Here is a 139,532-nt window from a genome sequence, read left to right on the forward strand (position 1 = left end):
GTGGGCTACAGTCCATGGGGTCACAAAGAGTTGGTCACGACTCTGACTTCACTTTCACTTTTCTTTCTCCCACCCAGTAGTTCTTGGAGATCCAGACTTGGGGACCTCAAGGAGAACCAGTAAAACTTCAAATAATTATTGAGGGATAAGAACACACACAAAGAAGCATAACTGATGTATCACCTTTTTTTTTTTTTTTTTTGGCAAAACAAAGGGCATGTAAAAAAGTAGGGAAAAGGCTCAGAATAAACTGTAAACTTCCTAAAAAAAAAAAGAAAGAAAGAAACTCCTATCAGGGCAGTGAAGGACAGCTTCACCTAGACACCCCCGTGGTTGGCTGCATACCCCATACTCCCCTGGGCTCGCCTGGGGGCTGTTGCTTCCAGCCAAGGTCGCAGGCAGCGTTGGCCGCTGCCCAGGAATGGGCTTCCTGGTGCTCCCAGGACACACGTGACTCCGGCAGTCCCTGCTTATACGGCCCTGAAGGCAAACAGGGGACTCAGGGCCCAGCAAGAGTGGGACATTCACAGGAGGAAGCCCTGGAAATGAGGGGGACAGAGCCTGCGGGGTGCAAGTCCCTAACTTTTGAGGTTTATGTGACCGAGGAGGGAATGCGACTCCCTGCTTGGCCTCTGTTTGGTGCCCACAGGAGAGACTGGCCAGGGATGCTGCGGAAGGGCTGGGCAGAGGCCCCCTCAAAGCAGGAGGCCAGAAGCGCAGGGCTGCAGGGCATACGGGCTGTGGAGGGCGCCCCTGCCCAGAGACCACTCCCACGCCCCTGTCAGCCGTCTTTTGGGCTGAGGCCGAACAGCATGTTTCTGACGGCACCTCTGCTTCTGGGGCTTGCAGTCCTGGGCATTCATGTCTGGGCCATTCAAATGGAATTTGTAGACATTAGTAAGGACCTCGATTATTTTGCGGTGTCTGTGGAGTTCGCCGTGGCTTGGTTCAATAATGGCAATACCGAGGAGCAGGCCTACAAGCTGCTGGAGGTGAGGCGAGCCCAGCAAAAGGTGAGTGGCCGTCATGGGCCCTGGCTGTGGAACGGCTCACCCCAAGCTGGCCTGGGTGAGCCGGGCTCTGATGGGAGGGTCCCCCACCGCACATACTCCTGAAGGGTCAGGAGGCGGCCTCTCTTCTGCACAGATGACCCTGGCTTCCTTCACATGCCCTCATTTCCTGACTGGCTGGCCCTTCCCTGGGTTGAGTCCAAGCCCTGGACTCAGGGAGGCCAAGGGCCCCTTGAGCATCACTGTAGCCACTGCTGGCCCTGATCTCTCCTAATCCTGTCCTCGCCTGGGGTCTAGCTGCAGTGCAAGGGGCTGGGCGTGTGTGTGTGTGTGTGTGTGTGTGTGTGTGTGTGTGTGTATATTTGTGGCTGGTGGTTTCAGCTACAGGCATTTCTGAACCCTTAAGGAAGTCAGCTTTCTAGACAATTCCAGGTCAGTGCCCTGGAGGTGTGTTCCTTCCTGGTGAGATTGCTAGCTACATCCTTCTTTGTGTCGGAGTTCTTTCAAATTCTCACCACCTCTCTGTAGGGGACAAGATTCTATCTCATGATGACTTCTTAGAGAAGCTGATGGATATACGGAGCAGCACCCAGGTGGAAAACATCCACCTGGATGAAGGTTTGCCCTTGGCTGTTGAGCCCCTGGGTGCCCCAGGAGAGATGGAGGGTCCAGCCCCCAGGCCTCTGTCCTGGTCTGGATGTTTCCCCCGAGGGACAGCAAGGCTCTGACAAAGGCTCTGTGGATGAGCATTTCCGGCCCCCTCCCTAGAAGGAGCTGTGCACTGCCCTCCGTGTGTCTGGCTGATACGATTGAGAGCTAGGAGGTGTCAGTGTGCTGTGTGTGTACCGTCAGCACCAGGTCCTCTGTCCCATGACACCCCCCACCCCCCCACCACTGCCATGGACTGGTGATACGCTTCCCAGGTCCCAGTCTTCAGGAGGAGCGAGACAGGGAAATGTCCAGGGCTGCTGGAGCCACACTCAAGGACATCTTTTGGTTGGTATGTTCTTGTAGAGAAATTGCACATAGGTGTATGTCCTATTCATATGCATAGTCTAGTCTTTTGCCCACTCTTCTACTGGATGCTCTACCTTTCTGTTTTCTCATTTCTCCTCAACAGAGCTGGACAATGATATATTTAATGGAGCTGGACCTGGGCCGCACAATTTGTAAGAAACACGATGAAGACATTGACAACTGCCCCCTGCAAGAAAGCCCAGGAGAGAGAAAGGTTTGAGAATGAAAACAACCCAAAGTGTCACAAACCTGAGATGGAAAAATCACATTAAGGAGGGGCGTGTTGCCAAAATCTTGGCTCTCTGTGCCCCAGTGCCAAGCAGAATTATGGAGAAAGAAAGAGTGGCTTTATTACCTTGCCAGGCAATGGGGAAACACAGAAGGCTAGCACCTCAAAAACTGTGCCCCCTCTCTCTGGTGAGTAGGGAAAGGTTATATAGTCAAGCAGGAGTGTGTGATAAGGGTGAAGGAAGTGACAGTCTTGTATTCTTTCTTCTGTAGTTTCCGAAGGGAGGGCTTGCTGACAAGGTCAGGGTGTGTGCAGCATCCCAAGCAGTCGTCTCCTAATCTCCATGAGCCTCTGCCTCAGGTGGTTTCGGTGTTGCCTCTCCTTTGATTAGCAACAGTTCTGCCCTTCCGGCTTCCCAGGTGGTCAGATGGTAAAGAATGTGCCTGCAATGCCAGAGACCTGGGTTTGATCCCCAGGACAGAAAGATCCCCTAGAGGAGGGAATAGCTACCCACTCCAGTATTCTTGCCTGGAGAATCCCAAGGACAGAGGAGCCTGGTGGGCTACAGTCCATGGGGTAGCAGAGTCAGACACAAGTGAGCAGTTAACACTCACTGCCTTTTGGAACTCCTTTATTCCCCACACAGAGCACCTTGCTACTGATCCTTCTGGTGACCAAGAAATCCTTCCAGGACACCAGCCACCTACCTGGAGGAGGCATCAGTTCTCACAGGTTAAAGGCTGAAGCCCCTGAGACACCTGTCCCCCATTCAGATGCCAGTTGCTCACAATTTCTGTCCAATATGACCACACATCAAGCGTTCCCATCTCCCCCTCTTCAGCCTTGATTAATTTGCTGGGGTGACCTACAGAACTCAGGGAATAATTAAGTTTCCTGTCTTAGTAAAAGATACAGTGAAAGGACACAGGTGAGCAACCAGATGCAGAGACACCCAGGATGAAGTTGGGGAGGGTCCCGAGCATAGGAGATTTGGAGGATTGGGGTGCATCACCCCCCAATACAAGGACGTGGTCACCCACATGGGTGTTCTGAATCTCAGTTCAGGATTTGGGGGGAGGCTTCCTCCAGAGGCATGACTATTTCCAGCTCCATCGGTAGGTTTTTCTGGTGACCAGTCCCCATCCAGGAGCCCACCAGAGTAACCTCAGTAGAACAGAAAATGCTCCTGGAGTTCTTATCACTTAGAAATTTACAAGGGATTCAGATGCTCTGTGCCAGGAATCTGGGCAGAGACCACTATGTCTATTTCCTTTACCTCACAGAAGGCTTCAAGGAGGGAGCTTAAGAATGTCATCAGGGTTGACCCTGGGACAGAATGATGAGTCCAGACCCCTCCTCTCCAGGTCCCAGGGCTCCCCCTGCACAGAGATGCTCCCAGCTCAGCAGCAAGCTGGACCCTGTGCTCACAGCCTGGATGGCCCACCAAAGACCCCCACAGACCACCTTGGGCCCTCTCCTCCAGGATGGAGGCTCCCCAGCCTCCAGCTTCCTATGAACTTGGGTCCAGGCAGATGTCGTTCTCCCTGTGGGCCTCTCCTTCCTCTGCTCTGATACTTCTGGAAGGGAGGACTGATTAGTCTGCTGGTTGCTCCTGCCCTCCTCCCAGTCTCCTGGGCGGCAAGGACAAGTCTTGGTCAATCAGTGCTTGTGTCATCACCCTATGGGCTGACGTCCAGTCAATTGGACTGAGACCTTGGAGGTGGGCCTCAGTGGGGCTGAGGTCTCTCTGGACCCAGCCTTGGAGACTCCTCCCTGAGGTGGGTTTGCAGCCACTGCTGGGTGGGGTGGGTGTCAGCTGAACCATCTCCTGGGCAGGCTGTGGGCTCCTGGGAGCTCACTGGGCAGAGCCCTTCAGGCATCACATGCCCTGGGGGAGAGGACCCTTAGGGGCAGGTGATGGTCCTGCCAGGCACCCTCTCAGGAGCTCCCAGTCTTGATCATGGAGAACTGAGCTCCAGAGTCCAGCCCCAGGCTACTGTTTGATCCTGCTTTTCTTTCCTCTTTAGCTTTTAATGCACCTTGAGCTCCTGTTCAGTTCTTCCTGCACCCTCATTGTTACATTGTTCTTATTTTATGTCTTATATAGAATTACTTTTTTTTTTTTCAGGTGAACTGCACTTTCATTGTGGACTCACGGCCCTGGTTCACCCAGTTTACCCTCCTGAATAGCACCTGCCAGCAGATATAAGGGAACGAGCTCCGGACTTCCACGGCACGTCCTCTTCCCCTGAAGAGTGAGGGTCTGAAGTTCTAAGTCTGCATGGCACCAGGGCAATTAAAGGCATCTCAAGCACGTTCTGGATCCCTGTCATTTTTGCCTTCTCTCTGATGATTTATTTCCGTGGATGCTGCTGCCAGTGTTGAGTGATGGAGAATTTATCATTGGTCTCACCTTGGTTGCAGGTGCAGGTACTGAGTTAATCCAACTCCTCTGATCATGGGATGTTGCCTTTCCTGTTTCCTCCAGGGCCCTCATGGTTAATGTACATATTCATTCATTCATTCATATATTCCTCGTTTATCTATCATCTGTCCATCCATGTATCTATGCATCTGTCCCTTCACTCATCCATATAGTCAGGCATCCATTCATCTTTCCTTCATCCATGCATCCATCTATCCATCCATCCAGGCATACATCCATCCTCCCATCATCCACTCTTTTGTCCATTCACCCTACAATCCCTCCAGCTTCCATACATTCCACTCAAAAAGAATCCAGACAGTTTTTCCAGGTGACAGCCACCTGTGTCCCTTCTATGCCCATCCCTGAGGCCAGACTCACAGTGGATAGTCCTTCTGGGGTGGGGTGGGGGAGGATGCCCAGGCACAGGGGTGGGAAGTGGATGACTAAGATGATGGAAGGCTTTTAGTGGACCCCCATCAGGGCATCTGCCCTGGAGCTCATTGACAGATGAGAAAGTCTTCTCAGGGTCTCTGGGGATGGCTCAAAAGATGGCAGCCCCAGTACCCCCTCCCCTCCTGCTCCCTGACCCTTGTGTTCCCCCAGTGGAGCCCAGCCTGTCTTCCAAGCCTATCAACACAGAATCACTAGCCCTGGAACAGGCCTGGAGGCTCAAAGGGATGGGGGCGTGGGGGCCTGACTGGGACAGAGAGGCCATGGGATGCCATCTGGAGGAGGACTTCAGAGGAAGAGGCTTCAGGGATCTTCCCTCTGCATTTTGAGTTTGGGGATCTAATTTGCATGTCCATGGTCATTGATCCTTTTCCTGGCTGACCGTTACCCATGATGAGGCTGTAAGCACTGGTGAGACAGACCCCATTCTGCCCTGTCCCCCAGCTCTAGGCAACTCCATGAGCACAGCTGGCTGGAGTCAGCTTTGGTCCTTTGCTACCTGTGTTTGGGATTTCTACATCTCCCCGCAATTTGATAAGGGCAAGTACAAACTGATAGGAGTGGGGATGTGGTCAGCCAAGCTTCCTTTGAGGGCACTTGGGCTCAGAGGGATGGAGCCGTTGTTTGCGGGCCCTGGGCTAGACAAATCTAGCCTCACCACCCATTTCCCATCAGAGGTTCTTTGTCCTGCTCTTTCCAGCTGTGCTGTGGTCTGAGCTCAGATACACCTGACTACACTGGGTGGCTTTGCACTTGTCCCTGTCTCTGTGTCATGGCACTTAGCATTCAGACCCAGCTTCAAGGTGACTGTAAGCCCACCACGAGCCTCTGGGGGAGACACCAGGGTTCGAGTGAAGGTGACTAATGTTGACTGCAGCCTCCGTCTGCTGGCTGTAGCTCTAAACATGTATGGGATCAGAAACACAGCCTTTGGGAGATCGATGTCACAGCTTTGCTTGGTTAGGGAAGTTACAAGAGATCTCTCTGGTGTAGGGGTCATCCCTTCTCCCAGTCTCCGGAGAAGTAAAGTCACAAGGGACAGAACCAGAGGGAGAACAACCAGATTCCTGGTCCAGGGAAGAGTGAAAGCACTGTCTCAATGGCTGACAGACAGCCCACAAGGTGAAAGCCAGATGATATTTACAAAAGTGTAAGAAATCATTTAACAAATTTGATTTAGATATTGTGGAGACCTGAAGCTACTCCACGGGACATCCAGTTTGTGTGACCAGGCGGTCTGTGGGGACCTTACCCTGACACGAGCCCCCAGTACAAGCACAGGCCCAAGCGGACAAATGAAAGACCAGATGCAACTTCCCCCAAAGGCTTCCCTGCCCCTGTAGCCGCCTTAGATAAGACCCCTGCAGAGCTTTCCAGAACCTGCTGTCTTGGTTTGAATTGACCAATCCGACCTTAGCCGGGAGTCCAAGGCCTCCAGTGAAGGCTTGCACATCTTGCTTTGTGTTTGCACCCCCAGTCATGACCCTCCCCCCTCCCCCCTCCCCCCAACAGCGTGGGCCCTGCTGGTACCTCGTCCAGAGCTTGAGAGCAGGAAACGTCTCTGTTTCAGCTTCTCTGTGGTCTCTTCGGAGCCATGGCTTGCTGCCAAGCACCCTGGGCTGTGCCTCAGTGTTGATTTGACAAATGAATAACAGTTGCACAGACTATCCACCAGTGGCCGCAGAGCACGTGCTCTTTTTGAGCTGATAAAACATTTATCCAAATTCAATGTATTCTAATCCTGATGTTTCGCAGCCCCTGACCCCCTCCTGGCTGCCGTTCACGTTCTTTCCAGCAGGGCCCCTGCCTTGGCTGGTTTCCCTGCTGCTCACAGACATTAGGAGCCCCCTCCCCAGTGCCTAGCACGGCTAGACCCCAGGGCAAGGAGGTCCGCAGACGTGGGAGGTGGAGAGAACGCGACCCCAGCCCACACACTGCCCTTCACTGTACATTCCAGACACTTCCTGAGGTCGTGGGCTGCAGCCAAGGTCAGAGGTAGATCCAGTTTGACCCTGAGCTGCCAGTTTGACCCACCAGTATCCCTGAGCGCTCCTATGACTCTGCCCGTCCTGGGGTGCACTACTATAAGGGGAATCCCAGAGGGCTTGAGACCCTCACCCAGACCCTGCTGAGGCTGGTCTGAAGCTGCCCTAGAGATGAGGGCGAACAAAGCCTGCAGGTCCCTGGTGCCCAAGGCTTATTTGACAAGGGGTGGAAACTGGGACATCCCCCCACCCCACCCCCATCTGGTGATGATGGGAGGGTCAGAGAGGAGGAACTGGGCAGAGGGCCTGGTGGGCAGCAGAGCGCTGCGCGGGGCAGGGCAGTGCCGCGGGGAGCTGAGGAGGACTGTCTCCCGAGCACTTGGCCTCCAGGACGACGCTGGACAACATGTTCTGGAAGCTGCCTCTGCTCCTGGGGCTTCTTGCTCTGGGGCCTCACGTCCGCAGCTGGATATTTGAGGAAGTCGGGAAGAGAGGGAAACAGTTCAGCCTGTGTGTGGAGTTTGCCGTGCACCACTTCAACGAGCACCAACCGGACGAGAATGCATACAAGTTGCTGTGGGTCAGGCGGAGTCTGCACAAGGTGACGGTGAGGGGAGTGGGGGAAGGCATGGAGGTGGGAAGGGAGGCGGCTTGGGGAGGGGGAGAGACCCTCCCTGTGGCCCCACCTTTTCCCTGAAGCCAGGCCCTGGGATGGGGGTGGGGGGTCCATGGTCTGCATGAAAGGGTAAGAGATCCTTCGTTTGGTCAGTGTTAGTCACTCAGCTGTGTCCGACTCTTTGTGACCCCATGGAACATAGCCCACGAGGGTCTCCTGTCCAGGGGATTCTCCAGGCAAGAATACTGGAGTGGGTTGCCACGCCCTTCTCCAGGGGATCTTCCTGACCCAGGTCTCCCATGTTGCAGGCAGATTCTTTACTGTCTTGAGCCACCAGGGAAGCCCTCATTTGATCAATGATATTTAAAAATACAAACACTTCCATTAGAAGGGCTCCAAGGTTCCAAAGCATTTGCTGAATGCCTGGAGCAGGGGAGAGAAGGAGAGGGAGGCAGAAGGTCAGGTGAGGAGGGAGATGAAAGGGGGGGGCAGCACCCCAACTTCAAAGTCCAGGAAGGAGCAGCATCGCAGAGTCGACCGCGGGCCTAGGCCGCCAGGCTCACGGCCCAGCTGCCGGGCTGAGGCGCCTTGTGGAGAAGGCCACCAAGGGTCCTGGGTCGGGAAGATCCCCTGGAGTGGGGCATGGTGACACACTCCAGTACTCTTGCCTGGAGAATCCCATGGACAGAGGAGCCTGGCGGGCTACAGTCCATGGGATCTCAAAGAGTCGGACACAAGTGAGCCACTAACACTGACCAAATGAAGGATCTCTCGCCCTTTCATCCAGACCACAGATCCACCACCCCACCCTGGGGCCTGACTTCGTGGTAAAGGTGGGACCATGGGGAGTCTCTCCCCCTCCACAAGCCCCCTCCAGGCCCGAGGGAGGCAGCGGAGATAGCAGGGCCTGCTCTTCTGGGGCTGTTCTCCTGGTGATGAGAGCAATCAAGCCCCAAGTTCTCGGATGAGACAATTGAAGAGGCGGACAAGAGCGGTCAGTGCAGGACCACAGGGCTGTGGGGAGGGAGGTGGGGGGCAGAAGAGCCTTTTTGAAGACTGGCACTCCTGAGAGGACCTACATGAAGGTTTGGGGATAAGAAGGACGGGGAACCCCAGAGAGGGCCTTGGACCAGGAGGACTTGTGAGTGTCTGCAGGGCCAGGTTGCAGTCTATGGGTCTGTGTCACAGAGAAGGGAGTGCGGGGGGAGGGGGCAGCGGTGGCATGTGGGTTATGGGTGTGTTGGTGGCCAGCCAGGATGTTCCCCTCAGAGTGTCAGGGACTCAGGAGAAGAGGTCGCTCAGCTTTGTCCAGCATCTCTCTGGACTCTGTGGGAGCAGTGGGTGTCTCAGCCTGGGTGCAAGCTGAGACCAGGGTGCAGGAGCCCTGCCCTGGCCTCCGGGTGGCAGAGAAGAGCTAGCTTCTGAGTCTGCTTGGAAATTGATGTGGGGTATGGGTGGGGTGTCAGGCATGGACCCCAGGTCATTGTGCTGAAAAGATGGGCAGATGGCACAGAGAGGGGCGGGGGAGACTGGAAGAAGGTCAGGTATCCCCAAGGCAGCCTGGGAAGGTCAGGAAGGCTGTGGTTACAGAGCATCAGGGTGGGGAAGAGGGGAGCGTGGTGTCCTGAGCACTTGGCCGGGCAGCACTTTCCCACTGATGTGCATTACTCCCCCACCTGTACCCTCTGTCTGGATTAACTGTTGTCCAGCCGTTCCGAGCCCAGACACAAGCCTGATATCGGATGGCCAGCCCCAAGTTAGCCTGAATCAGCAGGGCTCTGATGGGAGGGTCCTCTCCTTCACAGACAGCCCCGGTTTCCCTCACATGCCCTCATTTCCTGACCAGCTGGTCCTTCCCTGGCTTGAGTCCCAGCCCCGGACTTGGCAAGGCCAAGAGCCCCTCAAGCATCTGTGTGGCCACTGCTGCCCCCAATCCATCCTAAACCTGTCCTTGTCCGGGATCCAGCCGCAGTGCAAGAGACTGGGCATGTGTTTGTGTGTGTGTGTGTGTGTGTGTGTGTGTGTGTGTGTGTGTTGGGGGGTAGGCTGCATCAGCTGCAGGCATTCCTATACCCCTAAGGAAGCCCGTTTTCTAGACATTTCCAGAGCAGTGCCCCAGAGGCATATTCCTCCTGGGGAGGTTTCTGGCTACATCTCTCTCCACGCCAAGTTTGAGTTCTCCAAGTTCTCACCACCTCTCCATAAGAGATGAGATTCTATCTTGTGATGACTTCTTAGAGAAGCTGATGAATACACAGAGCAGCACCCGGGTCACAAACATCCACCTGGATGAAGGTTTGCCAGGTGAGCCCTTGGGTGTCACAGCTGCCCCAGGAGAGAGTGAACATCCAGCCCCTGGAACCCTATCCTGGTCTGGATGTTGCCCCCTAAAGGGACAGCATGGCTTTGACAGAGGCTCAGCGAATGAGCGTTTTTGGCCCCTTCCCTAGATGGAGCTGTGTGATGCCCTCTGGGTGTCTGGATAATGTGATTGAGAGCTGGGTGATGCCAGGTGTGCTGTGCATGTACTGTCAATGCCAGGGCCCTTCGTCCGGGAACACCCCCCGCCCCCCAATGCCATGTGCTGGTGATGCAGCTCCTGGGTGCCAACCATCAGGAGAAGCGAGGCAGGGGAAATTCCAGGGCTGCGGGAGCTGCACTCAGGGGCATCTTTTTGTAAGAAAATAGAGATTTAGGATGAAAAAGAAAAATAATATATAAACTGATAATAAAAAAATAAGAAAATGCACCTAGGCTTGTCCCAATTGATACACATGTGCACATTCATACCATTTGCCCATTTTTTATCCGATTGTTTGTGCTTTTCTCATTACTGCAAAGTATGTATTCACAGAAGTTTCTGCAATCTTCCTTTGACAGAAGTACAGTTTGATATATTTAATGGACCTGAATCTGGGCCGCACAATCTGTAAAAAACACGACGAAGACATCGACAACTGCCCCTTGCAAGAAGGCCCAGAAGGGAAAAAGGTTTGAGAGTAAAATCAACCCAAAGCATCACAAATCTTCAGAGAACGAAAAAGAATGTCAAGGAGGGTCTGTGAGGCGGCTTAGAAGGCATCAGTGTTGACCCTGGGACAGAATGCAGGGTCCAGGCACTTCCCCACCAGGACCCAGGGCTCCCCCTGCACAGAGATGCTCCCAGCTTAGCAGCAAGCTGGACCCTGTGCTTACAGCCTGGCTGGCCCATCAGAGACTCCTACAGACCCCCTTGGACCCTTCCCTCCGGATGGAGGCTCCCCAGCCTCCAGTTTCCTATGATCTTGGGTCCAGGCAGATGCAGTTCTCCCTGTGGGCCTCTCCTTCCTCTGCTCCGATTCTTCTGGACGGGAGGACTGATTAGTCTGCTAGTCGTTCCCGCCCTCCTCCTGGTCTCCTGGGCAGCAAGGACAAGTCTCGGTCAATCAGTCCTGCATCATCATCCTATGGGCTGACGTCTGATCGGTTGGACTGAGACCTTGGAGATGGGTCTCAGTCAGGGAGATGCCCTCAGTGGGGCTGAGGTCTCTCTGGACCCAGCTTTGGCGACTCCTCCCCTGAGGTGGGTTTGCAGCCACTGCTGGGTGGGGTGGGTGTCACCTGAACCATCTCCTGGGCAGGCTGTGGGCTCCCGGGAGCTCACTGGGCAGAGCCCTTCAGGCATCACATGCCCTGGGGGAGAGGACCCTGAGGGACAGGTGATGGTCCTGCCAGGCACCCTCTCAGGAGCTCCCAGCCTTGATCATGAAGAACTGAGCTCTAGAGTCCAGCCCCAGGCTACTGTTTGATCCTGCTTTTCTTTCCTCTTTAGCTTTTAATGCACCTTGAGCTCCTATTCAGTCCTTCCTGCACCCTCATTGTTACATTGTTCTTGTTTTGTGTCTTATATAGAATTACTTTTTTTTTTCAGGTGAACTGCACTTTCATTGTGAACTCATGGCCCTGGATCACCCAGTTTACCCTCCTGAATAGCACCTGCCAGCAGATATAAGGGAACGAGGTCCGGACTCGCACAGCACGTCCTCCTCCCCTGAAGAGTGAGGGTCTGGAGTCCTAGGCCTGCATGGCACCAGGGCAATTAAAGGCATCTCAGAGCACTTTCTGGGTCCCTGTCATTTTTGCCTTCTCTCTGATGATTTATTTCCGTGGATGCTGCTGCCAGTGTTGAGTGATGGAGAATTTATCGTTGGTCTCACCTTGGTTGCAGGTGCAGGTACTGAGTTAATCAAACTCCTCTGCTCACGGAGGGTTGTCCTTCATGGGTCCTACAGGGCCCTTGGGATTGGTGTTGTATATTCATTCATTCATATATTCTTCATTTGTCTGTCACCTGTCCATTCACGCATGCTTCCATCCATCCATTTATTCATCCTTCCGTTCATCTACCCACGTATCTATTCACTCATCCAGCCATCCTTCCATGTATCTATCCAGCCATGCATTCATCCATCCTTGCATCATCTATGTTTTCATCCATCCATCCATCCATCCTTCCTTCCTTCTGTTATCCATTCTTCCATTCTTTTTTTCTATTCATGTTCCAATCTCTCCACCCTCCATCCATTCCACTCAAAAAGAATCCAGACAGTTTTGCAGGTGACAGCCGCTTGTGTCCTTTCCATGTCCATCTCTGAGGACAGACTCACAGTGGATGGTCCTTCTGGGTTGGGATGAGGGGAGGATGCCCAGGCACAGGGGTGGAAAGTGGGTGACTAAGACGATGGAAGGCTCTGTCCTCTGTGGACTCCCATAGGGCAACTGCCCTGGAGCTCACTGATGGATGAGAATGTCTTCTCAAGGTCTCTAGGGATGGCTCAGAAGACGGCAGCTCCAGTCCCCCCGTTCCCTCCCACTCCCTGACCCTTGTGTTTCCCCATAGGAGCCCAGCCTGTCTTCCAAGGCTGTCAACATAGATCACTAGCCCTGGGACAGGCCCTGGGGTAACAGAACTCCTTACAAGCATGTCTCTCTCCCTGGGTCCTGGTGGGGGCTGCTCTGGAGGGTTCAAGGGTGTGGGGGCCCAACTGGGACAGAGAGGTCATGGGATGCTGTCTGGAGGAGGACTTTAGGAGGGGCTGAGGGGTCTTCCTTCTGCCTTTTGAGTTTGGGGATCTGATTTTCTTGTCGGTGGTCATTAGCTTGTCTCTTTTCTGGCCAATTGGCTCCCCTGAAGGGGTCATCAGCCCTGATGGGACTGCTTTTCCCAAGACTACCAAGGACAACTCTACCAGCCTCATCACAAAGACAGGGTCTGCTCCGCTTTGGCTCCTTGTCCAGCCTGTGTGTAGATCCTGTAACATCCTCACGGTCTGGCAGGGGTATGTACACATTGACTGGATAAGTCTGTGGTCAGCTAAGCCAGTCTGTTGCCCACCCTTGGCTCAGAGCTCTTGGTTCTGAAGACTGTGGCTCTGGGCCCACACTGGCCTGGGACAAGCAGGCTCTTCCTGAGGGGTCGGAGGACTCTGCCCCAAGTGAGCATCTTCACCCGAACCCTCATCCCCCTGGGGAAGGCCTGACATCTGCTCTGTTTCATTATATGTCGGTAGTTTTCTAACTTGGTAACCCCTCTGTCTTCATTTCTCTCATCTCCTCTCCTCTCCCACTTATGCCCATCTCTGTGACCTGACATCAGGAAAACACAAGGTCCCCAGGTGGTTGGCATTTGTGCCCAAGATCTGGGAAATGGTTCCAAGGAAGCCCGGTCTTCAGAGATGTGTGAATCCCATGAGAGTATTTTGTCTGTGGCTTATGCTCTGCCTTTGGATCCTGCTCTCCGGAGCAGATTTATCAGAGTAAAACCATGGCCCATCCACTGAGCTGAAGCTCATGGTCACAGGCTCTGAGCGGGCCTGCGGAGAGGACTGGTAAATTTCACACCCACCACTGATGTCATCAGTGAAATCATATTAGCAGGTTGTGGGTGATGACTTACTTCCTTGGGTCAGTCACAACCAGTGGCCTATTCCTTGTCACCGTGTCCTGAAGGGACCTCTCCAGATTCAGCCTAGTCTGAAATCAATAGGGAGGGAAAATATGCAGAGTACATGCACACAGTAGAAAAATGGATGTGTTGTTTTTAGAAATCCTTGATTTCCACAAAACCCAGAATGTTTTCTCAGTTTACCTGGCTTGGAGAAGCAGGGCCCTTTGGGGTATATGTGCTGAGTTCCTTGTTAACTCATCTCATCACAGGGGAAGGTACACAGAGGCAGCAGGAAAGGATGAGGAGAGAAATTTGGATGCTTTAAGAACACAGTGCAAATAGAAGTATCTGTAGAACTGCGAACCTATAAACCCTAGAAGAAGAGAAAAGTAAAAAGATAGAAATATTATAAGAAATAATGAAGATATGTTTTCCAGCATTAAAGGAAGACACAATGAGAAGATTTTGTATCAGCTCTAGCTGCATAAGAAGCACCCTCAAAATATCACGCATAGTAGGAAGCATTCATCCTCCCTGACAGGTATGACAAGTAGGGGGACTATCTCTGATTACAATCAGAGCCACCCAGGATTAAACTTTTCTGTGTCCTGTTCTTTGTAACCCCATGAATTGTAGCCCACCAGGCTCCCCTGTCTGTAGGATTTCCCAGGTAAAAATATTGGAGTAAAATAAAAAAAAAGAAGACTAAAGTAGGTTGGCATTTCCTTCTCCAGGGGATTCCCAACACAGGGATCAAACTTATGTCTCCTGCTTGGCAGGTGGATTCTTTATCACTGAGCCACCTGGGAAGCAAACTCTTCTAGGTAATATTAACATGCTGATGGTGAGTGTGTGTGTGTGTTGGCAAGTGCTTGTGAAAGTCAAAGGATTATGAGAGTGTTAGGGGGCATAGGATTTGATTCTTTTACAAAGTCCACAACAGTAACCACTTCTTTCTACAAAATATCCAAACCCCGGAAACATTGCTTCAGTTGGGTGAATTTTAGTATACTATTCAGCTCTTGGCACAGGAATACTGCCTGACAACCTGCCCCTCCCCCTCACCTTGACCTCACCTTGATCTCAGCAGTGAGTTGTAGCAGGAGTCCATAATCAGGTCAGGGTCTGAGACTGGCCCAGAGTCGTGGCTGTGTGGCTTTCCTTTAGGTCAGCACAGCTGGGCTCACCCTGGGGTGGGGTTTACATATTCTGGGGTCCAGACCAGGTGCCTGACCCTAGAAGCTCCCATATCACATGTTCTCAGACTAGGGTCTTCCAGGGCCCCCTCACCTTGGAAGACCACCAGAGAGCAGGAGGAATCTTCACATCTTATCCTGATGCTGTCAACCCTGCCTCCACTGCACAGGCGGACAGCAGTCATGTGCCAGCCCACCACTGTAGGAGGCTGGGTCAGGGCAAAGGGTACAACTGAGCTGGTCTTCATCTTGGGGAAGGGACAAGGACCACAGGCATGCTTCTCTGTGCAAGTCTTGGTACCATAACCTGGAGCGGACAGCCCAGGTCCTAGGGTTGCATGTGTGGTGATGGACATTTGTTCTTCCCCAAAGTAGGAAACCCAGCAGAACTGGGCATGGCAGGGGCGCAGACACCAGTGACTAAGTGCTGAGGAAAGGCAGGGATGAGAAATACAGGGTCCAGGGTGGGGTCACAGGACAGCTGAGGAGCAGGTGTGAGAGACCTATGACACTCTGGCTCCTGGTCTGGGTGATGGATGCATGGGTGTTCAGCGTGTTGTACCAATGCCAGGAGTGCCGCGAACCAAGACAGATGACATTGAAGCTGGCTCTGGGCAACTAGAGTTCTTAGGAAACGACAAACCAAGAGAAACCTCAAATGCACCCTGGTGTCAGAGGAAAGTCCAGCATGTGTTTAGAAATAGGTAGTTGATTGGATAAGGGCTGAGGGGTTACTCCGTCAGCCCAGCCTCTGAGGACCTAGGGGTGGGGGATTCCACCCCCATCCACTGAAGACCCTTGACGTGGGCTCCACATTTGCCAGGCTGGGTCTTGGGTTTTGCCCTTTATGACCCCCTGGCCTGAGGGGCTCAGTGGGGCCTTGGGTGCCTCCCAACCTGCTTGGGCTTCCCTCCCGAGGGCCCTTGCTCACCCGTGTCCCTGCATTGTGGGAACCATCGCACGCAGGAGAAAGCCTGTCTCCTTTATACTCTTGGCCATGACAGAACTGGGAGGGGACCCAAGTGTCCCAGGAGGGAGGGACGTGGCGTCCCAAGGAAGAGGCCCTGCGGTCTCTGGTGCTTAATATGTCCCCAGAGTGGAGTCTCCCCTGGTTCAGACCTTGAGCTATGGTGCCTGAGGCTTCCTGAACACAGGGGCCGAGGGGCAGGTGTGGCTGACTCCCTCAGGGTGACAGATTGTCAGCCCTCAGGTCCTGCTCCTCCTTGGTATTCTGCTGTGAGCATAGGAATTGCACTCTGGTCTAACCTGTTTCCATTTATTTATCATCATACCCCTGCTAAGCTTATCTACTCTCTTTTTTCCCTAGTAATTGAAGAATATATAGAATATATAAAATACATTCTTCAATAATTATAATCATTGAATTATAATCCAATATAATTTTAATATATAAGCTGAGTGCTGAAGAATTGATGCTTTTGAACTGTGGAGCTGGAGAAGACTCTTGAGAGTCCCTTGGACTGCAAGGAGATCCAACCAGTCCATCCTAAAGGAATCAGTCCTGAATATTCATTAGAAGGACTGATGTTGAAGCTGGAACTTCAATACTTCAGCCACTTGATGCGAAGAACTGACTCATTAGAAAAGACCCTGATGCTGGGAAAGATTGAAGGTGGGAGGAAAAGGGGACGACAGAGGATGAGATGGCTGGATGGCATCACTGACTCATTGGACATTAGTTTGAGTAAGCTCCAGGAGTTGGTGATAGACATGGAAGCCTGGTGTGCTGCAGTCCATGGGGTCGCAAAGAGTTGGACATGACTGAGAGACTGAACTGAACTGAAGAGGCTCCTTTTATTCAAATCATAATGCGTTTGTATCCCTGGTGGCTCAGATGGTAAAGAATCTGCCTGCAATGAAGGAGACCTGGGTTCACTCCCTATGTTGGGAAGATCCCCTGGAGAAGGAAATGGCAATCCACTCCAGTATTCTTGCCTGGAGAATCCCATGGACAGAGGAGCCTCTTGGGCTACAACAGTTCATGGGCTCAAAATGTTGGACACGGCGGAGTGACTAACACACATATTTACTAAAGGTGGGAAACTCTTAAAGTACCCCTGGTACTTTTAATATGTAGCAAAATTTAAAAATCATGAATGCATTAGAGTTGACCTCAGAACAACACTGGCTCAAAGTAGGTAGGTACACTTATAAATGGATTTTTTTTTTTTAAATGCATTTGTGGACTGTAAACAAATTTCAACCATAGGCTATCAGTAGTTAAGTTTTGGGGGAATCAGATGTTCTATGTGGATTTTTGACTGTACTGCGGGTAGATGCCCCTCACCCCTTCGTTGCTCAAGAGTCAACTGTACCAATAAGTGACCAGCAATAGGCCATTCCCTGGTGACTCAGCTGGTAAAGAATCAGACTGCAGTGCGGGAGACCTGGGTTCAATCCCTGGGTTGGGAAGACCCTGTGGAGAAGAGAATGACTACCCAGCCCAGTATTCTGGCCTGGAGAATTCCATGGACTTGTATAGTCCATGGGTTTGCAAAGAGTCCGACATGACTGAGTACCTTTCACTTTCTTTCACTAAATTTAAATTCATGTAATGCTTTGCATTGATTCTTTCTCTGGTCTTTTATTATGCAGAAATACTTGCATAATTTCGCAAAGATGTTGGAAAGGTGCCCAGCAGAGCGGGTCAGAGGCCAGGCGCTTAGGAAGCTGAGGTCATAGCGTGCTCAGCTTTCCACTCCAAGGGCAGAAGCAGGAGGGGCATGCCATGTGAGCCGCCTGGACCAGGACCAGGGGCCAGCTGGGGCGAGGCGCCCTCTGAGACAGGGTCACAGGTGTGGGATTACATCACAAAGTGGGACTGCCCTGGGGGGAATGAAGGTCACAGGTGACCACAGACCAGGGAGCAGGAACAAAGAGTCCCTAGACTAGGGCGTTGATGAAGCTGAGAGCGCTGGGTTCGTAGGAGAACTCTGGGCTGGGACTAGGTCACAGCCTGACTCCCCAGGACGGGGAGCGGCCGGAAAGGGAGCCGAAGTAGGAAACCTCAGAGACACCACACCCTTTACAGTTAGCTGCTTCTTACAAGTCAGAGATGCAGAAACAGGAGTGGGCTATGAGGCACACAGCCTAGGTGTGGACCCGGGGCTGTAAGTGAGCTCCCTGGAGGAGCCACCCAGGAGGAGCAGGGCTGCAGGCAGGTGGGAACTCAGACCTGGCTTCTCATGGGTGGGGCTTCTTGGAGGACAGGGCTAGTCCCACCAGCTGACCCTGATGTTTCTGTCTTGATCCAAGCTGATTCTCTCCAGGTAAGATCTCTGGAAGCTGTCGTGCCAGCAGCGGCCACCCCACACCACTCGCAGCTCCATCCTGGGAGGACAGAGACGTTCACCTGTGTCCTCGGAAGAAGGGACCATGACCAGACTCTGGGGGACCTGCCAGCTCCTGCTTGCCCTCCTGGTGGCCCTGGTGGCCCTGGGGGGCAGCACGCTTGTATACAAGGACACGAAAAAGGTCTTGAGGGAATTAAGGAACGTCAGCAGCTCAAGCAGCAATGTGAAGCAGTGTCTGTGGTTCGCCATGCAGGAGTACAACAAGGATAGCAAGGACAAATTCCTCTTCCAGGTAGTCAAGGTGTGGCAGGTGCAGATGCAGGTAAGGGCACTTACTCCCACTTTGCACACTCGCTCCTGCTTGCCCCTGGCAGCACAGACCGAAGCCAGGATGAGAGAGAGGGCATGTGAGCTGCACTGGGACCCAGTAGTCCTGGACACAGTGGCGCTGGGCCCCACGGCCAGCTCCCTTTCTTAGGTGCCATGACGACTGTCCTAGGGGCCCCAACCTATGAATTCAGTTAAACTCCAAATGGCAAATCACACATTTGTGATCCGTGTTTGCTAAGGTTGTGAGACAACTGAGCACCATGAATATTTTTACAATAATGCTACCCTGAGTGATATTCAATCTCCCCATATCCCGTGGGATGTGGGCTGACATGGAATAGGTAGGCTTATAAAGTGCCTCCTCCCAGATCCCTTCATTCTCTCAGTCCTACATCTTTTTAGCGGCAGTGGTTCTGTCCATGTAATCCGTCCCTACAGGGCCTCAGGTGACCCAGTGCTGAGAGTCATCGATCACCTGATATCCACATGGGGGACACTCCACCCCCACCTGCCAAGTCCACTAAGGGGTCCTTGGTGTTGGAATTCTGCTGACTTCTAGCCTCAGTCAGGTGTTTGGGGTGTGGTTGGGGTATGAGTACACAGGAAATTTGCAAGGATGTATTGCAAAGACATTCAGCAGACAGGCCATTGTGACAGACTTACCCCGGGTGTTGGACTCCAGGTTCTCTGGTGGCAGGAGCGGGGCCAGTCTACACGTGACCCTGTCTCCAGGAACATGTGCACCATCAGCCCGGCGTCCCCAACACACGATGCTGACGACTGCAAGCTCCATCAGGGGCACCGCCGTCACCCTTCAAAGTAAAGGCTCCTGGATCCTGTGACTTCTGCACAGGAAGAAAAGCCCTTCACGGTTTTCTCCTTTGGGACCCTCAAGCAGTAGCAGACGCTGTAGATGAGGCTGAGATGGAAACAAATGATCACAGCCTTTAGAAAGCCAGGGGACCAATTAGAAGACAAAGTGCGAGACTTCCCTGGCTGTCCAGTGGTTAAGACTGAGTTCCCCTGCTTTGGCGGGGCGTAGGTTTGATCTCTGGTTGGGGAACTAGGACCCAACATGCTGCACGATGTGAACAAAAATAAATTAATTAAGTAAGTAAAGAGCTGTCTTTCACTGGAAATCAGGTTCTACTCTCAGCCAAGACATGTTGATCAAAGAAAGAGTTGGTGGCTCATTCATTTCTGACTCTCTGTGACCCCGCAGACTCTAGCCCTCCAGGCTCCTCTCACCATGGGATTCTCCAGGCAAGAATACTGGAGTGGGTTGCCATTTCCTCCTCGAGGGGATCTTCCTGACCCAGGGATCAAACCCAGGTTTCCTGCATTACAGGCAGACTCTTTACTATCTGAGCCACCAGGGAAGCCAAAGATGATGAAAAAAAAAGACAAAACCCTGAGCCAAACTCGAGAGCTGGGATGCCGCCTACGGCACGTTGCTTGTGGGGCTTCCTTAAAGAGTTGGTGAGTCCCCTTCCTGCACCAGCCACACCCTCACCAATTAAATGAGGATCTCTGGGTGGAACCTGGGTCCCCTGCATGGTCTTGACTGAGCCCTGCCTCCTCAAGTTAAGCTGAAGGTGACACCCAAGGGCAGACAGGCTACAGGGAAAGGAGGTTGGTGGGAGGTGTTTTTTTGGGGGTTGCCCAGAAGCAGCCTCTAGCACTAGTGTTTCAGTGAAGTGGTTTATTTGAGAGGCCATCCAGGAAGCACCTGGCGGTCAGAGGGGATTGAAAGGGGGCAGGGAAGTGGCCAGTGCAGGGGAGTCGCTGAGCACGTTGAGTGTTGAGGGCACCTGGACTCCGTGTCCCTTGGGCCTCGAGGAGATGGTACAACACCTGTGCAGGGTTGGACCGCATGTAGGAGGGGAGCTGGGTTCCTCTCCCACCAGCTCTCGCCTGTCACTGGCTGGGAGATGCTTCCAAGGCCCTTGGCTCCGTCTGGCAGCAGGGAGCCCCGGGAAGCAGCAGAGTAGGTGGGTGCCTGGGCCCCCGCCAACAGTCTCCACTACAAGTGAGCAGGGAGAGTTTAGGGGTGCAAGGGGGGGGGGATGAAGGAGTGCGACTCCTAGCCCTAAGAAGCCAGTGTGAGCAGCCAGACAGGTGGGCTGTGACCAGGCCAGGCCGGGCCTCCTAGACTGTGGGCAAGATGTTCAGGCTGTCTTAGGAAGACTAAAAGCCAGAGGGGCATCAGGTTAGGGAGTTCTTGGGATCCCTGTGACCAGATGTGGTCTTTCAATCTGCCATTCTGGTTTCCTCACCTCCGGAAAGGGGCGTGTGCATTCAGGTCCCCAATTCCCTTGAATCAAGTCATCCTCTGCGTTCCTGTGGCTGGAGGAGCCGAGGCCAGGACTGCAGGGGGAGAGTGTGTTCCATGTCCAATGCCTCTGTCTCAGTCCTGGGTCGGCCACCAGCTGGCCAACTGGCTTCTCCCACAACAGCCCAGTCTCCCTGTTAGTTCTCTGGAACAAAACTAAGATGTCATTTGTTGTTGTTCAGTCACTAAGTCACGTCTGATTCTTTGCGAACCCATGAACTGAAGCATGCCAGGCTTCCCTGTCCTTCACTATCTCCCAGAGTCTGCTCAAACACATGTCCATTGAGTCAGTGAGGCCATCCAACCATCTCATCCTCTGTCCCCTTCTCTTCTCGCCTTCAATCTTTCCCAGCATCAGGGTCTTTTCCAATGAGTCTGCTCTTTGCATCAGGTGGCCAAAGTATTGGAGTTTCAGCTTCAGCATCAGTCCTTCCAATGAATATTCAGGGTTAATTTACTTTAGGATGAACTGGTAGGATCTTCTTGCTTAAGACTGGAGAGGCAGTGTGGGAAGGCCTGGTAGCAAAGGTTGACTCCAGGGGAACTTGGACCCAAGCTGCAGACACACTCCTGTCTCCTGCTGTCTTCTTCCTCTTTGCTATATTTTACTTCCCCTGATCATCAGAATCACCTGGAGGCTTGTTCAGACACTGACTGTATGCCCCACCCCCACCCCCAGCAGTTTCTGACTCAGTGGTTCAGAACCTGCATTTCCATCCACTTCCCCGGTGATGCTAATGCTGTTGATCCGGGGACCCCACCTACGAAGGTCTGGGACAGCACTGTGGAAGGACAGCCCTTATCTATTCCTGCTCTGACTCTAAGAGCTGATGGGAGAAGTATTTTCTGCATGGCGGGCTTGGCTGTCTCTAAATCCTACTGTAATCTTTTAAAACCAGATGGAGGCAGATTTATTAATAAATGGACATAAAGCAGCCTTCACCTCACTCAATCATTCATGAATCCTGTCAGCTGCTCCTGTTCTGCTTCCTAAACACTCAGAGAACAGGAAGACAGCAAGCCTGGCTACACAGGACCCTGGGGTGGGGTTAGGGGTCTGGGGTGGGGTTAGGGGTCTTGGGTGGGGAAGCCTCAATGGGCAGGGGATCTTAGGTGACAAAATCTGAAGGGGTGTGTGTGTGTGTATGGGAAGGGGCTCAAGGAGGAGATCCCATGTGGCCGAGGGTCCTGTTCCCAAGGGGCCCAAGTGAACTGGTAACACCCCAGGCGCAGGAGCCAGTTGTTCTGAAGTAGAAGGTCTTGCCTTCAGGAAGGCCCCATGCTGGATAGAGCCTCCGCCCCCAGGAATCCGGCTCCAGGTAGGGGTATCTTTGTGTGGTGGTTCCACAGGCCATCTCATAGATATGTTTGGAAGGGGGAGGAGGAGGAGATAAGGAGAGGGAATGAAAGGAAGAGCAGTTTTTCAGGGTTTGTTAAAAACATTAAAAAGTAGAAGGCTTTTTGAACAAAATTGCATGACTGCTAATCAACAGGTCACGGATTGCCTGGAATACTTTATTGATGCTGAAATCGCCCGCACCAACTGCAGAAAGCTTCCAAATGGTAATGAGAATTGCGTGGTTAAGAACACCTCCAAACCGGAAAAGGTAGGGGACACACCAACTGTCTGCGGTGGTCTTGGCTGCTCTGAGCCCCAGGCAGAACTTGTGGTACCCAGATCTTGTCTTTGAGTGGTCAACACAACTCCCAGAGCAGAGCCCCAGAGTGGTCAGTCCTGCAGCCCTTGTAGCAAACAGTGCAGGGCAGCAGACTGTGAAGGAAGCCTCGTCCTAGGGACAGGGTGCTGTCAAGATCACTCTCAGTGCAAGGCCTCCATCCCTCTGGGTTCCTGGCACAGGGAAACTTGCTCACACACATTCACTGGGAATCCACCCTCTTGGACCTGGAGGTACCACCCTACTGTGGCCCAACCCGAGGTTGCCCATCCTTGTGAAAGTATAAAGGGAAGTCCATTCATTCACTCAACTGCTAATCAAAGCTTACCTGGCACCAGGTGCTATGCTGGGTGCTGGAGATTAAGCAATGGTCAGATTAGGCATGTCCCCAACCTCCCAGGCTCAGCCTTGGGAAGAGCCCCAGGCTTGAAGTAGAGGGTTGATGTGGCCCGGGGGCTTTTGGCCTCAAGCCTGTATTTCTGACTTGGGGTGGGAGTATCCCGGGTTGACTTGAGGGCTTCCTCTGATGTTGGTGAAGCCACCCGGGCTCTCTGCATGGCAGAGGTGGGTCCCTTCCTTCACACTCATGGTCCTTCACATGAGACAGGTCAGAATCATTTGGCGGCCTTGACACACCTGGATGGCAGGGTTCCCCCTGCAGAATCAGACTCAGTAGTCTGGAGAGGAATCTAAGAACTGGTGTTGCTAATGAGCTTCTGCAGTGGGGTTCCTTGGGACTGTGCTCAGAACTGCTGTGGCATGCAGTCACAGTAGGGAAGGCAAAGTTCTTTTGACGGGAACCTAAAACTTCCTCTGTGGGCTTACTGTGAACAAATCCATCACTTCCAGCAGAGCAGAGGCTCCTCAGGACAAACATTCAAGCAGGGAGCACGTGGGATACCATCTGATCTTTTATTTTAGTTTTGTTTATCTTTTCATGGTAGTAGAAATATTGTGGGCTGAAGTTTATATTTTCTACTGGGTGCATTGAGGATAAAGGAGAGTTGTTACTTTTTACCTGTTTGTAGAAAATATTAAAGAATTAACACTAAGATTAATTAGGAAACTTGTCTCCAGGAAGCTCTTTTATTCTTTTGTAAAGTCTCCATGGCCCATCTCGGTTTTAGAACACACATTTTTAAGTACACATTTATCGATAAACAAAACTTTGTTCCTTTCTTTCCAAGTGTTTTGAATAATATGCTAAAGAGGAGTCATGCTGGGTGGTGTCTCATTCCTGGAGGACTTAATGGGATTCTTTTCAGTATTTATACCTTATTAGTAAATACTACATCAGGTGTTGATTTCCAAAGTTCTTCCAACTCCCTCTTTATCAAGAGTTTTTCTTTTTTAATTAAGGATGTTTTTCTTCTATTAATTATTCTTTCAACATCTACCAAGTATATTGAATAATTTTTCTTCTTTGACCCATTACTAAAATAAATTCAAATAATAGATCCCCTAATGTTGAGTCATCCTTATGTGTCTGAAATAGGAAGTACGTGTCTTTTTTCGGTTGTTCTGTAACTGAGTGTCGTGGTTAGTTCTCATCTGCATTGAGAGTGGTGGCAGGTGCATAGATCAAGGTGTGCAGACTTTCTGGGTGAAGCTGCATCTTTGGCAGGGTTTCTGGACAACTGGACCTGGACATGGCAAGGGACTGTCCTTGTTCCTCTGACCCGATCATCTTTGTGGAGCTTGCTATGGACACACACATGTGGCATCCTCCTCTCCTTTATGGCAAATTTCTAGTTCTGTTTGATTGCAAGGGTGCAATTCCTGAAGGTCACTCTGTGGATGGGCTTGTGCATGTGGGTGGCTAGTCTCAGGTCACTGCTTTGTTGTGGACAAGACAGCCTCTTTTTCTTGTCACCTCCCTTTGTGGGAGCCATCCTACGGGGTCCAAGCTGGAAGGGAGCAGTGGCGTGGGTGGGGTCTGCCCTCGTCTCTTAGAATATAGAGGGCTTAGTGAAGTGAAGTCACTCAATCATGTCCAATTCTTTGTGACCCCATGGACTGTAGTCTACCATGGCTCCCCTGTCCATGGGATTTTCCAGGCAAGAGTACTGAAGTGGGTTGCCATTTCCTTTGCCAGGGGATCTCCCCAACCCAGGGATCGAACCCGGGTCTCCCACATTGCAGGCAGACACTTTACCGTCTGAACCACCAGGGAAGCCTCGTGGCTTAGGGTGCCACTTTTTGTTTATGAATTTTGCTTTTCTATATATCAATATTAAGTACACTCAAACTCCCCAGAGAATGACTTGGAGTGTGGGGTACACACACACACATACACACACACACACAGATTCCATGGCCTCATCTCAAACCTACTGAATCAGAAGGTCCAGGTACAGATATTGTACACGCTTCATGTCAAGGGAATGCTGAAAAGCACTGCACAAGGGTCAGCAGTTGTTTAATATGCTGCCTTTAATTTACTGCCTTTTTAAAGGATATTATTTTCTATTTTACTAGGTAAGCCTGGGTTACAGTTTATTTCTTGGTTGTATTTTGGCTTCAGGGTTTCTCTGGTCTGGTATAATGAGAACAGGGGCTTTTCAACTTTTTTCTGCAATCAGATCAGTTTAAAGACCAAAAGAGCTTTGGATTCCCAAGGTTTGATGTAATCTGGCCATAAAATCATCTTGACTTGGTATCTTGTGGGTTTGTGGGGACCCCACAATCCTCCTTTGTGTGTGTCAGAATTCAGCCAAGACCTAACGCCCTTCTCTCTGACACTGTTTGTCCCTCACTCCTGAATTGCCCCTGTGTTTCCAGTCAGTTACTGAAGATGGCCACTGCTGTTTTTCTAGAATGTCTACCTGCCTGTCCATCTGCCTAAGCCTCTTTCCACCTGTTTGTCCATCTATTACCCACAGAGAAGTTTTCATTTGTCATTTCAATGACATTTTGAAAGGGAGAAGAAGGAGCTTTGGAATAAAATTTATGTTAGGTCCTAGAATCCTCTACGTTGCTCTTATCTGATGTATTTGTCATAAAAGCAAAAGGCATTATTTGATTATTAAGATGACATGTATTAGTTTATACCTGGCACAGAACTGTGGTATTTACATTATAGATAATATTAAGGAGGATTAAAAATAAAATCAAATTTACAACTGATCTCCCACCAAAAATATGATGATTAGTATTTGCTGTCTATCCAAGGATGGGATGGGGACAAACACTCCTCCATGTAAGTTCTGGTGGCTACGAGGGTCTGCAGCCTCCAGCCAGCAAGTTCTGTGGGGTGTTCCTTGACGGGTGACGACCCGTCTTCTGGTCTGTTTCTATGCTGCACCCAGCTCCAACGCTGGCACCTAGCTCCTACGCTGGCACCCGGTAACAGAACCACTTTTTCTCTCGCACTTGGCACACTGCTGACTTTTGCTGTGGTGGTGGTCTTTTTCAGAGACAAATGTGCACCTTCTGGGTGGGCGCACTCCCATGGCACGGCTATTTCACTGTGATGAAGAAGCAGTGTGTGGACGCCTAGAGGCTCTGGAGCCCCGCCAACATCCCTCCCTTTATGAAGAAGTGATGGCCTGTGAGCCGTTACCAACACCCTTTCCTCACGCGTGTGTCCCTGCATGTTGTTCTACTTTCTAGTTTCTTGCTATGTGGTAACAGAAGGTGGGCAAGACCCATGCCTCCTTCCTGGCCTCACAGGAGGGCACTTGCCTTTGGCTGACGTGACGGCATGCCACTAGGAATAGGGAACGTTTGTCCCTGAGCACAAAGGGTGAAGTGAGGGCTGATTCCATTTTCCACCGCACACTTGGGAAGAAATTGCTTTTTGATCGGATAACACCACTCACACACATACACGCAGACATACACACACAGAGGGCTGAATACAGTGGGTGCTAACTCACAAGTTCCTTCTGGGAGCCTCATCTGGCTTCAGACTCCTCCCTCCCTGGGTCCTGAGTGGATGGGTAACCAGGGGGCTGGGAGACCCCCTGGCAGAAGCATCAGTCCTCCCCTGCAGGGTCTCTCAGAATTGGGAGAATTTGTTTTACTTTTTATGTATGTAAGTGTCAACAGCGGTCTCAGATCAAGAGAGGTGAGGGCAATAAAGCTTCAGGGGAAGCTGAAGTACACATGTGTCTGGGGTGCACATGTGTGCACAGGTGTGCATGAGTGTGCACATGTGTGCAGGTATGTATTGGTGTGGGTATGTAGTTGTGTATGTGCAAAGAGACAGAGAGGACTTGGGGGTCTGTGAAAGAAGTACAGGGATGATAGTAGGAGATAAAACTTCAAAGAAAGCAGTCATTAAAAATACGCGTGTCTGGGCTTCGCTGGTGGCTCAGTGATACAGAGTCCACCTGCCAACGCAGGAGACACAGGTTGGATCCCTGAGCTGGGAAGATCCCACCTGCCGTGGGGCAACTAAGCTTGTGCACCACAGCTATTGAGCCTGTGCTCCTGAGCCCGGGAGCTACGACTACCGAGTCCATGTGATGCAACTACTGAGGCCTGCACGCCCCGGCGCCCGTGCTCCGCCATGAGAGGTCACCGCCGTGCGAAGGCCATGCACAGCAGCTAGAAGGTAGCCCTGGCTTGCTTCAGCTACAGAAAAGCCTGCACAGCAATGAAGACCCAGCAGTGATAAATAAATAACCGGGTGTGTCTGAGGGAGGCTTCTCTGATGGATACAGTTTTTAGTTTTGCAGGATGAAAACCTTGTGGAGATCAGGGCCACAACAATGTGAATATACTCAGTGCTACCGAATGTCCGTTTGAAAATGGTTAAAATGGGAGGTTATGTATATATATATATATATTGACCACAATTAAAATGTTTTTAAGTAACTGTCCTGTTTTAAACATGGCATTGGGTACAATTTGGGACGACAACTGTGTTCCCAAAGGTCAGGGTTTCTCCTCAGGGCCTGGTGGGTGATGGGGAAGCAGAGTTGCTGCCCCGATAGAAGGAGGTCATGAGACCCCAAGGCCATTGCTTTCGTCTCTGGCTCCTCTGAACTGAGGTCTCAAGCGGGAACATGTAGGTCTCGGTTGGGACTGTCACACTTCCCGGGGCGACACCGGGCACTCACGAGGCAGAGCCCTTGCCTCTCCTTCCACTGTCCCTCCCCCACCCCCGTCAGTCCCCACAGTCTCTCTTCCAGGCCCAGCCCTGCGCCCCCCACTGTCCTCTGACACAGCCCCTGCTCTGTCCCCCTCCCTACCAGGAGCCTCCCCCAATTAAGGGCCCAGGCTTTAGATCTGAAACAGGCTCTACGTCAACCTAATACTCTTACTCTGATTGAAAACTACTCTTTCCCAGCCAGCCAGGGGGCTCCATCTAAAAGTGCCCCCTGACACCCCAGTGGGATGCCCCCAGAGGAATAGCAGACCCCCCACCCAGCCCGGGAGCCCAGGTCAACCCACAGCCGCCTGCCGGTCACCCCGGCTCCAGAGGCACACGTGGGTGCCTAGGAAGGAACTTTTGGGATCAGCCCCTTGGGATGGGCCTTCCTTCAGGCTTGTTGGGTGGGAACCATGGGAATCTGGTGTTCATCGCAGGCCTGGGGACAGTGTGGGGTCAGCCAGATATTCCAGGGCAGGGTACCACCACAGGGGTGCTACAGGTGTGCCTTGCTGAGAGATGTCCCATACAGGTCTATTTCTAAGTGTGTGTTAACTAACAAGAAAATTTAATCTAACCTCACCTCTTTCCAACCTGCCTCTCCAGGGTGCTTCGTTTTCTCTCTCTTCACATGAAAAATGATGCCAAGCAGGCCTCACTTTTCCTTGCTGAGTTTCATGTCATTCCTGCTAAGATGTTACTGGAGTTTCTCTCTCTCTCTCTCTCTCTCTCTCTCTCACACACACACACACACACACTGTTACTTCCCCTGATGGGGAGGGGAGGGAAAGAGCCCCCAAGATCTGACCTGCGGCCTCCACTTCATCCTGCTGAAGCCCCCCTGCGTCCTGGACTTGGTTCTGAGACCCCGGAACATGGGGTCCCAGGAAATCATGGAGACAATGGAAACAGGGCCCAACCAGGCAGCCCTGGAGGACTCGGAGACTGATCCAGGGCTCAGCGGGGGTTGAGGTCTTTCCACCCAGTGACCAGTCATGGCCATTCTAAGTGCAAACAAGGAATCCATTCAGCCCAGTCCTGGGCGGGGCCGGGGGAAATGAGGCAGAGCTCCCAGGACCTGCAGGCACCCCAGGGACCACCTGGGCTATAGTGGCAGGGGGTGCTGGGCCTCCAACCTGGGAAAGGGCCAGGGGGGCTGTGGGGAGAATGCGGCCCTGTGCTGGTCTCAGAGACACGAGTGCCGCACCAGCTCTGCCGTGTCCCCCATGGCACCTTTACCCCGACACACTGCAGGTCTGCTTGCCTTGAACTGGGCCGGCGTGGGGACTGCCTGGCTCCTAGGTCCTGCTGGACTGGGAAGCCATGTGGGCACACAGACTCAGCTGCCATATGTGTCTTGGGAGAGTCCCCCTTTTTACATGGTTGGTATGTGTAGACTCAGTGGGTGCATTTCTAGAGTCTCCAAAGGAGTCAGAGACAAAAGGTCAAGACCCAGGCACCAGAAGCGTGTGGAGTGGCCACCACCATCCACTCTGTGCAAGGGGCAGGGCGGGATGGCCATGTGCAAGCTCTGGGATGGACCTGGGCTGGCAAATACAAGGGGGTTTCACTCCAACCCCGGGAGCGAAATATAAGGCCATTTCGTTTTATGGGATAAAGATTTGGGTCCTCTCTCGAGATGGATGGATATGGCCAGGGCAGAGGATGGGCAAGCAGGAGGAGGGTGCTTCAGCCAGAGGGGAGGCCCAGAGGGTGAGATGGCCCTTCTGTGGCTGAGGGTCCCTGGCCCACCTGGGACCACTGAGTGGGCCCATCTGAGCCCACTCCCCTCAGATCCACCATGGGGATGCCCGGATTCCCTGGAGACCCTGGACAGAAGCAGGCCACTGCACCGTCTGCCTTCTGGGATCTGCGGTCTCAGCCAGGGCCACCCCTATGAGAGTCAACACAAAATAGACTGGGTGAGGCACTCATCTCCTCCCACAGTCTTTGTCCCCATCACCAGGTTTCTCCTGGATGTGTGGGGCCAGGTCAACGCAGCCATTGACATGACCCAGGGCCAGCCAGAGGCTCTTCAACTCCTTCCCGAGGAGTCGTCTTCTCCTGTGGACTGACCAGAGTAGAAGGAGAGATGACTCGAAGGGCCTGAATGGCCCCTCCACAGCCCAGTGATGATGCCAGTGGGGACTGGATGTGCCCTTTTGTGCCCACTTTGTCTACAGTGCCCAGGGCATTTTAAAAGCTTCCCTCCTGCTATGCCCCATCTATGGCCTGGCCACACGGGCGGCATGCCCACTCTGGGCTGCTCCCTGTCCCCAGCATTCAGCACTCACACACCATGTCCCCACCCTCAGTGGGACTGACCCCCATGATGGGCAGCCTCCGCACTCCTCGCCGCACATGGGTCCAGCCTTTGAAGGAAAATGATGGAAGCTCAGGAAGCCACAGCAAACAGAGGTGGGGGGGCCCAGGGCAAGTGGGCACCTGGAGCTTGTGGTCAAGCTTGGCCAGGGGAAGCCCTCTCCCCACAGCGTTTTACTGACCCTACGAGCAGAGCCTGGCTACCAGGGGACCATCCCAGCTAATGGCCTCCATTCTCGGACATAAATGTTTCTGAGCACAAGTAAACAAGTCCTGAGTCCTGGCTGGTCCACAGAGCCCCCCAGCCAGGGGAGTGAAGCCAGGAGCAGGGTCGGATGTGTGACCACCTCCCAGACACCAGGACCCCTGAGCTAGGGGGCTGCTGGCCCTGTGGGGGCCGGGGTATAGCCACAGGCCAGCTCGGAAGATGAAGTTCTTATCCCAACAAGTGTTGCCATCTAGTTCAGTTCTTCCTGTATAACTGGGTCCTGGGGCTGCTTGTCTTCACCTTGGGGGGCCGCACACCCACCTCTGTGAGTGGGTCCATGGAAACAAGGGATGTGCTGGGTCAGCTGCTCTGCACATCCTGGCCAGGCAGCCTGACCATTCTGGCTCACCTATCAGGGCTGGGACACTTGGATCTGTGGGTCTCTGCTGAGGCTGGGCTGGATGGTGGCCTTGGGGACAGTGGGCAGCAGAGGCCTGAGCCCTATCTCTGCGGGTCCCTCCCGCTTCTTACTGTCAACCACATCCCATCCACAGTTGAAAAGCGTTATTTCTAAGGTCGCCTTTGTTCTTGAGCTGACACAGAGATTGACTGTTTCCACTTCCAAGTAGGCCAGGGGCAAAACAGACAGCAAGGCACTTCCCCAAAGAACAGAGAGTCCTGGGAATAGAGGGTGGAAGGGCTTGGGTCAAGGAGCTCCCTGCTCTTATCTGGACACCAGGCACCTGCAGCGTGCAGCCTTACACCCCCACAAACAGCAATGTGACTCTGGGGACCGATCTTAGGAAAAGAATTGTCAGTGGCAATGACCTGGTCTCCTGCCCCACGTGGTGCCCCACCATGGACACTGCAGGGATGGGCCCCTGGGATGTCTGACTTGGTGGGCTCAGCCCAAGGTGTGCACATGCCCAGGGCCCTGCTTCCAGAACCCTGTCTCAGAACCACACCCAGCCCCTACTCTGTCTCAGAACCACACCCAGGCCCCCACAGAAAAATGCAGAGAAAGCCCTTCTGCAATCGCTATCTCCCCCTCAGCTTGTCTGTGCAAAAAACAAGAAGGTGGGACTGTGCCCATTGCCAAGATGGAGAACTTGCTGTGTGAAGGACTTAGCCTCACCCTCTCAGTGTCACAGCAAACTTCACCCATGAGAGAGGCCCAGGGCCAGGGCAAGGCTACAGAGCAGAGGATTGCTCCAAAGTGCCGGGGGCTGGACCCCATCTTCCCTTCAGACAAAAGGAGATTTGTGATAAAATGAGGGTGATTTCTGTAGGATCTCGCCCAATCAGGCCGCCCTTGGAGCAAGACTAAACAAAAGGCATTGCTGAAAAGAAGAGCCACCGAATGAGACGAACCAAGCCGGAATTATGTATGACAGCCCTGTCAAGGGCAATGGGCAACCTTCCCAAACTAGGACTGGAGCCAGGTGTCCGACCTAAGAGAAGCAGAAGATATTAAGAAGTGGTGGCAAGAATACACAGAAGAGCTGTACAAAAAAGATCTTCATGACCCAGATAATCACAATGGTGTGATCACTCACCTGGAGTCAGACATCCTGGAATGAGAAGTCAAGTGGGCCTTAGGAAGCATCACTATGAACAAAGCTAGTGGAGGTGATGGAATTCCAATTGAGCTATTTCAAATCCTAAAAGATAATGCTGTGAGAGTGCTGCACTCAATATGCCAGCAAATTTGGACAACTCAGCAGTGGTCACAGGACTGGAAAAGGTCAGTTTTCATTCCAATTAGAAAAAAAGGTAATCCCAAAGAATGCTCAAAATACCACACAATTATGCTCATCTCACACGCTAGTAAAGTAATGCTCAAAACTCTCTAAGCCAGGCTTCAGCAATACGTGAACCGTGAACTTCCAGATGTTCAAGCTGGTTTTAGAAAAGGCAGAGGAACCAGAGATCAAATTGCCAACATCTGCTGGATCATCAAAAAAACAAGAGAGTTCCAGAAAAACATCTATTTCTGCTTTATTGACTATACCAAAGACTTTGACTGTGTGGATCACAATAAATTGTGGAAAATTCTGAAAGAGATGGAAATACCAGACCACCTGACCTGCCTCTTGAGAAACCTGTATGCAGGTCAGGAAGCAATAGTTAGAACTGGACATGGGACAACGACTGGTTCCAAATAGGAAAAGGAGTCCGTCAAGGTTGTGTATTGTCACCCTGCTTATTTAACTTCTATGCAGAGTACATCATGAGAAACGCTGGGCTGGAAGAAGCACAAGCTGGAATCAAGATTGCTGGGAGAAATATCAATAACCTCAGACATGCAGATGGCACTATGCTTATGGCAGAAAGTGAAGAACTAAAGAGCTTCTTGATGAAAGTGAAAGAGCAGAGTGAAAAAGTTGGCTTAAAGATCAACATTAAGAAAACTAAGATCATGGCATCTGGTCCCATCACTTCATGGCAAATACATGGGGAAACAGTGGAAACAGTGGCTGACTTTATTTTTCTGGACTCCAAAATCATTGCAGATGGTGATTGCAGCCATAAAATTAAAAGACACTTACTCCTTGGAAGAAAAGTTATGACCAACCTAGACAACATATTAAAAAGCAGAGACATTACTTTGCCAACAAAGGTCCATCTGGTCAAGGCTATGGTTTTCCCAGTGGTCATGTACAGATGTGAGAGTTGGACTATAAAGAAAGCCGAGCACCGAAGAATTGATGCTTTTGAACTGTGGTGTTGGAGAAGACTCTTGAGAGTCCCTTGGACTGCAAGGAGATCCAACAAGTCCATCTTAAAGGAGATAAGTCCTGGGTGTTCACTGGAAGGACTGATGTTGAAGCTGAAACTCCAATACTTTGGCCACCTGATGCGAAGAACTGACTCATTGGAAAAGACCCTGATGTTGGGAAAGATTGAGGGCAGGAGGAGAAGGGGATGACAGAGAATGAGGTGATTGGATGGCATCACTGACTCAATGGACATGAATTTGAGTAAACTCTGGGAGTTGGTGATGGACAGGGAGGCCTGGCGTGCTGTGGTTCAGGGGGTCACAAAGAGTCTGACACGACTGAGCTACTGAACTGAACTGAATTGTCCAGCCCTGGGCAGTGTCTCCTGTGTGTCTCGCTCGCCTCTGCCTTGGCAAGCGGCCAGCGAATGTGACTAGGGAGGAAGGTGATTCGGCTTTTTCCTTCCAGGCTCTTTGCTTTTGAGGCTGAGTTTGGAGTTTGGGCCTCAGCAGCACAGCCCTTCATGGTGGCGTCTGTCTGGCTGAGAGCTCACCCTCTCTGCCTCCGAGCAGATCCTGAGTCCTGCAGGTGGCCAATGGCTTTAGGTGGATGGTGGAAAGCTTTGGGAGGAGTGGTTCAGAGTGGAGGGACAGAGGCCTAGAGAAAGGAAGACTAAATCACCAAACAATTTATTTCAGCAACGCTCTCTGGCCCTATGCTTAAAATTCTCCAAGCCAGGCTTCAGCAATACGTGAACTGTGAACTTCTAGATGTTCAAGCTGGTTTTAGAAAAGGTAGGAGAACCAGCGATCAAATTGCCAACATCTGCTGGATCATTGAAAAAGCAAAAGAGTTCCAGAAAAACATCTATTTCTGCTTTATTGACTTTGCCAAAGCATCTGACCGTGTTCAGTTCAGTTCAGTTCAGTTGCTCAGTCATGTCCGACTATTTGTGACCCCATGAACCGCAGCACGCCAGGCCTCCCTGTCCATCATCAATTCCTGGAGTCCACCCAAACTCATGTCCATTGAGTCGGTGATGCCATCCAACCATCTTATCCTCTGTCGTCCCCTTCTCTTCCCACTTTCAATCTTTCCCAGCATGAAGGACTTTTCAAATGAGTCAGTTATTTGCATAACTGACTGGTGGCCAAAGTATTGGAGTTTCAGTTTCAGCATCAGTCCTTACAATGAATATTCAGCACTGATTTCCTTTAGGATGGACTGGTTGGATCTCTTTGCATTCCAAGGGACTCTCAAGAGTCTTCTCCAACACCACAGTTCAAAAGCATCAGTTCTTCGGTGCTCAGCTTTCTTTTTAGTTCAACTCTCACATCCATGCATGACTACTGGAAAAAACATAGCTTTGACTAGACGGACCTTTGTTGCCAAAGTAATGTCTTTGCTCTTTAATATGCTGTCTAGGTTGGTCATAGCTTTTCTTCCAAGGAGCAAGCGTCTTTTAATTTCATGGCTGCAGTCACTATCTGCAGTGATTTTGGAGCCCCCAAAATTAAGTCTGTCACTGTTTCTGCATGTAAGTTATATGTACTCTGCATGTAAGTTAAATAAGCAAGGTGACAATATACAGCCTTGATGTACTCCTTTCCCGATTTGGAACTAGTCTGTTGTTCCACATCCAGTTCTAACTTTTGCTTCTTGACGTGCATACAGATTTCTCAGGAGGCAGGTCAGGTGGTCTGGTATTCCCATCTCTTTCAGAATTTTCTACAGTTTGTTGTGATCCACACAGTCAAAGGCTTTGGCGTAGTCAATAAAGCAGAAGTAGGTGTTTTTCTGGAACTCTCTTGCTTTTTTGATGATCCAACAAATGTTGGCAATTTGATCTCTGGTTCCTCTGCCTTTTCTAAATCCAGCTTGAACATCCAGAAGTGCACTGTTCACTTACTGTTGAAGCCTGGCTTGGAGAATTTTGAGCATTACTTTGCTAGCACGTGAGATGAGAGGGCTCCTGATTTCCAGCCCAGGATTACGTCTCAGGCATCTGACCCTTCAGCCAGTAACTTTCAGGTCTCACATGCCCTGTCTGGATTTCATCTTACAGGCCTCAGGTATGATCCCCCTGGGCTGGAAAGAGAAACAGTGATTTCCCAAAGTCTGAGTTCGTGGAAGTCCCTCACCATGGCTGAAAGGCCCCCGTGTAGAGCGAGACAGAGTCGTGACCGTCAGGGGAGTCCAACTTGGGACAAGAAACACACACAGGGGAGGAAACTGGACCAAGGGGACAATCTTGGACATGTGGAGAGATGGCTGCCATCTGTCCATCCCACGGCAGATCACACACCTGTGGCCATCGCCAGCCTTTGGCTTTGTGTCCTCGGCACCAACCCTGGGCTCCCCTCCTGAGCCAGGAGGCCCAGGTCCCCTGAGCCTGGCTGTTTGGTGCCTCCTTCTGCCTCTAAGAGCAAGGAGGTCCCACAATAGGACCCTGAGAGAGACACCCTGGAGGTGGCTTCACTTCCAGCTGCCCATCCAAAGTGCAGAGATTTAGGAAGTCCAGAGGCGTGGGGGGATGGGAACTCAGTGCTGGCGGCAGACACTGTGGGATGCCCAGTGAGTCTATGGGCTTGAAGGCAGAGGGTCCCCCATCAGAGGGGCTGGTCACTTGGGCTACATCAGTGTAGCCCTGCTACATCAGGGGGGTAGGGCTTAGGTCACAAAGGGGCCACAGAGGTGACCACTGGCAGGGAGGGCAGCTGGGGGCAGAAGCACCCGACCTTGGCCCCTACAGACACCCTGAGCAGGCATATGGCTGTGAACTAAGTGTGCCGGAAACGAGCCGGCCACAGGCGGGGGCCACTGCGCTTAGGTCCTGGAGAGGGGGAGAGGCTGCCTGCGGCCGGCGGCCAACTCAGGGCTCGGCCACAGCACTGTGGAAAGGGCCTTGGCGCTCAGGTGGGTCTGGGTGTAGCCCTGGTGGGCAGGAGACGGCCCTGGGCGGCCGCCCCGTGTGCCCAGGCACTTGGAGCAGGAGAGAGCCACTCCTACCCCTCGTGTGCCACATTGAAGCTGCTGTGGAGCAGAGGCAGGGCGGGAAGGGATAGGTTACCACCGGCCGGGAGGGTGGGCAGGAGAACCCGGGGTCCGTGTGTGTCAGCCTCCCCACAGGTCATTCTCTGGGAGGCACAGGTTTGGTTGGTGATTCCTGGCAAAGGGTACGTGGCAACCCCAGATGGGCAGCTGAATTAAGACCCTGGGAGTGTTTGGTGCTGGATATCTATATCTAGGCCCCAGGAGTCTCTTGGTTTAGACACCACATCCTCTGTTCAGCCCGGACACTCTGTCCTTACTTCTCTGGGCAAACGCACCCCATGGATCCTACTTTGGCTCAGGCTGCTAGCTCCTGGTCAGCCCCCGACACCCGAACCGCTGCTTCGGCCTCGAGAGCTACATCCTGCGGGTCCTCGTCAGCTGGAGGGCTTCCTCTAAAACAAAGGCTCTTCACAAGTGGCATGCCATCCGTCATACATGTGGGCGAGACTGAGCCGGACAGCCCTGGGCTAAAGCAGACGCTCAGTCATGGGATTCTTGCCTCTTGAGTGTAAAGGACTTCTCCACGGGGCTTGGAGAGATGGGGACACAGCATGTGTGGTGCCTTCCATGGGCTGGCTAGACTCACTCCCACTCAACAGACAGGTCCCAGCACAGACAGGTCCTAGGCAGCCATCAGGAAGATCAGGTGTGTGTGTGTGTGTGTGTACACGGAGGTGTGTGTCCTTCCAAAAAGGAAGCATCCGAGGTGGGCAAATGGACTGAATTACACAGTCTCGCAGGCAGCTTCTTTTTGGGCAGATGATGTTAACAGTTGTTCACTTTCCACCTGCAGCAGCGCTGGGAGGGTCCTGTGTGGAGGCAGCCGGGCCTGCTAAGCCTCGGCAGAACAGGAGGGACTTGGCCTGAACCCCCGGTTGAGGAGCCATGGCCAGGATCTGCCCTGGCCTGCTGCTCTGGATGACCATGGTGGCCCTCGCGTCCAGAGGTGTCCAAGCCTGGGGTTCCAAGAAGGTGACAAGGGAATTCCAAGACATCCCAGCATCCTATGTGTATGTGCAGCAGGCACTGTGGTTCGCCATGAAGGTGTACAACGAGGCCAGCAGGGACACGTATGTCTACAAGGTGACGAACATTCTGAGGTCCCAGGAGCAGGTTGGTCGCTCTTGCTTCTCATCCTTTGTCCCCGCACCCACCTTTGTGGGAGGGCCCTTGTCAGCTGAGAGATACCTGGAGCCAAAATTTATAAACTTTAATCTAGGGGTTTAGGGAAGAAAGTTAATTAAGTTTTCTCTTTTATAATTCTGGGGTAAAACATAATATATCCATTCAAATTATCGTTACATCAGAAAACACAGGTGAGAGCGCAAAGGGGCTCTTAAAGGGGCCACATTTGGGATGGTGTGAGCAGGTATCATCCACCTGAATGTTGACAAGGATGCATTATGACACAGTGAACAAGTAAACAAACTCCACACCCAGCTTCATTGTAAATAAGAATCAGGGTAGAAGGGAAGATTCCTCTTTACAGAAAAATGCCTACTTAGAAATGTGAAAGAATATGAAACTAGAAAATCACCTTTTGCAACCACCAAGGTAATAACAAACTCAGGCAAAGATCAGCAATGAATCTACCACCCAAGATGGAGAGAAGTAAGGGGAAGGGGCCATAGCTACAGGGATTGCTTTTTAATTAATCACAACCAGAACACCCTGGACAAACTGACACTACATGCCTCTGACGTGACATCACTGCAAGGACATGGCATCACTCGTATACTGTGCTCCTGCCCCAAATGTGTAAGGGTGATAGTGAGGGCCAATTAGACAAGTCCATGTTATGGGGCGCTGCTTCCCAGGTGGTGTTCATAATAAAGAACCCCTCTGCTGATGCAGGAGATGTAAGAGACGTGGGTTTAATCTCTGGGTTGGGAAGATCCCCTGGAGGAGGGCATGGCAACCCACTCCAGTATTCTTGCCTGGAGAATCCCATGGACAGAGGAGCCTGGTGGGCTACAGTCCGCGGGGTCGCAAAGAGTTGGACACAACTGAACTGGCTGAGCACACACACAAGCATATTATGGGGCATTCTCTAAGACCACTTCAAAATATCAGTGCTGTAGATTTCAAGGAAAATAATAGCAATGAACCTATTTGCAGGGCAGGAGTAGAGACACAGATGTCGAGAATGCACTTGTGGACAGAGAGAGGGAAGGAGAGGGTGGGATGAACTGGGAGAGTAGCACTGATATACACACACTGCCATGTGTAACACAGACGGCTAGCGGGAAGGGGTATATAGTACAGGCAGCTCAGCTCGGTGCTCTATGATGACCTAGAGGGGTGGGGTGGGGGCGTCAGAGGGAGGCTCTAGAGGGAGGGGATACATGTATACATATAGCCAATTCACGCTGTTGTGCATGTTGTTGTGCAGCAGAACCTAACACAACATTGCAAAGAAATTATACTCCAATTAAAAAGTTGATAAAAATTTAAATATCAGTGCTGTGAAAGATGGGGTAAAGCAGGAAATGGTTCTCTTGAAAGGAAACTTAGGAAGCATGATGATAAAGGCAAGATGTGTTTCTGTGTTGTCTCTTGGATTTAAAATAATACCAAGGACTTCCCTGGTGGTCCAGTGGCTAAGACTCCATACTCCCACTGCAGGGAACCTGGGTTCATATCCTGGTCAGGGTACTAGATTTCACATGCCACAACCAAGACCCGGTGCAGCTAAATAAATAAACAAACAATAAAATAATGCCATAAAGGATGCTCCTAGGGCAGCTGGAGGAATTGGAATATGGACTGTGTCTTAGAGGAACCAGCACTGCGTTTCCTGAGAAAGAGTATTGTCCTGCTGTCTATGCAGAAACCCAAGGTGGGGTTGTTGGGGTGCAGGAAGCAGTCGTGGTGGGGGCAGAAGGTGATGTGTTGTGGACAGATGCTGGCCTGACCCACACCTCTCCTCCACTCACCCCATCTTCCCCCAAAACTTCTCCCCCTCAAACCACCTTTGAGCCACCAGCAACCAGCCTCCCTTTCCTGTTTCCTTGTGCAGGCAGAAGTTTTACTCATGGTCCTGACCCTCTAAGAGGTGGGACACCTGGCACCTTGTCCGTCTGCACAGGCTGTGGGCCCTGGGCTCCCTCTGGTTCTCACTGTGGCCCCAGTTGTGTGCTCTGTGTTTTTAGGAAGCATTACCAGGGCCAGGATGTGCATTCCCCTATGGGTGGCTGAATTAAAACCCCACATCCCTGGGGGCTCAGATTTAATAGCTGTTCTTAATGAAGTTCCTGCCTTTCCTGGGACTAGTCCATTTTTCTTAACCTGTGCTCTCTGTTTATATAAACAGAAATAGATGGCTCTGCTTTATAGGCTGATATTTAATCTCTTGGGCTTCTCTGGTAGTTCAGTCAGTAAAGAATCCACCTGCAATGCAAGAGGCCAGAGTTAGATCCCTAGGTCAGGAAGATCCCCTGGAGGAGGGCATAGCAACCCACTCTAGTATTCTTGTCTGGAGAATCCCCATGGACAGAGGAGCCTGGTGGACTACAGTCCATAGGGTGGCAAAGAGTCAGACACAATTTAGTGACTAACCACCATTTAATAATAAAATAAACTAAAGGCCCACATATCTCAAGACTTAAATATCATTTCATACTGTTTGCTGGTTCTTTTCATGAGTGTCCATTTTATTTCTTAGTTCACTGTCAGCTCTAGAATTCAGGTAAGGATACAAAAGAATCAAGTGGAAACAGGTTAAAAGAGAGGCTAGGAGAGAGGTGTTTTAAATTCGCTTGAAAATATATTGAAGAAAGGGGTAAGGAAGAATACACCATCCTCAAACAAAAGCGAACAGAAAAATACTGGGTGACAATTCAGATAAAACTTAATAAAATACCCACAGGCCCTATAGATGGAAAACTGCTCTATTCTACTGAATGACTTAAGTTAAAACTACAAAGATATTTATCAGCAGTTGTCACTCACAGCCTGCAGTCTAATCTGGCCCATGGCCCTTCTTAGTACATCACATGAGATATGAATGAATATAAGAAACCAAAGGAGACTATTTTGTGATATGTGAAAATTATATTACACTGAAACTTATGTCCATAAATACAATTTTATGAGGACACTGCCAGGCATACTTTTTGAATGCGTCTGGGCTGTGTCTGTGCTGCAAAGCCTGGAATATTTCCTCTCTGGCCCTTAAAGAAAAAGCATGTAGCTACCAGCTCCAGTTCACAGAGGAGGAAACAGGCACAGAGAAGTTTAGAAACCTGCCCAAGGTCACACAGCTACAAAGAGAAGAGCCAAGATTTAAATCCAAGCTGTCTACTCTTAATCCACCGATGCTACTGCTTCTAAATGGTGCTGGCGGGGCCAAAGATACAATGGTGCAGCCAGCCAGGAGGGCACGGTGTCACAGGAGGCCAGGGGAGTCAGAGAGGCCCGGCCATGGCAGGAGTGAGGTGCTGAATCCACAGCTGGACCCTCATCTGCCTCCCTTTCCTGGGCAATCAGAGGCGAAGGTGGGGCCGGGGGTCAGTCAGTGGTTGTTGAGCATGATTTAGGGCAGTCTGTTTTTTTGGCAATTTTCACTTGGAAATTTACTAAATACAAAGCACTCATTCTCAGCTGGGCACAGATTTTGCTCTTCAGGGCATTTTTGGCCATAGCCTGAGATGTTTCTGATCATCGCAACTGAAGGGGCTGCTATTGAGATTTGAGGAATGGAGTCCAGGAATGTGGGTCATCACGCCTCAGGCATAGCACGGCCCCCACAGCCAAGAAGTTCAAATGCCAACAGCCCCAAATGCCAACAGCACTGGAAAACTTGATATCAGGTCCTGAAAAATGTGCTTGGGGTATATTTGGAAGTAGTTGAGGTAAAAAAAATGAAAGTGACCACTGACTTCTTCACATCCCCCACAGACATCAATCCTGGTGGGCATCCCTGCAAGTGTCCTTTCAGACACTTAGTGCATAGCTGAAAATTAAAAAAAAATATGTTTTATACTCATGAAACCATACTTAGATTTCTGCTCACACCCATTTTGTTCAGTGTCCAGGCGACTTTTCCAGAACTTCCAAAATGTTTACTCTATTTTCTGAATTATCTCTTATTCTGTGCTCAGGTACAGAATCTAACTAACCTGGTCATTCTCTTTAAATATTCTCTCCCTAACGTCTTATAAACTTTGTTTTCCTGTTCAGGTTGTTTCTATGTCCTGGCTATTGTAAATAGTGCTGCAGTGGAACATTGGGGTACATGTGTCTTTTTGAATGATGGTTTTCTCAAGGTATATGCCCAGGAGTAGGATTGCTGGATCATATGCGAACTCTATGCTCAGTGTTTTAAAGGAATCTCCATACTACTCCATAGTGGTTGTACCAACTTACATTCTCACCAATAGTGTAGAGGGGTTCCTTTTTCGCCATACCCTTTTTAGCATCTATTGTTTGTAGATTTTTTGATGATGGCTGTTCTGACCTGTGTGAGGCGACACTTCGTTGTAGTTCTGATTTGCATTTCTCTAATGCATAGTAAGGTCGAGCATCTTTTCATTCTTCAATCATGGGAGTGGACGTTTACCATTGCTCATGTGGGTTTCTTCATGAGGCCTCTGTGAGTACAGGGCTGTGGTGGGCTCTGGACAGGGTGGGGAGGGGTGAGGGGAGATAGATGCCTGGAAAGTCAGGGATTTGGGAGGGTGTATGACATGGAATAAGGTGTAGACAACTAAAACTGCCAAAGGGAAGCAATATATTCTAAGTGGATTTCACTGAAAATGTTGATTCTTTCCCAAGCTCCAGTGAACAAACCACTAGTTTTCCCAGGAAAATGGCCTTTAGGAAATAGCTTTCTTGATTTATCTCGGTGAGAGCTGTCATTGCTTTAAAATTAAATATCATAATGAAAAAGATCGAGAAACAGAGAGACAGAGAGAACAAGGTAAGGACCACTTCTGTGTTGCCCCAAAACTCTGTCAGAACAAACTCTAGGAGGGAGGGAGGAGGGGAGACGTCCTTTGCCCTAAGAAGTTAATGACATGTTTGTTTGTCAGAAAAGACAACTGATACCACATATTCTTTGATGATCTCTAACTTGAAATGATTCACGGACAGGTCACGGATAGTTTGGATTACCTTCTTGAAGTTAAAATTGAGCGGACAATGTGCAAGAAAATTTCAGGGACAACTGATAACTGTTTAATACAAGAGGATCCCAAAATGCAGAAGGTAGGTACTAAGACAGCCTTCAGCAACCTTGAATTATCTTGCTTGAAATCACTCATTAGCCTCCAGGTAGTCTTTCCCATCTCTGCCCTTACAAGGCTCATGCAACTCTTACAGATTCCCCATTTCAGATCTCCAATAGGTTTTGAGCTTATCTGTTTTCTTTATTGAGTCTTAGAAAGGAAGAAAGGGTAACTATCTGATCTCCTTGGGGAAAAGTTTTAAAACCTGGTATTATTTTAAATAGTTATAGGCCTGGTTCACGGAAGGTAGGAAATTTGAAAATTTTCCAAAGTACTAAGTAGCTGAAAATCAACTACAGAAGAAAAAAACAAGATCAGCTATAACTACCCTTATGGAAAGTTTACTGCTGTCAACTTATTGTTATATATCCTAGTTTTTCTTATATTTTATATTTGTGTTTTTGTGTAGTAGGGAATTGCACTGCACACTGTTCCATCATTTGGATTTTTACTTAATAATAAAATCTAAGAATTTCTGAAACTGTACAGTTATTAGAGGGCAGTATCACTGCAGACAGAGACTGCTGCCATAAAATTAAAAGATGCTTTCTTCTTGGGAGAAAAGCGATGACAAACTTAGTATATTAAAAAGCAGAGACATCTCTCTGCTGACAAAGGTCCATAAAGTCAAAGCTATTGCTTTTCCAGTAGTCATGTACAGATTTGAGAGTTGGATCATAAAGAAGTTCAAAAAAACTGATTCTTTCAAACTGTGGTGCTGGAGAAGACTCTTGAGAGTCCCTTGGACTACAAGGAAATCCAACCTGTCCATCCTAAAGGAAATCAGTTCTGACTATTCATTGGAAGGACTGATGCTGAAGCTGAAGCTCCAATACTTTGACTGCCTGAAGTGAAGAGCCGATTTATTGGAAAAGACCCTGACACTGGGAAAGATTGAAGGCGGGAAGAGAAGGGGACGACAGAGGATGAGATGGTTGGATGGCATCACCGACTCAATGGACATGAGTCTGAGCAAACTCTGGGAGATAGTGAAGGACAGGGAAGAATGGGATGCTGCAGTCCATGGGGTCACAAAGAGTTGGGCACAAATTAGAGACTGAACAACTAGAACAACTAATATGTTCCCCAACACTGCCAGGAACCAGCTCAAATCCTGATCCCCTGCAACCTGGATGCCCCATCAGTCTGGACTCAGTTCCTCCATGGCCAGTTTGGGTTCCTGGTTGTTTGGTCCTTTGTCCCCCTCAACCTGACCCCGTAGTCTTTGTATCTTACACAACTTCAGTTCTACTGAGTGCCACGTTGATATAATGGAGGTTTTCTCACTTTATATTTTTATTCTGATTGAATAAAGATTTTAGTCGAGAAGAGGGACAGGGTGATCTCACCCAGGTCAGAGCTGGGAGCACTGCTCCTTCTGCAGGGTCTGTGTCTCCTTCCAGCTCCCCAACTGCAAGCTTTTCCTGGTGGGACCTGGCCAGATTCTGTTCCCCTTTCTAAAGCCTGTAGGACCCTGACTATTCTTGTGGTTCTGCCTCCCCTGGGAAGGACCCACTGGGCCCTCCATGCAGCATGGGGTCTCCAGGGGCTGCAGGAAGTCTGCGTGGGGCAGTGGCGGGGGACGTCCAGAGCTGGACAGGAGACTTTCTCAAGACTAATTCATCCTGGGCTCCAACGCTTGCTCTCCTGGAGCAAATGGAGCCCTGACTGTGATGACCTCATATCACAGGGACATGAACCGAAGTGGCACTCAGTTGCGAAGCTGTCTCCTTAGCCATCAGGTCAACTGTTCGGGGGCCTGCAGGAGCTTGACTGGCCCCGCCTTAAGCCAAATATTGACACCTGGAAATAGGAGCTTCTGGTTTTCTTTTTTTTGGAATTTTTCTTGCTTATGAGTTATTATTCTTTTTATCTCTTCCAGATGTTTTATTGTACCTTTATTGTGGCATCCAAACCCTGGAAATTTGAACTCAAGATGCTGAAGAAAGAATGCAGTCCTATCTAATGGTCAGCTAGCCACTCTGCAACTCTCGTGTGCATTTCAAGAAGTGAAGATACTTGTAAAGCACTTAAATAGCACATCTGACCTCTCGACTTCCCTTTTGTAGCCTGCTTGCTTTTTGTGCATTCTCCAGGCGCGAAGGCTATGGATGCGGTGCTGGTAGGGTAGCATCTTCTTCTTGGTCAGTGCATTTACCAGTGGGGACAGTCTGCTCCCAATGAATGGAAGAGAATGTGAACCTGTTACCATATTTCACCAGGCTCTGGGCACAAATTACTTTCCATTGACAGCTCTTTGTGTGGAACTAACAGGAAGCCCCATTCCTCCATTGCTTCAGGTGGGGAGTTTCTGCAAGGCCCTGAGGATGCTTTGAGAATGTCTGTCCATGGATTTCCATGGAAAGATCCCTCCCAGGGCTCCAGAAGGCATAGCATCATGGCTTCAGACACAGTTTTAACCCCTCCCAATCCAATCTGGGAGGTCGTTGGGTGATTGGGAGACTTGTGTTTTACTTTCGGTTTTGAATTGAGACAGGAAAATGTGAGAGTGATGGTGCAGGAAGAGAAAGCTGCATTTGGGCATGTGCACGTGTGTGTGTGCTCGTGTGTGTGCTCACACAGAGTGGTAGGTATGATCTAGTCCTTGTGACTGATTACCCTACTTCTAGGTGCTTCAAGTAATTTATCTATTTCTCTATGTTGTCTGTGGGTCAGGGGTCTGGGGTGGTTTGGCTGGTGTCACCTCTCTGGAGGTATCTCCCAGACTCTCATGGCACTGCCCTGGTCTGAAGGTGAGACTGGCTCCAGGGAGCCCACTCCTCAGGCGGCTTGTCCTTGTGGCTACTGGCTGGTGTTGGCTGTGAGCAGGTGGTCTCTGCTGTCCTCTGTGAAGGTCTGTCTGCACAGCCGCTGTGTACTGGGTGAGGCGGATGGTTTCCCCCAGACAGAGTGTCCGAAAGTCCAGGTTGGAGGCCATGCTGCTCTCGGTGGTCCAGCGTCAGAGGTGACACACCGTCACTTCTCTGGGTTGTTGATTAACTTCAGTTCAGTGTGGGAGAGAGGGCTGCGAGGTGTGGTGACCGGGAGACGCCAATCAGGGGAGGCTCCCGCCGTGTGTGTGTGTGTGTGTGTGTGTGTGTGTGTGTGTGTGTGTGTCTGTCTGTCTGTCTGTCTCTCTGTCTGTCTGTGTATCTGTGCATAGGGCTGGGCTGAGATGGTGAAGTGAATTAACAAACGAAAAAGAAGCACTTTGCAGAACATAGTGATGGACATGGCAGCCCTGGAGGGGCAGGTCAGGGCCAGCCAGGTAAATGTGAGCAAGCACACAGGAGCAGGTGGGTACCTACCTGACTGCCGGGTGAATCTCCTGAGACTTCTCCTCCTGCAGAACCCGCAGTGGGCACCTGTGTGGGGCAGACTGGCTGGCAGGGGATCTGAACCTCCTGAGAGGAGCCTGCAGCCATTGCAGGACTTGGGAGAGAAACACCTCAGTTCTTTCTTTTAGTAAATTACAGTGTAACTGACGTACAACACTCTCAGTTCCAAGTGTAGAACTTACAGTGATGCAATATTTCTCTACGTTACAAAGTGATGCCCACCATAACTCTAGTTACCATCTGTTATCCTCCAAAGGTGTTAACAACATTATTGACTGTGTTTCCATGCTGGACGGTTCAGCTTCGTGACTCATTCATACCTAGAAGTTTGTCCCTGTTCATCTCTCATACCCATTTCACTGCTTGTCAGCATACGTCATCAAGGATTTGGGGGGAAAAAAAGAAAGACTCACAAACGCATTTCCCAGAAGAACATGTTGCTTCCCAGGGCTGACTACAGCAAGAGGAACCCAGAGTCCAAATCCCAGGGTGACTCTAGGCCCCTGGGGACCAGGAGGGGAGGTATACCCTGGGGCGCAGATGAGGCCAAGAAGGCCCCACAGCTGGTCCCCCCATCACTTGACAGCCCTGCCCCCACCTCTGTTTCTATGGCTGAGGTCCAGGGAATCTGCAGAGATAAGGTCTCCACTTACTTGATCTTTTTTGTTCAATCCTTATTTATTCAACCCTGAGTATTCATTGGAAGGACTGGTGCTGAGGCTGACACTCCAATATTTTGGCCACCTGATGTGGAGAGCTGACTCATTGGAAAAGACCCTGATACTGGGAAAGATTGAGGGCAGGAAGAGAAGTGGGCAATAGAGGATGAGATGGTTGGATGGCATCACCGACTCAGTGGACATGAGTTTGAGCAAACTCCGGGAGGCAGGACAGGGAAGCATGGTGTGCTGCAGTCCATGGGGTCACAAAGATTCGGACATGACACTGAGCGACTGAACAAGAGCAAGGGCTCTGCCTGGACCCTGACAGCTGGGAAAGCTGAGAAAAGTGTCAAAATGTTTCCTGGCAATTGATAAAGTGACCACAGAGCAAAGCACAGGATCTAGAGGTAGCGCATTGGCCATTGATGCTGTATTTTCTTTCATGGCCCACTCAGGGCCCAGCCGTAAGCCTTGGTAATGGCGCCTGGGGCCAGCAGGTTAGCAGCTGGGAAGGCAGAGACCACTCTATTGTCTTGTTTCAGGAGAGGGTGCGCCTGCCTGAGCTGTGGGTGAGGCTTGGGGCCCAGCCACCTCGCTTCAACTGGGGGTATGGGGGTTGTTGCCCAGGGAGGGACAGCTGGGCCAGAAACCCAATCCCATGATTCCTCAGCACACAGATTCCGGAAGGAGGAAGGGCCCAGGATGTGCCGTCCCAGATGAGGTGCACAGGGCCAGGGCGGGAGCTCCTCCCTCCACGACGGGTCCCTCCATCCACACCTGGGCTCACGAAGCCAAGCACTCCCAGGGGTCCTCCCAGGGGTCCTCCCTTCTGGACAAGTGGGGCCAGTGGGACAAGACAAAGCCAGGCCCTGCAGCCCCCTGCGGAGGCAGGACCACTGACACAGCCCCACTCCTGTGGGCTGACCGCAGCAGCATCATCCAGGCAGAAACACTGAAGCCCTCAGTACCTATAGTGGGAATTTCTAATAATGTACTTTCACAGCCTTGAGAAATTTCATAGAAATAGCACCTGGAAAAATAGAATATATCAAGAAACTGTGTTGATTATTATTTTTCATGTTTTTCTTGGAATAATAGCCTTGTTATAGAACCCAAGGCCAGACCCAGAAGGGAGTATGACAGGGATCATGAAAGCATGGACCTTGGAACACTGGGCCAGCATCCGGCATGAACACTGCCTACGCACTTGCTAATTGCTCCCAAGAATTTCCCAGAAGGGAACGGCCCGGGGTAAAAACAAGGAGCTCTGGACTATGTCATTGCCATGTCTTAGGAAAGATAGATCAAAGAAAATCTGCAATCAGGAATAAAACCTGGACTCTGAGTGGATTCTGCACCTCAGTCCAATAGAGGCAGCAAGTACCCTGATACTGCACCAGATTTCGTGTTCTGTTTTCATCCTTATCGCTCGCTCCTGGAGCTTTAGGGCAACAAGTACCCCTCTTGGTAGCCCTGCCACTGCCCCAGGAAAGGGGTGAGCTCATGAAGGGCCGGCAGCTTCCCCACTTTGGGGCGACCCCAGGGAGACCCTTCCCAGGAGCTGCTTGAGGGGAACAGTGGGGTCGATTCCTTGGAAACATGATGGGGATCACAGTGCCTAAAGGACCTTGAAAGCTTCCTTTGATGGAAGAGCCAGGAGTCAGGAAAGGCCTTGGAGGGAGCAGAAGGACGGGTTGGGGAGGGTCGTGGAAAAGAACCAGCAGGGTCTGTGACCAGGTGGCAGGGGGACAAGCACACAGCTGTGCCCACGCTGAACGGTGCCTGCAAACAGTGAGGACGCCTGCGGCCGGGCTCCCCTCGGCCCTGCCCGAGTCCTGGGCCTGGGAAACCAGCCAGCCCTGGGTGGAGGACACTCACATGCTGAAGAGTGTTCACACCACAAGACAGGCCCCCTCCCCAAGAAAGCCTGCCGCACACACGGGAGCAGGTACTGATCTGAGAGGTGATTGCAGGCAACACCGGGCTTCCCCTGGGGCTCAGCGGGAAAGAATATGTCTGCCATGCCAGGAGCCATGGGTGACACGGGTTCTATCCCTGGGTCAGGAAGATCCCCTGAAGGAGGGCATGGCAACCCACTCCAGGATTCTTACCTGGAGAATCCCAAGTACCGAGGAGCCTGGTGGGCTACAGTCCATGGGGTCACAAAGAGTTAGACACAACTGAAGTGACTGAGCATGCACGCTCGCTCAGGCCACACAGGGAGGAGGGGAAGGAGGGAGAAGGAGCATACAACTGCTACTTAGAGTCCCAAGGCAACCACAGGCTTCTCCAGCAGACCTACCTCTGAAGGGCTGCCCTGGGGCAGGGACGCTGAAGCCAGAGACACAGCCCAGATCCACCTGTGTGGGTTGTTCCACCTGTGGTGGCTCAGGTGTGTGAAGGGGAGAGACCCATGCCCTGGGCCCAGCCGGCTACCCTGCCGGGAGGACGGCCCCAGCTGCCCAGCCCCCACCCACTGGAACCAGGCTGCACAAGGCTGCTTGCAATGCTGACGTTTAATGACCAGTTCTACGGGGTGACATGGACAGGGAGGCATGTCTGCATGGCCTGGGTGCGACAGACAGGTGCTTATCCAGAGAACAGAACCAGAGCTGCTCAGACACAGAAGAGTCTGCCCCCAGGCTGCCCCCAGGCTGGGGTGTGGCCTCACTCGGCGGAGCCCTCCAAGCAGGTGTCGTTCAGGAGTTTACACTTTGTTCTCCATGGGTCCGTGGCGATCGTAAAGTAGCAGGTGTCAGTCTGTGGGAACAGCACAGGGAGAGAGTGTGGGGGGGCGGCCTCAGGAAGCTGGTGTCTCCAGCTCTAAAGCCACACCCACCCTACCTACCTACCCGGGGTGGCCCCCAGGAGCAGCCCCAAGCTCATCCTAGATGTTCCTGACCTGGGACCCTCTGCTGACCCCAGAGGCATCTGGGTCACTCTGCCCTGCCAGGCCTGTGATCTCCAGGGACTCCTCCCCCTGACACCAGGATGTCCCACACAATCCATGCCCCCAGTGTCCCACTGGGTCCTCTGACCTGACCCGGGCTTGTCCAGGGGATGAAGCTCACCTTGCCTTGTCTCTTGAAGCAGTAGCAGCAGGGCAGGGGGGCTCAGCTTCCATCCGTCCAGCTCTGGGCAGGGGCAGGAGGACCACTCGGCCATGGAGATGCTGCCCCTCCCCGCCACACTCCTCTGGAAGGCAGGGCAGGGTGGTGGGTGACGACCAGGGAGGGGACATCTCGCATTCCACCCAGGGGCCCGGACCACGTGGTCAGGAACAGTCTAACCCTAGGGGGACCTGGGAAGCAGCAGCCGAAATGGGATCAGTGAGCAGACAGGCCAGGGGCGAACGAGTGACCAGTGACCCCTGGGCTGGCCTGCCTGGCTGGCCTCCATCCTGCAGATGACCCCTCAGTGTCCTTTGGAATGGCGTCATCATCACTCCCCACACTGCCTGCCCTGATGTAGTGTCCATGGCCCTGTAACCTGAGGGTGGCTGGTGTGTGTCTTACATTGTTCACGTCTGGAGTTGCTTGAAAAGGACAGTTGTTGATGTCTTCGTCAAATGTCCCGCACCTGATTCGGGCGAACTGTAGCTCCATGGAGAACACCAGGCTGACATCCACCTGGGTTTGGACAGACACGGATGTGGACATAACCCTCCTCCCCCTCCTTATGTACCTGGCAGATAGATCCAAGCTGTGCGGGCAGGACAGGGGTCTTGGCAGGAGGGGCTTGACTGCCAGTTTTCTGGATAAATCTGGGCTGAGAAATGGATATTCTCTGTCCTACAGCGAGGAAGGAGCCGCATGGAGCTGCTGTACGTTCTCACACACACATGCACACTCAGGCACACATAGGACCGGGAGTGCTCCTTCTGCAGAATTTTTTCGGCATTTCTGTCTGCAGCCCACGTGAAAACCACACACCCCTGGTTACATTCTGTACAGATTCCATTGCTAGGAGAACGTTTTAGGATGAAGAATACCATCTTGGATGAGCATAAATCACACTGGATCACTGAAACACAGACATCACCTTATGTAAATTAGATGACCAGGGCATGTTCGCTGCGTGCAGCAGGGCAGCCAAAGCTGGGGCTCTGGGACAACCCAGAGGGAGGGGATGGGGAGGGAGGTTTGAGTGGGGTTCAAGATGAGGGGGATACATGTATACCTGTGGCCAATTCATGTTGATGTATGAAAAGACCATCACAATATTATAAAGCAACTATCCTCCAATTAAAATTAATATATTAATTAAAAAAAAATCACACTGGATCCATGTAGACGGAGGCCAAGGAGCCCACAGCACGTGGACTCCAAGGAGAGGCCGTGAGCTCCTCGAGGCCCCTAAGAACTAGGGGGCTGTGGCTCCTGACCCTCCAGGCGCTTTCCCCCTCCTGCTATTTGTACGTCTCTGTCTGTCTCTCTCTCTCTCTGTGTTTTGTAAATTAACCTCTTTTAATGTTATTTCCTTGAAATCTTTTCTGAATCTTAGTCCAATATTTTCTGTCTGCCTCTTTAAAAAAAAACCCAAAAAGGTAAGTAGCTTTATCCCCTTACAGTCTATATTTTGGTCATTCTTCTTTAAACAACCTCAAATATAATGAAAACTGAAAATACACTTTATGTGTGGGTAGACTGATGGAGATTTAAAACATTCGCAAATTATTTCTTTTCTAAAAACTGAAACTAACCCAACAGGTTGTATTTCCCTCTATTTTATGGGCTTCAAATGATGATCGAGAATCCTTGTTAAGCACCCCCCAACCCTGCCAGACCCTCATTAACAACAGATGTGCACCAGCAGGGGAGGGTACCTACAGGATCCTTCCACAACCACAGTACACGCACCTCTTTGTAGGTGTTCCTGCCCTGGCTCGTCCAGTTGTACATGTGCAAGGCATACTCCACGGTGGCAGGGGGGTAGTTCTTCAAGAATCTCTGGTCATCATCTCCCTCTTTCTCTGCGGGACCCCAACTGTGACTCACCAGGAGCCAGGGACCTAAGAGAAGCAAGAGCAGGGTCCAGGGCTGAGCCCACCTGCACCTCCGCTGCCAGTCTGTCATGGCTGCTGCGCCCAGGCACCCAGGCTTCACCCTTCCCATCTCTGGCTCCCACCCGGCCTCCCTGGGCGTGGGTCCAGTCTATCTGCTCCAGGACATACTCCTCCCCTGGTCTGCCCCTCTGATCTGACAGCCTGTTCCTTCCCTCTCGTGACCCTGCCTCCTCCATCCCAAGCTGATAACATTGCCTCCTGTCCAGGAGAGAGAGCGAGACCCAGGAAGGGTGGGTTGGGAAGGACCAACCACGGAGGAGGGTCCGCTGCTGCTGAACTCCAGCCACACGCCCACCTTAGCATCTTAGTGGGGTCAGAAGCTTATGGGGTACCCTAGACTTGGATGCTGAATCAAGGGCACGATTGCAAGGGGTGTGAGTGGAAGGCAGTCCTGGGACACAGCAGCAGGTGAGGGTCAGAGAGACCAGGACAGATAGAGCCAAGGAGGATGAGTGGCCCGGAGTCAGCTCTGTGGGTGAGAGAAGGTGGTCTGCAACGGCTAGGAAGGATTCTAAAAGGCCTGCCTGAGAATCACTGGCCTGGAATGTGAGGGCTTTGGCTCTGTAGGGAACAGGCTTCCTTGGGCTTCTACTTCCTTGGTGCTCCTCCCCTGCTGCCAAACTGGCCTCGTGACAGAGACGAGGAAGGAAGGAGGTGATGACAGCGGCCGTCGGCCACAGGCCAGGGAAGGGCACCCGTGGTGGCAGCCTTGAAAGAGAGGTGGGGGGGGGGAGTTGGCAAAACTGAGCATTGGATTGGAAATCGAATGCCAGGGGAGTCAGTGACAGAGGAGGGAGCTAGGGGATCCGAAAGACACCACATCATCAGTGCCTGGTAGTTTTATCATGAACACAGCCAAGTACGAGTGCTACCAGGGACTGAGCTCCGACAAAGGGGTAAGGAGGGGTGTGAAGTTGCCACGTCCAGGTCCGTGACACCCCCATGGACTCATCAGGACAGCCACGTGCAGACCCCAGGAGTGATTTCAGCTCCATAGTTATCAAGGATCCCTGAGTGTCAGCCAGGGAGAAGGCCAGCAAGAGAGGGTGGGGCACAGGACTCGGGCAGGGGGTTGCTGGGAGCCACAGATGAAAGTGAAGGACAGATTCTTCCTCCTCCAGCCTGTCCACCTGGGTCACCCCAATGCCCTCCCCTCACTCCCTGGGCACAAGACGGACCCCCCCCTGCCCTACACGGAGTGGACTTCCCCCATGCTGGAGCTGCTGCCATCGTCCCTTCTGGACCTCAGAACCATGGGGGTAGCCAAGCCAAGTTCCTGCTACGTTAGAACACAGCAGGCAGACTTGTCCCCACTAAGTGTAGAAATCCATAGAAACCTCTTCCTGTGGATCAGTTTCCCCACTTCCATCACTAGTCAAACGGCACCTTGAAGAAAGTCCACAGCACTGGTCCAGCTCATGACAGGATGGAGTGCTGTGGCTGCCACAGCAACTGAGCCTTGGGATGGGCAAAAGAGACCTCACCCATCACGAGCTCTAACGCTCCAAAGGAAAGAGATAATGTGGTATGAATACACATGGAACACTACTCAGCCTTAAAAAAGGACCCAGTTCTTCTAATGCAGCAATGTCGATGGACATAGAGAATATTATGCTGAGAGACATAGGTCAGAGGGAAAGTAACATGCTCTGTGTCAACCTACATGTGGAAACCCCGATATTAATTCAAACAAATCTGTATGAAAAACAGAAACAGATTCACTGACACAGGAAGAAACTAGTGGTTACCAGTACAGAGAGGAGGAGGGACAAATTAGAGGTAAGGGATTAAGACAGATGAAGTACACAGTATACAATAGATAAGCAACAAAGATTTATTGTATAACACAGGGAGATAAATTCATTTTCTTGTAATAACTTTGAGTGGAGTACTCTTGATGAGGGTGAAAGAATGGAATGGAAAAACCTGGCTTAAAATCCAACATTCAAAAAACTAAGATCATGGTATCTGGTCCCATTACTTTCTGGCAAATAGATGGGTAAAAAGTGGAAACAGTGTCAGATTTTATCTCCATGGGCTCCAAAATCACTGCAGACAATGACTGCAACCATGAAATTAAAAGATGCTTGCTTCTTGGAAGGAGAGCTTTGACAAATCCAGACAGCATACTAAGAAGCAGAGACATCTCTTTGCTGATGCAAATGTTCCATATAGACAAAGCTATGGTTTTTTCAGTAGTTGTGTGCGGATGTGAGAGTTGGATCGTAAAGAAGGCTGAGCACCAAAGAACTGATGCTTTCAAACTGTGGTGCTGGAGAAGAATCTTGAGAGTCCCTTGGACAGTAAGGAGATCAAACCAGCCAATCCTAAAGGAAATCAACCCAGAATATTCATTGGAAGGACTGATGCTGAAGCTGAAGCTCCAATACTTTGGCCACCTGATACAAAGATCCGACTCATTGGAAAAGACCCTGATGCTGAGGAAGATTGAGGGCAGGACGAGAAGGGGGTGACAGAGGATAAAATGATTGAATGGCATCTCCGACTCTCTGGACATGAGTTTGAACAAATGTGAAGGACAGGTGAGCCTGGCTGGCTGAACTCCATGGGGTTGCAGAGTTGGACATGACTTAGTGAATGAACAACAACAATAGCAACAATGTATATACACCTCTGTGTGTGTGTGTTAGTTGCTCAGTTCTATCCCACCACTAATATTAAATCAACTATAATTCAATAAAAAATATATACAAAAAATTTTCACCCTAAAATTCCTTGTAATAGCTATAATTAGAAAAATTTCAATTCTTAGGCATTAACTAAATATGAGAATGAGTTTTGAGTATTAGGAAGACACCAGCTCTGAGACTGTCTGTGCCAGGAGCAAGAAGGGGACAGGCTGGCAGGATCAAAGCCCCTCCTCTCCCCACCCAGGCACCACCTACTCATGGAGGCCGGGCTTCTGGAAACCCACTTTTTTCTGTGTCCTCAGGCATGGTAGTTTGACCCCTCCCTGATCAGTGTGGCCCCCAGAAACCAGTCTCAAGCCCGCAGCCCCCAGCCCACACAAGTGCCTGACTGTTCAATGTGACTCTGCCCCGACCACTCCCAGGGCACTCTGAACTGGGCTACCCAGTTAGGTCGGCACCTTCCCCTGGGAGTCGGCTAAGATGCACCTTCTCGGAGTCTGCCCAGACCTTCAGGGTCAGGATCCCAGGGATGGACAAGGCCCAGGGTCCGGGGCGTTCACAGGCCTCTATGGGTGCTGGACCCCTCTGAAGTTCCCAAGTGGCTGTGGACGGAGACTAAATGTTGCAGAGGCACAGGGCTGAAGTCTTGTCTGGAAAGAGTGCGCTGCGTCGTGGTCCGAGGGCTCCTTTGTGCCCCAGCTGGACGCAGTGAGGGTCTCTTCTGTGAAACAGGCCCTCCCTGCTCACAGGGAGTTGTGTGTCCCTGAGCTGTGGCCACGAGGCCCCCAGAGGGCGCCAGCGTCCCCCAGGACACAGCTCAGCTCCTGAGCACATGGGCTTCCCTGCTCTCTGCTTCCCCTTCATCCCTCCCCCTCCTCTGGTGACAGGCCCCTGGACAAAGGGGACAGCGAGGGCCCGCTGAGTGTCGTGGCCACTCTGCCTGGGACACCTCTGAGGGGGGCGTATCCATTAGCCAGCCAGGCCCCAGGCTGAGAACCCAGGAGCTGAGGGGTCATGCCAAGGGAGATTCAGGGATTCTGCAGGAAGTTCCTGGACCCAGGACCTGCAAATCCTGCCCCCATCTCACCCTGGCACCCGCCCAGGGGCCTGGGAGCCCATGTTCCAGAACTCGAGGGTGCTAGGGGGCCACAGGGATGGGGGCACATCTGCACCTGAAAGACCTCAGCTCTCTGCTGCTTTCTTGGGGGGAAGACACTTCACCTCTGGGCAAGTCGCCTTCTCTCACCCACAGAGCTGACTCCGGGCAGCTCATCCTCTTTGGTCCTGTCCCTCCTTGTCTCTCTGACCCTCACCAACTGCTGCATCCCGGGACCTCCTTCCACTCACACTCCTTGCAACTGTGCCCTTGATTCATCATCCAAGTCTGGGCCACTCCATAAGTCTCTGATCCCCCTGAGATGCTGAGGGGGGGTGTGGCTGGGCTTCCTCCGTGGTTGCTCCTTCCCAACCCACCCTGCCTGGGTCTCGCTCTCTCTCCTAGAGAGGAGGCAATGTTATCATCTTGGGATGGAGGAGGCAGGGTCACGAGAGGGAAGGGACAGGCTGTCACACCAGAGGGGTGGACCAGGGGAGGAGTATGTCCTGGAGCAGATAGACTGGACCCACGCCCAGGGAGGCCGGGTGGGAGCCGGAGACGGGAAGGGTGAAGCCCTGGTGGCTGGCGGCAGCAGCCATGAAGGGCCGGCAGCAGAGGTGCAGGTGGGCTCAGCCCTGGACCCTGCTCTTGCTTCTCTTAGGTCCACAGCTCCTGGTGACTTATGGCTGGCGTCCGCAAGGGGACGAGAATAGTGAAAACAGAAATACCTTGGAGCTTTACTTTCCTGCCGTCGTGGAGTATGTCTTACACATGTACAACCTGAGGAGCCCGGACAGGAATGCTTACAAAGTGGTGCGTGTACTGCAGTCGTGGCAGGAATTGGTAAGGACCATATTTCCCCCACTGCTGGCTTCACAGGCTGTTACTAGGGTTGGGAAGGGGTGTCATCAAGGGATCTCAACCATCATTTGACAACCATAAAATAGAGGTAAATAGAGCTTATTGGGTTAGTTTCAGTTTTTACTGTAAAAAAAAAAATGGGAATTTTTTTAACTCTGGGAGGTGTGTTTTCAGTTTTGTCATTTTTCACCTTGTTTTATGACGAATAAGCAAAATATGAACTATGAGGGGATGAAACTATTTATTAAAAAAAAAAAAGAGCCAGACAGAAAACCCCGGATTAGAAATTTAGAATCGATTTCATGGAAATAACATTAAACTAGGCTCATTTAGGAAAACCAGAGAGAGAGGGAAAAGGGAAAGCAGCTGGAGGCCCTTCATCCTGAGGAACCTCTGGGAGTTCAGGGCCTCTGCTCTGACCCCACGTTCTCCGGGCTCCTTCTCCTCGGTGGATCGAGCGTGATTTACACTCTTCCCAGACCACGTCCTGAATCCTAAAATGTTCTCATGGCAATGAAATCTGCAGAACACGACCAGGGGTGCAATTTTCACATGCACTGCAGACAGAAAGGCTGAGAGCATTCTGCAGAAGGAGCACTTCCGGTCCTGTGTGTGGCCTTGTATGGATGTGTCCCTGTGCTTTGTGTGAGTGCCTGGCGGCGGGGGGACACGCTGGGGCGATACCCCCCTGCACCTCTGGATCGAGTGACAGAAGGAAGGCAGAGGGCTCTCCACACGACTCCAGCTTCCCTCCAGGGACAGGAGCGGGTCCTGCCTGGCCCTGCTGCCCGGCTGCCCCCAGCTGGGCCTCTGCCTGCCGTCTCCGGCCTGGAGTGCAAGACTGACTCTGGGTGTTGGGAATAAAGGCTGGGCTAGAATGGGGGGACCCTGCGAGGCCTGAAGTCCAGGCAGTGGAGAAGAAGACAGTGCACTTCGTGAGAGGGAGGGTTGTTCTCGAAGTCATTGTCCCAGTCCTGTGAATGTGCTGTGTGCTTGTGTCCTCGTGTCTGTGCGTGTTGATATGTGCGTGTGTGTGTGTCTGTGTGTGTGACTGTGTGTATGTGTGTATGTATGTGTGGGTGTGTGTGGATATGTGTGTGTCGGTGTGTGTCGGTGTATGTGTCTGTGTGGATGTGTGAGTATGGATGTGTGTGTGGACGTGTGTGTATGGGAGGAGAAAGTATCCACTTCACTGTCTGAACAGAGAGAAATAGGCCTGGTGTTCTCCATGGAGCTGCAGTTCGCCCGAACCAGGTGCAGGAAATTTGATGAAGACATCGACAACTGTCCTTTTCAAGCAACTCCAGACGTGAACAATGTAAGACACATACCAGCCACCCTCGGGTTACAGGGCCAGGGACACTGCATCAGGGTGGGCGGTATGGGGAGTGATGATGACGCCATTCCAAAGGACACCGAGGGGTCATCTGCAGGATGGGCCAGCCAGGTAGGCCAGCCCAGGGGTCACTGGTCATTCATTTACCCCTGGCCTGTCTGCTCACTGATCCCATTTCGGCTGCTGCTTCCCAGGTCCCCCTAGGGTTAGACTGTTCCTGACCACGTGGTCCGGGCCCCTGGGTGGAAGGCGAGATGTCACCCACCGCCCCGCCCCGCCCTCCAGAGAAGGAGTGGGGGGGGGGGGGGGGCAGCATCTCCGTGGCCGAGTGGTCCTCCTGCCCCTGCCCAGAGCTGGATGGATGGAAGCTGAGCCCCCCTGCCCTCCCTCCCAGGCCCTACCCTGCTGCTCCTGATCCAGGTGACAAGGGGGTGAGCCCAACCCCCAGATAAGACTGGGACAGGTCAGAGGCCCTGCTGGGACACTGGGGGCATGGGTCATATGGGACATCCTGATGTCAGGGGGAGGAGTCCCTGGAGATCACAGGCCTTGCAGGGCAGGGTGACCTGCCCAGCCAAGAAGGTCGGGTGTGCTGGATGCCAGCTTTAGAGCTGGAGACCCCAGCTTCACAAGTCCCTTCCCCATAGTCTGTCGCTGCGCTTGTTCCCACAGACCATCACCTGCTTCTTCACGGTCGACTGTGAACCCTGGGCGACCAAGTTCCAACTCCTGAACGACACCTGCTTGGGGGGCTCCGCCAAGTGAGGCCACACCCCAGCCTGGGGGCACCCCGCCACCCTGTTGTGTCCCTTCAGTGTCCAAGAGGCTCTGGTTCTGTTCTCTGGATGAGCAGCTGTCTCAGGGTCACGCATGGGCCACGCGAACACGCCTCCCTCTCCATGTCACCCTGTAGAATTGGTCATTAAACGTCAGCATTGCAAGCAGCCTTGTGCAGCCTGGTTCCAGAGGGTGGGGCCTGGGCAGCTGGGGCCGTCCTCCCGGCAGGGCATCCGACTGGGCCCGGGGGCTGCATGTCTTCCCTTCAGACACGTGAGCCAGCTGCCGGTGGCACAACCTAGGAGCACAGGTGCCTCTGAGCTGTGCCTCGGTCTCATGGGATGAGCGTGATCCTTAGAGGGACATTGGCATGGCTGGACAGGCAATGCTCACTGCAGGCTGAACCCTGCACTTGGGCCCCTCAGCACATGCCCAGTGGCTTGCTCATACACATCCACTGATCTGGGAAGCTACGGGAGGGGGGAATATAGGAGGGGCTCCAGCCTCCTCTCAGATGGGCCCACCCACAACAAGCTGCAGTGTCTCCTGGAGCCTCTTAGAAACCTGCAGCTGCCCAGGGTCTCTGGACCTTTGGAGCAGCAGGCTGCTTTTCCTCTACACCCAGGGTCCCTGGGACACTCAGAACTGAGAATGGCTGCTGATGCTGTGAAGACCCTGGGAGGGTCTCCCAGAACAGGACTGAGCAGGCCCGTCTCTCAGGGGAGAAGCAGAAGCAGGGCCCAGGGCTGAGCCCACCTGCATCTCCACTGCTGGCCCATCATGGCTGCTGCCCCCAGGCACCCGGGCTTCACCCTTCCCGTCTCTGGCTCCCACCCGGCCTCCCTGGGCATGGGTCCAGTCTATCTGCTCCAGGACATACTCCTCCCCTGGTCCACCCCTCTGGTGTGACAGCCTGTCCCTTCCTTCTCGTGACCCTGCCTCCTCCATCCCGAGATGACAACATTGCCTCCTCTCTAGGAGAGACAGCGAGACCCAGGCAGGGTGGGTTGGGAAGGAGCAACCGTGGAGGAAGCTCAGCCACATGCACCCCTCAGCATCTCAGGGGGATCAGAGACTTATGGAGTGGCCCAGACTTGGATGATGAATCAAGGGCACAGTTGTAAGGAGTGTGAGTGGAAGGAGGTCCCGGTATGCAGCAGTTGGTGAGGGTCAGAGAGACAAGGAGGGACAGGACCAAAGAGAATGAGCGGCCCGGAGTCAGCTCTGTGGGTGAGAGAAGGCAGCCTGCCCAGAGGTGAAGTGTCTTCCCCCCAGGAAAGCAGCAGAGAGCTGAGGTGCAGATGTGCCCCCATCCCTGTGGCCTCCAGCACCCTTGAGTTTTGGAACACGGGCTCCCAGGCCCCTGGGCAGGTGCCGGGGTGGGGTGGGGGCAGGATTTGCAGGTCCTGGGCCCAGGAACTTCCTGCAGAATCCCTGAGTCTCCCTTGGCATGACCCCTCAGCTCCTGGGTTCTCAGCCTGGGGCCTGGCCGGCTAATGGATACGCCCCCCTCAGAGGTGTCCCAGGCAGGGTGGCCATGACACTCAGCGGGCCCTTGCTGTCCTCTTTGTCACTGTCCCCTTTGTCGGGGGTGCTGTCACCAGAGGAGGGGGAGGGGTGAAGGGGAAGCAGAGAGAAGGGAAGCCCATGTGCTCAGGAGCTGAGCTGTGTCCTGGGGGACGCTGGCGCCCTCTGGGGACCTCGCGGTCACAGCTCAATTTAGTTCAGTTCAGTCCTATTGACTGACTCTGTGACCCCATGGACTGCAACATGCCAGGCTTCCCTGTCCATCACCAACTCCGGGAGCTTACTCAAACTCATGTCCATCGAGTCAGTGATGCCATCCAACCATCTCATCCTCTGTCTTCCCCTTCTCCTCCTGCCTTCAATCTTTCCCAGCATCAGGAATTTTTTCCAGTGAGGTAGTTCTTCACATCAGGTGGCCAAAGTATTGGAGTTTCAGCTTCAGCATTAGTCCTTCCGACGAATATTCAGGACTGATTTCCTTTAGGATGGACTGGTTGGATCTCCTTGCAGTCCAAGGGACTCTCAAGAGTCTTCTCCAACACCACAGTTCAAAAGCATCAATTCTTCAGTGCTCAGCTTTCTTTTTAGTCCAACTCTCACATCCATACATGACTACTGGAAAAACCATAGCTTTGACTAGATGAACCTTTGTTGCCAAAGTAATGTCTCTGCTTTTTAATATGTTGTCTAGGTTGGTCATAGCTTTTCTTCCAAGGAGCAAGCATCTTTTAATTTTATGGCTGCAGTCACTATCTGCAGTGATTTTGAAGCCCCCCAAAATAAAGTCTGTCCCTGTTTCCATTGTTTCCCCACCTATTTGCCATGGAGTGATGGGACCAGATGCTGTGATCTTCATTTTTTGAATGTTGACTTTTAAGCCATCTTTTTCACTCTCCTCTTTCACTTTCATCAAGAGGCTCTGTAGTTCTTCACTTTCTGCCATAAGGGTGGTGTCATCTGCATATCTGAGGTTAATGATATTTCTCCTGGCAGTCTTGATTCCAGTTTGTGCTTCATCCAGCCCAGCATTTCTCATGATGTACTCTGCATATAAGTTAAATAACAGGGTGACAATATATAGCCTTGACATACTTCTTTCCCAATTTGGAACCAGTCCATCTTTCTATGTCCAGTCTAACTGTTGTTTCTTGACCTGCATATAGATTTCTCAGGAGACAGGTAAAGTGGTCTGGTATTCCCATCTCTTGAAGAATTTTCCACAGTTTGTTGTGACCCACACAGTCCAAGGCTTTAGTGTAGCCGACAAAGCAGAAGTAGATGTTTTTCTGGAAATTTCTTGCTTTTTCTATGATACAATGATGTTGGCAATTTGATCTCTGATTCCTCTGCCTTTTCTAAAACCAGCTTGAACATCTAGAAGTTCTCAGTTCATGTACTGTTGAAGCCTAGCTTGCAAAATTTTGAGCCTTACTTTGCTAGAGTGTGAGATGAGTGCAATTGTGCAGTAGTTTGAGCATTCTTTGGCACTGCATTTCTTTGGGATTAGAATGAAAACTAACCTTTTCCAGTCCTGTGGCAGCTGCTGAGTTCTCCAAATTTGCTGGCATGTTGAATGCAACACTTTAACAGCATCATCTTTTAGGATTTGAAATAGCTCAACTGGAATTTCATCATCTCCACTAGCTTTGTTCATAGTGATGCTTCCTAAAGCCCACTTGACTTTGCATTCCAGGATGTCTGACTTTAGGTGAGTGATCACACCATTGTAGTTTTCTGGGTCATGAAGATCTTTTTTGTATAGTTCTGTGTATTGTTGCCACCTCTTCTTAATATCTTCTGCTTCTGTTAGGTCCATACCATCTCTGTCCTTTATTGTGCCCATCTTTGCATGAAATTTTCCTTTGGTGTCTCTAATTTTCTTAAAGAGATCTCTAGTCTCTCCCATTCTACTGTTTTCTTCTGTTTCTTTGCACTGATCTCTTAGAAGGCTTTCTTATCTCTCCTTGCTATTCTTTGGAACTCTGCGTTCAGATGGGCATATCTTTCCTTTTCTCCTTTGCCTTTCACTTCTCTTCTTTTCTCAGCTATTTGTAAGGCCTTCTCAGACAACCATTTTGCCTTTTTGCATTTCTTCTTCTTGGGGATAGCTTTGACCACTGCCTCCTGTACAATGCTACAAACCTCTGTCCATAGCTCAGGCACGCTGTCAGATCTAATCCCTTGAATCTCTGCAGGTGGATTCTTTACCAGCTGAGACACCAAGGAAGCCAGACCTCAGCTCAGTGGCACACAACTCCGTGTGAGCAGGGAGGGGCCGTTTCACAGAAGAGACCCTCACTGCCTCCAGCTGGGACATAAAGCAGCCCCGGGACCACGACATGGTGCACTCTTTCCGGACAAGACTTCGGCCCTGTGCTCCCACAGAGGATATTTAGGCTCCGTCCACAGTTATTTGAGAACTTCAGAGGGGCCCAGCACCCGTGGAGGCCTATGGACACCCTGGACCCTGGGCCTTGCCCATCCCTGGGATCCTGACCCTGCAGGTCTGGGCAGGCCCAGAGAAGGTGCATCTTAGCCGGCTCTGAGGGGACTGTGCCGACTCTGCCTCTGGACCGCACTCTGGGTGGCCCAGTTCAGAGTCCCCTGGGAGTAGACGGGGCAGAGTCACATTGAGCAGTCAGGCACTTGTGTGGCTGGAGCTGTGGGCTTGAGACTGGTTTCTGGGGGCCACACTGATCAGGAAAGAGTCAGAATACCATGCCTGGGGACAGAGAAAATAGTGGGTTTCCAGAAGCCCGGCCTCCATGAGCAGATGGTGCCTGAGTGGAGAGAGGAAGAGTTGGTGTCTTTGCAGGGAGTGGGAGCCCTGAACCCCACTCAAGGCCTCGCTCTCCTCGGGGTGTTCACATTCACAAGACTGCTCACAGCTCAGCCCCCAACCCTGAGATGTTGTTGCCTTGATTCTCTGCAGGTGAGCACCCCAGCCTCTTCAAAGAAAGAGAGTCCTTGTGATTATTGTTTTTACCTTTTGCCGGCTGCATGGCTTCCAGGATCTTAGTTCGCAGACCAATGATAGAATCTGAGCCCTTGGCAATGAAAGCAGAGTCCTAACCAGTGGGCCAGCAGGAAATTCCCTGTGATTTTGCTTTTCAGGCAGATTCCATGGTCACTGCTCCCTGGTCTCCAAGCACAGCACTCAGTCCTAGCCAGAAGATGTCCTTTTGCCATTTAGTATTTGCAACAGTGAAGTAGGGCCATGTGATCAAGTATGAGAAGCAACCAGATGTGCGGGGAAAACTCCAAAGAGGTCATGTCAATGGACCGTCATTCAACCTCAAAAACAGAGGGAAGTTGCACCAAGATGGATGGACCAAGAGGAAATTATGGTGACAGAAGGCAGACAGAGGACAACACGAGGCATGCTTCTACTTTCGTGAGGAAGCCAAAGTAGCCAGACTCACAGAGGTGGGAAGTAGAGCGGGGGTTCCCAGGGTTGGAAGGAGGGGAGTGGAGGAGGCTGTCAGAGGACACACGTTTTAGTTAGAAGAAGGATAATTTCTGGACATGTGCTATCCGACTTAGGCCCTGGAGGCACTGCCATGGACGTGCATCTGGGCTGAGAGGGTAGAAGTGGAGTGCTTTCCATACCAGAAATGAACAATATTTAAAAAATGAAGGTACAGGAGGGCTCTTTGGGAGCTAGTCATCTGTTTGTGGCCTGGAATGTGCGAGCTTTCTCACGCGGATCCCAAACTCCAAACTCTTAAGTGTAGACATTGGATGTGTGTGGCTTCTGTCTCTCAATCATACTTTCACAAAGTCGTGAAATAAAAAACTCCACAACAGGCCTTCCCTTTTCTCAGATGGCTGTAAGTTCACTGAAACCGCGAAGGGAACGTCAGCATTAACAGTGAGGCTTTTTGGCCCAAGAATGAGTGTTCAGGAATGGAGTTGGGATGGATTTGGCAGCAATTTTAGCAACATCTCAGTGGATTTGAGGGGGAAGAGCCTGTGGAGACATGTATGAATAGAGTCCTAATACACCTGGACAGGTAGAGTCCAGGAATGCCCAGAGCGGCCACTCAGAGCTTGTCATCGGAGAAGCCTGAAAAACAGGGTCCTGTCTTGTCACGTCCTGAAGGCAAGCAGCCGTGCGCATTCAGACCGGGTATCCACAGACATTCTCATCCTCACACGGCTTGGATCCCCATGCCCAGCGTGTGTCTTCTCAATGCAGTCCAGGGGAGAATGGGTTGGGTGGGCCACAGCTGGCCCGGGTCACGGCATATGGACCCGACTGGACCTGACAAGTGGTGCAGAACCCCTGGATCCATAGTGGTCTGGGGGAGGCCCCCTCCATAGACTGAGAGCTACAGGCACCATCAAGACCAGAACCCAGAAAAAGAGGGTGAATGTGAGGAAGACTGCGAGGACCTGAGACATAGGTGCAGACAGGGCCAGGGCCTGGGAAACCCAGAAGGTGTGCCGTCCTGGTGGGGCCCCTTGGTCTCCAGTCACAGCTCTGCGCCTGGCCCCACCTGCACCTGGACTGGACTGACTGGCTTTTCTCTCGAGACGCCTATGCATCCTTCTTGTCCAGACAGGATGTCCCCTCTTTAAGCTGCCCTGATGCCCTGTGGAAGAACTCTGTCTCCCCGGGCGGGATCGTGGGCACCAGGTGGCCCCATTTCCTGGGAGACACAGGGCTTCTGTCATGCCCATGTTCATGCTGCTGGTACCCAGCTCCTCCAGGGGTCTCACAGGGAGCCCCCTGGAAGTGCTCCCTGCAGTGAGACTGAACCCATGAAGCCTACCCTCCTATCTCAGAGGCATTGATTTTAATGGTCAGAGAATGAGAGCAGAGGCCAGGACCAACCCCTAGCCCTTCTCTGGAGAGCTGGGGTGAGTAGTCAGTCATCTCTACACAGGACAGAGGACATTCCTCCCCAGCACTCCCCACCACCCCATCCCCTGCCACCCACCTCACAACTCCATGCCTTCCTTCCAGGAAGGCCTGGTGCCCTGTCCTCATTGCCTAGCCTGACTGGCCGCTCCCTCCCCCATCTCAAGTCTCCTTGCTGGGATTGCACACTGGGCTTCCAGAACACCTCCTGCTTGACACTCCCCTGGGGACCCCGCCCAAATAGCCCAAGATCCCCCAGACTTCCCAGGAGCTGGGAAACAAGGATGTGCTTGGAGTCCCTGATGGCAGAAAAAGGAACAGGCAGAGAACGCCTCAGGATGAACCTGTGTGACCATTGTTGGCCAGGGGAATCAGCTGGGCCAGAGCTGGGTCTGCGCCTCTGCAATCCCCCACCGCACCCCACACTGGCCCTCCTGCTACCCGGAGGCCCCCTCATTTCTGTCTTCAGTGACTTTGAGTTTTGCTTACTTTAGGAATCCCCTTTAGGTTTCCAGCAAATTTAAACTGAAAAAGAAGCCCTACAACAGAATCTGCAACTGACAAAAATGCAAATGTTACCACCAAATAGGTGAGGCCTCAATCCATCTAAAGACACAGGTGCCTCTTCTCACCCTCCACGGGTCCACTGATGGGCCATGCCCAGGACCACCAGGGAGGCCCTCAGAGCGGACACCTCTGAGATGGGGTCTGGTTTCCAGTTCTTCTTACTTGCAGCCCCAGGGACACATTTCTACTTCCTGTCAGCTTCTGTCTCCACAACCACAGGGTGAGAATCACAGGTATCTGCCTGGAGGGTGGTGATAAGACGAACGAGGCAGTGTGTGGGTGGAATCACGGAGACCTCGGCCCAGCTGGGCGCTGACAAGCCGTTCTCTGCTGTCCATGCCTCTCCCTTGTCACGGGGCAGAGTGCCTGAGGAGCAAGGCCTGGTCCGGACACCCTGGTCACCAGCAGTGAGACTGAGGTTCTGAGCTGCGGCACAGAGAGTGGGAACAGCAAAGGAGGGCCTGTGGGCTCTGTCACTCCCTGGCAGGCCCCAGAGGTCAGGGCAGAGGCAGGCACACGGTGGGCCTTGCTACCTGGCCTTGGTCTGATTCATGCCAGGACCAGAGCTCCAGAAAGCTCTTCCTGGAGAATCAAGTGGGGTGAAAGGCTCTGACAGCCAAACTCGCCTGCCCAGCTTCCAATTCCACGTGCTGGGGAGCCCTGTGTTCTGACCCCCCAGCAGCTGTGACCCCGGCAGGTACTCAGCCTTCCCAGCCTCTTCCCTCTTCCTGGATTATGGCCTGGGGTCCAGTTTGTGGAGCCCTACCCCAGGGCCACAGGTGCAAGGCCTTGCACCAGGGCACAGACATGGAGTCCAGAAACAAGGTCATGTCGGGAACTGAGAAAATTGGTGACTGTTATGCCCGATGTCCGAATCCCCGAGCAGGAAGAGAGAAGGCTACCAAGACAATGCAACTCGCAAAAAGGGAAGTTTATTACTGACTCGAGCCAGGGCTCCTGCCGCATCCATCGCAGTGGTGCAGGGTCAGAGAGCCCTGAGCCCCAGCTGTTACACCAATTTATAGGGTGAACATAGGCAGTTGGTAGCTGGCTTAAGCGGATTGGTTACATGTTTGCAAAGCAATTTTATTGGTCCAAACTTTCGCAGGCTTTTGTTCCAACTTAGGCGTTCGCGGGCTTTTCAGCTTTCCCTTGATATGTTCCCTTTGTTCCCTTTTGGGCGCCTGCTGACTGGCTGGCTCCAGGCGGCCTGATGGGGGTAGGGAATCTTACCATTTCAGGGGAAACCGAAACTTAGGTCCAGGCCGCCTGTCATAGTGTTAGCCCTGGCAGCCTCACAGTGACCACTGCCAAAAGCCTCGCCCCTCCCCCATCATCATCAGCCTGATCCCAAATGAGGCAAAAATGCTCACCCTCTGCTCATGCTATAGCGCCCTACCCAGTCACCTAATGCCAGGCTTCCGGCAGGAATTTTCTTTGTGTTGAAAGTGTAAGTGCAAGTTGCTCAGTCATGTCCAACTCTTTGTGATCCCATGAACTATACAGTCCATCAAATTCTCCAGGCCAGAATACTGAAGTGGGTAGCCTTTCCCTTCTCCAGGGGATCTTCCTAACCCAGGGATCGAACACAGGTCTCCCGCATGGCAGGCCGATTCTTTACCAGCTGAGCCACCAGGGAACCCCAAGAAAACTGGAGCAGGGAGCCTATCCCTTCTCCAGGGGATCTTCCTAACCCAGGAATCAAACTGGGGTCTCCTGCATTGCAGGCAGATTCTTTACCAACAGAGCTTCTTTGTCTTGAGACTATAAAAATTGGCTGGAAAATTGCCGGCTCTCCCTGGCCTGTCAGGAGGTTGGCCCATTGCATTTGCAGCACCTTTTAGCTCTACTTTTTGCTTTTAATAAACTCACTCCCTTCTGAAATGCTCCATCTGGAAATTCTTTTCCAACTGAGCTCGTATTGCCATGACAAAGTTCACAAAGGGCGTGGGCAGCTAGGCTGGGATCTCTCAGCCTGGCCGAACCCTGCCGTCCCCGCCCCCACTGCTGCTGGCCAAAATCTTGGCCTTCTCTCCCCACTGAAGCCTAATTTTCAGAGTTTGATTTTTCAGAGACAGAGTTTTGAGGAACTAGAACGGGGGCTGAGAGGGGGACAGAGTAGGCTCAAACCTCAAGAACTGTGACCCCCTCCTTGAGGATTCTGGGGGCTTATATAAGACGAGGGGCTCGCAGTCATCTGTGATGAGGAACAGAGGTGATAGGATCTTGATTTCTCCCTCTTGCACTGTTTTGAAGACAGTCATTGACTTGCGTCAGTAATCAGTAATTGAGTCTGGCAGCTGGGTGGCTCTGCGGCCTACTTTCTGATATGTAACAAGGGGAAGCGTGTTGTAAGGGTGAACGGCAGATAGGGGGTTATTTAGCATGGAGTGAAAGGGAAAAATGGGAATTGTAGCTCCTGCAGAGTTAAGGGGCAGAAAACCAACCTTAGTTACAGACATGCAGAGTTAAAGTAAAAAAAACTAGGAATGTTCAGGCCTGCTCACTATTCTTTTTATCGTCTTTATTCTCAGGGAAGGGAAAAAGAAAAACTCATTCCTCTTTTTTCTCCTTTTCACTGCAACAGCACCCCCAAGTCAGCCGTGTAGGACTCTTGTTCTCTCCTGGGATGAAATCAGGCAAGGGATCGCACGACCTCCCTCCAGTCAAGTGCCTCCCTCCACCCCTCCTGGCCGGAGCTCCTCCCGTGGTGCCTTTGGGGCTGTTCTGGCAGAGCCACTTTCTCACGCCATGTGGAGCCCTCCAGACGCTTCATTCTGACAACTCCGGGCAGCGTTTACCAATGCTCTTTTCAAAACGGTTCTTTAGATCCTGCCAATCTGACCAGATTGTCCCTGTCGCCTTCACGGCTACTCCTACGCGGATGCTGGCTGCTTTCCCTTGAAACGACTTCATTCAGAGTTGGTTTGGGGTCTCCTGCCACAGTCTCCATCAATTCGGCCAAATTTCCACTTCTTCAATTCACATTGTCTGGGAATCAGGCCCTACAGTGGTGCTCATTTTAGAAACATCACACATCAAACTTGGTGTGGATATGACACTCCCTTTCGGGGATCCAAAGACTGATCCATCCATGTTCTACCTTCTTTACTTTTTCAGGCACCTCAGCTGTTCTCCACCAAGCAAACTTTTCTGAAGCCTGCCACCACCCACATGAACTCAGGCTAAAGAGTCAGACTTGATCTACCTCCACAGTGCCCACACACAGAGGCTCCAGTCAAAGATGACCCTTAGCAGTACCGATAGGTGAGCACTAGACACTGGAGGAGGGGCCATCCCGTGTGGGTCCACCACCCCTTCCATATCAGAGATCACACAGGTATTCTGATACCAGCCAGTTCAGGGCTGCAGCAAAAGCCTGCAACCAGACCAGCCACAGGGAGGCCCTGGGGGAACTGGGACATAGCTACTTGCTCCCGGGGCCTGGTCGGCAGCTTGGAGCCAGGAAGGGGCTGCTCATCTGTCCTTTTGTCATGTGTTGATTTGAATTTGAGAACAAAGGAGATAATGGTTCCCAGCTTTTTGCATCCCTATGAATGCGAAGAGAAGCTGTGAGCACCCCCCTCAGAGTGATGTGGGTGGGTCGAGGGGGCGCAGGCAGAAGGACTGGATGGGGGAGGCCTTCTTCTTTGGGGGTGTCCTCCACAGGGTGTACAGGTGAGAAGCGGGACAGGAGGAAAGGATGGTGCTGGTGATAGCCAGGGCTCACTGGAGGAGTGGTCTGTGGTGCTTATTCTATAGACTTTCTATCTAAAAGTTTAAGATACCCAAGGGGGCAGGGCTCCACTCACTACGGCCTGCCCCAGAGCTCAGATCTTAAGAAGGCTGCTCTGCCCTCAGGGTCCCCACCCCCCTGGGTCTCTGTGCTCCTCCCTCCTCTGAGCTTGCATTTCAAGAGATAACAAGGTTTGCGTCAGAAAAAAACTGAATTTACAGCAATGTTGACTTATTCTGGCACTAGCAAACCCAACCAACCAAACAAAAAACCAGAAGCAACCAAAGGACTCCTTAATGAAAGGGCAGAAGACCATCAAAACCTTACCTGATCCTACTGAAGGGCAATGGGAGGAGTGAGAAAACTGATTCAGTTGGAGACTGTCCATTCCAGCAGTGAAGCCACGGTTCTCAACATTAGCCTGCACCATGATCCCCTAAGGAGCGGGGAATTCCTTTTCCATTGTGCAGGACTTAGTCACTCAGTCATATCCAACTCTTTTGCCACTGCATGGACTATAGTCTGCCAGGTTCCTCTGTCCGTGGAATTCTCCAGGCAGGAATACTGTAGTGGGTTGCCATTTCCTACTCCAGAGTACCTTCTCGACCTAGGGATCGAACCCTCATCTGCTGTATTGCAGGCAGATTCTCTACCCCTGAGTCACCAGGGAAGCCCAGTTACCCATTGTTGTGAAAAAAATTAGGCTTCCCAGGAGGCTCAGTGGTAAAGAATCCACTTGCAATGTGGGAGACACGAGTTCTATCCCTGGGTTGGGAAGATCCCCTGGAGGAGGGCATGGCAACCCACTCCAGTATTCTTGCCTGGAGAATCCTGTGGACAGAGGAGCCTGATGGGCTGCAGTCCACAGGGTTGCAAAGAGTTGGACCTGTGTGAGCTTGCAGGCACGTGAAATAAACAACTTCAAACAGTGAGCACTGCTTATCTCACAGTTTCTGTGCCCCAGGAATTCAGGTACAGCCAAACTGAGTGCCTCCAACTCAAGGCCTCTTGAGGTTACAGTCATGCTCTCAGCAGAGATGGGTCTCAGATGAAGGCTTGACGGCGCTGGCTGGTGGGGGACTGCTTCCAAGTGCCCCATGTGGCTGCTGGCACGCCTTGGTTCCCCGTCTGTGCATCTCTCCAGGGGCTACCCAAGCGTCCTTGTGGTCACACTGAGCCAGCCAGCGTCTGAGGCGGAAGCCGCAGTCCACAAACATTTTGGGTGAATTGGGTAGTGATGGTTATCACTTCTGCTGTGGTCCTTTCATTCAAAACTAGTCACCAACTGTAAAAATTCTGAATTGAAACTTATGAGAAAAAAAAATTTCTTTCACACAACAAGAGACAGGTCAGGAATATTGGGACCAATATTTAAGTTTTAAAATACAAAAGGTTGTTATGTGGGGTGTTTTCACTGGAGTACCAGACAGCCTAAACATAAGAGAAAAATACTTTCTGTTCTAAAAACCAAATGGCATTTAAAAGAGACATCTTTATTCTCCAAGAAATCAGATGCAGTTGTAGTGATGATCTGTTTTCTCTAAAATTTGACACTGCCGTCCTGTAAATTGTTATTGTTGATTAGTCACTAAGTTGTGCCTGACTCTTTTGCGACTCCATGGACTGCAGTCCTCCAGGCTCCTCTGTCCATGAACTCTCCCAGGCCAGAATACTTCAATGGGTTGCCATTTCCTCCTCCAGCAGATCTTCCCCACCCAGGGATAGAACCTGAATCTCCTGCACTAGCAGGCGGATTCTTTACCACTGAGCCACCGAGGTACCTTGTTGTAAATATTCTGATGGAAATCAGTGATTTGTCCTAACTTTGCAGACTGGTTTTCCTGTTTTCTGAAGCTTAGACTGTCTTTGTCTTTCTCCATTTGTTTACAAAGGTTGGCTCTGGTTCCACTGAATGCATTATCCTGTGTAATGTGGTGATTTTATGTCTTTTTAAAACTAACTTGATGAAATAAATTATCTTTTAAACCGAAAAACCAAAAATTAGTCACCAAGTCCAGCCCATACTCAGGGGAAAGGCATTACATAAAGGCAAAGAATCTCAGGAGATGGAGGTCAGGGAGACCTGCCAGTTAATTAGCGTGGATTATGGAGCTCCACCCAGACTTTATCATTCAGCAGGCAAGGGCCGGAGCCAGAGAATGTTCACTCCTAAATAACTCCTGGCATGCGTTGCTGCTGCTGGTCCAAAGACCACATTTTGGGAATTGCTGCTTTAAAACCCCTTCGTCCAATCACAGTGGGAAATAAAACCCCTTCGTCCAATCCAGTGGGAAACAGCCTCGAGCTGCTGCAGGAGATTGGACTTCACCCAGGCAGCACTCAGCCTCAGGCCTCCAGTGCTGAGATTTTGGCTGAGCCTGAGCTGAATAAGAATTTAGGGAGGATTGTGAACTTTAAGACTTTGGATTTTTAACTCACAGGAGAACAAGAGCACTGTATTTGGGGTTTAATTCCTTTGGACTTCAATTTCTTAGGACTTCATTTCGCAAGAGGAGTTAACCTTGAAATCTTAAATTTGATTTGTTCCTGGGAATGAGATAATAGGGGTCCAGTTAGGGTGGAAATTTCTAGGTTGACTTGTCATTAGAGTACAATTGTTTGACTGTACTTGTTTAATTTTGTTGAGGCTTGGAAATGTGGCCGGAAGTTATTTGGGATGGGCAAGAGAAGACACAGTAAACATTTGGTTTGGGTAAATTGTAACTTCAGGGTGAATTTTTTAAAAAGCCACTTTATTCAGATTTAATTCACAAACAGCACAATTCAACCATTTCAGGCGTACAATTCAGTGGTTTAGTATATTCATAGAATTGTCAAACTGTCCCCACTATCTAATTTTAGAACATTTTCATTATCCTCCAAGACAACCCCCTACCCATTACAGTCACTTCCGGCCTCTCTGCCACCCCCAGCCCTGGGCAACCACTAGTCTCCATTTTGTCTCCATAAGTTTGCCTCTTTTGGCCATTTAACATAAACAGAATTATACAATATTGTGGTGGTTTTGTTGTTGACTTTTTTCAAAGCATAATCTTTTCAGGGTTCACCCACGTGGTAGCACAGATCAATACTTCATTCTTTTTATTGTTTGATTATATGTCATTGTATAGACATACTACATTTTGTTTACTTGTTCATCAATTGACAGACATTTGGAGTTTTTTTCCCTATTTTTTGATACTATGAATAATATTGCTATAAGAATTCATGTTTTTTTTTTTTATGGTCACATTTTCATTTATATCACCATTTACATAGGAGTAGATTTGCTGGATAATGTGGTAACTCTACCTTTAACCTTTTGCAGCTGTACCTTTTTATATCCCCACAAGCAATATAAGAGGATTCTAATTTATTGTCTGTCTTTCTTATTATAATCATGTAGTGGGTGTGAAGTGGTACCTCAGTTTGATTTTGATTTGCGTTTCCCTAGTGGCTAATGATGAGCACTCTTGATATGCCTATTGGTCATTTGCATTTCATTTTTGGAAACATGTATGTTCATATTCTTTGGTATCTTTAAATTGAGTTATTTTTCTATTTAAAAATTTAATTGGGTTATTTTTAAATTTTTAAAATTGGAGTTTTATTTATTTATTTAAATGGATTAGTTGTCTTCTTACTTGTTGTAAGAGTTCTTTATAAATTCTGGCTACATGTTCCACATCAGATATATGATTTCCAGATGTTTTCCCTCTTCCTTGAGAGGATTGTCAAATGACAAAATCAAAACAATTTAAGAGCAAGTTTATACCCTTTATTCAAGGGGAAGCTATCCTTGGGTTGGGGGTTACAGTGGTACAGCCTCTCAAGGGATTTTGGTCAAGAGCGAGTTTCTGGAGCATTAGAAGCAGCAATGTAGAGACAGGGCAAAACTGATTGGGCTTGCATATCTAACTTTATGTAGGAAGATCAAGGAACAAGGAAATAAGCATGGAGCCAGAGGTGGTTTAGTGCTTAGGGTTGGGCTGATTGGATATTGCATTCTTGGTCCAAGGAAGTATTTATGAGAATGTGAAAGATCAGTCTGCAGCACCTTCAACAGAGCAGTCCCATCTTGGGCCTAGACATTTATTTCCACAGTCCACCCTTTTGGTCATCCTCTTGGCCACTCTAGTGGTTTGATGAAAACCATTGGCCTTAGTCTGAGTCAGTTATCATTGCATCTTTGGGTCCCAGTGTGCTGTTCACAGGAGAAAACATCAAGTTCAAATTCTAGGAGCTGGCTATGTCCTCTGGTCTCTTTCATCATCCTAGGCCATGAGAGACCAACCACTGCCTAGTCAATGGCTGTCCACAGGCATTTAAAGCTTTTGAGAGAATGCGTGTATTATGAAGACAACAATTTTTAACAAGAAGACAATGTCCATGGCTTGAATGCTCCTGAGTGGGGGTCCCCATGAACCAGCTAAAGTCAAATAAATCAAGAAATGATCCACAAGAAGGAGATACTGATCTTCTCAACTTACAATGTGCTTACAGCCTGGTAAACCCATTATAAGCTGGAAATGTCACAAGTCAAACATGCATCTAATACACCTAACCTACCAAACACTGAAACTCAGCCTGAAAAGAAAGTGACAGTGATTCGCTCAGTCGTGTCCAGCTGTTTGCGACTCCATGGACTACAGCCCACCAGGCTACTCTGTCCATGGAATTCTCCAAGCAAGAATATTGGAGCAGATTACCATTCCCTTCTCCAGGGGATCTTCTCCACCCTGGGATCAAACCCGGGTCTCCTGCACTGCAGGCAGATTCTTTACCATCTGAGCCACCAGATGTGTGGTGTGATGTAAGTGTGTTCAGAACACTTACAATATCCTGCAGTTGGGCAAAATCATCTAACACAAAGGGCCTGCTTTATAAGAAAGTATTGACTTTCTCATGTAACTTATTGAATACTTTACTGGAAGTGAAACAGAGTGGTTGTGTGGGTCCAGAACAGTTGGAGTCTGTCAGTGTTCACCCTTGTGTTGAGTGCTAACAGGGAGTGTCAGCTGCTGCCTAGAGCCACGAGAGAGGATTAGAATATCTGTTTGGACATGAAAAGGAATTTCATCCAGAAGAATAAATATAACATATTTAAAAATAAAATTTAGGAAAGAATAGAGAGGATGGCTCTTACCTAACAGACATGAAAACATTATATTTCAAATGGAGTAGCTGGCACAGAAAAATGAACCCACCTAGATTCATCACTGACATGCAGAAAGCAACCCCTGATGCTGTGGGAAAGATAAGCTTTGTCTTTTGAAGCAGCTCTTGGAAGATCCACGGGAAAAACAAAAAAAAACCCTAATCACCTCATTTGAAAAAATTATGTTAGACTCTTTGAAGACACCATCTAAAACTAAAACCTGTTGACATTCTAACTGGAGACGTGAGATGCTTATGTGACAAACTTCAGTGGCTTCATGTGTTGTGTGCTGTTCTAAGTGTTTACAGACATGAACACACAGGATTCCCGGGACCCCACAAGGGAGGAGCTCCCTGGTTGTTGGGGTCCTTTAATGGACCGGAACCTGGTGGTACAGAGTCGACGATAAGAAAGTAAAAGAGAGAAAGGGAGAGAGAGACAAAAAAGACCCAGGGACCTAAGCTCTGATGGAGCAAAGGTGCTTTAATGATTTTTCTATGAGTATATATAGGCTGTGGTACAAGAAACTTCTTTCGGGAATGATCGGTTACCAAGGGAACAAGGAGTAATATTAGTCACTACGTCAGGAGACAATCCACATCTCAAGAAAGGGGAATTGGACTAAGCAGTTTTGTCTTAAAGAGAATGTTTACTAAAGGAGACCCAAGCCTGCCTCACACAATGACCTCAGTCCCTGGGAGCAGCGTGCTGTTCTGCTTGAAGAGGGACAAAGGGCTCATGAGAGACAGCACGTAGGCATCCTCCCGTCAAACACTCCCTGACACCTGGTCCCTCCCCACCACCCCGAACACCTTCAGCTCAGCACAGCAGGGAGCTGGGAGGTCACATGGCCTGTAGGACATTCACCCAGCTTCCCTGGGCATCACCCCTTCCGTGCCAGTGCCCACAGGCACCAGCCCCAGACCCACTGCATGTGACAAATCCCTCAAACACTGGGAGGTGCAGTCCAGCCATTTTCTCTTGCTTGGGGCTCTTGTGGGACTGCAGTCAGGTGCCAGTCAGAGCTGCAGTCCCTGGTGAGTCCAGACGGGCTGGACATCCATGGTCACCCAGGTACCTGGCAGCAGGTGAGGTCAGCTTTAGCTGCAAGCCCCTCTGAGAACCTTCTCATGGCTCCCCCCAGGGCAAGTGTCTAAGGGAACTCAGGGAAGAAAGCTTTCTCTGCAGCCCAGAGGTCACAGGGCCACTTCCTCTGCAGTTTTTGGTGGAAGGAATGACAAGCCCATCCAGAGTCAAGAGATGGCTTCCAGATCCCACCTCTCAACGCAAAGAGTGTCAGCATGTCAAACGACTGCAAAATATAGACAGGTCAGTGAGCGTTCGTCCAGAGCCAGGCACTGGGCTAAATCTATTTATATGAAGACTTTCACTTAAATTATACACAAAGAGAAAACCCACAGTCCCCAAATGGCGTCACGTGTGCTAAACCCCAGGATGCAAAATTTAGATTTAACATCTCACGTAATTGTAGTCTCACCTTCCTCAGAAATGTCACTTTAATCAACAACATGGGATTTTCTGCTCAGTACCATGAGGTCATCTGTTTCGTGGGAGGTCCAGAGGAAGAGGCAACCCACACGGTAAAACCTATGTCCTCCCTGCTCCCTTTCTTGGCATCTGGGCCCAAAATACCGCCCCCCCCCCCCACACACACACACTATTTTTTGCTGAGTTCCTTGCCCATTCTCCTCTCTATAGAAGCTTCTGTGTTCTAGGACTCCTCTGCATGCCCTTAGGTCTCTCCATGAGATGCTACCACATTCATGAGCCCTTGGGTGAAATCAAAACCTTCAAATTCATTCAGTTGAATCCTGCTTTTTAGCCACACTTTTAATTATGTTTAAAATAAATAAGCCTAAAAGTACAACCATGCAGATGAATGTTGCAGGAGCTGCATTTCCTCCCCATACACACTGGTCTGGGTGGCCTCCTGATCAGCAAGCCTTCTCGGTCACCCCACCGACAGTCCCGCCTGCTCCCTGGGGACTTGGAGTGGTGCTAACCTGAATCCTGAGGTGTGGGTTGCATAACAGGGGACTGGGTGAAAACAGGTGAGCCAAGCAAAGCACACCCCGACCCAACCGCCCTGACTTCCACAAGAACAAGGCATTGGAAGCATCACAAAGGGATAACTTTATGGGAAGTCAGCCTGGATTCTGGCTGACTTGTGGAAAGTCAAGATTTTCCACCCAGGAGAGTCTCTGCAGGGATGCTGCCCCAGCCTTCCCTTCCATGTCCACAAGTCCCTTGACTCCCTGTAGGGGCCAGCCCCAGGTAAAAATCTGGCCAGTGCAAGGCCTGTGGACAACCTTTCACTCCTCGATTTCCAAAGCCCTTTTGTTAGGTCCCATCTGGGGTGAGAAAGCTGTGTTATGCACTACATGAAGATAGAGACAGGGGAGGCCCTTGGGGCCCTGTGAGTCAGGAAGCAGCAGGTGGGAGGGAACCCCCTGCCTGGCATCCCAGTTCTAGTTCTGTAGGTGCACCATGGCACCTAGGGTGCTGGCCTTAGAGCCAACTGCGAGTCCTGTTTGTCACTCTGCCTTCTGGGGACAGCATGGCACAACAGGAGGGCTGGTCAATGCTGCCCTGAGTGTGGCGGGCATCTGGGAACAGCCTCTGCAAGGGCAGCCTGTGAAGAAGCGTCAACCTTGGGGTGAACGGTCAACATGAGGGCGGGGAGCAGGACTGGATCATTCCCAGCTGGGGGCACTAAATATCCACTCTGCCACCCAGTGATGGTGACACTGACAGGTGACATCTCCTATCGATTAAACACTCCTTAGGAAAAGAAGAAAGTCCACTGTGTGTCTTAAGTTCTACACGCCTTCTGTGGCAAGCTGTGCTAAGACTCGTTTCACCTGGGAGCCCAGAGAAGGGCGGGAGGGGTGTGAATGAGTAAAATCCCTATAGATTTCACAGCTCCTGAAACGTATCCAGGAACCTCTCCTAGTTCACTCCCAATTCTGACCTTGACTGACCTGGATTCTGATGGGTACTCCCCCTGCCCCATTTCCATCAGTTACACATATTTTTAGTCTTTGTCTTTTGCTAGGTGCCCAGAGTTGTTTGTGGAAAGAGGATGACATAAGCCATTTCTTATTTTGCTTCCAGGGAACATGACCAGTGAGTCATCCCAGCCATCTGATCAGTTCAGCACATGCGCAGCTCCTCAGAGGGGGCCCACACCTCGGGCTCCATCACACTCCCCGGCCCTCCTGTCCAGCGCCAGCGCATGGTCTGACATTTTGCAAACACAGCACCCAAGTCTCTGGGGTCAGCAGCTCAGGTCCCCTGCTCTCCCCTGTCTGACCATCAGGAGTCACCAAAGCTGAAGGTCCAGCTCCCAGCCATGCCCGCTTCCCATCCCCTGCCTGCCCTCAGAGCCAGTGAGAGGGGGAAAGTAATAGCGTCGACCCTTGCTTCTTTCTCAATCTTCTGAGACAGTGAGCAACTCAATGAGTAGCTGCTGTTACTTTTTTATTGAGTAAAATAGCAGAGCACCGTGCACTTGGAAAGCAATTAGAAGAAAGACACGAATTAGAGCCCCCTGGCAGATCAGACAAAGCCCAAGGAGCCTGTGTCTGCGGGGGCAGCATGGGGCGGGCACGGTTTCAGTAGGCAGTCACCCACCGCAGGTGTGGGCACTCTGCAGGGGTGTGAGTGAGAGGCGGTCAGTGGCCTGCCTGACACCCAGTCCCCTATTAATCCTGGCAGCTAAACTTCACCAGGTTGATGGTGTTCATCCATGGGACGACATAAACCTGGAAGGAGCACAGCTTTTCCTATGAAAGAAAAGAGGGGAACAGTGGGTTAGGGTTACAGTTAAAGACTGAGATGCACCCCCCCAGCCCCTCTCCCCCAGAGCGCTGGTACTGAGACAAGTCCAGAGGGAGGACCCAGGGGCTGGGATACAGGTCCAGGAAACCCCCTGCAGAGGTGGGGCCTGGGAAGGGTAACCAAAGAGTGCAGCCCTCCTTGAGGCCAAGACCCCTGAGAACCAGTCAAGCCCCTGGTAGTGCCTGGGTTTTGGTGAGTGGGCAGCATCTCAGGTTTCAGCATGGTTCAGGTCTCTGTGTGAGTACGTGTTAAGTCACTTCAGTTGTGTCCAACTCGTTGCGACCCTATGGATTGTAGCCCGCCAGGCTCTCCTGTCCTGGGATTCTCCGGGCAAGAATATTGGAGTGGGCTGCCATGTTCTCCTCCAGGGCATCTTCCGACCCATGGGCCAAACCCCCGTCTCTTATATCTTCTGCATTGGCAGGTGGGTTCTTTTCCACTGGTGCCACCTGGGAGACCCTTAAAGCCTCTAAAGCCTTCTAATCTGTCTGGGGTGGCGGTGGGGGACATGGATGGGATTAAAGGGCCCTTTCTTGCTCCCTAGCAAACACCCGCAGCTGTGTCCTCCATCCGGCAGGCAACAACCCCCAAAGCACATGGTGCCCTGATTCCCCAGTGGAAACCCCCTATAGACACACAGCCATCATGTGCGCACATGCATCCTTCCCCATCACACTCCCAGCCACAGCTGTGACATATCCCCAAGGGCACCCCCATCCCTGCCCCCAGCAGGCACATACCCTCTTCAGGTGCGGCTGGTCATGGAAGGGACAGTTGTCTAAGTTGGCCTGGGACTTGGTACATGTAGTCCGGCCAAGCTCCACGTCCAAGAAGTAGTTCATTCCCGACACGACCTGGACATGGGGAGAGCAGACACACTTAGCACACCCTGTGACCGCAAACATGCACACACACACACACACACACACGTGGTTACCTTCCTCCCACCACACCCCAAGTCCATGGTCACAAGTTGCCAGGGCTGCACCCTGGAAGCACAGTGGCCTCTCGACAGCCCCTGTATCCCAGGCCCTCCCTGGAACTTCTTTACCAGCTGCTCCAACCAGGCGTCTCCCACAGGGACCCAGAAAGGGGAATCCACAGACCAACATGCTAACCAGGTCCAGGAACAAAAGGCACAGCTTTGAGGAGCTAGCCAGGGTGCGGACAAGCAATCAGCCAGCGCCCTGGGCCAGGGCGGGGACTGAGCACAAGGTGCGGCCATAGCCCACACCGCACCCACGGAAAGGCTGCTGCCTGGTGATTCCACTTTAGCCGAACTTCAGTCCCCAGTGTGGAGCCCATGGCATCCCATTCCTTGTATATAGTCCAGGTTTATTCACTCCCTCTCAAAGAGGGAGAACCAAGAGCTTCACATTCATGGATGTTCAGACCAATAGAAGACTGCCTGGCACACCTTCCTCTTAAGTGTGACTTCTGACAGCGTGTCACATCCTCTGTATCTTTTACACTTGAGGTTACAGGAGAGATGTGAACTCCAACCTCACATGGGCACTCGAGACGTGCCTGATTAGAACTTGCAGAAGCATGAGGGGCAGGGACCTGGCTTCGAGTCCCACCTGGTGGAACCATGATCCCTTTCTGCTGTCACTTTCCCATATGGCCAAGGAGCTAGTATCACCCTAGAGAGGAGCAGGCTGGAGGTGACCTGACAAGTGGGGAGAGCAGCCCCATTCAAAGGGAACAGCACCAGCCCACTGCCATGGGAGGAGAGATGGCTGTGGCCCTGACCCATCTCCTGTGGTTTCAGAAGGTAGCAGGAAGCCCTGAAGCCGGCAGGCAGGACCACACTTCCGCTGCTTGTGTGACTGCATCACGCTCTCCAAGGGGATGTAGGCCAGATGGTCTCAACTCTAGCCTTCTTTCAAGCACCAGTGCAAAGCCCTGTAGCCCTTCCTAATTCTCCCTCCTGCCCTCTTCCCAACTCTGACAATAGGCTCCTCTCTGGCCAGAACCCCAGGCAGAGGTCAGGCTGTCAGCAACTGTGTGCCCATCTCAGGGTGGGGGTGTGACATCAGAGCCCAGAGGCTGCTCCTATGGACATGATGTGTGGATGAGCCACAGTCCACAAGCTTGTTTTCTTAGGCCAGGCCCCCTGCCGTGGGACACACCTGAGACCACAGGGCCCATTCATGAACTCATCTGTTTGCTGATAACCTCCGGCTTCTCTGGAAAGCAGCCATGCCCCCTGCAAGGAGGGTGTTTGGCGTGTCTGACCGCCAGGTTACTGCGCGATGACGAGAGTACCACAGGGAGGCCAGGTGTGTTCAGTGGCACCTGCGGAGAGGAAGCTCAGAGGAACTCGCCTCTTCTGTGTGACTCAAGGCTCAGTTCGAGGAAACATCAGGCCAAACCCAGACCCGGTGACTGTTTGAGCCATGGCTGGCCAGACACTTCAGAAGCAATGCCAAGGTCATGAGACAGACGGGCGGCTGCCCCAGAGTACAGGAGACCAGTGGCTGAGGTGGGGGGCCCGGGAACATCGTTGGCTGTAATGGACACAGTGGGACCGGCAGTGACATCTGAATAAGACCTGTGTATCAAAGCGTCAGGGTTGATACCTGATTTTCAAAATTGTATTGTGGTTATGGAAAGAAAATGCCTGTTTACGAAATATACACAGAAGTGTTCACCTTCAAAAACTTCAGAAAACAAATGCATATATGTACATCCCTACACACAGGAACGTGGGGAAGAAGTGGATCAAGCAAATACCGCAACTTTTCAACAGTTAAGGCGGCTGGGTGAAGAATCTACAGTGATTCTATGCTAGGTACTGTTCCTGAAACTGCTCTGTAAGTCTGAAATTGTGTCAAAATAAAAAGCTAAAAGGAAAAGGTGCTTAAAGAATCAGTGGGCAGCCAGGAGGGCAGTCAGGTGTGTTTTCCTTCGTCTGTGGTCATTTAGTTGACAGCTCACGATGAGCCTCGGGACCCAGTGACCCCTGCGCCTACCTAGCAAGCTGGCCAGTCCCGCGAAGGGCTGCAGGCGCCGGGAAAGGCCGGGGCCGCGCCCGGGCGAGAAGCGCAATTGCATCCTTGGCGATTCCCGGGGCCTCTGGGGGCTGGGGGCTGCCCTCCCGCGCGAGCTCGGGGGCCCCCGGGCGGGGCTGGGGACTGCGCGCAGGCCTCGCCCTCCCGGGGGCCGGGCTCTGGTGTTCTGGGCGGCAGAGTCCCCGCGCCCCTACCCTGCGGTCTGACTCGGGGCCCCTGGTCTCCGCACCCTGCCCCACCGGACGCACCTGCTTGCGGGCGCGCACCACGCGCATCGCGCGGCTCTGGTAAGCGTCGTTGCTCCGCTTGTTGAACTCGCTGACCGCAAAGGACAGTGCCTCCTGAACGCCCTCCTCGTTGACGTCCGCCTCCATCAGGCCGCCCAGCAGGCGACCCTTTCTAGGGCCCTGCGCGGCCGCGGGGCTCACAGCCAGGGCCAGGGCGACGATCAGGGCGGCCAGCAGGAGCAGCGGGGAGCGCGGGGAGCCCACCATGGTCTCTCGGATGCGAACAGACTGCAGTCAAGTGGCTATCCCCGGATCCGAGCACCGCACCGCGGCCCGCGGCACCTTTATGGCCGGGCCGTGGTGGACCGCGCCCGCCCCTCCCACTTGGCCCCGCCTCTTCCGCCCAGTTGCCCGGCCCACGTCCTCCTTCCTAGCCACAACCCTCCCGGACTCTCAATCCGCGCTACCCTGCCGGCTCCTTCCCAGCCCAGCGCTCTTTCCTGGCCCAGCGCTCCGCCCCAGCCGAGCCCTCCTCCCGTGGTCCGCATCCGCCCCCAGCCTGTCCCGGTCCAGATCTTGTGTCCCGGTCCAGATCTTGTGTCCCGGTCCAGATCTTGTGCTCCGGCGCACTCACCGCGTTCTTTCAGAGGGTGTCGCCGCTCCGGGCCGGCGAAACCTGTGCACCGAGCTCTGTCTCCTGGTCTGAGAGGGCGTCTCGGCCTCCTGGCCGTCCGTGCGCCTGCTCCGCGTCTAGGAGTCCACGGAGAGCACTGCTGAGGTTTCCGAGGCAGAGGGAGGAAGACCTCGGATGCGCCCTGTCCCGGGGAAGTTCTTCGCCACAGAAGCTCATCGGGTTCTCTTTCTCACAACTCGTTTACTTATTCAACCGCACACCTTGCTGGGGCTTCTCCCTGACCAAGGTGTCTGGGGCTTGTAGAGAGCCTCCGCTTGACCGAGAGGTAATGAGAACCTGTGTATAACTACATTTTGTAGAAGACACATTAAAAAGTGTAAGATGTAATGATGACCCTATCTGTGAGACACAGATATAAAAAACAGAATTTTGGACTCGTAGGAGGAGGAGAGGGTGGGATGATTTCAGAGAATAGCACTGAAGCACGTACATTACCATATGTGAAATAGATCGCCAGTCCAAGTCTGATGCATGAAACAGGTCACTCAAAGCCGGTGCACTGGGACAACCCTAAGAGATGGGATGGGGAGGGAGGTGGGGGGGGGTGTTCAGGCTGGGGGGACACATGTACACCCATGGCTGATTCATGTCAGTGTATGGCAAAAACCACCACAATATTGTAAAGTAGTTAGCCTCCAATTAAAATAAATGAACAAATTTTTTAAATGTAAAAAGAAAAAAAATGTATAATAACAATGCTTTTGATTTAACTCAGTATATCCAAAATGTTATTTCAACATATACAAGCAGTTGTGAATGACAACTTTTACACTCTTCTGTGTGTGTACATTTTACCCTTGGAGCAGGTGTCAAGGCCAGTAGGCCCTGTCTTCCAGAGGAAATGTGGTCTTGCCTGGCCCAGCTTTGGAGGGGTGGGGTGGGGTCAGTGATCAGTGATTAAGATTAAGGGGTGATGGGGTGGTGTGTTGGAAGTGAAGGGTGAAATAGACATGGGTACCTCTGGACACTGGTCAGGGAGGCCTCTGAGAGGACAGACATTTGGGCTGAAACCTACCTAAAGGGCAAGAAGTCCTGCTGACACAGAGGAAGAGCACTTCAGGCAGAGGAAGAGCCAGTGCAAAGGCCCTGGGGTGAGACTGGGCCATCCTGCTCTAGAGACAAGAGACTGCTAATGTTCAAGCAAGGAAGGGGTATGACTCAGAATCTCACCCTGACAGCTGGGTGCACCCTAAACCATGGGTGGGGGGACCTCTACCTCGTGGGTGTGGGAAGGACAGCCCCTGAGGGAATGGATAAAAGCCTGGGGGCTGCTCTCACACCTCTCCGCAGAGAGGCACATCAGTGGCTCTGGTCCTCTGTCCACTGCTTAGAAAACTTGCTTGATTCTTAAAAATCAACTTGAATGAGGTATGACGCACACACAATAAATGCCTTATATTATGTGTCCAGACAGGAACTTTAGCAAATGCATACATTGGTATTACCGCCCCCCAAGCTCTAGAACACTTCGATTAGCCTGAACGTTGCCTCCTGCCTCTCTGTGGCCAATCTCTTGCTCACCCCTGCGCTTGGATGATGTACACCCCTGTCTCTGTGGACTGAGGCCTTGCCTGCTCTTAAACTTTTCACAAATGACCTCTTGCAGTGTGTTCCTCTGGGTTTTGAGCATACAGACTTATAAAAACAATACTTTTTATTTAACCCAATATATCCAAATTATCTCAACATATACAAGGAATTTTTGAGCCTCCTCTACTGTGTTAACCTAATGGTTGGTTCTGTTTCTCCCCAGACCGAGAGGATGTGGTCAGTTGGGTATTGACTGGGCTGCCAGATCCTTTTGTCCAGGACCGTGCAGATCCAGGCTGGAGAATGGCCCTGGGAGTGGAGGGGAAGGCTGTTCTCTAACCTGTACCCTGTGTGCCTGAAGGTGACCCAGTGACCAATGACCTAAAGAGATAGTGGCAGAAATACTAGGTGGCCTCTGGGCCCCTGGCACACATCCAGAGGAGGACTCTCCCAGGAGTGGTCAAGGCAACGGTCAGTGAGCATCAGCCCACAGCCACTGTGGCCTTAGGGCTGGACCAGCAGGAATCTGGCATGAAATCCAGAACGATGTTGACAGTGAATATTTGTGTTCAGTATTTCTGAGACCCTGTTGCCTTGAGGCCCAGTTATAACTGTAGGGGGCAGGAAATTTTTCCTTATACCTTTCTAGGTTCTTTGGCTGGTCCAATAATTAAATTGCCATAAGACAGATTAACAAGAGAAAAATACATTTAGAAACCCCATAAAGGAAAGACACAAAGGCAATCAGGCAGTTGACGCTTATAAGCCACCCTGACCTAAGGAAAGGAATGGGGATCTGGGACTTCAAGCAGAGCAGGGGTGACTCATGGGAAGATGAGATGAGCAGGTGCTTGGGGATCAGATGTTAGCCCTACGGCATAGATTGCTCTTTCAAATAAATATATCTCTCTGGTAGTGTCTCTCTGGTATCTAAATTCCTTTTTGCAATTAAGAGGAGGTAAAAGCTTTTCCTGAGGCTGCTGGATCTTGATTCCTTCAGTTAAAAATACTCCACCTGCCATGGTGGCACGTTTAGGGGTGGTGTCTTCTGCCCCCTCCCCATCGCTCCGTGCTCTGACTCAGGTGTGTGCGTATGTGTGCTCAGTTGTGTCTGACTCTTTGCAACTCCATGGACTATAGTCCGCCAGGCTCCTCTGTCCATGGAATTTTCCAGGCAAGAATACCAGAGCCAGCTGCCGTTCCCTTCTCCAGGGGATCTTCCCAACCCAGGGATTGAACCCAGGTCTTTCGTGTTGCAGGCAGATTCTTTATCCCTGCACCACCTGGGAAGCCCAGGAGCCTCTGGAAAAGTCATGGCGCCCACTAAGTGAAGAAGGGTTGCCTTTGCAGTGCAGTAAGAGAGCGGAAGTGCTTTCTCAGTGAAGTAGAATAGAGGGGAACTCCACCAAGGGGAGAGTGGGCTGCCACGGCCCACGCTTCTGAGCCGTGTGACTGTCTTTGAAGGGCAGGAACTGGTCCTCACCAGGGTTTCCCACCTCGAAGGTAGCTGGGGCTGCAGCCTCAGGAGGTGTGCTGGGTAGAGACGGGCAGGGTCTTCCCATCTGTGTCGTCAGGGAGGAGGTGCGGGGCAGCAGAGAATAGGGGAGCATGGCAGTGGGTGTGAATGTGTTGGGGCAGCCTGAATGCTGACCTGTGTGGCTGGAGGTCAGTTACATTGGTGATAGGCATTTTGATACAGAGACATCTCTTATTCCAGGAAGGGGTGCCCACAGAACTGCCAGAGTGGCCTGCAGGACAGTCTGATGAGGCAGGGAAGGCTGGGCTTCTCCTCTAGCTGTAAGGGTGACCTTGGAAAATGTCAGAAGTCTGGCGAGGCTGGCCACTTTGTTAACCGTAGGGACTGGGGGTCAGGAACACAGACATGGGCAGGCTTTGGTGGGATGTGTAAGCATGGGTAAAGGTGACGGAGCACTCCTCACTCTTACACTGTCGGTAGGAATGTAAATTGAAATGACCACTGTGAAGAACAGTATGAAGTTTCCTTAAAAAACTAAAATTAGAACTGCAGTATGACCCAACAATTCCCACTACTGGGCATATATCCTGAGAAAACTATAATTAAAAGGACAGGTGGATCCCAATCCCAATGTTCCTTGCAGCGCTATTTACAACAGCTGGGACCTGGAAACAACCTGAGTATCCAACAGATGGGTGGATAAAGAAGATGTGGTACATATATACAATGGAATACTACTCAGTCATAAAAAGGAAAGAAATTGGGTCATTTGTAGGGTCATAGATGGACCTAGGGTCTGTCACATAGAGTGAAGTAAGTCAGAAAGAGAAAAGCAAATATACTAACTCATGCATATAGAATCTAGGTCTTCCCTGGTGGCGCTGATGTAAAGAATCTGCCTGCAATGCAGGAGACCTGGGCTTGATCCCTGGGTCAGGAAGATCCTCTGGAGAAGGGACTGGTTACCCACTCCAATATTCTTGCCTGGAGAATCCCCTGGACAGAAGAGCCTGGCAGTCCATGGTATTACAAAGAGTCAGACATGACTGAGCAACCAACATACATATGGAATCTAGAAAAATGGTACAGATGAACCTAGTTCCAGGGCAAGAATAGAGACCCAGATATAGAAAATGGACTTGTGGACACAGAGGCCAAAGGGGAGGGTGGGATGAGTTGAGAGTAGCATTGAGATATATACACTACCAAGTGTAAATTAGATAGCTAGTGGGAAGCTGCCGTATAGCGCAGGGAGCTCAGCTCAGTGCTCTGGATGACCTAGAGGGGTGGGATAGGAGGAATGGAGGGAAGTCCAAGAGAGAGGGGACATATATATGCATATAGAAGATTCATTTTGTTGTACAGCAGAAACTCACACAACACTGTAAAGCAATAATCCTCCAAAAAATTTTTTAAAAAATGAGCAGTCCATGGCTTGGGGTCTGTGACCTGTGGCTCCTGGGATAAAGCAGGAACCCAGAGAGAAAGAGTGAACTGAAGTTGAGGTAGGGGGTTCTGGCACCCAACCATCAAGTGCAGCGTGGAGGGCCGCATGTCTGCACAGGAGATGAGTGTGTGTCCTTCTGCTGGGTGAAGAACAAACCAGTCGTGTTTCCACAAAGCTGTGTTTGTGACTGCTGATCTCATGATCTGAGTTAGCAGCGAGGAATTAAGGCAAGAGAGTGACAGAAGTTCTCTGAAATTAGTAAGCAATCATAAATGGATACGAAGTAATACTTTAACAAATAAGTCACCAAGTGCATAAAACATTTCCCCAAAGTGTAATTGGCCATATCAAGTAGCTAAGAGCTGAAATTCTCAGCACTGGGGCTTTTAATAATTAAAACCCAGTGTCCAAAGAGTGGGCTTGCCTGAGCTTGCCAGGTGGTAAAGAATCTGCCTGCCAAGTAGGAAACCCGGGTTGGATTCCTGGGTTGGTAAGATCCCCTGGAGGAGGAAGTGACAACCCACTCCAATATTCTTGCCTGAAAAACTCCATGGACAGAGAAGGCTGGCGGGCTACAGTTCATGGGGTCAAAAAGAGTCAGACATAGTGGCTAAAACCACTACCACCACAGAGGTAGCTTGGACTGAGCAAGTCCTGGGTTTTGTGGCATCTTATCATGGAAAGATTGGGAACCTCTCTTATGGGAGGCACAGGGTTCTCTTGGGTGGAGCTCTGGCGTCCCTTGCACACACCTCCCCACAGTGCCCCCTTCCCACCCTAACACTCCGGGAGACTCAGGGATGCTTCTAGACATGTGCCAATGTGGGCAAAGTATTTAGGACTCTGCTAGGGGTTGATGCCACAGCAATAGGTCACCAGGATACTCAGGATGAAGGCTCCCAACAGCCCCCATAGAAGAGGCCAGAGCAAGCCCTGCACCCTGAGGCTGACCTGTCCTTAATGTGGGAGAAGAGAGTCCTCTCAAAACTTGTGCTCAGGTCCTCGTGTAAATGGCCCTCCTCGCCTTGTGTTGTCAGTTACCATTCATCCTTTCAAGCTGCACATTTACCAGGGCTGCTCCTGAGTGTGTGTGTGTGTGTGTGTGTGTGTGTGTGTGTGAAGCAGCACAGCTAGGGCGTTAGGGGCAGGGAGAGGATGTCCAGGGGTGGGGAAGGGGCAGCTTGTGCATCATCTGCCCCCCTCCCCCCTTCTCCTCCATCTCTCTGGGCCTCAGTCCAACCATGAGGAAAACAGCATGGCTCCGAGCCGGGTTGAGCAATCCCCTTGGCACCTCTGGTGGTAAGCATTTCCTTTCCAGATCCACAATGTGATCACTGCTCGACTTCCTCTGGGTGTTTGTGCAGCCTTGAAATCTCATTCCTTCAGCCATCTGCAGTGGGGCGGCCCTGTTAAAGCTGGCTCCCTGAATGCTGGGCCTGGCACTCCCTGCCCCAGAGGACAAGTGTTAGAATAATTTTTTTCACACTAGAAGCCAGACAGGCTGCTGCTCTGTCCAACTCCAGGTCTTGCCTGGAACATGGTGAAAATACTCTTGCCAAGTTGGGGCTTGTGAGATGAGGGAGAACCAGAAAAGGGAGATGAGGAAAGAGAGAAGCAGAGAAGAAGGGTAGGTGCAGGAAGGAGGAGGGGGATGCATTTCCCCTGACATTTCATTGTGGAAATTTTCAAACAGGCAACCAAGTTAGAAGGATCTTATCAAAACACCTATACATTCACCACCTAGGTTCTGCCACTCATACTGTACTTCAGTTATTTTATCACGTGTCTGTCTACCTGTCCCTCTTTCTCTTCAGTCATCAACTCATCTTTTTAAATGCATTTCAAAAGGAGTTGTCGACATCCGTGCATTTCACAGCCAAATACTTACACAGGCAGAGCGTTAACTAGACCTTGATGTTTGCTTATAACTTCTTCATTTGTTGTAAAATTTACCGATTGTGAAATGTACAAATCCGAAGTGAACATTCACTTGATTTTGAAAGGTGCCTGTAACACTCAACCCTAGCAGCTAAGAAAGATGACCATTACCCCAGAAAGTCATCTCACCCCGCTTCCCAGTCACGTTGGGCCCCCTCCCCCAGAGGCAACGCTTCACTGATTTTTTTTTTAAGTATATAGGTTAATTTTATGTAGAAACTAAGTATATAAAAATTAAGGGCTTCCCTGGTGGCTCAGATGGTAAAGGATCCACCTGCAATGCAAGAGGCCCAGGTTAGATCCCTGGGTCAGAAGATCCCCTGGAGAAGTGAATGGCTACCCACTCCAGTATTCTTGCCTGGAGAATCCCATGGACAGAGAAGCCTGGTGGGCTGCAGTCCATAGGATTGCAAAGAGTCAGACATGACTGAGCAACTAACACTTAACTATAGGTTAATTTTGTCTATTCTGGCAGTTCATTGACTGGACTTCTACAATATGTGAACTTATCGATGTGGCTTTTTTCCACTCAGTTTCTGAGATCATCCCTTGTGTATATTTATAAGTCACCACTTGACTGCCACCAGAACTCTCCAGAAGAGTCTCAGGAGCGTCTCAGGCCCTTGATTGCAGGCACAGCTACAACGACCAGGACATCAGCTTTTGGTTACCCAGAATGTTTGCTGCAGCTTCTCTTTGCAACCTGAGACAACTTCCTTCCCCTTTCCTCCCTTCCTGCTCCCCGCTTCCCTTCCTTGCCCTATCCCCAAAACTGATTTTAATTTTTGAAAAAAAAAGAGATGCCACCACCACTAGAGGAAAATCTGATTTTAAAAGACCAAGAGTAGATGTTCCCAATGCTTCCCTGTATCTGAAAATAAAATTTCTTGTTCTTTTTTTAAAAATCAAATTAGTAAAATATGTTTGTTATAAAAACAAAGGAAAGTGTAGAGGGAATAAGTTACCCATGGTTGTACCTGTGTGGACATGCATACAGATGGTGGTTCTTTACCTCACTAAGGTCATGCAGTGACTTATTCCTGCCATATTTCTGCCTGTCATTATGTCATGATTCTTTTTCATGAAGTTACTCATCTTCAAAAGCTCTGTTATGCTCCCTATTCAACTTGCCTTTCCATAGTTTAATTTTTTTCTCTAATTCGAGATGTTTAAATTGTTCCCACCTTTTTTTTTCTGTAGTGAATAATACTGTGATACAGATTGTGATAGGAAAAAGTCTTAGTGTGTATTTTGTTTTTTTGCTTGTTTGTTTAAAGTCTTTATTGAATTTCTTACAATACTGCTTCTGTTTCATGTTTTTCTTTTGGGGCCATGAAACATGTGGAATCTTAGCTCCCTAACCAGGGATTGAGCCTGCACCTTATGCACTGGAAGGCGAAGTCTTAACCACTGGACTGCCAGGGAAGTCCCTTGGTGTGGATTGTTTTCTTCCTGGAATTGGAATTATTGGGTCAAAGGCTACAAAGATTTTCTTTTTGGCTACAGATTACCAAGAAGTTCTCCGGAAAGCTGTGCCTGACTCAGCTGGGTCCGAGGAGCAAAGAGAAAGTAGTGGTGGTCAAGTCAGATCAGAAGCAGCGTAATGTGTTTTATTTGGTTTGGGACTATCTACAAGCCCAGGTGGCCTCGATGCCACTTTGCTGGGCTGAGACCCTCGGTGGTACCACCTTTCCAGCAATTCTGTCCCCAGACTACAGCCTTTCTACCTGGATTGCATTGTGGTGGTCCCGTCTTGGATTTAGTTATCTTCCAAGAAAAATATGACCAGTTCCCTATTTGTGCTGTTTATTCACTCTTCAACTTAGAGAACATTGGTAGAACACAAGATGTCAGAGACTGACTTAAAGATGGAAAAGCTTGGCTCCTGCCCCAGATATCCTGGCCTGAGGAGAAAGGCTTGTAAACAGGAATTTCAACACTGAGTAATGCAAACCATCACGGTTTCGGGAAGGCCCAGAGGCCAGTGCTCTGGGTTCTGCCTGGGCCTCTCACCAGGCACGTGGCCACGGCTGCAGAAGAAGCAGTGTAGTCTTGATTCGCTAGTGAACCCCAAGAAAGTTGGAGGGTGCCCTGTTTTTCCTGGTCTAAGTTGGAGGATTCCCTGGTCCAGCCTTCCCGCCAGCCTCAGTCAGGGCCCTATGCCTCCAGCCCTACTGAGCGCACCTTCCCTCGAGGCCCCCGTTGTTCACGGCTGTAATATCCTCCACACCCAAGACTCTCACGCCATGTCTCCTACACAGATCCGCCATCTCATCCCCTGATGGTTGAAGGAAAGTTACATGGCTCAAAATAGCCTGGAGTTAAAACTCCCCTCTAGGTCCTTCCCACGATTCTATGGAAAACAAAGAAATCTCTCACCGCCCCCCCTCCCAAAAAAAGGACATTAAGACTGATTACACCCAGCTCCCAGCCAGTTCAGCCTCTGGACCACCTCCAAAATTCCTTGCCCCAGCCATTTAAGAGATTACTCCAAACAACCTTGGAGAAGGACAGGCCCCCTTAAGACAGTAGCTTTCCACATATATGCCTATATATACTTACTCTTTTCTTGGGTTAGGCAGCAGCTCACTAATCTGACTGCTGCCCCTTCTCACCTCTCTAAAAGTGATCTGTTCCTGTAAAGTGCCGGTCTCGTTCTTTTTCTGAACCTCGCCTTCTCTAACTCCCCCTTACCCTACTATGGTGTGATTTGCATGGCGATACCCACCTTCCAAAGTTTCCTTAATGCCCTCTCGCTTTTAGGAAAGACCTGTTTTCACTAATGGAAGGAAATCTACAGAGGATTTTCATTTTTACAAAATAAAGGGGCAAGAAGTGAAAATTGCATTCAGCCTCTGTTCCCCCCGAGCCTTTACAGGGTCAGCACAGCCCAGGAGAAGGAATGGCCCCACCAGCGCCTTCCCTGGAACAACGATCACTGCCTCAGCTTCAGCCATCAGAGCTGTGAGCCGTGTCTGTGAGCATCTGGGCCTGATCCCCATGTGTCTTGTGCATCTGTCAGCAAAATGTGTCTCAAGGTAGCTACTTCTTCACCCTAGGCCATTTCTTCCATGAAAGTTTCCCTAGGACACTCTACTTTCGGATATTGGAGGGAACTTCTAATAAAAACATATATTTGATCTCCATCCTGTTCCTGGAGCAGAGCTTCTAAAACTCTTGCAGTTTCCTTAGGAAAGAAACATAAAGGTGTCTTTCATTATGCAACTGAGGGGACGTTTGGACCCCCACCCAAGGCTGGGTGCTGTTTTCCAGGGGATCCAACCATCTGGTTAGAGGGTGGAAACTTTCAGATCCACCCCTCACCCTTGACCCTGGGGGTGGGCAGGAAGAGGGACTGGAGGCCGAATCAATCTTGGGACTGGCTTCTGAAGTGGGTGATGGAGTCAGTTGGTAGGACTTTACACTTCACGTAGACAGTGTCAGGATTGAGTTGAATTAAAGGACACACAGCTGGTGTCAGAACACTGATAACTGTGGGCAAAGCTCACACCTCTGAGCTGGTGACCAGCATCAGTCACTGGTACCAGAAGCCTACCTCCAAATCCATCTGATTGCCTTTCCACTTGGTGGCCCAAGACCCCTCAACCCTGTCCATCCCCAAACTGTGAGGAGCTTTGCCCCTCTCCTTCCTGCCCTCACAGTGTTCCCCAGTGTGGTCGGGGCTGTGACTTCAGGATCAGCTCTTCAGGGACACCTTCCCCGACCACACAGTTTAAAATTGTGACCCCCTCCCCCTTCTCCACCCTCCTAGCTTCCTTCCCTGCTTTATTTTTCCGACTGTACCTTCTGAACGTGTGGGTATATAGTTTCCTTCTTTTCTGTCTCTATCCATAGAATGCAAGCTTGGTTTTCCTGTTTTGTTCACTGCCTTTCCCCTTGCCTGGTCCATTACCATAATAATAGGAGTGCTACCTAAAATAATGAATGAATTGCATTAGTTGTCTTAAAAAAAAAAACTGATTTGTTTTTCTGAAAATGATGTCACCGTTTCCTCCCACTATAGCTTGTCTTTTTTTCCAGTGTTTATTTCTATTTATTTATTTGGCTGCGCCTGGTCTTAGTTGTGCCATTTGGGATCTTCAGTCTTTGTTTCAGCATGCCAACTCTTAGTTGTGGCATGTGGGATCTAGTTCCCTGACCAGGGGTTGAACCCAGGCCCCCTGCATTAAGACTCCATCAGCATGGAGTCTTAATCACTGGATCACCAGGAGAGTCCCTATAGCTTAAGTCTTATAGAATTGAAGTTAATTCTTTTCAATAAGACAGTGAAAGGAAAACCCTTCAGGGAATTGGAAAAAAGAGAAGTAAAATTGAAAACAGTCCCTGGTATCACTTGTTTTTCATGTCTCAGGAATTTGGAGAAATGAAGCCTACAGCGAGGTCAGGTTCTGTGGTTGAGGCACAAGGAAGGCTGCCAAGGAGTTCAGGTCTAGACACGCTCATCTGAAAACAGCTGATGGTTAAAGCATAATCCCATCCCCCTCTGCTTCTTATTGGCCCTCCAGAAGCATGCTTGCTGCATCCTAGGGCCTTCACAGAATAAAGCTGCTTCTCCCTGAACTGTTCTTGGTCAGTGCAAGAGGGAGGCTCCGGAGACTGCTGGTGGGTAGAAACTGGCAGAGACAGTGACGCGAAGAGGGACCAGGGGGTGCCCTCCCTCCTCCCCGCACGGCTTCCAAGGCCAGGGGCGCAGATGGAGCACATCCAACTTGTCCAAGAAGAGGGAGTTTTTGCAAAGACGGACAAGTGTTAGCCAGCCCCCTGCCATATGAGACTCTGCTTGCCTGTGGAGGTCATGGGGTGGAGGCGGGGAGGCGGGTGTTCCAAGCGCCCTGGGCCAGTACAGTGGGGGCACCAGCTCGTTTACCATGACCACAAAGACCAGAACAATGGCCACTGTGGTCTTATGCCTGTGTGTGAAAGACTCAGGTCAGCTTGCAAGATGCAGAAGAAATACAGAGAAAACAGGGCTATTTGGGAAGTTTGGGATACGGGCCCAAAACACGACAAAACAACAGCCTAAAAGTGAAGCGCAGAATTTTACTTTGGGAGGAGACTGTATCATAATTTGTTTGTCCAGTGTGCTCCCCTGGTTCAGGTTAGTGTGTGGAAGATGAGAGAGAAATAAAATAAAAAGAAAAATGGGAAAAAAGTTTTATTTTTCCCACGGTGACTCCTTCACTTCCCTTCTTTTTTTTGTATTTTTTTTTTTTTTAGGTTTTTTTTTTTCATTTATTTTTATTAGTTGGAGGCTGATTACTTTACAACATTGCAGTGGTTTTTGTCATACATTGAAATGAATTAGCCATGGATTTACATGTATTCCTCATCCCGGGCCCCCCTCCCACCTCCCTCTCCACCCGATCCCTCTGGGTCTTCCCAGTGCACCAGGCCCGAGCACTTGTCTCATGCATCCAACCTGGGCTGGTGATCTGTTTCACCCTAGATAATATACATGTTTCGATGCTGTTCTCTTGAAACATCCCACCCTCGTCTTCTCCCACAGAGTCCAAAAGTCTGTTCTATACATCTGACCATTACAGTATACTAACACATATATATGGAATTTAGAAAGATGGTAACGATAACCCTATATGCAAAACAGAAAAAGAGACTCAGGTGTATAGCACTTCCCTTCTTTTCATGTGGACCTGAGCTTCTGCCTGCACTGTTTTCCTTCTCCCCAAAGAAAGAGTGAATCATTTTTCAGTTGTGAAAAGCTCCGTGGCTGAGGCCTGGCACCCCATCAGAGAGACTGTGCATGCGGATTTGCTCAGGGGTCAGCAGGTCAGGTCCTCCAGGGGCCACGAGGGACTCAGGAATACTCGGGAATGGAATTGTGCAGCCAGGCCAGCAGGCTGGGCACTTGGACCCTCTGGTCTGGGTGAGGAATTCAAAGCTCAGCAATGTGAGACTTTTTATTTAGAAAGATTTCAGAATTAGGGGAAAGTTTGTAAAGATAGATAGTGGGTCTTTTCTGTGACCTTCTGTGCATCCCCAGTTAATCAAGTCCTAATTTGAAGTTGTTGAGAAGGTTCTTTAGGGTGTGATAACAGTCCCAGTAGGTTTGCTTGAAGGAGGGGGCAGGTATTCCGGGTGACCTAGGTGAGTTTCCTGCAACAGGTCCAAAGACCTGAGAGCAGAACTGAGCTTCGTTGAGTAGGAAGGAACTGCCTGGGGTGGGGGGGGTGGGGGGGTGGGAGTGTGCGGTCCTGGGGCCACAGCTCCAGCCCAGCCGTCCCAATAGGCCTTTCTCCCCTGGTCTTGTAGCTGCCAGAGTCTCACCCCAAACCTTGTGGCCATCTCCTTCTGGATCTGCTTCTCCACCTGGGCCCTACCAATGCACACACCTGTATCACTTGTGAGCTTTTGCCTGATTCGTACGCACACATAAACACACACCTATGAAATTAAAAGTTCAAGTTTGTCCAAGTTGGCAAATGCCCTTAGTCCCAAAACACCTCTAAGGGCACCACTTAACTTTCAGAGAGCTCATCTCCTCTTCAATTTTGGACTTTTGTTTCTTGTTATCTTGCCAAATCTTTGATGCTTTAAGAAATTAAGATTTTGAGTCAGTAGTTTTTGTTGTTTCTAGTGGGAGGTTGGTCCCACCCCCGTCCTGCCTTCTTCCTGGAAACGGAGTCCTTCTCTGACCTTCCTAGACTTGGTTGAACTGCACACTTAGAAACTAAAATCCAACATGATTGTCTAAGCAAGTTAACATGTGGAAAAGAAGGTGTAAGGTTTTCGAGTCTTCTGTTCTTTGGGCAAAGAATCACTGTAAGTTTCCCTCAAATAGACTGTAAAAATGGAATTGCATAAAACTACCAAATTGATTAAAAAAAATTGATTAAAATTGATTAAATTGATTAAAAAAATTCTGAAATTTTCTAAGAAATGTTTTGAAATACTTAATTTTCTAATCACTATTAAATCATTTTAAAATTACAATACTTTATCCAGAAAGTACTGCTCCAGCAAACCCGACCCCTAAGAATGCAAGAGTAAGGTAGAATGGCTCTGTGTAGGCCTATTAATATTATTAGTTTTTAAAATTTTTCGTGGAGTATAATTGGTTTACAATGCTGTGTTACTTTCAGCAAAGTGAATCAGTTATACATACACATATATCTACTCTTTTTTAGATTCTTTTCCCATATAGGTCACTACAAATTAATCACTAAAGGGAGGTTGCCTATAGCTTGAAGTATACCCAACAGTCCATCTCCTGGAACCCTGCATCCCAGGCCTGAACATAAAGCTAAAACACCCATTTTTTTTTTTAGCTCCCAGGAAAACTCCTGACCAGATCCACAACTGGACCAGGAAACATTTGCAACAACTTATGGTCTTTTTTCAGAGAGGGAAATGGCAACCCACTCCAGTATTCTTGCCTGGGAAATCCCATGGACAGGGGAACCTGGCAGACTACAGTCCATGGGGTCACAAAGAGTCGGACACGACTGAGCAACAAATACACATGGCCTTTTTTTTGGTCATCCCCAGTGACTCAGTGGTAAAAGAATCTGCCTGCATCTCAGGAGCTGCAGGGGATGCATATTTGATCCCTGGGTGGGGAAGATTCCCCTGGAGGAGGAAATGGCAACCCACTCCAGTGTTCTTGCCTGGAGATTCCGATGGACAGAGGAGCCTGGCAGGCTACAGTCTGTAGGAACTGAGCATTCGCACACACATGGTCTTTTTTATTTACCTCCTCACCTGCCCCTTTCTTTGTTCTATAGAAGAAACCAGCATCCAGACCCAAAGTAGTTCTTTGGAACATTCATCCACCCTCGTCTCAGTCTGCTGGCTTTCCTATTCCTTTCTGTTCACTATTCCATCCCCAACCATTCAACTGATCCTCACCCAATTTCAACTGATCATCCTGTTGTACAGTAAGCAGTAGAGTCTGGACTTGGTATGTTACTAGTTGTAGTTCTCATTCTGGTCCTTGGGCATGCTGACCCCAATCCCCTTGGCTGGGTAGGGGTCCAGGAGGTGTATGGTGATGCTAGGCTGAGAAGCCGTGGCAGAAAGGGCCATCCTACGCATGTGTGGGTTTCTTCCTCAAATCCCCAACACAGTTCTTAGGAAATGTCACTCCCTCTCACCCCGAGGCTGTCAGGATGGTGATGGGAAATGGCGACGAACTGGAGGGGGCAAGCATGGGAAAGGGGGCAGTGGCAGGAACAGGGTGAAGGCAGGAAAATGAAGGTACTACCAGGTCCTTTTCTATGTGCTTCCTGTTAGGTAATTAGAATAGGAAACAGGAGTCCAAAATGATGGTGGGTAAAAGACAAGGAAGGGAAAAGCCTGCGAAAATAGAACAAAGGAAGGTCAAAAGAAGGTCCGAGGACCTGAGTGACGACCTCAGGTAGAACAAACAGTACACCTGGCTAGCCCAATTTACATAGGGCAGGCCCAGGGGGAGGGAAGACATATAAAAAGAGGTGCCAAAGGACTCTCTCTCCCCCTCCCTCCCGCGCGCTGGTTCGTGTCTTTGGGTCGGCATGCCCTCATGCCTGGAGGATGGATTCTCCTGCTATTTTCTAAATAAAATAGAGCTGTAACACAGAGCTGTAACACTGATTTGTCTAAGAGCTATAACACGGTCTGTTCGAGACCTGAGAGCCGTGACGCGCCGAGGGCTTTAACGTCTGTCACTTCAAATCTTTGTTGTGACGAGACAGACCCGAGGAGAATACACTCGCCTGACGCTTCCTCATTTTCCGCCAATCCGAGAGGCCCTTCCCGAGATTTGTAGATATTGAAATCCACAAAGAATTGGTGATTAGCACATCCTCACACTTACACAGTCAGAAAGGGGACAGGAACCAATGTGCTTCTTCCCCATGGATGTGGAAGTAGGCTGGTGTGCGACAACAGGGTGTGGAAAGTGATGGATCAGCCAGGCAGGGACCAGAAGGGAGTGAGAGGGTGACGCTGGCAACCCACAGGCATAGCCCCAGGGCTGGAGCTGGGGAGAGTGAGGCAGGTTGCTCTGCCAACCTGGGTGCAGATTCCCTGAACACCATGGGGCTGTGCTATTGGTTGGCACCCAAAGGGTCTCCTGGTCCTTATGTTACCAAGGCTTGACCCTTCTTCTTAGTCAGATTCAGCCAAACCCCAAAGATCTGCAGACTTAAATACACCACCAGCCACACACAGGGGGTCTTGGTGGTGATGGTTTAAGAAGGGAGAAGTGAGTGCCAAGAATATGTCTATTAAGGGTAAAATCACTGGTGGGCATGCATAGCTGAAGGGGTTTGTAAAAATCAAGAAGTGATTGATGGGAAAAAAGGCTCTTTCCGGGCTCAACTGTGGATCCTTTGGGTTTAAGGCTGACTTCCTAAGCAGTGTGAATTCTCAGCATTTGGTCTGGCATTCCCTCATTAGCTGGTCTGGATAAATGCGAGCTTTGTCCTTTCCGGAATTTGAATTTCCCCTCATGAGAATAGAGTGGATAGAATAAAGGAGTACTGTCAGCCAACGCTCTGCACTCAGACTGAGAGGCCACCGTCTCAGGCTGGCAGGACTCGCCTGGATGGGGTGGGAGCATCGTCTGGACCGCGTGGGAAAGAGCCTTCCTGTGTTGGGGAGCCTGGGACCCAGCTAAACCCACAGCCTCTGGCACAGCCGTGTCAGGACATGGGCCGTTGTATCTCTGCTGCTTTGAGTAGACTCCCTGTGTTGTCAGCTTTCAACAAATGCACAATGTGAAAGTCGTGATTGGGTTTTATTTGAGGCAAAATGAGGAATACAGCCCAGGAGACAGCAATTCAGCTCTGAGAAACTGCTCCAAAGAGGCAGGGGTCAGTATAATATATATGTGATTTTGGTGAAGGGGGAGAACTTGCAATCAAGCACATATTTTTTTGCAAAACGTTTCTGTAGTCATGAGGAGCAGTCATCAGCTTGCAGGATTTTAATGAGGAGATACAAGAATTGAGCTCATAAAATTAGCCCCTGACTATATCCATTTGGAGACCTGTTATGCCACTTTTCCCCCCAGAGCATAGAGTGCCTCATTTCTGCTCTCCACCCTGATTTCCTTGCAGTGATGTGTGTTAAGTCACTTCAGTCATGTCTGACTCTTTGCGACCCCGTGTACTGTAGCCTGTCAGGCTACTCTGTCCATGGGATTCTCCAGGCAAGAATGCTGGAGTGGGTTGCCATGCCCTCCTCCAGGGGATCTTCCCAAACCAGAGATCGAACCCAGGTCTCTCAAGTCTTCTGAATTGACAGATTCGTTACCACTAGTACCACCTGGGACACCAATCTCCTTTCAGGTTGTTGTTGAAATTCAGCAACTATAGCAACACAAGATTTAATCCTTGTAGAGGTGGATGGCAATGGCAAGGGCAAATTTGTAGTTGACAGAGTGCACTTGTTTGCCTGCTGGTTCTGCCCTCTCTCTGTGGGCGATCCAGAGGAGTGAGGCAGGGGCTCCCACTGAAGAGGGGGTTTCCTTAGCTCCCTCACTTCGGGCCACCCACAGCAACCTGCTTCCCACTTCCTCTTTCACTTCCTCCCCAAAGGTCTGGAATAAAGAGTGGAATCTCTCCCCAGCACAGGAGGAACTCTGTCCTTCTCCATCCCCCTTTCACTTCCTGCTGAGCTGAGCTCCCAGCAAAGGACTGACCTGAGGCCCCACCCCACCCCCCTACCCTCCTCCTGTTGTGGTTTACCAAGTGGATGGGTGGAGGGGGTGGGCAGCTGCCTGGGGTCTGCAACTCACCAGAAAGACCTCCCACAACGTGCAGGAGCTGCTCTGACCTCCTGGCTGTTCTCCCCTGCACCTCTGGGGATAGAAGAGGAGGGATGGTGTGAGTCCCTAATACTCACCATCTCCCAGGTGGACACAGGCTTGAATGTCGAAAGGTGATAGATGACCAGATGTCCTAGGTCAGAGGCTATCTGCCATGCAGGGTGTGGGCCTGAGACAGGGAGCCCAGTGGAAAAGCATTCCTGGACTGGGTCTGCCTGCCGATGACAGGACAGTAATTCTGGAAACAAGCTGGGCAGAACAGGTGGTCCAGAGGCCAGGCAGACCACCCCTGTCCAGGGGCTGCAGAGCAGGGCTTCACAAACTTGAATGTGCACCTGAAACGCCAGTTCTGACTCATCTGTTCTGGGATGGACCTGAGACCCTGCGTTTCTGTCCTGCTCCTGGGTGACACGGGGAACCTCAGAGCAGGGGGGTGCAGACCCGGGACTGAGCTGCAAGCACAGTCCTGGGGGTGTCCCGTCAGTTCTTGCCCTCCATCCTTGCCTCCTGTCAGATGATTCGCTGGCTTGCTTGTTTGGATAACCTCCCACTGGGGGTAGAGGTAAGCAGGACCACGTGGCTGCAGGTCAACACACATGTCCAGCATTAAGCCCGTGTCCTCACGAGCAGTCACCCAGCCTGAAGCACATGAACATACGTTTCCTATCACATGGTAAAAGCCATGACTTTAATTACTTATGACACTGAAGGCTCCCGTCACTCTAACTCCAGTTACCCTGGTTCTCTCTCAGAAGCGCTGTCAGGATAAAACCCTCGAAGAGCAGCCTGTGAAACTTGGGCTGACGGATGCTGCTGAAGCCATCTTAATGATTTAGCTGCCTAGTCAAATCTAAGATTTTAGGTTTCTGTGCTAGACGTTTGCAGCTTGAACGTTTTATTCTGGGGGCGGGGGTGCTGCTGAGTGTCTGAACTGGCTTTGTTTCTGGGGCGCCCACTTGTGTGGCTCCTAGGGGAAGTCAGAGTTCCAACCTCAGTACATGACCCTCCTCCCACACCCTGGGCCGGGGAACGCAGTGCCCACCAGATGCTGCCATTCTGGATTTTAATTTGAGAACGGGGACAGGCAGCTCAGTGGTGAAGAATCCAATGCAGGAGACACAGGTTCAATCCCTAGGTCGAGGGAACTGGAGGAGGAAATGGCAACTCACTCCAGTATTCTCGCCTGGAGAATCCCGTGGACAGAGGAACCTGGCGGGCTACAGTCCGGAGGGGTCACACAGAGTGGCACACAACTGAGCGACTCAGCACCCACACATGCAGAGAGACAGGAACCTTTGATGAGGAAGTGACGTGTCCCCTGTGGCAGTGCTGGTGGCCGCACGCTGCCCATCAGGCCACGACGCTAATGGCCGCACCCATCACTGAGTGAGGGCGGGAGCTGCAGCCGTGACCAGCATGACCATGACGGTGACCAGGCCGCCCGACCCCCCACAGCCTGTGCTGGTTTCCCAGCCGGGCTCTCCCACCACCCCCAGCCTCACCTTTGTGAACCATCATATTTCCTCTCAAACGAGCCTTTCTCTCTGAAGTCCTCAGACTTGGTTTTGGTTCCCTGCACTGCACTGTGCTCCTTTTCTTCAGAGAATCCCGGTGTTGGTATAAAAGACGATATTCACTAATTTCCTCCCTTTTTCCACCACTAGCTGCTGATTCTGGATCTTCTGGGATTTCCCATACTTTTCAGTTAAAAGGCAGTGTAGTCATTTGAAGCTAAATTAGAACACAGCTATGGGTCATTGGTTGTGGTTTCCAGAGAACTATTTGTAAGCATGTTAAGTAATTTAATAACTATCTTCTCTGGAACTGCCCAGGAGGTCCAGTGGTTAAGACTTCATCTTCCAATGTAGGAGGTATGGGTTCAATCCCTGGTTGGAGGCCAAAAAAAAACTATAAAACAAAAGCAATACAGGGCTTCCCTGGTGGCTCAGATGGTAAAGAATCTGCCCACAAGGCAGGAGATCTGGGTTCAATTCCTGGGTCAGGAAGAGCCCCTGGAGAAAGAAATGGCAACCCACTCCAGTATCCTTGCCTGGAGAATTCCATGGACAGAGGAGCCTGACGGGCTACAGTCCATGGGGTTGCAGAGAGTTGGACACGACTGAGAGACTAACACTTCGCTTGTAACAAATTCAATAAAGACTTTATAAACAGTCCACATCAAAACAGTCTTTTAAAAATTAAATATCTCCTCCAACTACTAAGTGTTGATGTGCTGGCAGTGTGCGGAGGCATTGCCCTGTCTGACTGAGATCTAGATGCACTGAGTCTAAGACGGTGACATCGAGGGACCAGCCCCAATGTCCTTGAGGGGTGGTCCCAGTGTCTTTTCAGTCCTTGGGCTGCTTTCCAATGCCAACTAAGAGACGATAAAGCTCCCCAGGCTAGCCGCTGGGTGTTCAGAATTCCACTGATCAACAGTGGTGAACACATGACTTCAGACCACTATGATATTCTCTGAGGTGTGATCAGAGTTTCACCCTCCAGTGAAACTCAATTAGCAGTGACATTCTCAAAGAACTACCATGAAAATGTCCAGGGATATCAGTGCTAACAAATGAAAGGGGGCATAGGAAATCATCGTGTATCTTCTATTTCCAGACACTCACCTTGGTACTAGGGAGGAAGTGACAGTATAAGCAGCCTGGCTGCAACGCCAAGGTCAGGTGGAAGGCCCACCTTCTCCTTGCTCTCTCTGGTGTCTCTGAGGACAAGAGGAAGTGTAACCTGTTCTCTTGAGCTTTCAGGCATGCAATCCAAGACAAACCACCTTGAATCGGAACTGTTGAATCACAAATGTCATGTTATTCCTCCAAGCATGAAGGTGAACAGCTAACCTCCACTAATGGGACTTACTTGAGTGAAAATAAAGATTAAGAGGCTAACGTGTTGAAAGCCAGATTCCATCACTGAATTCCTCCATTCCCGGATGAGGGTACTGAAGCAAATGCAAGTTAGACACCAAGTAAAAGTTACGTGAACACACACACTCTCTCACACCCCATACCCCCCACACACAGATGGCAAGCTGGGACTTCTCGGCACAGGGTGAGCCCCCATCCAGGAGGTGTGCCACTTTACATGACCTTTTCCATGTGGCCTGTCCACTTTACTTCCATGGCATCTGGCTTCCCACCTCCTAGCCACCTTCCCATCTGGCTACATGATGAATTTGAGGCTTGGGCAATCCTGGCAACTTCTGTTAGCTCCAGCAGAAATCCGGCAAGATAGGGGCTTAGAAAAATTACAGAAACCTTGAGATTTGTCCCTGACAAAAGCTGGGTTTCACATAGCGTCTGTACTTCAGGGCTTGCTATAGCCAGCTTCCTCTAATTTCTAACCCAAACCTTGAACTTGACACTTACCTGCTGCCTAGTTGGACCCCAGGGATGGCTCGGCCCCTCCTAACTCAGGTGAGTGAGGAAAAGAGCTCTTGGGGTAGAAGCAGAGACAGAAGGTAAAAAACTCAGGCCTTCAGATTCGCCGGGACCTGGGAGTGTGCCAGGTATTGATCCCATAAGAAGGTGAGCCCATCAGTCAGACTCCTGGCCCACCTGCCTCTTTCTTCATCCCAGCAAGTTGCTGTTGCCAGGGGGACCACTCCAGAAACCATGGCAATGGGGGTCTAGAGGAAGGAGTGCAGGTGAAGCCTGTGACCTGGGACCTGTGACCTGGGACCTGGCCCCCTGTCCTTGATCAGTGACCATCTGGATCCTGGACACCATGAGGTTTGAAATGGTGACTTTACACTCATCACAACCCTGCTGTCATCTCGCTCTTTGGTCTCGAGGCAAAAGTAACCTTATGTTCTGGGTTTCATTTCTCTGAACTCACCTTGCTTCCCTTTTACTTCTCTTTCCTGGATGCTCGTTCATCCAAGGAGGAGAGATAACAGGGCCATTTCGGGGGGCAGGGCAGCAAAGCTGGGGGTCACACAGACGATGAGGACCAGAGGAGTGGGAACTCGGCTCAGTCATGGGAGGCTAGCGGAAACTGGGCTTCCTCTCTTAGAATGAGCAAGCCGTGAGATGCTTAGGAAATAAAGTACTCTCATCAGGCAGGCTGAGTCTCTGAATTCAAGGAGACGGTCAGAGGCGGGGGAAGCTGTCAGGGTTTTTGAAGGCCCTGCCCACGTGGTCAGTGATGCAGCTGCAGGTTAAGGGGACAGGGGACCTGTGATGTCAACGCCAGTCCAGGAGGCTATTCTCCTTGCCTTTGGAATGCTGTTCCACCTTGTAGCCACACTCCCTCCCCAGGCCTTACCTGGGACCTTGTGTCAATGCTCAGGATACTGGGTCCCCAGCCCCACATGTGACATTTCTGAGTGGAGCCCAGGACACCCCCTATGGCAGGGCAACCCCCCAGCACCCCACCAGGCTGATTCATCCCTATCCCCTACAAATTCGTCTCCAGACAGGTGTCCTTGGCTGAGGGCCTGGGCAACTGGCCCCTTGCCCTTGGTCAGTGACCATCTGGATCCTGGATGCCATGTCTCTAGAGAGACAATGCTGTGGTGCCACTTAAGCTCCAGGGACCCTGGGGTCCCTGAGAGGCTGGAGCTCACCTGAAACCCACCTCTGTTCATGGCTTTCTCTGCCCTCCAGGCTCTGTAAGTTTCCCCCGGGAATCCTCTTTCAGGAAATCAGCGTCCTGGGATCCCATCTCAATTCCAGCTCTAGAGATGCAGACTCAGGACCATTGTAAACCAGGCAAGGGAGGGCACAGCACCCCCTGATTCCTCCCTAGGAGGACAGATGGCACCGGCCTTGGTGAAGACAGGGTGCAGCCAGATTCCACAATCACCAGGTTTACCAAGAGCACCTGGGGCTAAGAGCTGTGTCCCAGCTTCTGTTTGTCAAACACCAAGAATAAATGAAGAAAGTATGTGTTGGAACTCTACTTACATTGGGAAAGAGGAAACTGTGCTAAATCCACGCATTCTTGTTTAGCCGTTAGTTACAGCACACCTGCCGACATTACATCATGTAAAGCAAGTGGCGGGGCCCGGCACACAGTGAAGTGCTGGAGAGTGACAGGCCATCCCCTGGCTGGGGGTGGGGGAGTGGGGTGGTTGCGGTGCTGAATACTTTTGAACAATCATCCAATCGTCACAGTAGTGTTGCTTCCTCCCTCTTGGCGTGTTGGCAGCATTAGATGGGACAGGATTTGTAAAGTGCTTAGACCTGTACCTGGCCTTTCTGTTTTACTCTCTCTCCTCTCTTTCTTTCTTCTTTCCTTCCTACCTTCTGTTTCTCCTCTCCTTCTTCCTATTGCCTATCTATTTAGCTATCTCTAATATTTCCATTTTTTTCTTCATCCATCTACAGTCAGTTAAAAAAAAAAAGAAAGGAAAACCTGCAAAATTCTCTTAAATATCTTTAACGTGTCTCCCTCACCTCCACTGCCATAGCTATAAGGAAACCTCTGGGTTTCTCATGCCTCAATTTCCTTTGAATTACTGTTCTGCTCCGACCGGACTCCATGCTTCTTGTCCTTTTCCCTCCAACCCACTGCAGCAAAGCAAATGGTGATTCTCTGCTTAGAGCTCTTGCTGGCCCCTAACTGCCCTTCAGTTAGTAGATAACATGACACATAACTCTGTGGCCTTTCCCCTGATGCTCCCTGCAGGCCATGGGCTCTGGCCTGGCCTCTGGAGAGAGAGTCTGGGCTGCACTCCACCTGGAGTAGCATTGCCATTCTGCGTGTACCTGTCCTGGGTCTCTTTTCGGTCCTTTGGGAGGCAGACTTCCTGTGGTTTCACTTGATAGGTTCTGAATACAGTAATGCTTTGGAAAGAGATTGGAAGCTAGAGGGAGGAAACTGATGGGCCATGGCAGAGGCTGGCCTCAGAAGGAAAGAACTAGGGCCAGGTGCATCGTGACCATCACAGGCACCAGAAGGAAGCTCACACCCTGTGGGCTGAGAGGGCTCACCTTTTTTGGATCCAGTGTGGGTTAGGGGGGTGGGTCTTTGCTCTGGGAGATGTTCAGGACAGCCTGAGTGTCCAGCCAGTTCCCTGTTGCTGCATACGGAGCCACCCCACAGCTTAGTGGCCTAAAACAACACTAGGCATTTCTCCTGCATCTGCAGTTGTGGAGCAGTCCCTCTGCTGAACCCCCTGGGTCCACTGGTGTGACCGCTGAGCTGGAGGGTAGAGTGGAGGGTGGGCCTGGCAGCGACAGCTGGGCCTGTCTTTCCATGAATTCTCTCATCCTCAAGGAGGATGGACCATTAGTCAGGAAGCATCCTCAGAGCACAAGCTCCAGTGGGCAGGCCTGGCTCCAGCCCCAGGAGCACATGTTCCCTGATGTCTCATTGGCTGAAGCAGGTCGTGGCCCAGCCCAGGGTCAGGGTGGGCGGGGCTCCAAGGGTATGGGCAAGCCCAAGCCTGATGCCTTGGGAACCATTCAGGTGGCAGGTGACAGCAACCTGCCACCCTACATGGAATCCAGAGTCCTGAACCCCGAGCCTCTGGTTGCTGCTTTAAACACTGTTATTTGGGTGAAATTAGGATTCCCCTGATGGGTATGGTGTCCTTGAGCACAGAGTCAGGGTGCCGAGGAAAGAAATGGAAGCCAGAAGTCAGGGGGCCTAAGTGCAGCCTGTGTCCACCCTCGCTCATCACACGATCTGGTCAAACCTCTCCAGCCCCAGTGGATTGGAAAGGAGACAGTCAAGCAGAGTTGGGGTGAGCCAGCTGGGAACCTCACCAGCCCTGTGTCTCCCCTGCACCAGGCTACACACCTGAAAACGGATTCTACCTTCTTCAAGTCTGTGTTTTCTTACATAAAAAAATACTCATTTGGACTCCCCTGGTGGTCCAGTGGCTAAGACTCTGCCCTCCCAATGCAGGGGGCCCAGGTTCGATCTCTGGTCAGGGGACTAGATCCCACATGCCACGACTAAAGATCCCACATCCTGCAACTAAGACTCAGCGCAGCCAAATAAATTAAATATTGAAAAAAAAAACACTCAGTGACTGCCTGCCCTTGGCCTTTATTTCTCGGTATTTAGTTTTAGGTTTAAGGCAGGGTTTCAGCGTGAGAGCTGGGGTCCCCCTCCTTACCTGGCCAATGTGCTGTCACAAAGCAATGCTGGGGCTTGCCCTGTTTTGGAGGGAGTAGTCCCTGGCAGTCAGGACTCACTTGCTGCGCTTTGCACACACCGTTAGGATCACTTTATCCAGGATCCAAGAAGATAAGTGCATCAGTCAGGAAGCATTTAAAGCTCTGTTTCCAGCCTTTAATGTAACCATCCTGATTACTTATCGCAGAGTGTGAGTTGTTATGGGGGCCAGGGAAAGAGAAGCCCATAGATGACACAATGTAGAATGTGGGCTGAATCATGTATTCGTGTTTTGCACAGCAAAAGCCTCACACCTTAGGGCTTCTCCCATGGCTCAGTGGTAAAGAATCTGCCTACAATGCAGGAGACATCGGTTCGAACCCTGGGTTGGGAAGATCCCCTGGAGGAGGGCACAAGAACCCACTCCGGTATTCTTGCCTAGAGAATCCTATGGACAGAGGAGCCTGGTGGGCTACAGTTCACGGGGTCACAAAACACCAGACAGGACTGAAGCGACTTAGCATGTACATAACCTCACAGTCAGGGGTTTACAGCCACATGCTTCCTCACAGGTTCTTGCATTCGTGGCCTGTGGGGCTCGTGTCTTCATGGCAAGGGGCAGGAGCTGTTGGGTTCAGCCTCTTCTCACTGGGGCTTTGAGTCAAGCAGGAGGACCAGTCACATCACACATGCACCTGTCTCAGCCACTCACATCCAGTTGGCCCAAAGGCAGTGGCGTGGGGCTTATGTCTGCGTTGTCTAGAGGGAGGGGCTTACTCTGCGCAGAGGGCATGGATGTGTATTTCAGCCAGGGAGGCAACTGTCCATTAATCCTATCACCCCCACTGCATCCTGGAGAAATGCCTTTCCCTAGAATGGTTGTGTCAGTGCATGCCTGTTTCCAAGAAACTATGACCTCACAGAGGCTGAACGTCTATTAATATTAGCAGGTTGTTTTCCTCCCCACCCTCCTCTCTGCCTGACCCCAGCAAGTCTGGGGAGTCACAGCTCCTAAATGGGCCCCTCTGAGGTGGCAACTTCTCTTCCCAGGGCCCCAGCTTCCTTCTCTAGAAACTGGAGAGATTAAAGGGCATGGTCTAGGAAAGTCCCTGCAACCCTCAATTTTGTGATTCATTAATTACCAAGTTCTTCACCTGGCTTCCTGCTCTGCTCCCAACTGACCCTGGGCCATGAACCCTGTGCTCTCGAAAGCAGCCACATCCCGGGGAAGTGTGACTGTGAGTGTGAGTCTTGTGGCAAAAAACCCAGGAGGACACAGAAGAACAGAGATGGGAAACAGCAAGCCCGTCCCCATCCCCTGGAAGAGGGAGGTGCAGGATGGGGTGAGGCAGAAGCCAGGGACCCTCCCCTTCTTGCCCCGTGCCCTGAACCTTCTCTACTGTCACAGCCTCGCCCTCCTCCAGCCCCACCACCCGCTCCAAGGAGACCATCATGGGTTTGGCAGCTGGTGGGACTTGTCCCTCATCCTTAGCTCGTTTCAACCTTCTCCAGGGAGTGGTTTAGGAGTTGTGTATTTACCAAGGCATTGGTTACAGGAACCGCGGTGTGGAGGGAGCCTGGGGGCACTCAGGGCTTCACGGAGGGCGGCCAGGGAGGGGGCCCTTCAGGGCTCAGAGAGAGGGAGGGTCTCTGGGGGGTACGCGGGAGGGGTGAGGCGACCCCACCCACAGTGACGAGGATGATCTGCTGAGATGCCAGAAAGAGGACCCTCCCTCTGGGGCAGCACCTCAGCGCAGGCTCAGGTTCTTGGCTACCTTCCCTTTGAGTCCCACCGACTCAGCTGGCAGTCTGAGGTTCAGATCGCATCCGCCACTGGACCACAGTGACCGCTAGAGGGGGGCCTTCACCCGCCTATGATTTGTCCTTACCCTCCTGCTTCTTATTCCAGCCTCACCACGTGCGGAACACTCTAAGGGTGTCTCTGGGGTGACTGAGGGTCCAACCTGGGGGAGAACTTTGCAAGCTGATTACCCACAACCCCCTCGGCCGCCCCGACCTCCCAAGATTGCTGCCTTGGCTTCTGGAGACCCACTTCCTGGGTTCCGCGCTCACTGAGCCACCAGAATCTGGAGAGGTGGGTGGATGGTACTGAGCAGAGCAAATACCAGTAGGGGGCAGCAGGCCCCCATCGTCCTGCTTTGCGGCCCACGTCGACATCCCCAGGGCAACCACTGCAGGGTAACCTCCCAGGACTGACCAGGGGTCCAGGGACCTCATGGGAGCAGGCCATGGTGAGTAAGTTGTCCTTCAAGTTTGGGTCCACATGGTCCACCAGCCAAAGATGTGCGTCCTCTCTCTAACCCTCCAGCCCTTCGGAGTCACTAGGGCGTTCCCCATCCTCCTCGTGGGTCACTTCTACTTGTACATGTATTTCTGCCTCATCTGGCCATGGGCTCCTGGAGAGCAGGCATTGTCTCCTTCCCTATGCAATTTGAATCTCAGAGGCCACTGAAATAATCACAAACAGAAAATAGCTGCTACTCTTACCACCACCACCTGCCAATGGTGATCACGATGCCCAGCAATTCCCTTTAGCCTCACAATAGCCATTCAGTAGGTAGTGGGACTCTCTTCCCACCTTACGGATGAGGAAACTGAGGCACAGAGAGGTTAGAAGAGTATCTCAGGGTCACACAGCTTGTGAAAGGCAGAACCGGTATTTTTAGCCCACAGGTTCTGGATCCAAGGGGCTTCCCTTGTGGCTCAGTTGGTAAAGAATCCGCCTGCAATGTGGGTGACATGGGTTCGATCCCTGGGTTGGGAAGATGCCCTGGAGAAGGGAAAGGCTACGCACTCCAGTATTCTGGCCTGGAGAAGTCCATGGACTATATAGTCCATGAGGTCGCAGAGAGTCAGACACGACTGGGTAAATTTCATTTTTCTGAATCCAAGCCCATGCTCGTGCTCTGAAGGGAGCTGTCTGCAGTCTCCAACTCCTTTGGGTGTTTGACAGATTCTGGGCTTCCCACAGGGTGGTAAAGAACCCTCCTGCCACTGCAGAAGACATAAGAGACACGGGTTCAATCCCTGGGTCAGGAAGATCCCCCAGAGGAGGGCATGGCAACCCACTCTAGTATTCTTGCTTGTATTGCTTGTAGAGCTTGTATTGCTCTAGTATTCTTGCATGTCCATGGGAGAAGCCCATGGACAGAGGAGCTTGGTAGGCTACAGTTCATAGGGTCGCAAAGAGTCAGACAGGACTGAAGCGACTGAGCACACACACACACATGGGCCGTAGCTAAGCTGCTTTTGAGTTGCAGCTCAGTGGGTGGTTGCCTTTGCAGCTCCAGGGTGATAGACCCTCCCATGAATGTGTCTGGGCCCAGACCCTCCTTCTGCTGGGAACTCCCTTCCCCTTAAGCTGCCTCACTGATGTCCCCCCACCTTTGGTGATTCAGCAGTTTTCCTTTTTCCATGAAGGCGACCATCCAGGTTGGGCTACCAAGAAACAGATGAGTAACTGGAAGTGGTTTCTAGGGGTGGGGATCAACCTTAGGAAAGATTGAGGTCAGGAGGAGAAGGGGGTGACAGGATGAGATGGTTGGAAGGCATCACAGACTCAATAAACATGAGTTTGAGTAAACCCCAGAAGCCAGTGAAGGACAGGGGGACCTGGTATGCTGCAGTCCATGGGGTCATGGAGAGTCAGACACGACTTAGCAACTGAACAATCCCAGGAAACATTTTGGTAGGGGGGGAGGCGTCAGGGAAGAGAAGAGAGTGTGGACTGAGGAATTTCTGGGAGATGGTGCTGAGGGGTGCCTCTGGGGTGTTAGTCTCCTGGTAATCTCCTGGACACCAGCAGAGGCAAAGCGTAGCGGAGGCTGGCACCTGGGAGGCGCGGGAGGCACTGAAACAGGAAGACCAAGGGTGAGTGGGCAGCGTCCGCCACCACTGCATGGCACCCATCCTTCCCCCACCTTCTGCATGGGTTGTGTTCCCCATCTGCTCGCCAGCGCCCATCTTATCTCTGATTTCCGTTTGGTTAGCCAGCACCCACCTTCCATCAAGGCCAAAGGCTCGCCGAGGGCTGAAGGCTCTTCTCCTTGATTAATATCTCCACCACCCAATCATGTATCTAGTGCAGACCTGTTATGACAGGCCTGAAACATCCAGAAACTCAGAAACTGGAATTTATGGAGGAATGTGCTTGAATAATTAAAAGAGAGAAATGCTTTATAGAAGCTGCAGGAACAAAAAGCAAAATTGCTTTGTGCAATTTAGAAAATCACCCAGAAAAATTAAAATGCATAACAGGGAAGTGGAGGCGAAAGAAAAGGTAATGAGCAGACTGAAGGCCCAGAAGGAAAATAAGGTAAAAAATGAAAATGAATCACAGGTGGTGGGACACTTGTTCTCTTTCTGGATAAACAAGGATTCAGGCCAGAGCTGCAATGCAGCAAAAGACTGGCCCCCCAGCTCATCGCCAGGTGGTACTTGGACAGGCGGCCCTGTGGTCCTCCTGGTGAGCTTGGCTGAGTTGGAGGGAAAGTGTGAGTGGTCATCTGGGTGCTCTGTCCATGTTGTCCTTGATCATCACACAGATGGGGTAGCATGCTTTTCTTTCTACTTTAAGGAATTTTTAGAATCCTGAATAGCATCAGACCCCAAGCATGAGGGTTTGATGTCAATGTTGACTGGGGATAGGGGATCGATGATCAGGGCAAAGTGGCTTTGAGGCCCTGCCCTGCCTCGTGCTGCCTGCGAGGCTGTGGATACCACCAGGGACATTTAGGTGGGCATAGTGCTAGCCATTAGGGCTGCCCTCAGAATGCTCCTGCGTCTTCCCACGAGAACCAGAGGGCGTCATGCTGCCCCTTCTTGTGCATCAGGCATAGTCATGGGACTGTGTGTCTCCTGTCGACACTTCAGGGGGTGGTGCCTGAGGCCTCTCTGTCCGGGACCCGGGGTGAGCACAGCGCGGGGCAGAGTCCTCCTCGGGCTCTCGGTGCCTCTTGGAACGAGCAGGACACATAGCTGTGTCTTGTAGATGAGGTTCATTTTTTTTTTTTTTGCAGCAGACTGTAGACTATCCTGACCGCCGCAGCTCTCAGCGGAGCAAGAAACTCCTGACTGGCACTGAGGGAGGTGCACATGGGCCCCAGGGGCTGTTCACTGTGTTTTGAAAATTGCATTAACCGAGACAAGGGGAAGAAGAAGAAGAAAGCAAAGAAGAAGAAACAGAGAGGTGTGGGATCCTTGCAACCCCTCCCCTGAAATGTCCTCCTGTTTTGTCCATTATAAGGAAAGGAAGGGGCTCTCCCTCTCATTAGGAAAGGACTGCTCGTGGTAAGTTACATGATGAGGTAAAGTGCCAGGTGAATTCAGCTGTAGAGTAAAAAGCATTTCAAGAGCCTGCCTGCTTTGTTGTATTTGGATGACATGGCCAGTGAAAACCTGCAGGCACCCCTTTCTAAAGGATCCTTTAGGCTACCAAGGAAATAAAAATTCCTTATAGTACCCTGAAATGTCAACCTTCTGCCTGTAATGGTTTCAATGGCCATGTGCGTCTGGTTTAGAGAAGTTCCATGCCATGTGGAAGAACTGTGTGTGCCCCGTAATGGTGAGTCGGGGAAGGAAGTCCATAGCGAGGATAGAGGGTCTTATGGAGGACCACCCCAACTCTGCCCACACTCATCATCAGGACTGCCAGGAAGAGATATCTGCTTCAGCTCTAAGGGTTTGTCACACACAAACCCTGGTGATGACATCTCTGCAAACCCCAGCAGTGTGTTTCACAGGCAGAGTCTCCTGCAAGGAGAGGGGACTTTGGCCCCACATACTGGTCCCAGAAGCCTGGCTACACTCACATGGTTTCATGGGTTCCCAGGGGGCCGATGCTCTTCTGAGGATGAACCCCACCCCCTTCTGTTACAGCAAGAAATTTTGATGAATTTTGATGTTCCCATGGTGACGACACTAGGGGGAAGTGTCTGGTGGCGCTGAGCAGGAAGGAAGGTCTTTGAGTCTGATCATCCATAACTGCCCCTCCTCTTGCTTACCGCTCTCAACTCATCTTTAAACTGTTTTCTTCTCTGCTTAAACTTTGTGGGCCACCTCCACCTATGACCTCACTCATGTGGCTCTTGGGCCCGCTGTCACCACACACTGCCCACCTCCAGCCCACGCCTTCCCCCAAAGGAAGGTTCCAGGCTGCAGTTCTCCCTGCCTTCTTTCTGGTCCTGCTCCCCTTCCCCATCACCTCCCCTGGCCTGTCATCACAGCACAGGTAGAATCACGTGCAGATATGTGGTCCCCCCAGGGGACCTACGTGGTGTCCCTACGCCCTCGGCACCGCAGGGCCTTGTGACAGTTCCTGTGTCTTTAGCCTCCCCAGAGTCAAGCCTGGAACACTGCAGGCTGGGTTTCTCCAAACAGGGTATGAACTGTTTGCCAAAACCCTGGACAAAACCAGGATTGTGTTCAGTGTTTATTTTGTATCATTACTACATTGCGTTAATCCTGTGGTATACTTTAATATAATGCATAACAGGCAAGTACTACATATTCTTAGGCATTTCTGTTTATCCTCTCAAATGACTCTTAGCAGCTTAAAAATGACTGAAAAATGTACTCATAGAATAGCATCTAACTCTATAGATTAATTTGAAACAAATTGGTAGGAGGGGCAAATTTGTGTTTTAGACTCAAACCCCATTCCCACCAGAGATGCTCAGAGGGCTCAAACAAATCTTGTGTGCACCAGGACCCAGGGAACCCACAGAGACTGAGACAGAACTGTTTGAGCATCTTCTGTGGAGGTTTGGGTCAGCAGTAGGCTGCCACAGGGGCAGAGGTTCTGGGTGCAGCAGACTTGGGTATGGCATAAACCCTCTTGGAGGAGGTCACCATTAACCCCACCATAGAGCTGCCAGACCTTACACAGGACTGGGAAACAGACTCTTGGAGGGCACAAACAAAACTTTGTGTACACATGGACATCACCAGATGGTAAACACCGAAATCAGACTGATTATATTCTTTGTAGCCAAAGATGGAGAAGCTCTATACAGTCAGCAAAAACAAGACTGGGAGCTGACTGTGGCTCAGATCATGAACTCTTTATTGAAGAGTTCATTGAAGTCTTAATTAAATTGAAGAAAGTAGGGAAAACCACTAGATCATTCAAGTATGACGCAAATAAAATCCCTTACGATTATACAGTGAAAGTGAGAAATAGATTTAAGGGAATAGATCTGATAGAGTGTCTGATGATCTGTGGACAGAGGTTCGTGACTTTGTACAGGAGACAGGGATCAAGACCATCCCCAAGAAAAAGAAATGCAAAAAAGCAAAATGGCTGTCTGAGGAGGACTTACAAATAGCTGTGAAAAGAAGAGAAGCGAAAAGCAAAGGAGAAAAGGAAAGATATACCCATTTGAATGCAGAGTTCCAAAGAATATCAAGGAGAGATAAGAAAGCCTTCCTCAGTGATCAATGCAAAGAAATAGAGGAAAACAATAGAATGGGAATGACTAGAGATCTCTTCAAGAAAATTAGAGGTACCAAGGGACCATTTCATGCAAAAATGGGTTCAATAAAGGACAGAAATGGTGTGGATCTAACAGAAGCAGAAGATATTAAGAGGTGGCAAGAATATACAGAACTGTACAAAAAAGATCTTCATGACCCAGATAATCACAATGGTGTGATCACTCACCTAGAACCAGACATTCTGGAATGTAAAGTCAAGTGGGCTTTAGGAAGCATCACTACAAACTAAGCTAGTGGAGGTGATGGAATTCCAGTTGAGCTATTTCAAATCCCAAAGGATGATGCTGTGAAAGTGTTGCACTCAATATGCCAACAAATTTGGAAAAAGCAGCAGTGGCCATAGGACTGGAAAAGGTCAGTTTTCTTTCCAATCCCAAAGAAATGCAATGCCAAAGAATGCTCAAATTTTCCCACAATTGCACCCATCTTGCACACCAGGCTTCAACAAAAAGTAAACCATGAACTAACAGATGTTCAAGCTGGTTTTAGAAAAGGCAGAGGAACCCGAGATCAAATTGCCAACATCTGTTGGATCATCGAAAAAGTAACAGAGTTCCAGAAAAACATCTAGTTCTGCTTTATTCACTATGCCAAAGTCTTTGACTTGTGGATCACCACAAACTGTGAAAAATTCTTAAAGAGATGGGAATACCAGACCACCTGACCTGCCTCTTGAGAAACCTATATGCAGGCAGGAAGCAACAGTTAGAACTGGACATGGAAAAACAGACTGCTTCCAAATCGGGAAAGGAGTATGTCAAGGCTGTATATTGTCACCCTGCTTATTTAACTTCTATGCAGAGTACATTATGAGAAATGCTGGGCTGGATGAAGCACAAGCTGGAATCAAGATTGCTGGGAGAGATATCAATAACCTCAGACATGCAGATGACACCACCCTTATGGCAGAAAGCAAAGAAAAACTAAAGAGCCTCTTGATGAAAGTGAAAGAGGAGAGTGAAAATATTGGCTTAAAGCTCAACATTCAGAAAACTAAGATCATGGCATCTGGTTCCATCACTCTGTGGCAAATAGATGGGGAAACAGTGGAAACAGTGGCAGACTTTATTTCTGGGGGCTCCAAAATCACTGCAGATGGTGACTGCAGTCATGAAATTAAAAGACACCTATTCCTTGGAAGAAAGGCTATGACAAACCTAGACAACATTTTAAAAAGCAGAGACATTACTTTGCCAACAAAGGTCCTTCTAGTAAAGGCTACTGTTTTTCCAGTAGTCATGTATGAATGTGAGAGTTGGACTATAAAGAAAGCTGAGCCCTGAAAAATTAATGCTTTTGAATTGTGGAGTTGGAGAAGACTCTTGAGAGTCCCTTGGACTGCAAGGAGATTCAACCAGTCCATCCTAAAGGAAATCAGTCCTGAATATTCGTCGGAAGGACTAATGCTGAAGCTGAAACTCCAATACTTTGGCCACCTGATGTGAAGAACTGACTCATTTGAAAAGACCCTGATGCTGGGAAAAATTGAAGGTGGGAGAAGAAGGGGACGACAGAGGATGAGATGGTTGGATGGCATCACTGACTCATTGGACATTAGTTTGAGTAAACTCCAGGAGTTGGTGATGGACAGGAAGGCCTGGCCTACTGCAGTCCATGGGGTCGCAAAGAATCGGATATGACTGAGTGACTTAACTGAACTGAATGTCTTTATTATATTTATCCTCTCATACAAAAAATAATAAAGCTCCAGATAGGTAATTTTATGTTTCTTTTCTTATTCTTCATAAGGAATATAATAAATTCCTTTTATTCTTCATAAAGAACTTGTTTCCTTAAAATTTTTTTGTATTATTATAAAATATACATGACATAAAATTTGCCATTTTAAGTGTACAGTTTAATGGTATTAAGTACATTCATATTGTTGTACAACAATCACCATCATCCATTTCCAGATATTTTCATCTCCCCAAACTGAGACTCTACACCCATTAAACCCTAACCAGCCCCACTCTTCGACTTTCCATATCATTGAACATTACTCCTCCAGTAACCTCATGTAAGTGGAACTGTGCAGTATTTCTCCTTTTGTGCCTGACTTATTTCCAGTTAGCACAATGTATTCAAGAATCATCCATGTTGTAGCCTGTATCAGAATTTCCATCCTTTTTTATTTTTTTATATGTTGGTATTCAGTCACTAAGTCATGTTTGACTCTTTGTGACCCCATGAACTGCAGCGCGCCGTGTCCTTCACTGTCTCCCGGAGTTTGCTCAAATTCATGTCCATTGAGTTGATGATACCATCCAACCATCTCATCCTCTGTCGTCCCCTTCTTCTTTTACCCTCAATCTTTCCCAGCATCAGGGTCTTTTCCAATGAGGCGGCTCTTCTCATCACATGACCAAAGTATTGGAGCTTCAGCTTCAGCCCTTCCAATGAGTATTCAGGGTTGATTTCCTTAAGGATTGGCTGGTTTGATCTCCTTGCTGTCTAAGGGACTCTCAAGAGTCTTCTCCAGCACCACATTTTGAAAGCATCAGTTCTTTGGTGTTCTCATACATTTGAATACTTTCAAAAAGTAGGTTAATTGGGTCATTCACCTTGATGGCTTTTCCAGTGTGTGGGGTCCAGGTGAAATCCAGCAGTTCTGAACAAGCTAGAAGTAAAATTGTGACCTGGGCAATAAGATGTCATGAGGAAATTATTGTTTCAGTAAGAAATTCATATGCAAATTCACCACACCAATCAATGTAGCTTGCAATTGTAAGACAACACAATTTTGAAGCTCAAGACAACGTAGTGACAATTTAAAAATGCTGTGGTGGGTGAGCATTGTCAATTCAGAGTCTTTCAGGTTTACCAATGTCAGATCAAGGAAACTTAGGAATTACTAAAATCTTAGAGCTCATCTTTGAAAGAAAACTGACAAAACTTGCCCAAAGTTGATAATAATTTGAAAAATTTACATGCTATTACCAACTCTGAGTTTTGAAGCAGAAAGAAAATGTTATATGCCATCAACTTAAAAGTGATCAGCACTCTTAGTAGAAAGACTGGTTTATCTTTCCTTTATATAAAATGGTGTTACAAAATCAATATCCTAAAATGAGGCAAGGCAATCATCATTCATTAGCTGAGGATGAAAATATAAGCAGATATCATGACAAAGTCGTGATAAAGAACTTCATGTCAATAAAAGTTCATTAGTAAAAATAGTATGTGAGAAAGTAAAAATAACATGGATCATGGAAGAAAAAAACAAACCATCTGTTCCATCCACAGGAAGGAAGGGGAGATGATGACAGAGCCTGTGGCAACATAACCAGGAAACAGAGATTCTCTCATCTTCATCTTTGAAAGGTCAAAACCCATCTTCTTTGACAAACCGTGGCTTTCTCACTCAATGAGAGACTTTGTTGTCTAGATTTAAGGGCTGTCAGAGACTTCGCTCATCAAGAGAAGAAATATTCCACTGCCCCAAGGACCAAAGTCACTTCGACCCAGAAAAACACTGCACTCAGAGGTGCAGAGAAGACTTTGGAGAAGGGGTTCTGGACAGGACACTCCCGCCCCCATCTGGCTGCATGTCATTGTTTCTAAGCATATGGACCGGGTTCACTTTGAGTGACTCCTGGGCCCATGGCCCCACTTCTCTCTGAGTCTATTTAAATATGGTTTTCAAACCCCTTCCCCAAAGCCTGTCATAACCCTCTTCCTCCATTTAGTGACTTGCCCGTCTCCCTGGCTGCAGGGAGCAAGTAATGGTGACTGATGACTCCAGATTTGTTTTTGGAACACTGGCTGCACCATGACATATGTTATTTTTCTGGATTTTGTAATGTCTGGATATTTATCAGCATTTTAGAATTTGTAGTAAGTTCTGATTTATTTTCTCTTTCTAAGTAAAACAGCTTTTGTGCTTAGCTTGATATTGGTAATACCAATATGGTATTTTTCGTAAAGATATTTCCCTGGACTGTCCAGGCTTAGATTCAGATTCAAATGTTTGAGTTTTCAATTTCCAGCCAGTGGTGGTGGTGGAGGTGGTTTAGTCGCCAAGTCATGTGTCTGGTTCTTGGGATCCCACGGACTGTATCCAGCCAGGCTCCTCTGTCTATGAGATTTTCCAGGCAAGAATACTGGAGTGGGTTGCCATTTCCTTCTCCAAGGAATCTTCCTGACCCAGGGACCAAGTCTATGTCTCCTGCATTGGGAGGCAAATGCTTTACCACTGAGCCTCCTGGGAAGCCCCGCAAGGAAGATACATCCCCATAAACCCATCTTAAATTGAAAATATTAGCAGTTGCATATGCATTTAATACACCTAACATAAACATCAGTGCTGCAATGAACATGAACTTGGGCAAACACTGGGAGATGGTGAGGGACAGGGAGGCCTGGCGTGCTGCAGTCCGTGGGGTTGCAAAGAGTCAGACATGATGAGGTTACTGAACAACACCTTAAAAGGACGTCCTTCTCTCAGTGGTGGAGGCCCTATATCACAGATGCCTGTCTGCCACACTGTAGAAGGCCGCCAGCAGGGTTTACTATGTTCTTTTTAATAGGATATTTCTCTTTTTTCCCCAAATCAACTCATATTTACTGTGTGCCTGTAATATGTCAAGTTCCGCACCAGGCTTTCATGTAGTTCATTTTCCACTTGAACAACTTAAAATACATATTTGCATAGAGCAAACAGTAGCATGGTGTTTACTCAGAAAAATAGAACATTTCCCCATCCAATCAATTATACACGGGCCAGGAAACATGGAGCCAAAAACTATAGCCTCAGTAAAATTGATGCTTTTCCGGAACTGCGGGAATTAAAACAAAATTGCATCAAAAAGTACGTGCTGGCCCCCTTGCAGGTGAGCAGCCTCTGCAGGAAAGACATCAGCTCCATCCTCGTGAGTTTCAAGGATGTTCTAGGCATGGAGCATGGATGGACAGAGCAGACTGGGAGCAGAGGCAGGTTGTGACATTGTCCAGTGACAGCCGGACAACAGTGATGGCATGGCTGGCTTCCCGGGGTGCCTCCTTTGGGCCCGTTCTCAGCACTAAACATGTGCCCTCCTGATAGCATCCCAAAGTCACTCTCCTCACTTTGGAGCCCAGCAAACTGGCTCACAAGGGAAGAACTCCAAGGCAGGGAGAAAGAATGGGAACCGAGGAACCATGCCAGCAAGGGACAGAGTAAGGACTTGACTGCTGAAAGAAGGGCCCTACTGTGTGTGCTGGGCCTGCCACCAAGGCCAACTCAGGAAGGGAGACACCGTGTCCCCAAGCCTGTGTCGACAACAGAAAAGTAACAGGAAGGCAACCCTTCCCACAGCACTTTAAGCCAACACGTGGCCAGTAATGACCTCAAGGACAGCACTGACCCGTAACTCCCATCAAAGCAACCCATTCGTATCTCATGACCTCACCAAACTTACAGCACATGGTCCCACCTCGGATGCTGACCCTGGTACTGCCAGGATGCGGGACATTTGCGCCATCACACGGATCCCTCTTGTAGACTTTTTACAATAGCACTGACTTCCCTCTGGCCCCCACCTCCTCCTTGCTGCTGCTGCAGCTCATCTGCTCAGTCGTGTCCGACTCTCTGTGACCCCGTGGGCTGTAGCCCCCAGGCTCCTCTGTCCATGGGGATTCTCCAGGCAAGAAGACTGGAGTGGGTTGCCATGCCCTCCTCCAAGGTATCTTCCCAACCTCGGGATCTAAGCCCTGTCTCTTATCTAACTTACACTGGCAGGTGGGTTCTTTACCACTAGCACCATCTGGGAAGCCCTTGACCTCCTCCTTAGTCCCTGACAAATGTGAAACTCTCCTCTGTTTCTATAATTTTATCATTTCAAGAATGTGACAGCAATGGAATCATGACACTACATGTAGTGTGTAATCTTCTGGGATTAGATGTTTGTGTGCTGTCTAATTCCCCTGAGAATTCATCCAAACTGTATCAGTGGCTGCTCCTTTTCATTACTGAACAGGTAGCAGCAGAGTGGAGGCTCCACACCCTGTGTAAACATTCAGAAGTTGAATGACTCACAGCTGGTTGTTTCTAGTTGGGAGGGCTGTGAATGAAGGAAGGCTGCTATCAATATTCCTGCACAGATTTTTCTGTGAACATAAATTTTCATCTTTCTGGGATAAAAGCCCAAGAGTGCAATTGTTGGATCCCGTGTAAGTTGTATGTTTGGTCTTACAAGACATGCCAAACTGCTTGCTGGAGTGGCTGAATTATCAAACATTTCCAATAGCAATGCCCAAGGGACCCAGTTTTTATGCATCTTTGTCAGCACTTGATACTGTCATTATCTTTTATTTTAATTGTTCTGATAGGTGTGTCATAATATCTCATTGTGGTTTTAACTGGCATTTTCCTATGGTTAATAATGCTGAAATTTTTTTCATGAGCTTTTTTGCCACCTATATATCCTCTCTTGAAAATCTCATTCCTTGTCAGAAATCAGTTAGATGTATGGGGTGGGTCTCTTTCTCGGTTCTCTACCATCTACCAGTCCAAGTCAGCCAATCAGCTAATACCTGCCTTTAATACCTTAGATATAAAGTAGACCTTCAATACTGGGTAGAGTGACTTTGCTCCCTTTAATATTTTTTTTCAAAATTGTCTTAGTTATTCTCAGGGACTGTGATATTGCATACAGATTTTAAAATAAACTTGTCTGAGCCTATAAAAAACCTTACTAGAACTAGAATATCCAAAACAATCTTTGAAAAAGATGGGGAAAATTGGAGGACTAACACTTCCCAGTTTTGAAACTTACTATAAATCTACAGAATTAAGATGGTCCTGATAGAAGTGTAGCAATTTAGATCATTTGTCTAGAACTGAGCTCACTTATTCACCCAGTCATTGATCCATCCATCCATTCATCCATCCATCCATCCATCTATCCATCCATCCCATGACCATCGTTGTGTATCTACTGCAGCCGTGAGCTCTGTTGGGCTGCTCCTCTGGGAGTGGATGAGTAGGGACACAGCACAATACAGCACTGCAGGTAGAGGGCACACAGGTGGGGAGCGAAGAGAAAGCTTTTCAAGCCAGTTATCACCTACACCTAACTCAGGTGACCTGCCCCCTAGGACATTTGGCTATACCTGGAGGCATATTGTCTACCATGAGTCAAGAGGTGTTATTAGCTAGTGTGGTAGCCTTATCCTACAATGTGCATGACAGCCCGTGACAATGATCTGGCGTCACTTGTCCACAGTGCCAAGGCTGAGACCCCTGCCTGAGTGACAGATGAGCAGCTAGTCAGACAAGAAGAGGCTGAGAGGGTAAAGGAAGCAGTGTGCCCAGAGCATGTATCCACACACAGGGGCCTTGGGGAGCTGAGATGGAGAGGTAAGGCCCCTGAGGGCCAAGATTCTCAACTGTCTTTGTTTTTTTTAATTTTCAGTGGAGTATAGTTGGCTTAAAATGCTGTGTTAATTTCAGCACAGCAAAGTCAATCAGTTACACACACACACACACACACATATATATATATATATTCAGTCTTTTTTTCTCTCTTAGAATTCTAAGGAAAAATATCAATAACCTCAGATATGCAGATGACACCACACTTATGGCAGAAAGTGAGGAGGAACTAAAGACCCTTTTAATGAAAGTGAAAGAGGAGAGTGAAAAGGCTGGCTTAAAACTCAGCATTCAAAAAATGAAGATCATGGCATCCGGTCCCATCACTTCCTGGCAAATAGATGGGGAAACAATGGTAACAGTGACAGACTTTATTTTCTTGGGCTCCAAAATCATTGCCCATGGTGACTGCAGCCATGAAATTAAAAGACGCTTGCTCCTTAGAATAAAAGCTATGACAAACCTAAAAGAAAGTGAAGTCTCTCAGTTGTGTCTGACTCTGCAACACCATGGACTATAGCCTGCCACACTCCTCTGTCCATGGGATTTTCCAGGCAAGAATACTGGAATGGGTTGCCATTTCCTTCTCCAGTGGTTCTTCCCAACCCAGGGATCGAACCCAGTTCTCCCACATTGCAGGCAGACTCCTTACCATCTGAGCCATCAGGGAAGTCATGACAAACCTAGATAGCACAATAAAAAGCAAAGACATTATTTTGCCGACAAAGGGCCATCTAGTCAAAGCTATGATTTTGCCAGTAGTCATGTATGGACGTGAGAATTGGACCATAAAGAAAGCTGAGCACCGAAGAATTGATGCTTTTGGACTGTGGTGTTGGAGAAGACTGTTGAGAGTCCCTTGGACAGCAAGATCAAACCAGTCAATCCTAAAAGAAATCATTGGAAGGACTGATGCTGAAGTGGAAGCTCGAATACTTTGACCACCTGATGTGAAGAACTGACTCACTGGAAAAGACCCTGATGCTGGGAAAGGTTGAAGGCGGGAGGAGAAGAGGATGACAGAGGATGAGGTGGTTGGATGGCTTCACCAACTGGATAGACATGAGTTTGAGCAAGCTCTGGGAGTCGGTGATGGACAGGGAAGCCTGGTGTGTTGCAGTCCATGGGGTTGCAAAAAGTCGCACATGGCTGAGCCACTGAACTTTTTTTTCTTATTTTCCCATGTAGGTCACTGCAGAGTATTGAGTAGAGTTCCCTGTGCTATACAGTAGGGCCTTATTAGTTATCTATCGTGTATGTGTCCATTCCAATTTCTCAACTGTCTTCAAGGCAAATGGGAGGTGAGAACAATTCTAAGTAGGGGAAGGGTATGATGAGACTACTTTTCCAAAACAGGAGCTTCTTGACAGGGGCGGCGAGTGGTTGGGGCAGCAGGTGGAGGGACCAGAGCTAGGGGTCCTTGGGGGCAGGGGCCTACACTGCAAGCCAGGAAGCCCGGCATACACATTTACTGTCTGATCCTCGCACATTGTTCTACTGTACAAACTGTCTCTTTTGAGATGCTTTATTAATTCCTTTTCACTATCATATTTTTCAGAAAATAGACCAGATAAAATGACAAAGACCTTAGTTGAGAAACCGTGTCTGGTGTTATTTGTCAGGTTGAAGCTGGACTCTTCCTGACATGAGAAACATTTCTAGAATCACAGTGTAGACAGAGATCAAGACCCAGAACCCAGGAATAGCTGGAAGCCGGTTCCAACCCTCCCTTGGTCAACAGAATTCTATAGGAGCCCAGTTTTTTGCCCTCGGCTCTGACTAACCAAAGGAAATATCTAATTGAACCCAAAGCAAAATCAATTTCCCCTTTTAATTTTAATTGAAACTTTCAGCTGGCATGAGCATTGAAAAATGAACTTCATTCCCTGTTTGTAATATTAAAGGGAAAATTAATGTAATTAAAAAGTAATCACTGCACATTGTTCTCAAATTTCCCTCCAGAATTATTAACATGAGCAATCCCGCCCCTTGGTGGCCATGTTAGAGCATTGGTATTCCCAGTTTCTGCCTCTCCTTTGCAGCCCTTCTTCTTTAGAATACTTACCCAGATTGACTTTAGTGTATCTATAGCAGGGGCTATAATTCTTTGTGGTTGCTGCCATCCCCGGGATTAAATGAGACTCTCTCCTGCCTCAACAAAGAGTCAACTCATTTCTACTTATAAGAATTAATGAGCAAAGGTAATATCTTCACAGGATTGAGTCTGAACCCCTGCATGGAAGATACATTTTTATCCAACCTAATACTTTCTGCCCAGATGATTTTTCATGCTGTTGTAAAATTGAGCAAGTTTTCATAAAGGAACATGGATCCAGCTTGTAAATGAGGTTGCTAGGGAGTGAAATTATAAATGATAGAAGAAGTTAATCTTTCTCAGGTTGAAAAAAATAATAAATCTCTGTAATTAAGGTGTTTCAATTTTTCCTTCCCAAGTTCAAAATTGGATTTTGTATATAGAAAGATCTCATTTGGGCATACATAAAAATGTATCAGAACTGGCTTGTGAGAATCTTTTAAGGAGATGTTAAGAGGCACAGCAGACTTACATACAGGCAGAAATGCACAGTGAGTTTCTCTTGGGAAATTCCAGAGCATGTGGCTTGTCTTTCAAAGCATGTACATCTTTATTTGGCTTGTAACAAAGCGAACCCTCCTTTACCAAAGAGGAAGCCATTCCAGGCAGGGCGGCATCTTTGTCTCTCCAGCAACAAACCACATAAAGCAAAATAGAAGAATTCTGTCTCATGACTTGAGTTGGTATTGAGTCCTAGAGCCTATTTATAGCTAATAAATTTGGTCAAGAAAAAAAAAGTCTTTTTGAAGAGATGAGAATCAGTGGAATCATCACTGACCTCTTGGGTCAGGAAAGATCAGGAATATTGCTGTTATCCCATGAGAGTAGCAACCATCTGCTTCCTGAGCAAGAATCAGAGGAAAGCCCCTTTGTCTTGGCATTGGAGATTTGTTTACGATTCTGCAGGAAACAGAATCATAAACAAATCTGGGCCAGCTGGCCAGCTCTCCTGATCCTGCCACTGGTCAAGCCGACAGACTTGCTGGGGAGATACTGGGATGCTGGGATGACCTCTGTCTTTTTCTGCTAGTGTCAAGGTCATGTCCATGTGGTCTTTCCAGTCAGGTACCCAAGCATCTTATGTGATAGCTCAGGGCTCCCCAAAGCACAAGCCATCTTCTGGAAGCTTAAGCCTAGAACTGGGACCACATCACTGCTTCTGATTTTATTGCTTATAAGGCTTCACAGGGCCAGCCCTGATCCACAAGCGAGGGTGTGTGCCTCAGGGCATGGTTCTGTGGGAGACACCCATCCAGTCTACAACTGTGGCCCTTCCGGGGGATGGGAGGTCTCTCCTCATTTCCCAATGGAGGGTAGCCAACGGAACTCTTGTCAATCTCTCCAGAAAGGAGCCACAGGTGTACCCTGGGGGCCTTCTGACCAAGGAAGACCAACGTTATCCCAGAGGGAGAGCCATCTGAAACTTGTTTCTCACATTCCCAGAGGACAGAGAGTGGTGTGCCTTCCCTTGTGGTGGGGCTCATCTCTGCTCCAGAGGCTGCAAAAGCCTGGTGGGTCTGGGTGATGAGGGGGCACTCTAGAATGAGTGGAAAAAATATTTCAACTCACTCAGGACATTCAAGGCTGTGATAGAGGAGGCCCAAAGTGAATAACAAAACGCTCGGCTGCTGTTGAACTAGAGGAAGAACGACAAGAGAATTTAATAGGAAACAGTAATGAGAAGCTTTAGGAGATGTAGTCAGGGCACCAAATTACTTTCAGGAACTAAAAGTAGGTGAAACAATTGAGTTTTCAATTAAAACGTGTAACAGATGAAGTGAGAGAGAGAGGGAGACGATTACAGCTGACAATTGAATTACAGAGCTGGAGAACAAGCAGAGGAGAGTCTGTAGCACAGGGAACACACACACACACACACAGTCAGAGGTGTGGAAGCCTCGGGGGAAAGGAGAAAAGGCCTGGAGGCCAGATTCCGGATACCCAATATATGAGTGATAGTCTACAACAAACTAACAAACAACCAACCAAAAGCAATGGGGGTAAGGAAAGTAATACTGAAAGATTCAGAGTAAGCCGTGAGAATGTCTACAAAACAAAAACAGACTCCAGACCCAGAAAACAAACCTGTGGTTGTCAAGGGGGAGGGGGAGGGGAAGGATGTAGCGGGAGCTTGGGATTAGCAAACTAATATATATAATATGTAGGATGGATAGGCAAGTCCTCATATATGCTTTAGTATACACTATTTGTTCCGTTTCCAACTTACTTCACTCTGTATGACGGACTGTTAGTTCAGCTTGGTGCTCTGTGATGACTTAGAGGGGTGGATTAGGGGACAGGGAGGCACAAGAGGGAGGGGGGATATGTATATATGTGGTAGATAGGTAGTTGATTCACCTTGTTGTACAACAGAAACCAAACACATTATAAAGCAATTATACCCCAATCTAAAAATATTTATAATAAATTTAAAAGCAAAATAGCAACAACAACAACAACAAAGAAACCAAACCAAAACAACAAGGTCCTACTGTATTACACAGGGATCCATATTCAATATCTTGGGATAAACCATAATGGAAAAGAATATGAAAAAGAATATACACATGCATGATTGAATCACTTTGCTATACAACAGAAATTAACACATTGTAAACTAGCAGTAGTTGATAAAATTTTAAAAGTAGAGTGAGCCATGAGATGTTTAAAAGCACTCTGCTAGCCCACAGGTGGTGGCTGAGGAGCTGGTGTCTTTCGTGCACATGGAGGAATTCTCTCTGCGTGGGTCTTTCTGGACTGATGACCACTGGTCAATTCCCAACAGGCAACATGCTGGGGCTCAGGGCTTCCCTGGTAGCTCAGCTGGTAAAGAATCTGCCTGCAATGCAGGAGACTCTGGTTCAATTTCTGGATTGGGAAGATCCCCTGGAGAAGGAATAGGCTACCCACTCCAGTATTCTTGGACTTCTCTGTTGGCTCAGATGGTAAAGAATCTGTCCGCAATGCAGGAGACCTGGGTTCAATCCCTGGGTTGGGAAGATCCCCTGCAGGAGGTCATGGCAACCCACTCTAGTATTCTTGCCTGGAGAATCCCCATGGACAGAGGAGCCTGGCGGGCTACAGTCTATGGTGTCACAAGGAGTCAGACTCGACTGAGTGACCAAGCATAACAACAACAAGGCACTGACTGGTAGAGCTGGCGTTCTTGGGACACCCTTCCACTCGCCCTTCCCACACTGAACACTGACCACAGTGAACATGCTCCCTTCCCACACTCAAGGAATTTCAGCTCTTACTTCAAGAATGCTGAGGTCTTTATGACATCAAATAGTTTTTTGCTGAACTACAATGATCCAGAATCTTCATTAGGTCCTTAGGATAGATTGAACTAATGACCATGAGTCCATGGCTACATGTATCCTCACTGTTGAATCGTGACATTAAACAGTCTCCCATCCAGAGATGGAGTCTGTCTCTCTAACAGCCGATGTCTGAGTTGGCTGTGTGAATTGCTTTGGCCAATGAGATCTTAACAAATGTGATGTTCACCAAGCCTTGAAAAGTACCTGGGCAACACTGCTCTGGCCCCCCAGGGTTCATGGGTACCAAGCCCAGACCAACCTCTTAAACAGTGGAAGACACAAGCCAGCCCACTCCAGCCCACAGCCGGGCAGCCTGCAAACATGTTGGAGGCCATTCCAGATCACTAAGCAACCTCAAAATCTTCCTACTAAGATGAACAAAATGACCCAGGTAGGTTCAGACAAAATTGCAGACCTACAGAGTCATGTGCTAGATAAATTCCTGTTTTTAAGTGACCAAGCTTTGTGCTGCTAGTCATGCAGCAATGGACAATGGATACGTGGTGGCCTGTAGGTACACACAGCAGATGTCACCCCGGCAGACCCCACCCTTGGCATCTATACTGGATGCAGAGGAGTGGTGCTCACACAACCCTGGTCTCTACACAGGAGAGGTGACAAGTCGTATTGGAAGGAGAGCAAGCCATTGACGGGGCACCGCTGGACAGTCCAGTTGGCTGAAGACTGTTCCAGAAGTGGTGTCGGAGCATAGACAGCCTGACAGGCCAATAACATCTGGGCTTTTCCACCTTGCAGAGCACCTGCGAACCTGCCTTAGAACTATCTCTGTGGGGGTGGCTGAAAATCCTCTCCTGCTCTTTGTGGGGACTGTGTGGGAGCCCCGCCCATAGGGCAGGGTCAGCAGGCAGGGGGCTCAGCTTGGATGCTGCAGGGCTGGGTTCTCCTGGGCAAGGGTACCAGCAGAGCAGGCATGTGATCAGAGCCCTGCTTCCTTAATTGGGTGGGAAACTAGAGCATCCAGGTTCTCTCCACTCAAGCAGGAAGTGTTCATCCCCTCATCTGTCATGACGACACATCTCTTGGCTGAGGTGGGGTCCTCAGGCTCAGCCATGATCTGAGCCGCTGCTCCAGGGTCAAGACGCAGGAGCGGGTCCAACAGCATCTTTCTCAGGTGGGATCACCAGCTGTGGAGTCACTACAAGCTGCAGATCCTGTCCCAGGGCTGCTGAAAGGCCATGCTGGGGGGCACCGGGGTGTGGGCTAGAGGCAGGACCTGCAACCTCTCACCACGACACTGACAGCCCACCCCCCAGCTATGAGCCTCACTTCTTATCAAGATCAACAAAGGATGTTCCGAATTGCTTCCTTTAGTTTAAAATAGTTTGGGGAAGTCATCCATTTTCAGATTGTGAGCTGTTTGAAGTAGATAAACCATGTTCCCCTCCAGCCAAAGAGTTCTAGAGTCTCTATCTTCTTAAAACCTATGCATGCACAGAATTTAAAATAAATCTAGCAATGAGTGTCGTCTTCATTACCATTGCCTTTGGGTCCCATCAAACAAAATTTCCTTGAACGGAATTTTATTAAGGTCACCGTTGATTCCTCAGTCACTGCACTGGGCAGAGGAGAAACCAATTCAGTCTCTTCTCACTGGGGGAATGGAAAGCCAGGCTTTCCAGGTTTGACTGGGGGCTTCTTCTCTGAACCTTCCTCTTTGGGCCTTGCTGTGGGCTTGAGAGAAAAATGTGCTAAGTTCCCAACTGGCTGCAAACTCCGAGGGTCAAGGGCAAGTGAAACAAAGAAATCTTCTCATGCTTTCTATGTGCTCCATTTTGGAAATTCCTTTCAATGTACAAGGATGCTGGCTGATGAGACAGGAAAGACCCCAAGGAACCCTTGTTTACTAAAGGCCCCTTAGCTGTTATCCAAAACGCTCCAAAATCCTCGCCCTCCCGGTTATCATGCTTCCTGCTTCTCCCACAGAGGCATCACCAGCCATGGTTACTTGCCTTGCCTGGGCACATCACTGAGTATCATGACGATGCTCAAATGCAGGCCAGGGGGACCTCCCTGGTGGCCCGGGGATTAAGATTTTACCTTCCAATGCAAGGGGTGCCAGTTCAATTCCTGGTCAGGGAGCTAAGATCCCACATGTGTTGTGGTCAAAAAGCCAAGCTGCAAAACAGAAACAATATTGTTAAATATTGAATAAATACTTTTTAAAAAATGGTCCACACACACACACCACAAAAATATCTTTAAAAAATTGCAGACCGGCTGTCCTGTTAATACCTTTAGAGGATGAGATCTCAGAATGCCATTTCATGACGGGCTCATATATTTCCTGTGGGTTATTGCTTTTTAACCTAGATCATCTCGGAGACAAATAGGTTTCATTTATATTCTAAACTCATGCAAAGGGCGGCCAAGCTTGCTATTTCAGGAGTCTGATTTATTTTACAGAAATTAGCATAACCACTAAAATCAAATCCATTCCCTGCCCCAGTGGGACAACTGAAGCTGCCCATTTACATGGCAAGAGTCCAGGAAAGCACCTCATTTTCCCGGTGTCTGGTGTCTGTTATTTTGGGTGGCATGAAGCCGTCCCCCCGGCTGCTCCTCTTCCTTCACTCCTGAACTAGCAGTCATTGCTTCTTATTTAACACGGCATCTCCTTCTGATTTAGATGGTGATTCCTTTTTTTTCTTATTGTAGTAAAATATCATTGTACAATGATCCTTGTAACAACTTTGAAGTGTACAGTACAGAGGCATTGTCCATTCACAATGTAGTGTAACCACCCATATCCATTTCAAGAATGTTTTTATCTTCCCAAACTGTGCTCTGAATCCATGAAGCAGTAACTCCTTTATTCCCTCAGAAGTGGCACTACCCTAGGCTCTACCACCGTCTTGTTTTTCCACTCCGACACTGAGCAGAGCATGAGTGACCAAAAGATGAAACTTTGTAGGAGATGTTCTCAAAAGCCCACTCACGTACCTGGATGCCCGCTTGCTGTCCTCAAACTTTCCCACGAGTCCTTCTCTGCACATCTGGGACTCCTCAGAGAACTTGCTCCCCAAGCTGCCCGGATGGGCAGGAGCCCTCCTGACCTGGAGCACACCCTGGAGCACCCTTCACCCGGGAGGGACTGTAGGATGCTGGATGCCGGTGCAGAGTAAAACCCTTCCCTTCAGCCTTTCAGGCAGGTCTGGGACACATGCCACATTATCCCTGGGACTTCTAGGATCTTACGTGAGCTGCCCATGATGGCGACCTTCTCTGTCAGTTTCCCACACATGATCAGGGTCCCCCAGGTAGCAAACACTGAGAGCAAGGTAGTACTTCCTGCAGTTTCTTGGGGGCAATGGCTGTGAAAAGCAACGAGGGGAAGAAGCAGGTTGGGCAGAGAAAGGACTCTGCCGTGCAGACCCCGCACCTCTGTCGGGAAAGGGTCAGCCTGGGCTGTGATGTCATGCTTCTGGTGAGAGAGGACCTGAGATTTGCATCCGTCTTCGATGTTCTTTCCCACAGTGGTTTGTGCTACTGTGAACTAATTCCATTTCCACCCAAGGTGAGGTTATTTGCAGGGAGGGTGCTGGTAACACGTTGGTCGAATAGATAAAGAGGCAGACTTGATGGAGAACTGTCATAAGTCACAGGACCATAGAAGGAGTTGTCTTCCCAGACACTCTGTCACTCTCTGGGGATGCATGGAGCTCTGGGCATCAGTCTGGAGCGGGTATCACAGGGAACCAGGCTAAGTTGGGCCCAGGGCTCTCAGGCCCCCTCACTAGATGTCACAGTCTTGCAAGGTGAGTTTCAGAAGACCCTCCGGAGGAGCAGGCCCACTTGGAAATCATGAGAGACTGAATCGCTGCAGAGGAATTCCCATGCTTGCTGGGTGCTGAGCAGCTGACATTGAGAGCCGCCTGGGGATCAGGGCAGTCAGAGCTGCGTGCTCTGGGAGCATGGGGTTTCCATCTCGTAAGACTGCCCCACAGGGCACCTTTTCTACTGCATTTTCCCTTTATGGTCCCTGAATAAGAATGCCAGTCAGATGCAGATCAAACAAAAGGCATTTGAACATTTGCAGGATTTGAGAGAGGCATTCAGCTATCAGGAGGTGATTGCATAAAAACATCAGCTAAGAGCAAGGTTTCCAATTTCCATACATGCTCAGCTTTGTCCCACAGGTTATTAGAACAACAAGCCAAACACTGCAAAACTGTTTACCTGCACACACCCTGAGTGCTTGGAAACAGAGACCAGCTTATTTAATCACAGCTGCATAGAGCAAATGTCTGTTTCTCAGAGGAGCTGATTTTAAAGGTAGCTTGAAATTAAGTGACTCCAAGGCCCACGTGGGCATCCCAGCAGCAGCATGTACCAGGGTAACTTCCCGCGTCATCGGCCGCAGTGCGGGGAAGGTTGAAATAATGAGGGGATTGGCTCTCCCTTCACTTGCTTCCTTAGTCTTCAGACTTCATCGAGGCAATTAAGTCCTGATTGTTCCTCCATGCCTGATGCTCTGAGGCATGAATTATAAGCAGTGAGCCTGCAAACCAAGTGCCAACCCCTGGCCACTCAGGGAATGACCCCAACAGAAGCCTCCTCAGGAGAGCCAGGTTCCTCCCGGTCCTCTCTGCTCACCTATCTCAGCTCAGGTCAGGTCCCAGCACACACACCTGGCTCACTTCTTACCCCTTGGTCGGGGAGAGGGGGGAGACAAAGGGGATGAGGAAATGGGGCGAGAAGATGGGTTGTCTGTGGGAGAAGCAGAGCTGAGTGAGAAGAGAAAAGAGGGCCATCCCAGACACAGGGACAGAAAAGGAGGAAAGGGAGGAGAAGGAGGAGGGGTAAGAGGGGAGAGGAAGGAGGAGGAGGGAGAGAGGCGGAGGAGGGGGAGGAGGGAGAGGAGGAGGACGGGGAGGAGGAGAGGGAGAAGGGGGAGGGACACAGCCTGTGCTCATCACGCTGCCCATGACGAGTGCACTTCCCCTCTCTCTCTACCAGCTTTACTGTTACTTTGACGTCAAATGAAGCATACTTTTCTAAGTTTGCTCTTTGAAAAAATCCTATAATTATGGTAACAGTGACAGCTTGACTCTGCAGTGCTTCATTCGCTACAACATACTTGTGATGGTATCTTACTGTTTTCGGGTACAGAATGAGCCACACTGTGGGCCCCCAGGAAGCTGGGTTATAGGAGAACTGCAGGGTGGAGTCCACCCTCATCCAAAAAAGAGAATACCCCCGGGTGACTCTCCTAGGGGCTGAGAGGTGTCTGGTGAGGAGCCCCAAACTCAGCAGCTTTGAACATCACTAGTACTGCTCCCAGGCTTGGGGAGTGGGTGCTCAGGAAAGGCTGGGCCGTGTGATTCTTTCCCTGGCTGGAGCTGTAGTCCTCCGCAGACTCACAGCAGACAGCCCTCCTGGCCTCCCCAGCGCACCCCTGGGGTAGTTGGACTACTTACAGGGCATCTGGAGCCCCCCTTTCCCAGGGAACATGTCCCAGGAGAGCAGGTGGGAGGTGCGTGCCCTTCTTCCACCCCTGCTGAGTCCCTTTCTGCAGTGTCCTGTGCATTCTATTCATGACAGCTTCAAGGAGGATCTCCACAGACCCCACTTCCCAATAGCAGGAGCAACAATCACATGGGACTGTATTTTATAATCACCAAGAGATGGCCCCAGGCTAGCCCTGTCCTAGGACTAGGATCCAAGGTACTCTCTGTTCTACAAAATTCTCCTGAATCTTGAGGAGTAAAGCACACAGGATGGGTGGACTTCCCTGGTGGTCCAGTGGCTAAGACTCTGTGCTCCCAATGCAGGGGCCCAGGATTGATCCCTGGTCAGGGAAATAGATCCCACACATCACAACTAAGACCCAGCACAGCCAAATATATAAATAAATACATTAAAACACATACACACACACAGGATGTCCCATCATGGGGCTGAAGCTCTGTGTTTTTAAGTAGGTTAACATTTAGGTAACTTCCTCGCATAGACTATCAATTAACGTATCTTCTGTTGAGTGGCAGGAAGAAACCAGGGATGGTGAATGAGGGAGGGAAAGGGGAAGGGATTCTGTGTCTGCATGCTTGGAAGCGAGTGCTAGACATGGAGCAAGTCAGGACTGCCTCTCCTCTGTCTTACATGCCTCAGGAAGGAAACGCTCATCTCAGACAGAAGTTGCATGGCTGGCATCTGGTCCTGGCCAAGAAGCCGGCACAGACAGTGGTCCAGGCACAGCCCTTCACACCAGCCCTAGCCCCACTGATGAGCATGGGGCAGCCACAGTTTGATGTGCGCGTCCTTGTAGAACCAGCTGTACACTTCTCTCGTTCTTCTTCATTAAGGAAAGCGCTGCGTGTGGGCATGTGTGTGGCTGGTGTGATGCAGCAGTGGGAATAGACAAGTAAGATGTAGATCCTGCCTTCAAGGGGCTCATGGCCCAGCAAATGAAGCCCAAACTGCAAACCTGTGAGCCCGCTGAGAGTTGCCAATTTTTCCTGGAAGAGCATTTCAGGAAAGGCTTCTTTGAGAAGGTGAGATTTGAGCTTAATCCTGTAAAGTTCCCCTGCATCTTGGTATGCCTGCCTAGTGTGCTGAGATGGGGGTGAGGAGGACTCGATAAAAAGGCAGCTACTAGCTGAGGGTTTTGCCTGAGCAGCCAAAGAGAGAGGAAAGGGCAAGGTTCTTCCAAGTTCTGCCACATCTGTTTCTCCAGGTGGGTCCTCCTCCACAACACAAGCAGGTCTTAGCCCTGCCTAGCTCCCAAGCAGTGAAGAAGGGGGACAGATGGAGCTGTCCAGGGTCATCCCAAAGCATCTTTCTCTGACTCTGCTTCACCCCAGTTCTCTCCTTCAAAGCCACCAGGACTTGGGAAGCTCCAAGATGGTAATAAGTTCTCTATTGGCAAATGTAGTTTCCTATTGACTCCCAGGATGCTTTCCTTTTGGTCCAGTTCTGCCCTTGGGTGCACAGAGGGAAGCATAATTAACTGTCCCCCAAGTCAACCCTCTCACACTCACCAGCCGCTACCATGTTCACCCCAGTCTGGACCTGTGCTGTGTTGGGTTGTGCTTAGTCACTCAGTCGTGTATGACTCTTTGTGACCCCGTGGACTGTAGTCCACCAGGCTCCTCTGTCCATGGGGTTCTCCAGGCAAGTATCCTGGAGTGGGTTGCCATGCCCTTCTCCAGGGGATCTTCGCAACCCAAGGATCAAACCCAGGTCTCCCGCAATACAGGCAGATTCTTTACCATCTGAGCCACCAGGGAAACCCAGTCTGGACCTCTTTGGCTCTAATTACTTCTACTTTCAGATAAAGGACATAAGGCTGCCTCCAAACATGTCTAGATTCATACCTATCTCTTCATCCAGAGGACCAGACTTTTATAATGGTGCAAATTAATTCCAGTCAATGAACTGTGTTTTGTCTCCCCTCATGTCTATTTAAATAATTGGAGGTGGCAAGTTCTGATTTTGAATTTGACTTAGCTTACGGGAGCTCTGACCATCTTGACAGCTGCTTGGAAATTGCTCTGACTCAGGCTGAGTTGTGGCAGATAAACACCCGGCTACGACTTTGGTGATGCTGCTGTAATTGATTATCGTTGGTGAAAGAGTGGTCTGTGCAAATGGCTTGAATGAGCCTGAGACACTCAGGATATATCGTTCAGCCACAGGAACTCTGATCTGCACCAAAGTAAAGCAAAATAACCTCATTATTAACTGCAACAGTGGAGCTGGCTCTTGCCTCCAAATGAGTGGTAGTGCCGTTCTTGCTGTCACTGATAATTTTAGAAACCATTACCTGAGCAGAGATTATTGTTTCAAAAAAGGACTCAGACAGGTGGTGGCTCTCACCTTCTTTCCAGGAGCTGAGTGGTCAGCATGCTTGTTTTCAGCTAGAAAGGGATTAAAGGTCAAGAGAAATTGGAATTAGTGTCATGCAAGGAGCCCATTTGGTGCTGGCAGCAACATGATGGTGTCATGTGTGGGATCAGCAAGCTAAGGCATTGAGAATTGAGAATAAGGTAGAAACACAAGTATTTTTAGACATAATTTAAATTTCATATTTTTTAGTTTGAGGTACATGTTTTTCATAATGTGTTAATAGCTATCAAAGTAATACACAGTGAAAAAAAAAAAGGAAGGTCCATGGATACATAGTAAGAGACAGTCCCTGTGCACCTCAACTCTGTCCCCTACTCTCCAACTCCTTCTGTTATGCGTTCTGGTGGTTATCACCAAAATGCTCACAGCCTATTCTGCTATTTCATTCATCTTAAAATAGTTTTCAGGCTTCCCAGGTGGTGGTAAAGCACCCTCCTGCCAATGCAGTAGACTCAAGAGACGTGGGTTCAATCTCTGGGTAGGGAAGGTCCCCTGGAGGAGGGCATGGCAACCCACTCCAGCATTCTTTCCTGGAGAATCCCACGGACAGAGGAGCCTGGTGGGCTGCAGCCCATAGTGTTGCAAAGAGTTGGATACAACTGAAGCAGCTGAGCACACATATGCACACCCAGCTCCATAAAAGCAGAACACAGGGAGAAGACGGGGCAGGAAGAGGACAGGACCCCGGGTCCCTGCCCTGTGACATCTGATGCCCAGTTGGCTATGATGCATATGGCGCCTTGGTCTATTCCTGCTAAACCCCTTTTGAGTATGTGGTAGGTTTTCCATGAAAGCAGGAGAGAGATGTGCTTAGCAAACTCTGAGAGCTCACATGAGAACAAAGTGACAGAGCAGGAATTGGACTGCAAGGCCACTCTGACTGCAAGCCAGAACTTGTCCAATAAGTTACCATGAGCTAGTTGAATTCAGAAGCTTTGCCTGACTTTTTCAGCTTTTGTTGTTCAGTCGCTCAGTCGTGTCTGACTCTTGGCAACACCTGGTCCTTCACCATCCCCGTCCTTCACCATCTCCTGGAGTTTTCTCAAACTCATGTCCATTGAGTCAGTGATGCCATCCAACCATCTCATCCTCTGTCGTCCCCTTCTCCTACCTTCAATCCTTCCCAGCATTAGGGTCTTTTCCAACAAGCCAGCTCTTCGAGTCAGGTGGCCAGAGTATTGAAGCGTCAGCATCAGTCTTTCCAATGGATATTCAGAGGATTATAAAGGAATAAATAAAAGGAATAAAGGAATCCAATTCCTTTAGGATTGACTGGCTTGATCTCCTTGCAGATTTATGAACTGACATTTTCTGTACTGAAATTTTCTTTCATATCTATGATCATTGCAAATAAAATCTAGAATAAGGTCCTGCTTAGGCTGATACAAAGTTAATAACTTTGCAGAAATATATGTCCAAGGGCCAGTTAGTCAGCTGGTCCTTATATCAGCAGAGGCTGGAGATCTTCCCTCCTGGAGAAATGAGGCCCCGGCAATGCTGTCAGTTCTCAGAACCTCTGGGGAGTGTGCAGCTGCCACAGTGTCATGAGAAAGGACTTCACTCTCCGCTGGTCTCTGTCATCAGATCATTTTCCCATAGCTGAAGGGGAGATTTATCAGTGGCAGAAATAAATTACATTATATGCCAGCTCTGTCTATGCAGTCCTGTGCATTCTGTCTGTGTAATAACCTGCTATGATTATGTATGAACTTCTAAGTGGGAACAGAGGAGACTTAATTCCATTAAATTTCCCTGGAGATGGGGAGTCTGACTCAGTTCCAACACAAAGCTTCTGTTTGTTATTAAGCTGTAGTGTTTAGAGCACTATTTTGCAGAGTTGTTGACGGTGCCTTGATGAGATTTTTCAGTTTATGTAACCAGTCCAGGCTCCCCATACTCACAAATGTGAGAGGTGGCAACACAAAGAAATCTCTTCCTTCTGAATGAGTAAAAGGCCCTGCTTTTCCTGCTCCCCAATCTAGGGGATGTGATCTCATGTAATTTCATTTTCCCTCTTTTCCACAGACCAGATTCTTTCTACTGATACAGAAGTTCTACTAACCACAGACACAGTTTGCCGATGGTCTCAAATCACACGGTTTTGCAAAGGATGTGAAAAGCGGCAAACACCATATAGAATCAAGAGACAAGACAAGGGCTCTGGTTTAATCACACAGACTTGTTCTTGGCAACGTTGTCACGGCTGTGTGACTCTTGGGATGCATAACAGAAACCCAATGAAGAATCTACACCTTACAAAAATTGGGGTGTGCACCATTTTTAAAGACTTTACTGTATTTGTTACAATATTGCTTCTGTTTTATGCTTTGTGTTTTTTTTTTTTTTAAGGGATGATGCATGTGGTATCTTAGCCCCCTGACCAGGGATCAAACTTGCATCCCCTTTATTTATTGGAAGGTGAAGTCCTATCTATTGGACTGCCAGGGAAGTCCCAAGGATCTGAAGATTAAGAGGATTGGTTCTATTGACTTGAGACATGGTGGGTGAGAAGTTGACTGGGTTGGGAGCAACAGGAGGTTTCCCATCCCCTCTGCCTGGCATCCTTGGCCATGCCCTCCTGTCTCAACACACCTGCTTTACCTTTCTCTGCAGACTGCCCCTGCCACATGCTGACCGGTGCTTTCCTGTGACCCCAGCGTCCATAGCCTGGTTCAAGCAAGTGTTCAGCTCAGGTCTGCACAGATGATAGCAACTCTGTCCCTTCCTCACACCTCAGCGGGGGGTCTCACCTGGATGAGCCGGAGACACACCCACTTTGGATCCCCTCAGCCGAGGCTGAGGAGCGGGTGTCCCGAGGAGTAGGTTGGTTTCTTCCCGACCGCAGCCTTCCACGATGGAGGAGGGGAGTTAGCGATGAGTGCTAGGGGAAGAATAATGTCTCCCGGGACTTCCCTGGCGGTTCAGTGGTTAAAACACCACACTAGCACTGCAAGGGGCATGTGTTCCAGCCCTGGTCGGGGAACTGAGATCCCTACATGCCGCCTGAGGCAGCCAAAAAAGGGAAAAGATTGCAAAACACAAAAGAATGCCTCAACAGATGCCTGTGTCCTAATCCTGCATCCGTGAATTTCACCTTCCAGGACAGGGGAACCTAGCAGGTATGGTTAAGTCTTGATATGGGAGATGACCCTGGACTTAGGCAGGTGGCCTGACATCAACATAAACTCCTCATAGGAGGGAGGCAGGAAGGTCGGAGGCAGAGAGGCTGATGTGATATAATCAGAGGTTGGGGTCTTGTGATGAAGAGCTAGGGAATGTGGACACCTCTGGAAGCTGAAAAAGGCAAGGACCAGGTTCTCCCGTGGAGCCTGTGGAGGGACCCAGCCCTTCCAGCACATCCATGCAGCCCAGGGAGGCCTGTGACAGACTGCTGACCCCCTGAACTGTAATTCACTTTTGGGGTGGGCATTATTGGAATCTGCAGGTGTAATCTAGCTGGAATATATGAAATGCATCCTTTGAATTGTATCCTTCATTTAGGTTTTTCTACAGTAATTTATCCAAAGGGTTTATGTGTGAGAGAAAGGGAGAAGAAGGGAGAAATATAAGGGTCAAACTGTCTTTATTTTTATTTAGAAGTGATTCTGGGTCTGGTGATAGCAGGGTTGTCCCCTGTTTTGAAGAGTGTGTGTAAAAAGTTCTACGGATATTGACTAGAAGTGACCAGAATCCCCACAGGCTGCCCTATGTTCCGTGTCCTCATCTTTCCTGTGAGTCACCGTGAGGCTGAATTGCCCGAATGACTTATCAAGGGAAACTCTTCTTCCAGTTCATGTTCTCTATTGTGAAAGCGTCTGAGTCCCTGAAGTCAATCTCTGGCACCACGTCTATGCCCTCCAGGCTGAGGACACCGAGGCCCCAGGAAGACATTGGGAGCACCCCATTCGGATGCTTGAAGTAGGCACTGACGGAGGCAGGCATGTGCTTTAGAGGCAGGAAACACATCTGACCCCTGAGATGTGACCGAGGAGACCCTCAGAGCCCAGGAAGGGCATCCAGCTCCTAGGGGCAGGATGAGGTTCATGAACTCGGTCTGTGACAGCTGTCTCGTACCAGGCTGCCAGGAGACACCTGTAAAGGGAACTTGGACCCGTCCCGATCCAGGGCTCACACAGCATCTGCATGAACCAGGGGAGCCAGATGGGCTTTCTGAACACTTCCACTTTCATCCTCTGGCTGCAAAGAACCCCACCAGCTCCTGAGGGATTAGATTTGGGCTTTTGTAAGAGTCTGTCCAATCTTACTGTAGACAAAGTCTATTTTGCTTAATTATTTAGAATCAGGCAAGATCTTTTAAAATTTTTAATTTGTTGTGTATATACCCACTCTTCACCTTTGCCTGAGAAAAAGTCAGGTTCAACCAGATGGAAAACTTGAACTGTTGGGGATCTTTCAGGGATCATGAGTCCATTGTTCAGGAGAAGGTGGGGGGCCCAGGTATAGATCTGAGTCTGACAGCAAGGCTGGCCAGCCTTGCACTCTTGGGGCTTCAAAGAAAAAGCCTGACTCACCAGGTGAAGACAATCATACAATATCCATCCCACCAGGCATAGCAGGGCAGGGCAGGCTGTGATGGGAGTGCTCCTATGACATCCGGCCAGGTGCACGGAAACCTGAGGCTAAGAGCCGGCAAGGGGAGGCGGTATTTTACACGTGTTTGGATAACAAGCTTCACTCAAGGCAGAGAAGCAGGGCATGGGGAACTTAACAAGAAAAACATCAGGAAAGCCATCCCTGTGGTCCCTCTCTGTGGTCTGAAATGTTTAGTTCATCATGAATCTAAGGATGTGGTTCTTCCGGGCACTCTGAGAGTGCACGAGGCCATCTCTGATTCTCCAGTGATTTCTGGAGCCCTGTTCCTATTCAGTGGGTGCGGCTCAGTGACACTGAATGCCTTGTGATGCACAGGACAGGTGTGCATTCAGCAGAATAACAAACACCAGCTGTCACATCAGAAAACCCCCAATTCTCAGGGGCCTCAGCCAACACACGGTTATTTCCTGCTTTTGGGTGTCCCATGAGAGTCTGGGGGCTCCTCCATCCTGGCTCCCAGGTCCCTCTGGATCACATGCCCAGGACACATGCCCACAGATCACTTCTGCCTCCAGTCCCGGGGCCGGAAGCAGTCACATGGCCACAGCGTACCTGCCAGGGAAGAGGGAGACTCAGGGGGCACGGAAGTTTCAGGGAGCCCACTTATGCTGACGTCTCCATAGAAGGGTTGTTCGCATCCGTCCAGATATCCACTCTCCTGCCTGAGACCCAAATCCCCGAGAAGCCTTCCAACCACCCATAGGCTAAAGCTGTACCATACTTCATGTGGAAACACAGTTAATTCTTGCCCAGTTTTAACAAATACTGAAGCAGGAATTGGAAAACCAGGTAACTTGAGGTGAGGTGACACTGTGTTTTGAAACTTTCTCAGAATCTGGTCACCAGCTTGAAAAACTATGGCACCAGTGAGAAACCTGCTTATATTTGCTTTGTGAAAAACACTCAGCTTTTGCATTTTTCTATGTGTC

At 50.1% G+C, this 139,532-nt stretch overlaps 7 protein-coding genes across 12 annotated transcripts; 5 read left to right on the forward strand and 2 right to left on the reverse strand.

The window, feature by feature from the left end:
* The first annotated feature begins 451 nt into the window (after positions 1-451).
* Positions 452-4,571, forward strand: LOC110128491 (probable cystatin-16). Its single transcript, XM_020879293.2, has 3 exons — positions 452-1,013; positions 2,131-2,241; positions 4,385-4,571. The coding sequence occupies exons 1-3, from the start codon at positions 546-548 to the stop codon at positions 4,463-4,465; spliced, it is 660 nt and encodes a 219-aa protein (XP_020734952.2). The 5' UTR covers positions 452-545; the 3' UTR covers positions 4,466-4,571.
* A 2,829-nt stretch (positions 4,572-7,400) lies between these two features.
* On the forward strand, positions 7,401-11,832 carry LOC110127836 (probable cystatin-15). The gene is made up of 3 exons (XM_020878218.2): positions 7,401-7,720; positions 10,616-10,726; positions 11,646-11,832. The coding sequence occupies exons 1-3, from the start codon at positions 7,526-7,528 to the stop codon at positions 11,724-11,726; spliced, it is 387 nt and encodes a 128-aa protein (XP_020733877.1). The 5' UTR covers positions 7,401-7,525; the 3' UTR covers positions 11,727-11,832.
* A 6,069-nt stretch (positions 11,833-17,901) lies between these two features.
* LOC110127810 (cystatin-8-like) lies at positions 17,902-26,088 on the forward strand. 3 transcript variants are annotated; one of them, XM_020878208.2, is made up of 4 exons: positions 17,902-18,039; positions 18,134-18,493; positions 22,327-22,440; positions 25,925-26,088. In XM_020878208.2, exons 2-4 carry the CDS (start codon positions 18,254-18,256, stop codon positions 26,006-26,008), a joined length of 438 nt encoding a protein of 145 aa, XP_020733867.2. In that variant the 5' UTR covers positions 17,902-18,039; positions 18,134-18,253; the 3' UTR covers positions 26,009-26,088. The 3 variants fall into 3 exon arrangements, with proteins under 3 accessions (XP_020733867.2, XP_020733842.2, XP_070328343.1); XM_020878183.2 differs by having other exon boundaries at positions 18,148-18,493; XM_070472242.1 differs by lacking the exons at positions 22,327-22,440; positions 25,925-26,088 and adding an exon at positions 19,184-20,082.
* Positions 26,089-35,567: 9,479 nt separating this feature from the next.
* LOC110128480 (cystatin-13-like) lies at positions 35,568-44,193 on the forward strand. 2 transcript variants are annotated; one of them, XM_020879277.2, is made up of 4 exons: positions 35,568-35,773; positions 36,705-37,024; positions 42,005-42,118; positions 44,021-44,193. In XM_020879277.2, exons 2-4 carry the CDS (start codon positions 36,797-36,799, stop codon positions 44,102-44,104), a joined length of 426 nt encoding a protein of 141 aa, XP_020734936.2. In that variant the 5' UTR covers positions 35,568-35,773; positions 36,705-36,796; the 3' UTR covers positions 44,105-44,193. The 2 variants fall into 2 exon arrangements, with proteins under 2 accessions (XP_020734936.2, XP_020734938.2); XM_020879279.2 differs by having other exon boundaries at positions 36,708-37,024.
* A 4,443-nt stretch (positions 44,194-48,636) lies between these two features.
* On the reverse strand, positions 48,637-51,332 carry LOC110128463 (cystatin-9-like). 3 transcript variants are annotated; one of them, XM_020879255.2, is made up of 4 exons: positions 50,998-51,332; positions 49,654-49,767; positions 49,177-49,333; positions 48,637-48,898 (listed from the first exon to the last, which is right to left on the reverse strand). In XM_020879255.2, the coding sequence occupies exons 1-4, from the start codon at positions 51,250-51,252 to the stop codon at positions 48,894-48,896; spliced, it is 531 nt and encodes a 176-aa protein (XP_020734914.2). In that variant the 5' UTR covers positions 51,253-51,332; the 3' UTR covers positions 48,637-48,893. The 3 variants fall into 3 exon arrangements, with proteins under 3 accessions (XP_020734914.2, XP_020734924.2, XP_020734931.2); XM_020879265.2 differs by having other exon boundaries at positions 49,210-49,333; positions 50,998-51,330; XM_020879272.2 differs by lacking the exon at positions 49,177-49,333.
* Positions 51,333-55,456: 4,124 nt separating this feature from the next.
* On the forward strand, positions 55,457-58,091 carry LOC110128455 (cystatin-9-like). The gene is made up of 3 exons (XM_020879248.2): positions 55,457-55,793; positions 57,016-57,129; positions 57,820-58,091. Exons 1-3 carry the CDS (start codon positions 55,548-55,550, stop codon positions 57,910-57,912), a joined length of 453 nt encoding a protein of 150 aa, XP_020734907.2. The 5' UTR covers positions 55,457-55,547; the 3' UTR covers positions 57,913-58,091.
* Positions 58,092-77,260: 19,169 nt separating this feature from the next.
* LOC110127803 (cystatin-C) lies at positions 77,261-81,248 on the reverse strand. The gene is made up of 3 exons (XM_020878173.2): positions 80,900-81,248; positions 78,378-78,491; positions 77,261-77,582 (listed from the first exon to the last, which is right to left on the reverse strand). Exons 1-3 carry the CDS (start codon positions 81,143-81,145, stop codon positions 77,502-77,504), a joined length of 441 nt encoding a protein of 146 aa, XP_020733832.1. The 5' UTR covers positions 81,146-81,248; the 3' UTR covers positions 77,261-77,501.
* Positions 81,249-139,532: the final 58,284 nt, after the last annotated feature.

This window comes from Odocoileus virginianus, chromosome 9 (assembly GCF_023699985.2).
Source record: "Odocoileus virginianus isolate 20LAN1187 ecotype Illinois chromosome 9, Ovbor_1.2, whole genome shotgun sequence".
In the NCBI taxonomy this organism is placed as follows: domain Eukaryota; kingdom Metazoa; phylum Chordata; class Mammalia; order Artiodactyla; family Cervidae; genus Odocoileus; species Odocoileus virginianus.

Excerpts from the sequence above, each read along its gene's own strand:
- LOC110128463 (XM_020879255.2), bottom strand. The coding sequence starts at position 51,252 with ATGGGAAGGGTGAAGCCTGGGTGCCTGGGCGCAGCAGCCATGACAGAC. Across the intron at positions 49,768-50,997 it reads GCAGGAACACCTACAAAGAG|GTGGATGTCAGCCTGGTGTT; the intron begins GTGCGTGTACTG and ends GTCCAAACCCAG. Across the intron at positions 49,334-49,653 it reads CAACTCCAGACGTGAACAAT|AGGAGTGTGGCGGGGAGGGG; the intron begins GTAAGACACACA and ends CCTGCCTTCCAG.
- LOC110128455 (XM_020879248.2), top strand. The coding sequence starts at position 55,548 with ATGAAGGGCCGGCAGCAGAGGTGCAGGTGGGCTCAGCCCTGGACCCTG. Across the intron at positions 55,794-57,015 it reads TGCAGTCGTGGCAGGAATTG|AGAGAAATAGGCCTGGTGTT; the intron begins GTAAGGACCATA and ends CTGTCTGAACAG. Across the intron at positions 57,130-57,819 it reads CAACTCCAGACGTGAACAAT|ACCATCACCTGCTTCTTCAC; the intron begins GTAAGACACATA and ends TTGTTCCCACAG.
- LOC110128480 (XM_020879277.2), top strand. The coding sequence starts at position 36,797 with ATGGCCAGGATCTGCCCTGGCCTGCTGCTCTGGATGACCATGGTGGCC. Across the intron at positions 37,025-42,004 it reads TTCTGAGGTCCCAGGAGCAG|GTCACGGATAGTTTGGATTA; the intron begins GTTGGTCGCTCT and ends ATTCACGGACAG. Across the intron at positions 42,119-44,020 it reads AGGATCCCAAAATGCAGAAG|ATGTTTTATTGTACCTTTAT; the intron begins GTAGGTACTAAG and ends TATCTCTTCCAG.
- LOC110128491 (XM_020879293.2), top strand. The coding sequence starts at position 546 with ATGAGGGGGACAGAGCCTGCGGGGTGCAAGTCCCTAACTTTTGAGGTT. Across the intron at positions 1,014-2,130 it reads TGAGGCGAGCCCAGCAAAAG|AGCTGGACAATGATATATTT; the intron begins GTGAGTGGCCGT and ends TCTCCTCAACAG. Across the intron at positions 2,242-4,384 it reads AAAGCCCAGGAGAGAGAAAG|GTGAACTGCACTTTCATTGT; the intron begins GTTTGAGAATGA and ends TTTTTTTTTCAG.
- LOC110127836 (XM_020878218.2), top strand. The coding sequence starts at position 7,526 with ATGTTCTGGAAGCTGCCTCTGCTCCTGGGGCTTCTTGCTCTGGGGCCT. Across the intron at positions 7,721-10,615 it reads TCAGGCGGAGTCTGCACAAG|AAGTACAGTTTGATATATTT; the intron begins GTGACGGTGAGG and ends TTCCTTTGACAG. Across the intron at positions 10,727-11,645 it reads AAGGCCCAGAAGGGAAAAAG|GTGAACTGCACTTTCATTGT; the intron begins GTTTGAGAGTAA and ends TTTTTTTTTCAG.
- LOC110127810 (XM_020878208.2), top strand. The coding sequence starts at position 18,254 with ATGACCAGACTCTGGGGGACCTGCCAGCTCCTGCTTGCCCTCCTGGTG. Across the intron at positions 18,494-22,326 it reads TGTGGCAGGTGCAGATGCAG|GTCACGGATTGCCTGGAATA; the intron begins GTAAGGGCACTT and ends GCTAATCAACAG. Across the intron at positions 22,441-25,924 it reads ACACCTCCAAACCGGAAAAG|AGACAAATGTGCACCTTCTG; the intron begins GTAGGGGACACA and ends GGTCTTTTTCAG.
- LOC110127803 (XM_020878173.2), bottom strand. The coding sequence starts at position 81,145 with ATGGTGGGCTCCCCGCGCTCCCCGCTGCTCCTGCTGGCCGCCCTGATC. Across the intron at positions 78,492-80,899 it reads TGGTGCGCGCCCGCAAGCAG|GTCGTGTCGGGAATGAACTA; the intron begins GTGCGTCCGGTG and ends CCCCATGTCCAG. Across the intron at positions 77,583-78,377 it reads ACCAGCCGCACCTGAAGAGG|GAAAAGCTGTGCTCCTTCCA; the intron begins GTATGTGCCTGC and ends TTTCTTTCATAG.